Source organism: Prionailurus viverrinus, chromosome B1 (assembly GCF_022837055.1).
Source record: "Prionailurus viverrinus isolate Anna chromosome B1, UM_Priviv_1.0, whole genome shotgun sequence".
NCBI lineage: Eukaryota > Metazoa > Chordata > Mammalia > Carnivora > Felidae > Prionailurus > Prionailurus viverrinus.
Window position 1 is genome coordinate 176,001,292 of NC_062564.1, and position 132,037 is coordinate 176,133,328.

The 132,037-nt window shown below is 37.8% G+C and overlaps 1 protein-coding gene across 1 annotated transcript; it reads right to left on the reverse strand.

Annotated features, from left to right (window-relative positions):
• Window positions 1-47,777: 47,777 nt before the first annotated feature.
• DTHD1 (death domain containing 1) lies at window positions 47,778-120,392 on the reverse strand. Its single transcript, XM_047856990.1, has 11 exons — window positions 120,122-120,392; window positions 117,045-117,660; window positions 112,755-113,082; window positions 109,767-109,946; window positions 107,010-107,254; window positions 96,040-96,204; window positions 93,782-94,071; window positions 86,778-87,022; window positions 59,263-59,320; window positions 55,522-55,880; window positions 47,778-47,847 (listed from the first exon to the last, which is right to left on the reverse strand). The coding sequence occupies exons 1-10, from the start codon at window positions 120,390-120,392 to the stop codon at window positions 55,534-55,536; spliced, it is 2,745 nt and encodes a 914-aa protein (XP_047712946.1). The 3' UTR covers window positions 47,778-47,847; window positions 55,522-55,533.
• Between the last annotated feature and the right edge of the window lie 11,645 nt (window positions 120,393-132,037).

Below are 132,037 nucleotides of genomic sequence, written 5' to 3' on the forward strand. Positions count from 1 at the left end.
GTTTCTAATTCACAAGCCTTGGCCTGTACTCACTTTATTAGTGAAGTCATTTTTGAAACAACTGTTAAGCTAACTAAATATCCTCTAATGTTGATTAGAGATAAATAAAGTTCAAGTCCCCTGACTATATCCAATCTTGAAAATCTCTTTCTTTATCACTCTGTTTTTAGCCCCACTAGCTTACTTACTCTTCCTTGAATATACCAATGGCATTTGAATGTATATAATTGGTAATGTTTTTCGGGAGAACCCTAACACATCCATATGTGTCCCAAGACTTTAGAAAACTGTAAAATGAAACAAATTTATATTACTCTTATACATCCACGATTGCACAAGGGCTCTTAAGGGAATCACTTTGTGACAACCCCCAGGTATATTATGTTATGAAGGGCTAGACACAAAAGAGAAACCCAAAAGCCAGTCACTTGGTTTAAGAAAAAGGCTATAATGATGATTTTTGGTCACCAGAGGGCACCACTCGCTCAGCAACTAGTTCTTTGATGCTAAGGCATTTTATTATTTGATACGTTAAGATTCCTTCACTTATTCAAAAAACTTTCACTGAGCACTTACTATGGACGGAGCAAATTTCTAGGCTCTAGGGGATACCATAATGAATAAGAGAAATAAGGTCTCTACCACTGATCTTGTTTAGATGTCACTCAAAAACGATGAGTTGAAACAGCCTAAATCTGGTTAGAATTAAGACACAAATGGAAAGAAATCCCATGTTCATGGATTAGAAAACTTAATATTGTTAAAATGTCCATACTACCCAAAGCCATGGATTGATTTCATGCGATCCCTATCAAAATTCTGATGACATGTTTTACAGAAATAGAAAAAATAATTCTGAAGTTCATATAGAACCACAAGGGACCAGGACAGGTAAATCAATCTTGAGAAAGAAGAACAAGTCCACAACTGCTCTTCAAAGGTGACCTCAAGAATACACAATGGAAAAAAAAAAATAGTATCCTCAAGAAATGCTGCCAGGAAAACTGAATATCCAAAGTCAAAAGAATAAAATTGGACCTGTATTGTACACCATACACAAAAATAAACTCAAGATGGATTAAAGACTTAAACATAAGACCTGAAAATTTAAAATTCCCAGAAGAAAACATAAGGGGAATCTTCATGGTGTTGGTCTTGACAGTGATTTCACTGATGCGACCCTAAAAACACAGGCAGCGGGGCACCTGGGTGGCTTAGTAGGTTAAGTGTATAACTTTGGCTCAGGTCATGATCTCACGGTTCATGGGTTCAACCCCCATGTCAGGCTCTGTGCTGACAGCCTGGAACCTGGAGCCTGCTTTGGATTCTGTGTCTCCCTCTCTCTCTCTCTGCCCCTCCCCTGCTCACTCTCTGTCTCTCAAAAATGAATAAACGTTAAAAACAATTTAAAAAAAAACCCTTAAAAACAGAAGTACCATGTGATTGATCCAGCAATCTCACTTCTGGGTATATATCCAAAGCAACTGAAATCAGAATCTCAAGTAGATATTAGCACTCCTATGTTCATTGCAGCTCTGTTCATAGCCAAGATGTAGAAACAACCTGAATGTCCATCATTAGATTGACTAATGGGTAAAGAAAATGTGGCATATACATATAATGGAATACTGTGCAGCCTTAAAAAGGAAGAAAATTCTGCAATATGTAACAGCATGAGTATACCTTGAGGACAGTATGCTAAGTGAATTAAGCCAGTCACGGAAACACAAATACTTCATGATTCCACATATATGAAGTATCTAAAGTAGTCAAATTCAAAGAATCAAAAAGTGAAATGTTTGTTGCCAGAGGTTTGAAGGAGGGAGAAATGGGAAATTACTATACAACAGGCATAAATTTCAGACAAGCAAGATGAATTAGCTCAGAGATCTGCTATACAACATTGTACCAATAGTCAATAATCACATATTGTCCACTTAAAATTTATTAAATGGGCAAATCTCTTGTTAAATGTTCTTACCACAAGAAAATAAAATTAAACAGAAATAATTGAATCCTGGGGAGTAAGAAGTCTACTGTGTGCCATATATGGGTTGGGGAGTCAGTAGTAGCCAAGACAAGGTGAGAAGGTGGTCTTATGTTTCATTAAATTTGCACTATAGTAGGGAACAAAAAAATATAATTGTTAAATGTCTGATTATGATCAGTGATAAAATGGTAAATAAAATACAAAGTGATGTCACAGTACACAGTAGGGTAAAAATTATTTTTTAGAGTCTAGGAAAAAGTTTTCTGAGGAAGGAGAATGTAAGGATGAATAGACATCACTTGGGGAAAAAATCTCTAGAAGACATTCTAGAGAAAAGTAACTGGGGGAAAAAAAGCAAAACAAAGAAACAAACAAAAACTCACTTGAAGATGGCATGATATAGGAGTGAAAAACTGTGTAATCACAAAGATGAACTGGTATAGGAAAGTGACTGCGTAAGAAGCTATACTAATTTTCCTTTCTTTGTGGTGTTCTGGAATGCATCTGCTAACCCGATGCCTGATCCAGAGTAACCTCAAACTTACAACAGCCCCAGGACCAGGCTAGAGCCATAAAACTTTGGGATAAGACTTGAAATGTCGCTTGCTAAAACATAATAAACATCACTGGGTTTAATTAGAGTGAGACTAGCTTAGGGCCTGTAATAAGTAAATAACAATACATGTGACTCATAAACTGCCAATAAATTAGAAAATATGCTAAAATTCCAGAACAAAAGATGCATCATAACACTACAAAATCAAAATTACTTCCATTTTAAGTAAGAATGACAATTTGTAATCTCAGAGTACTGGAGATTAGGGGGGAAAGCCAATAGGAAACCAAGGTATTCTCATGAACTTCAGAAAATGAGAGATCAGAGACGTTAGGTATATTTGAGAGGGCTTCATGAACAAAACAATTAAATTTGCTATATTTTTACTTCTTTTTATTGCCCTGAGAAATCACCCCCTCTCAAACATGAAAGTGTTTATTATAAATAAAATATATTATTAAACTTACGTATATATTTTCACCTAGGAAAATGATTTGAGAACTAGATGAAATGAAAAGAAAAAATTAAAGAAAATACAACAAAAAAGGACTTATGAGGGCTCACTAAGAAGATAAAAGAATGCCAAAACAGAGACAGGGAAAATAGAATAGTAGTACATGTAATTGTTTACTGTAATTAGTAACCATCTATTGAAGAGCTACGAAGTACCAAACATTGGATTAGACTCCAAAAATGAAATAATGAAAATATATACTTTGTAAAGTAATAATATTGGCATCTTATGTTTAAGATGTCCTGGGCTTGATTGGGGCAAGAAATATAAAAATAATTGCAATGCAACATGGTAAATTCTATAATCTAGGAGAACACAATCTAAAGTCAAGTGTGAGAAAAGACTAAAACAGAATAATAAGCAGTTTGATAGCTGCCATTGTTTTTATTTTTTCAGTATTTCTTCTCCCTCCTTTTTCTGGTGGCAACCCCCCTCTCCCCAGCTCCTGCCCTTTTTTCTGGGAAAAACTATTACATGTGATTCTGTGGAGCCATAGGGACATTCCTGTGACCTAGTTCTGGCTCTGTGGAGCCTGGACCAGAGTAGTTTGTTCTAAATATCATGTGATCCAAGTCAAACAAATATGCCTTTTGTGGACTTTTCTTTAAGGAGTATTTGGAAAGATTATCCCTCCACTGTGGTTAGTAAGTTTGAAAGATATGAATGCAGGCTTTCTGGTAGCCAGTTTACAAACCACCAGAACAGAAGAGATAACAAAAGATATAGACTCTGAAGGAGACCCAGGATCTAGCCACCCCTCCCACTTGCAAGTAAAGATAATTCTGAATTATACAGAGGATGTAAAAAGTGTTACAATTGGTATATACATTAGAGATACACATTTTATACATTAGAAAAAGAAAAATCATCTTGAATTACAATCTTGAATATTTATAAAGGAATAATAAGGCCATAATTTCTTCATGCAAAAGCAGACTTGTCTAGCAAATGTTGATTATTTTTGCCTTCTTGAGTATCTTAGATGTAAAATAGCTCAGAAACATGGAAGAGAAAAGCAAGTTTATGAGATATTAGATTACAAGACTTCGGAGATGATTCAAACAACATAATGGCTTGTGTTGGATTCTGAGATCATGAATTGGGCAGGAAGACAAAAATACACACAGGAAATGAGGTGGATTAGTGAGTAAGGAAAGAGAATCTAATTTAAAACTGATTGTAAAATTTACTTATTAACAATTTAAGACACTACACATTCACTTATAAGTGTATCTTAATAGACTACAAAATGAAAGAGAATTTATGAAGTGTTTAGCTCACAGCATAAAGCTGCTGGAGTTGACAAGTTCATTTTTAATATTTGATTTGAAAATCATGGGCACAGCAGTAGCAAGTTAAAATGCAAATTAAATTTTTCAGGAAACAGGAGAGATGCACATTTTAATTGAATTTCCCATGAATAAAAGGTTATAAAGTCCCCACTGGAGGGAAAGCATCATTGTTTCACAGCCTGAATTTTACTTTGGTTTGGGAGGAAGTCAATGTTCTTCTCTCTCTCTTTTTTTTTTTTTTTTCATTTTGTTCTCCAGTTTGCATTAAGAATGCCCCCTGCTGTCTCAGGGTATTGTCAGAAGAACTAGCAGGACATAAGTTTTATTTTAAAAGCAGTCAGTTAGTGACAAAGGAGGCTAAGTAAATGAGTTCCAAGTGATGGGATAGAAAGTGAATACCTTTGTAAAAGCAGTTCGCTCAAGGACACCGGCCCAGGTAACACTGGGCTTGGGTTTGCATAGAAATGCAGTGTGCATATGTTTTTGTTTTTGTTTTTTTTTCTGAGAGATCTCAGGGAGCCTAAACTAAAATTTAAATCCCTTGTTTCTTGACCAGCCAAAAGTAACTAGCCTTTTCTCCTGACATACATGCAGCTCTTTACAGCTTCATATTCAACCTTAAGACAAATAAAGAAGGTAAAAAAAAAAAAAAAATGCTATTCCCAGTTCTATTAATGTTTTTTTTTTTAATTTTTTTTTTCTCAACGTTTATTTATTTATTTTTGGGACAGAGAGAGACAGAGCATGAACGGGGGAGGTGCAGAGAGAGAGGGAGACACAGAATCGGAAACAGGCTCCAGGCTCTGAGCCATCAGCCCAGAGCCTGACGCGGGGCTCGAACTCCCGGACCGCGAGATCGTGACCTGGCTGAAGTCGGACGCTTAACCGACTGCGCCACCCAGGCGCCCCTCTATTAATGTTTTAATGAACTACCATATTCTCTCCATAAGAGACCTAGAGGCTCTTGTGTTACAGGCTCTCATTTGATTTCTGATGCTGTGTCTATTATCACAGTAAACATACAGATGCATAAGTTTGTCAAGAAAAGAGCAGAAGGGGAAAAAAGAAGGCATCAGGGATTAAATTTTGAAAAGGAACAGATTGCCATGCTTTTTTATTGATGACAGTGATGAGATTTCAGAGTTAATGTCCCAAAGCAATGTCAACAGAGCAGCCCACAGGATAGGAGACAGGGGTGGTGTGGCTTCAGTCCAGGGCGCAGGGCTGTCATGTTGCATCTGTGTGAAGTCAGTCCAGGTCCTTGCAAAGCTGGTCACTACAGTGGCAGCTGGAACAAGAAATAAGTGAGGCTGAGAGACTCTGAAGCAATGCAGAAGAGAGTCTGATACACAGTGACTGATGGAAAATTCAGATCCAAATTCGTAGGTAACCAGTGCGGAGAAATATGCCACGCATTTTGTATATTAACTCCATCTGTTTTTAATTTATTTTTTTGTACCTTTGCACAAACTTCAATTTTTTGTTTGTCCTTGAGGCAAGCAGTGGTCTGCAACTAAAACTAGACGTATAACACCAAGAAAGGAAAGGAAAGAAAAACACTACTGATAAATACTATACTGTATATAGTATGTAAAGGGCAGGCAAAATTCAGTGTTGTATATGGCAAACAAAGAGAAAATTTTACATTTTGATATATTTGAGATATTTGGAATTCTCCCCACACAAACTTCTGGCATCAGGAGCTTCCTTCCCCTCTTATAGTCAAGGATATTTAATATACTGAAAATACCTTTCAGCTTTTACCTTTATATTTCTATTTTAGAAACTGAATCATTTTACTACTTGTGAAATATTATTGAAGTTTTTATTATATGTGTATATGAGGATATGAGTATAAAACTTATGGATACAAATAACATATCCACAGGGAAGGAGATTACATAAACTTTATTCCTTACCACTCCGATAAAACATGAAGTTGATGTTTGTATCATTTATTCTAATTGGCCTAATGCATATCTTAATGTATTACATTAAATAGAAAACCAGTTGCACTTAAATAATGGAACTGTCCTCATTAACAATGATCCAGAGAAGAAATTACATTTCATCAATTAGTTCTGCAGTTATTCCTAGGAAATGTAAGCTATTGCTGTGTGGGGTTTTTTGCATATTTAAATATTTATGATTGGTTTATAAATATTTATACTACAATAATTCTGTGGATTAAAAGCAAATGAAAACCTACTATAAATGGATACTAGGATTGACAATTAAGTGAACGGATGGTGGGTGGTAGGTGCCAGGTTTCTTGCTGTTGTAGTAGAAGATAACAGATAAGCAAGGAGAAAGGGCTAGAATGATCCATGTAGTACTGTATTAGAGTTGGACACAGTAGAATGAACCTATTTAGCTGAACATAGATTCAAATGGTTACATATGGAAATATGTATAGATATGTGTATATACATAGGACAGTATATACACACGTTGTGTCCTTTCTCCCTCAGCTAGAAGCAACTCACTAGCACTGAGCACAACTGGTGACCTATCCTGGTTGCTAAAAGCATTCTCAAGGAAAGGATCCAGGGCTCCTGGAGTTCTTGGAGAAAGGGTTGATAATCACACTGGGGCAGGAATTATACAAGATGAGACTGGAGCATTTTGTGGTGTCAGAGAGTGTAAGGAAATGCTAATTTCTTTAAAGTTTTTTTAATGTTTATTTTTTTATTTTGAGAGAGAGAAAGAGAGAGGGAGAGAGCATGAGTGGGGGAGGGGCAGAGAGAGAGAGAAAGAAAATCCCAAGTAGGCTCCATGCTGCCAGTGTGGAGCCCAATGCAGGGCTTGAACCTGGGAACTGTGAGATCATAATCTGAGCTAAAATCAAGAGTCAGATGCTTAACCGACCTAGCCACCCAGGCACCCAAGGAAATGCTAATTTTTTTTAATAAAAAGCAAAACCTTTGATGGGAGTATGTTAAAGGGACATAGGAGTCAAATGAAAAAGCTTCAAATGGTAAAAGCTGAGCAACAAAACACAGTTGTATTCGATTATAACCCTAAGTACAAAGTAGGTATCCATGAGTTCCATACTAATATAAATAAATAAGACTATAGTTCCACACTTTTAAGTGTTATGGGTTGAATTGTGTCCCCAAAACTTCGTATGGTAAGGTGCTAGCTCCCAATACCTCAGAATTTGACTTTATTTGGGAGTAGAGTCATTGTAAATGTAATTAAGATGAGATTCTACTGGAGTAGGGTGGGCTTCTAATCTAACATGACTAGTGTCCTTTCAAAATCAGGAAAATTGGACAAGATACAAACACAATGAGAAAACAGTGAACATGAAGGAAGACATGTGGACAATAATCATAGAGCAAATTCTCCTTCATCACCCTCAAAGGAGGACACCTTGCTGACTCCTTAATCTTGGACTTTCTTGCCTCCAGAACTTTGAAACATTATATTTCTGATATTTAAGCCAACCAGTTAGTGGTAGTTTGTTATAACAGCCCTAGCAACCTAATACAGTGACTTCCATTCAAAGCATAAGAGTATGGAAAAAGAGTAACTTTACAGTGGAGAGCCCTGACAAACACTGTCTCAGCCAGGTGATGAGGGTTGCCATCAACGGTTTTAAGTCACACTGATCATATTTACCCTTAATATGATGTGATGAAAAGTGCACTTAGTCATCCTCACAAAATCCTATAACCCCACTCTACTCCTAAGAAAAATGTCAGACAAGTCCCAATTAGGGACATTCTACAAAATACCTACGGGCGCCTGGATGGCTGAGTCTGTTGGCGACCAACTTCGGCTCAGGTTATGATCTCACAGCTCCTGAATTCGAGCCTTGCATCGGGCTCTGTGCTGACAGCTCAGAGCCTGGAACCTTCTTCAGATTCTGTGTCCCTCTCTCTGCCCTCCCCTGCTCACATTCTGTCTCTCTCTCTCTCTCTCTCTCAAAAGCAAATAAACATTAAAGAAAAAAAAAAACCAAACAAACCAAAAACCTAACCAGTATTTTCCAAGATTATCAAAGTCATCAAAATCAGGGAAAGTTGGAGGGACTGTCAAAGCCAAGAGGAGCCTGAGGCAGACATGATGACTAAATATAATGTGGTGTTCTGAATGGAATCCAAGAACAAAAAAAGGGCATCAGGTTGAAAGTAAGGAAGTTTGGATAACTTATGCACTTTAGTTAATAATATATCAATATGAATTATAACAAGTCTATCATATAAGATGTTGATAATAGGGAAAAACTGGGTATGGGTTATATAAGAAATCTCTGTATTCTCAACTTTTATATAAATCCAAAACTGTTCAAAAATAAAATGTTTATTTAAAAAATAAATGAAAGAAATGGATCAGTCTCATATCTGGTAACATCCTTAAAATTCATAAAACAAAGTAATGTGAAATACAGGTATATTTTACATGAAATTCAGTTCGCAATAATTCCCAACATGGTTATAAAAGCTAAAATGCACATTAAATAAAAAATAGTGTGATCATAAATTATTGACATAAATTGTTCAGTTCAGTGATGCAGAATGTATATTTCAAGCACAATCTCCAACAGTTTTTTAATCCTTTCAAAACTATACCTAATAAATTGTTTTCCCTGTCAGTTTATGAGGAATCATAATATTCTTTGATGTATTATTCTCAGACAGTCACATAAACAACTTGTGGTTCATTTCAGTTGAACAATTTTTTTTATGTTCTGCAGTAATGACTTAAAGGAGCAGAGTCAAGATTTATCAGTAATCTTTTTATCTTTTGTATTATAAGCAAAATCAAACGTGTCTAGGGATTTGGGGCAGACTTGCTCTGTCATTCCTTTCCTTGTCAATTTCAAGTTATCACTTCTTAAAATGAACAGAAGTCAAGTAGACCATTTGGAAAAACATCTGAGGCAATGAAATACTGAGTCGTGTGTGGCATATTAATTTTCCCAATAGGACAGCACTTCTTTTTTTCTTTCATTTTTAGCTTCTCCTCTATGTGTGGAGACATTAAGATCTACTCTTGGGGCACTTGGATGGCTCAGTCGGTTAAGCATCTCCAACTGTTGATTTCAACTCAGGTCGTGATCTCATGGTTCATGAGATCAAGCCCTGCATCAGGCTGCACGCTGATGGTGTGGAGTCTGCTTGGGGTTTTCTCCCTCCTTCTCTCTTTGTCCCTCCCCCCGCTTGTGCTTTCTCTCAAAATAAATAAACATTAAAAAAAAAAAAAGATCTACTCTCTCTTAGCAACTTTCAAGTATATAATATAATCACTATGTTGTACATTACATCCCCAAACCTTATTTATCTTATAAGTGAAAGTTCATATCCTCTCACCGACATTCTCTCCATTTCCTCCACTGCCAATCCTTGGCAACCACCATTCAACTCTCCATTTCTAAGTTCAGCTTTTATCCCCTGCTTTTTGTAAGTTCATGTTATGTCACTTCAGATTTACAAAAGACCTACATTAGTACCTGTTTTCACTAACTGCAAGAAATATGAAGAGGATTTTTGTTTTTACCAAAAAAAAGTGAAAAGCAAAACCTGGGTTCAGTATTTGTTTTGCAGGGAGCCACATTGGGGGCTTGGCTGAGCAGTGAGAGGGATCCACCAAGCTCCTTCCTGGGAACCTCACTCAACATCTCAGCATCAAGCCACCATAGCTTTGAACTGTGTCTGTGAGCATCTGTGCTTTATCTCAGTTTATTTTGTGCATCTATTTGCAGGAGTTATCTGAAGGTCTCAGGAAAGCCTAAGAGAGATTATTTTTTAGGTCTGGGAATGCTCAAAATTTTTCCATATGAATTAATGATAATCACTTCTTCACTTTATGCTGCTTTAGTTTATGCATGTATCATAAGAATATTCTACATTCAGATGGCAGGGGAAACCTATATAAGTAAGATCATGTAATATTTGTCTTTTGCTGTCTGCCTCATTTCACTTAGCATGATGCCCTCAAGACCCATCTGTGTTGTCACAAATGGCAGGATTTCCTTCTTTTTTAATGCTGAATCGTATTCCATTATACACAAATGAACACACATACAAAATACACATACACACTACATTTTCTTTATCCATTCAGGTTGCTTTCATGTCTTGGCTATTGTGAACAAGGCTGTAGTGAATGGGGGCGGTACAGATATCTCTTCAAGATAGGGACAATAATTCTTAAAAAGAGATTATAAATACTTTTACTGAAAATTCTGTGGGAATAAATAATTGCCGTCTTCTTCCCACTTTATTCATAATCAGCGTTCTTTTTTTTTTAAGTTTATTTATTTTGAGAGAGAGAGCAGTGTGAGCAGGGGAGGGGCAGAGAGAGAGAGGAGAGATTGAATCCCAAGTGGGTTCTATGCTGTCAGCACGGAACCCAAAGTGGGGCTGGATCTCACAAACCCTGAGATCATGGCCACCCAGGAGCCCCAGCATTCATTTCTTGTGGATGAATCTGGCCAAGTTAAACCAGTGGAAAATGTGTCAATTTGAATGTTTTGGAATAAGAGAGTTATTATAGGAAGTAGACCTTAGACAATTGTTGGAAAATATAGATCCAGAAAAGGGGTTGGATCAGAGGTTGAGTCACCAACCAGTAAATCAGAGAAACTACGTACTACCAGTGATAGATTAGAACCATAAAAGGTGAGCTTGTGGAGAAGCCTATGAGAAGCTATTGCTTCTAAATAGCTATTGAATCAATGAGTCCACAGCCAAGTGCCTGGGGAGAGCCAAGGTCACTGTTGGCCCTGGCCAGGAGTCTGGAGACCTCATTGGATAAAGAGCAAGCACCTAAGTGAATGCCTGTCACCATATATGATTGGGAACAGACCTTCAGAGAATAATAGATGCTGCTTTATTTCTGCATTCCAAGTGCACATATGTCATTTTGATGAACTCTAATTTGAAAGAATATAAGGAAATATAGCTCCTAGCCTAATGAAGTTCACTACAGTAAATGTCATATGTATACTCTGTCCTTGTAAAAAATTAGATAAAACTATGAAGTGTGTCTGTGCTTAAAATCTTAGTTTATGTATGTTCAGGATATTAGAACACATCTTTGGCTTTTTTAAAAGGTTTTGGATTCTAGTTAGTTAACATACAGTGTTATGTTAGTTTCAGGTGTACCATATAGTAATTCAACAATTCCATACATTACCCTGTGCTCATTATGACAAGTGCAGTCCTTAATCTTCATCATCTATTTAACTCTTCCCCCCACCCCCTTTCCCTGTGGTAACCATCAGTTTGTTCTTTATAATTAAGCGTCTGGTTTTTTTGTCTCTTTGTCTCTTATTTTTTTCGTTTTGCTTATTTGTTTTGTTTCTTAAATTCCATATATGAGTGGAATCATATGGTATTTGTCTTACTCTGACTGACTTATTTTGCTGAGTATTGTATTCTCTAGCTCCATCCATGTTGTTTCAAATAGCAAGATTTTATTCTTTTTATGGCTTAATAATATTCCATTATATATATAAATATATAAAACTTCTAATCCATTCATCTATCAATGGATACTTGAGCTATTTCCATATCTTGGACATTGGAAATAATGCTGCTATAAACATAAAGGTGCATGTATCCCTTTTAATTAGTGTTCTTGTATTCTCTGGGTAAACACTCAGTAGTGTGATTGATTGTTGGATCATAAGGTAGTTCTATTTTCAATTTTTTGAGGAATCTCCCTACTGTTTTCCAGAGTGGCTGCACCAATTTGCGTTCCCACCAACAGTGTAAGAGGTTTCCCCTTTCTCCACATCTTTGTCAGTACCTCTTGTTTCTTGTGTTGTTGAATTTAGCCATTCTGACAGGTGCGAGGTAATATATCATTGTAGTTTCAATTTGCATTTTCCTGATGATAAGTGATGATGAGCATCTTTTTATGTGTCTGTTGGCCATCCAGATATCTTCTTTGGACAAATATGGCACAAAGAAATCAGATGTTCCATGCTCATGGATTGGAAGGACAAATATAGTTAAAATGTCTATATTACCTGAAGCAATCTACACATTTAATGCAATCTATCAAAACACCAATAGCATTTTTCACAGAAGTAGAACAAACAATCCTAAAATTTGTGTGGAACTACAAAAGACCCCAAATTGCCAAAGAAAACTTGAAAAAGAAATGCAAAGCATCATATTCTGGACTTCAAGTCATATTACAAAGCTATAGTAATCAAAACAATATGGTCCTGGCAAAAAAATAGACACATAGATCAATGAAATAGAATAGAAAATCCAGAAATAAACCCATAATTATATGGTCAATTAGTTTTTGACAAAGCAGGAAAGAATATCCTGTGGAAAAAAGAGAGTCCCTTCAACAAATGGTGTTGGGAAAACCAGACAGCAACATGCAGATGAATGAAACTACACCATTTTCTTACACCATACACAAAAATAAGCTCAAAATGGACTAAAGGCCGAAATGTGAGGCAATAAAAATCCTAGAAAAGAACGCAGGTAGTAATTTTCCTGACATTGGCTATAGCCAACTTCTTTCTAGGTACATCTCCTGGGGCAAGGAAGAAAATAAAAAATAAATTATTAGGACTACATCAAAATAAAAAGCTTCTTGTTGGAATGAGCCCTGGGTTTTATACGTAAGTGATGAATCACTAAATTCTATTCCTGAAACCATTACTACAGTATATGTTAACTAACTTGGATTTAAACTTAAATAAATAAATAAAGTTAGTAAATAAAAAAATAAAATAAAAATAAATAAAAAGCTTCTGTATAGTGAAGGAAACAATCAACAAAACTAAAAGGCAAACTATGGAATGGGAGAAGATATTTGAAAATGACATATCTATTAAATATACATCCAAAATACATGCAAACTATATACACAAAATATGCAGTATATAAATATATAAAAATATCAACACTCAAAAAACAAATAATCCAATTTTAAAATGGGCAGAACACATAAACAGACATCTTTGGCCTTTTAAGTACCAGAATACATCCTCTTTTAGACAACTGAATGGACCTAGATAATGTTATGTTTAGTGAGGACCATACACGTTGAGATCTCACAATACTGCCGTTTCATGAATGTTCTCATCAAAAAGGTAAGAAAGAAAATAAGAAACACTACTGGAACTGCTATGACCATGTGAATGTCTGAGTGAAATCAGCAGATATAGCTGTGGACAAAACACTATTATGTAGTGGAAATGTCTATGGATAGATCAGAGGACACGAAGGCAAATTAGTAGCCTGCAGTTAGCAGTGGAGGGCCGAGGAAGTCCCAGAACACAAACTGGTATCGTCGGAGACAACATCAACAGTGTGTAAATGCTATGACTATGTTGATCATCATAGACTTCAAATAGGCTGTGACTGCAGCTTAGCTCCTTTGCTTCCTGGTTACTGGACCCTGATCAGTCCTGCTAAGCCTTACTTTTTTCATTCTAGAATTGTATAAAACTTGCCAAAAGAGAAACTATCTCAAAAGTTGTTATTAAGAAGAATAATAAATGTTTGTAAAAACCCAGCACACAATGTCCAGCACGGAGTAAGTCCTCCATAAACATAAGCTCAGTGCAGGCAGGAATTTTTATCTGCTTTGTTCATTAGTAAATCCTCAGCATCAGGCACTTAGTCAGCCTTTAAGATAATTAATTAATTAATGGCATCTGCTTGTATTGCTGTTTTGTATTTGTTGTGAATGTGAGGTGATGAGGTGGACAATACTCCTAAGGACAGATATCACATTTTTTTAAATTCTCAACCCACCTAGGTGTTTAAAGGAATTTAGAGGAGATAGATTTGCTGTTGGATTTTCGATATAACGGGGTCTCTACATTCTGAGTGGAGTCGGTCTTTCTTTTAGCATTCTTATTCCTCAAGAGCACTCCCCACCAAAAACCCTTCACATGAATGCTCTCTTAAAGCCTTGTGGTGGTCACTTTAGATTTTTACTTCTGACCTCGGGCACTGTAGCATCTCTTTGCTGAACAAAATGCTGTTATTTCCCAGCTCTCAGAAGCTATTTTATAACACTTGCAGTCATGTGTCATGCTGCCTTCTTTTTTTTTCCTGTTAGCTCCTAGGAATAGCAAATGCCATCGTTGTTTCATGTTACCCTTGCAATATCTTGCATATAAAGTGGGGACAGAGTGTGCCATTCTAAAGGCTACAGCCATTTCTACAGTCTGGGGTGAATGTCAACATCCTCCCTTTGCCCTTATAGGGAGTGGTGAACTGAAAATGCACATGATTCTGATAGAGCTGTTGCTGTGTATGTAATCACGCAAAAGGCTCTGCTTAGTTTGAATTGAGTTAGTCTTTGCAGAGATTTTTCTGCTTTTAAGATACATGGATTCTCTCTGGTAAGGACAAGTAGTGAGGGTGAAATTAAAAGCTGAGAGAAAAATGAATTCACCCCAAAGAGAGAGTCAAGCCCCAAGTTGTTCCAAGTAATATGGAAATAAGCCAGCACCTGAGAAAGATGTGACTCATAGAAGAACTTGAATCAAAGAGAACAGCCAATACATTAGAGAAAGAACATTATCAGAGAGCCAATGTTTAACCTTTTCTTTTCTACATTACAGTTTCCTTCCGTTTAAGAAAAACTCCCTGGTCAAACTGCCTGTTACAAAAGCCTGAATTAATCACTTATTAGTTATATGTCTTTGGGAGTTCATATATCCTCTCAATGCTTCAGTGTTTTATCTAGAAAATGGGGATAATAACGGCTATGTCATAGGATTGGTGGGATAATTAAGTGACTACACACACACACACACACACACACACACACACACACGTGTCTCATCCTAGCAAGTGCTGACTATGAGGTTATTATTATTACCAGCAATGTGATTATCCCCAAGAGCTAATAAATTCTTAAACATGAGAGCATTGCTCTAGCTGTGTTTAGGCACCTTCGTCCATGTTTTGGGGTGAAGCATGCTCAGGAATAAGAAAGTAGTGAGAGACAGCTGGAGGTATTCTGTAAGGGAGAAAAAGCAGTGACAAGCAAGACAGGGTGGCTTTTGAGGACACATAAGGAGTGATCTCAAAAAAACTTGGGAAGAGAATTAGACTTTCTAGAATTAGACTCCTATATTCAGTATGGGAGTTCACATATTGTTGTATGTATATTTAAAGTAACAAATACACTAGAGGCCTAGAGAAGTTGGGACACTAAGGTTTTATTATTTTAATTAAGATTTATTTATGTCACAAACATTATTTATTGACCACCTGTGTGAGCCTGACACTTTAGTAAGTGTTGCACATACAGCTAGAACTTAGATTTGTTGGGGAGAAACATAATGAGCAAGTAAACAGATGTATAAGATATTTACAAATCATGATAAGGTCAATGAAAGTGCATAATGATAGAGAGTAATTTCTGAGTACATATTAAGGTTATCAGGAAAGGATTTTCCTTTTTTTTTAAACTTTTGTTCATTTTTGAGAGGGGGAGGGGCAGACAGAGGGGGACAGAGGATCCAAAGTAGGCTCCATTTTGACAGCAGAGAGCCCAATGCAGGGCTCAAACTCAGGAACCATGAGATCATGACCTGAGCCAAAGTCAGATCCACCAGGTGCCCCTATCAGGAAAGGATTTTCTGGAAGGAAAAAAAAAAAGACTTTAGCTGAAATGTAAAATATGTAAAAGAGAAAGTCAATAAAAAGCCAAGAAAATAGTTAACCAGGCAGAAGGAATAGCAGTGCAAGTTCCTGAAGCACAAGAAAAGCTCGGTTTCAGGATACAGAAAGGAAGCCAGTCTGGTTGGAGTTCGGTGTGGCAGGAAGGGTGGTAGGAGATGATGCAGCCAAGAAAGACAGAATCCAAGTCAGATTCAACCTGGAATATAAGGGTAAGGATTGTGGATTGTGTTCTAAAATAAAGAGAAATCATTCATAGGTTTTAAGTGGGGAAATGAAATAATAGGCTTTATGATGTAAAAATACTGTAGATGAATTTTACATATTTCTAAAGCAAATCTCTCCACCTTTGCCTTCGATCAAGATGTCAAGTTTTCCTCTCTAGTGGAACACACACAGATACACTGATTTTTTCCCCGTCCATCTTTAAAAAACAAACAAAAAAACTATCAACCCTTCTTCCTACTTCAGTTATCATATTTCCCTCATTTACTTTACATTATAAAGAAGGAAAATGACTGAATGGGAGAATATATTTGCAAATAATATATCTGCTAAAGGGTTAGTATCCAAAATATATTTTAAAAAACTTATGTAACTCAACACCAAGAAAAACAAAATCCTACTAAATTATGGGCAGAAGACATGAACAGACATTTCTCCAAAGACAGAGATGGCCAACAGACACATGAAAAGATGTTCAACATCACTTATCATTAGGGAAACACAAGTGCAAACTATAATGATATATATCACCTCACAACAGTCAAATGGCTAAAATAAAAAAAATACAAGAAATACATGTTGGTGATGATGTGGAGAAAAAGGAACAATCTGTCATTGTTGGTGGGAATGCAAACTGGTGCAGCCACTGTGGAAAATATTAGGGAGGTTCCTCATAAAATTAAAAATATAAATACCATATGATCTAATAATTCCACTACTGGATATTTAGCCAAAGAATATGAAAACACTAATTTGAGAAGATACATGCACCCCTATGTTTATAGCAGCATTGTTTACAGTAGCCAAATTATGGAAGCAGCCCAAGGGTCCATTGACAGATCAATGATAAAGAAGATGTGGTATATATACATATATATGTGTGTACACACACACACACACACACACACACACACACAATGGAATATTACTCAGCCATAAAAAAAGAAATGAAATCTTGCCATTTGTAATATCATTGATGGATCTAGAGGATATAATGCTAAATTAAATAAGTCAGAGAAAGAAAAATACCATATGGTTTCACTTATATGTAGAATTTAAGAAACAAAACAAAGAAAGAAGAGACAAACCAAAAAACACTCTTAATTATAGAGAACAAACTGATGGTTACCAGAGGGAAGGTAGGTGGGGATGAAATAGGTGATGGGAATTAAGATTGCCCTTTTCATGATAAGCACTGAGTAATGAATTGCTGAATCAGTATATTGTATGCATGAAACTAATGTAACACTGTATGTTAACATGATAACTATACTAGAATTAAAATTAAAAAGAAAATGATTTGAAAGTTGTCTGTACTCTCTGCAGTTTAGCTACTTCCATTCTCTCTCTCTTTTTTAACTGAATCATGCATCACTGACACACAATGTTATATTAGTTTCAGGTGTATAACATAATGATCCAACAATTCTAGGAGTGCCTGGGTGGCTCAGTAAGTTAAGCATTTGACCTTTGATTTCAGTTCAGGTCATGATCTCATGGTTCCGGAGATTTTGCCCCATCGGGCTCTGTGCTCTGTCAGTATAGAGCCCGCTTGGATTCTCTCTCTTCCTCTCTCTCTGCCCCTCCCCTATTCTTTCTCTCTCAAAATAAATAAGCTTAAGAAAATAATGACACAACAATTCTATACATTACTCAGTGCTCACTATGTTAAGTATAGTCACCATACAACATTATTGCAATATTATTGACTATATTCTTTATGCTGTACTTTCCATTCCTGTGACTTATTTTATAACTGATAGTTTATACCTCTCAGTCCCCTTCACTCACCTTCTCTCAATCTCAATCTGAGTAGATTTTCAACTGCACCACTCTGCTCTTTGTCATGGACGTCAATGACATCACTGAAGCTACTTTGTCTGTTCTCAGGCTTTGTCTCAGTTGACCTATTAGCATCCTTTGCCATTGTTTATGCCATCTCCTTCTAGAAGCCTCTTCATCATTGGCTCCCAGGATACCACACTCTCCTGGTATCCCTCCCACTTTTCTGGATCTTCAGCCACTTTTGATAGTTCCTTCTCATTCTCTAAATGTTGGCATCTCCTGTACCGTTTCTGTATTCTATATAGAGAATATATTCTCTATTCTGTTCTATATATTCTGCCTTTTCTATTCAACACTCGTTTCATTATTTGATCCATTCTCATGGTTTTTAAATATCATCTGTATTCTGAGGTCTCTCACATTTATATCTCCATCTTGGACCTCTAACCCTAAACTTTAGACCCTCATATATAACTGTCTACTTCACAACTGTGATGTCTAATAGGCATCTGAAACTTAATATGTTACAAACATTGCTCCTACTGTCCATCCCCCTCAAAAGAAACAGCCTCATTATTTCAGTTGTGTGAGCCAAAAACTCGAGGTCATTTTTGATACCTTTTCTCTTTCTTCATCCAATTTATTGGCAAAATATATTCACGGTTTCACTAGTTATTACCTACACTGCTACTACCCTAAAAAAATCACCATCATCTCTTTCTTGCCTCCTTACAACTAGCTCCTAACAGATATCTCTAGTTTTGTTTGTGTCCTCCTAAATATATTCCAAATACAGCAGCCACAGTGGTACTTTTTAAACAAAATTCATGTCATATCAATCCTCTCGTGACTTTAGTGGCTTCAGTGGCTTCCCTTAGCACTAAAAAGCCAAAGTTCTTTGTTTTCCTGTAAGTTAGAATGCCATGCGTGATCTGACCTTTTTGGAAATCTCTAAATACTTGTTCCTCATTTACTTTTCTCCAACCATTATGAGTCCCTTGCAGTTTTTCAAATATTCCAGGCAATGTTTATACTTTAAGGGCTTTGTACCCACTCTTTGCACTGAGTGGACAGTTCTTCACATAGACATTCGCATGGATAGTTCACTAGCTTGATACAGACAGTTATCAGTCAGAAAACTTAAGAATATTAAATGAAATGTCTTGATGAAAGACATTAAGCCTTTTAACAGAGAATATTCAATGTAGAATTGGTGAAGCAGGTGTTGAAGGACAGGAACAGCCAAAGGCAACAGTAAGGTTAACACTAGATATAAAGGCAGGAGGCAGCTAATACCTCTACAACTAGAAGAAACAAATGCAAGGGTGCAGAGTTCTCAGAATCTAATAGCTCAGGGGAGTGGACATGGAGTCAAGGCTCAGACATCTGAAGAGGGGACACAGATCAGGTGGCTTGGGGACCTTGGGAGTTCAGAGGAGTCCTATAAGGCTTGGTCTCATATCTCAGAGGAAGAACTGTTGCCTATCTGCATTGATGCCTCAGAGGATCGATCCAGTGAAGTACCTGGAGAACTGAGACCTGGTTCTCTGAGATGGGAGCTCTCAGGAATCAGAATGAGACTGATTCTAAAAGTGCCGATAAAAGTTAAGGACTGGAATCAACTATTTCTTCCAGGGTGAAAGGGCCATTTCTAGAGTGATGCTGACAGGAGCAGAAAGCAACTAGGAAAAAAAGAAACCCCCCTTTCCTACTGCCACATTTCAGTCTCTTCCTAGTGAACTCTACTGGAAGAAATGGTAAGAAACCAGCTGACAATGGAAAAAAATATAGCTTGCAGAGTCCCAAACATCATATGCAGCATATAGAATCAGAATCACTTATTTCTGGATTCTGTGGAATGCCTGATTCAGTGGACTTCAAATAAACACCAAAAATCTATGTTTTTAAGGCATCCAATTGAAGTTCAGCTAGATTTGGAAAACACCGATCGGGAACAAACATTTTGTTTTGTAATGAGGAAACTGAGCAAGAGAAACGGGTCTTATGGTCTGTGATGTTTATTTTATGTGTCAGTCTCACCGGGCTATGGGGTTCCCAGATATTTTTTAATGTTTCTGTGAGGATGTTTTGGGATGAGTTTACTATTGAAATTGGTAGCCTGAGTGAAGCAGACGGGCCTCAGCAATGTGGACGTGCCACGTCCAATCAGTTGTTCTATTCAGGCCCAGATATAACAGAAAGGCTGACCTCTCCTCAAATAAGAGGAAAATCCTCCTTCCTGAGTGCCTTTGAGTGGGGACATTGGCTTTTTCCTGCCTTTAAACCATAACTGAAACAACAGCTCTTCCTGAGTCTCGAACCTGAAGGGTTTGGGACTAAATCTATACCATTGGCTCTCCTAGTTGTCGGTTCTTTATACTTGGACTAGAACTACACCATGAGCTCTCTTGCAGCTCCAGCTAGATAAATGCAGATATTGGAACATGTCAGTCTCCATACATGTATGATCTGATTCTCGTAGTACATCTTTCTGTATATACATCCTATTAGTTCTGTCTCCCTGGAAAATCCTGACTAATAAATGGTCTGTAACTCTGACATTCTGACTAAATGCAATATATATAATATATTAATTATTAATTAATAATAATTAAATATTAAATAATATTAAATATTTATTAGATGTTGATGCTAATAATATTAAATATTAATTATTAATATATTATATATTAAATATATAATATATGTATGAAGACCTAATAAGAATACTATCCTAAAAATTTGCCATCAACAGTCACTGCTTGTTTAGCATGGAGCACTTGGTCTTCCATTATTGGTTTATTGACCCACTGAATATAAACTCTGTGTTTCACATTAGCTTGAATGAAAACATAATCACATATATTAGATCATAGTGATTCATTTTTTCCCCAAATATTTAGGAGATGGCCAATAAGGTAACACAAAACCTAGTTCTTAACCCAATGATGTCTATCAAGTTGCTAAGGATCTTGAAGAGAAAGGTAATAGTAAACTGCTAAACTATGGGAATGATGTAAAGCTTATAAATAATGTAGCTGACAGCAAAGGGGAAAAATGGATTAAACATAATCTTCAGGGAGGTGGGGTGGGAATTTATTCAGAAAGAACAATGTAGGATTCAATATGAAAAAAAGTCCCTAATGAATGTAGTATTAAATGAAGAAAAAAAATCCAGTAAGATATGAGCAACCTTAGACCAGGAAGTGACTGTCCTTTTCCATGTGTCTGTGGAAAAGCTTCTCTTTCTGAAGTTTTGTTGGGGAATAATAGCATTTCTTCTGTATAAACCACATGTCATAAATCTATATGATTTATTTTTTTAAATACCCAGACTATTAATCAAAGAAACAAAATCGATGCCAATGAAAGCCATCCTAAATTTATCCTGTCCTCCATACATAGCATACTTACTAAACTATAAAGGCTAGCATACCAATGGAGAATAATTAGAACAACTATATATTTTTTTTAATTTTTTTTTCTTTTTTTTCAACGTTTTTATTTATTTTTGGGACAGAGAGAGACAGAGCATGAACGGGGGAGGGGCAGAGAGAGAGGGAAACACAGAATCGGAAACAGGCTCCAGGCTCCGAGCCATCCGCCCAGAGCCTGACGCGGGGCTTGAACTCACGGACCGCGAGATCGTGACCTGGCTGAAGTCGGACGCTTAACCGACTGCGCCACCCAGGTGCCCCAGAACAACTATATTTTAAGGTTAAGATACAAATCTAGGAATATCTGTTTACTTCTCTTCCTGATTGCTTCTCTTCTCCTAAAGGTATTATATATCTGATCCCTTCTCTTTCCCTTGAATATATTAAAATATTAACTATTTTTATTAAACTTGTTATTTCTTAAAAAAATGTAGATGCTTCTTAGTGTTATAAGCCTTTGGGAATTTTTCTTTGAGTTTCATACACTATTGTTATTCTACTGACAACAATAAGCAGAAAAACACATGCACAGGACTTTGCATGACATCTGCTGGTTAAGAGTGTACATGATACAAATGTTCATTTTTTTTTTTCCAAATACATCAATGGTAACTTCCCCAAGGCTACCCATGTAAGGACAGTTCTCACAGGACTGGGAGGCTCCCTTTCACCCAAAGTGTCCCATAGACACATTCTTTATTTTTTTTAAGTTTCTTTTTTTTTTTTTTTTTTTTTTTTTTAGAGGGAGAGAGCACAAGCATTGAGGGAACAGAGAGAGAGAGAGAGAGAGAGAGAGAGAGAGAGAAATCCCAAGAAGGTCTGTACTGGCAGAGCCCAAAGAGGCTCAATCTCAAGAACTGTGAGATCATGACCTGAGCTGAAATCAAGAGTTGAACGCTTAACTGACTAAGCCACCTAGGCACCCCCACCTAGATCCAGTCTTTATACCACAGTTTCATTTTACACAAATAAATATTAATAAATAAGGAAAGAGAGTTTGATTGGGACATCCTAATGGCACTTATCTCATTATTTTCTGAACACTATGGCATTTATTCTGAAATATTAACCTATCTAACTGGCAAATGAAGCTGGCTTAAAAGTTAGTGAATGACCTGGGTACCTGGGTGGCTCAGTTGGTCCACTGTCTGATTTTGGCTCAGGTCATGATTTCATGGCTGGTGGATTCGAGCCCCACATCAGGCTCTGTGCTGACAGCTTAGAGCCTGGAGGCTGCTCCAGATTCTGTATCTGCCGCCCCCCCCCCCCGCCCCTTCCCTGCTCACACTCTGTCTCTCTGTATCTTAAAAATAAATAAACATTTAAAAATTTTTAAATAAAAAAGTTAGCGAATGACTGAATGCAGGCAGTGAGTTCTAGTAACACAGGAATGTGGGAGGGTTGATAACTTGGAAGAGATCAACAGTGATCTGTAGCCCTCATCAGCCCAATGTGTTTAACATTACCTTTCATTTTACTACTAGAAGATTATATCTTCCCTCTATTAATATGTAAATAATATAATGGATACATTTGCAACATAATTTGAATTATTTTTATGCTGGTAACTCTCCATTTGCCTGAGATCCAGTCCCTGAACTCTGCAGTCCCAGGTATTGATCACAGCAGTCTGTATCAGTCAGGCTCCCTTGCTGGCTGGCTTCTTAGTCTGGCCAATGGGAGGCACCAGCATGAGAACAGGTGACAGGAGGAGGTAGATCATCATGGTCTTTTTCCTTACTGCCTCCCTGCTTGGGTTCTGGGTCTTTGGCAGGAGCTGCGTCTCTCCATGAGCATAGCTCCTTATCCAAAGCCTCTTCCTTTAGGATTCAGGAACTTGTCATTGTTAGTTCTGAATTCCCCCACCATCCTTGGTTATGCCCGTAGCTTTAATCATGCCTCTTTAAGTAGTGGCTTCAATAATGGCTGTTTATTTAAACCCTATCTTTATTTGCCTGGACCTTGAATAATCTCTTTTTAAAAGAGACCCACTTTACATGAAGGGGAAGAAGCATAAGAACGATAAGAGGAATATAAGAAGGAAGAAGGGCAATAAAAGGTCAAGAGGCTACAAAGGTGGAAACAATACTGATTTTATTTGGCCATGGGCTTTCCCAAAATGGCGACATTTGGTTATGTGAAAGTCTCTACCCTTCAAATTAATGTTTTGTGCCTGGAATAATTTTTCTGTATTGCTCTATTAGCACTTAAGCTCTATGAGAGCCTGGTAGTTTTAGGGTTTTTTTGTTGTTGCTTTTTGATTGTTTTGTCCACTAATAACCAACTGTCTAGAGCTGAGCTCATAGTAGCTCATCAGTATGTATTTATTAAATTGAAGAAGTAACTATTATTTTTTGAATGCATAAATTAATAAATGGATGGATGGATGAATAATCACTGACTGACTCTCTATTTTCTTCAAATGGCCTGCATATCCTTGGATACCATCCTACTTCTTGAGGACACAGTGGTATACACTAAGGTCGTGCTGAAGAAAAACAGGGGACTCTGAAGAAATGAGCTGTAATAAGCAAGGGTTCTATGTAAATACATTTAACCTAGTAAATACATTATTTTTTTAAATTTTTTTTCAACGTTTATTTATTTTTGAGACAGAGAGAGACAGAGCATGAATGGGGGAGAGTCAGAGAGAGGGAGACACAGAATCCAAAACAGGCTCCAGGCTCTGAGCTGTAAGCACAGAGCCCGACGCGGGGCTCGAACTCACGGACCGTGAGATCATGACCTGAGCCGAAGTCGGCAGCTTAACTGACTGAGCCACCCAGGTGCCCCCCTAGTAAATACATTATACAGCAATAAAGCAATAAATTAAACTTCCTGGTTACTGCAAAGATTAAAAACATGCTTATTTATTAATTACAATGGAAAGTTTTATGAAGATAATTGAATCTCCTGTCTTTTGGTTAAGTTACTTCTCTATGTTTCTATTCATGTATTTAACAGGATACAGCAGAATATAATGGTTATGAACAGTGATGTGCTAATAAGTGTTTAACACAGTTTCTCCAAGAGCAAAACATGAAAGCCAATTTATTCCATTAACTGATTTCTGTAGTGTGAATACTGCCACTAAACTCTTACTTTTACATTGCTGCCATAGCAATTTCTTTCCCAAACTGCATCTCATTGGCCCTACTTTTGTTTTTACTTCTCTTTCTTTGACTACAGGTGGGAAAGATTCTTCACTTTTAAAGATTCACACAATTAGATAATTTGCCTGGATAAACTAGGATAATCTCCCCAGTGTCCTTAACTTTAATGACATCTACAAATTCCACTTTGCCATGTAAAGTAAGGCATTTACAAATTTCAGGGATTAGGATATGGACAACTTTGGGAGACCATTATTCTGTCTAAAACACCCATCATAGCCAGATTCAAGTTACCAATTGGCTCACAAAATTCCTGGTAATCTAACAATGAGCTTGTAAACCAAAAAGAACTAGTTTTTGCTATCAGAACTTTATTATCAGAGCATGAGCTCTAGAGTCAAATGCCTGGATTTGAATCTTGATCCTGCAGTATACCAACTATGTAACTGAGCAAGTTACTTCTACATATCTCTATCCCTATCTGCATAATTACAATAAAAAGGTAGTATTTCATTGCATATTTGTGAGAATTTATAACAACAAAGATAATACATGTAAAGTATGTAATTAGAAAATTTAAGTACAGTACTTGATATATGTTAACTATTGTTATATTTGTATAATTTTTTTTCATTTCATCATTGAGATTAAGAGAATAAATATTCCTTATTGCAGTATACTAAAATAGTAAAGCCCCATATATATAGTGATCAAAAACTTGGAGACTCAAAGCACTTGTTTTCTTCCCAAAGAACATGTAATTTATGTTCATAATAATTATTCTAAAATTTATCAAGAGGTTCATGGACCTTCTGAAATTTCAAAGAAAGATGCAATCAATTTGGCAGTGTTGAGTTCCTTCCACTTTATGCTAGACAAGTTCTTGGATACACCGTTATTAAAATTTTCTAGTAACTACACTATCAAGACTCAAGAAGAAAAAAGGACCCTAAAGTAGACAGTAAAATTAGAGTAAAATGGTAGTTTAGCTAGTTTCTTCCTTGGAAGAAAGAACTAGTTCAATATACTAGAGTTTATTCCTCTCAGTTTAGACATGGTGAAATAGGAGGGAGAGGCTGAAGGAGGCAGGGAAGAATACTCTTCCAGGTTCTACAAAATTCTGACAAAACATTATCTTGAGCAAAAGCTGAATTACAACATTTTGCATATTTGACAAGAAGTCAGGGAAATCACCTTCTGTTTCTTGCAAGACTTCTGACCAAATAAAGTTTCCTTAAGGATTTTCCTCAAATATCCAAAATATTTTGTGTCTTTGGAGCCATCACAAGACTTCCAGATGAGGTAAAATTCATTTATTTAATTGTTTAACAAGTACATATTATGAAGATGCAGAAATTATTCATTAAAAAAGCCAGAATAGGACACGGGATGTATGAGGCTCAGATGGAATATGCAAGTGTGCTTATATTCCAGCTGGATCCTAAATCTATTTGACCTAAATGTGGAGAGTGGTTTCTCAGTTACCCAAGGTCATGGAGCGGCATTTATTCTCTGTTCATTCCATGTGACAGATATAGAAATATGTGGAAGAGCTCCCTCTCTCTCTACCCCTCCCCCACTCATGCTCTGTCTCTCTCTCTGTCTCTCTCTCTCTCTCTGTCAAAAATAAATAAACATTAAAAAAGGTGTGGGGGGGCGCGCCTGGGTGATTCAGTCAGTTGAGTATCTGACTTTAGCTCAGGTCATGATCTTGCAGTCCATGAGTTTGAGCCCCGCATCGGGCTCTGTGCTGATAGCTCAGAGCCTGGAGCCTGCTTCGGATTCTGTGTCTCACTCTCTCTCTCCCCATCCACTACTTGTGCTCTGTCTCTCTCTCCCAAAAATAAATAAACATAAAAAATAAATAAATAAATACATGGGAGAGGCATCCCTGATGCCTTAAAGTTTATGATTGACGTGGGAAACGTATGAAAAATGTACTCTTGGGAGATCTAAGTCATGTTAAAGGAAAAGTCCAACAATCATAAAATTAGAAAGATCTGGTAAACTTCATTCAGTGATTCATGAATTGAGAAGCATCCAGTCTAGAAAATTAAAAAGAGCTTCCGAGGGTTGTATAAAGTGAGAGAATGTTATAGTGCAATGTGAGAAGGAACCAGGAAGTTATAGTGGTCATTTGCTGATTGGTTAAAGGAAGGTCACTTTCCTTATATGGCACTCACATGGAGGTCTTGGAGCAGGTCAGGTAACCTGTGCTAAGCAGATAAGCCTAGGCCTTCCTTTTTAGGGGAGAGCAGAACATAGAAATTTAACTAATTTCCTCTGGTCTGTGATGTAGGGCTTAGCATAAGTGACTCTATCTTGAGTCCAGTCTGGACACTAAGAGTAATAACAAAGAAGTGGTCCAAAAAGTCACAAAGTGGCATAGGATTAAATGGAGAAACGGGTGATAGAAACAAGTATGAGTTCAGAGGAGATCACTGTGGTTGGAAAAGCCATAAAGGAGGGAAGATTTGAAAAATAGGTCGGAAGGGAAGAGTTTATTTTATGTAGAGATGATTAGCATGTGCAACAGACCAATGCTGTATGTGACATGTTTGCAGGACAGTGAGGAGAACAATTGGAAGACCTCTCCTTTTATTAAGAATTTTCCCCTTTCAACCCAGTTTAATAGATTTTCATTTCAATTGTCTCAACCATACTTTCCAACTTTTCTTCTGGAAAAAAAAATCAGAAATAGTTATAAAAACCAGCCATAGTTTTTATTTTTCTCATGTCACTTTCTTGATATGTCCTCTACTAAAATATGTTATTATTATTTTTAAATTTCTATCTTCTATGAACAGTGTAAGATAAAGAAACCCTAATTCTAACTTCCTGCTCAGATTTTTAGGAATGCCAAATGTCACAGAACAATCCAGTCTGCTGGCGGGAGGTTTCCATGTAAAAAACCTAGCTGTATCACTGTTCTATTTCCTTTTAGTCCCTTTGTCCTGTTTAATGTCATTTCAGTGTAAAAAACAAGTATCTTATTTTTTTTTTCCAACGTTTATTGATTTTTGGGACAGAGAGAGACAAAGCATGAATGGGAGAGGGGCAGAGAGAGAGGGAGACACAGAATCGGAAACAAGCTCCAGGCTCTGAGCCATCAGCCCAGAGCCCGACGCGGGGCTCGAACTCACGGACCGCGAGATCGTGACCTGGCTGAAGTCGGACGCTTAACTGACTGTGCCACCCAGGCGCCCCAAAACAAGTATCTTAAAAACAATATTTATTAAAGAGACTGTTTTCCATTGGATATTCTTTCCTGCTTTGTCAAAGATTAGTTGGCCATACTTTTGTGGGTCTAATTTTGGGGTTTCTATTCTATTCCATTGGTCTGTGTGTCTGTTTTTGTGCTAATACCATGCTGTCTTGATGATTACAGCTTTGTAGTAGAGGCTAAAGTCTGGGATTGTGATGCCTCCCGCTTTGGTCTTCTTCAAAATTACTTTAGCTATTCAGGGTCTTTTGTAGTTCCATACAAATTTTAGGATTGCTTGCTTGTTCTAACTTTAAGAAGAATGCTGGTGCAATTTTGATTGAGATTGCATTGAATGTGTAGATTGCTTTGGGTAGTATTGACATTTTAACAATATTTATTCTTCCAATCCATGAGCATGGAATATTTTTCCATTTCTTTATATCTTCTTCAATTTCCTTCATAAGCTTTCTATAGTTTTCAGCATACAGATCTTTTACATCTTTGGTTAGGTTTATTCCTAAGTATTTTATGCTTCTTGGTGCGATTGTGAATGGGATCAGTTTCTTTATTTGTCTTTCTGTTGCTTCATTATTAGTGTATAAGAATGCAACTGATTTCTGTACATTGATTTTGTATCCTGTGACTTTGCTGAATTCATGTATCAGTTCTAGCAGAATTTTGGTGGAGTCCATCAGGTTTTCCATGTATAATGTCATCTGCAAAAAGTGAAAGCTTGACTTCATCTTTGCCAATTTTGATGCCTTTGATTTCCTTTTGTTGTCTGATTGCTGATGCTAGAACTTCCAACACTATGTTAAACAACAGCAGTGAGAGTGGACATCCCTGTCATATTCCTGATCTCAGGGGGAAAGCTTTCAGTTTTTCCCCATTGAGGATGATATTAGCTGTGGGCTTTTCATAAATGGCTTTTATGATTTTTAAGTATGTTCCTTCTATCCTGACTTTCTTGAGGGTTTTCATTAAGAAAGGATGCTGAATTTTGTCAAATGCTCTGCTAGGAATTTACCCAAGGGATACAGGAGTGCTGATGCATAGGGGCACTTGTATCTCAATGTTTATAGTAGCACTTTCAACAATAGCCAAATTATGGAAAGAGCCTAAATGTCCATCAACTGATGAATGGATAAAGAAATTGTGGTTTATATATACACAATGGAATACTATGTGGCAATGAGAAAGAATGAAATATGGCCTTTTGTAGCAACGTGGATGGAACTGGAGAGTGTTATGCTAAGTGGAATAAGTCATACAGAGAAAGACAGATATCATATGTTTTCACTCCTATGTAGATCCTGAGAAATTTAACAGAAGACCATGGGGAAGGGGAAGGAAAAAAAAAAGATTAGAGAGGGAGGGAGCCAAAACATATGAGACTCTTAAAAACTGAGAACAAACTGAGGGTTGATGGGGGGTGAGAGGGAGGGGAGGGTGGGTGAAGAGTACTGAGGCGGGCACCTGTTGGGATGAGCACTGGGTGTTGTATGGAAACCAATTTGACAATAAATTTTATATTAAAAATATTTAAATAAAGAGGGTTTAAAATATTTATTACTGTGTCTCTGAGTTTTTCCATCAGTTTTATATCTATAATTATACTTTCCAGAACTCATTCTGCATTGAACCTAATATATGTCTCAGCATAACATAACTGATAATGGTAAATATATATCAGATTAGTCAGTTTACCCAACAACCTTAATTTCCAAGGCAAAGATTGTGATTCTTCTCCCATGTAGTAAAGAGGTCCTTCCTTCCTTCTCTCCCTGATTAGTTGTTGTTTTTATTGTTGTTATTTGAGTATAGTTGACACACAGTGTTACCTTATGTTTCAAGTGTACAATATGGTGAATGGACAAATTTATAGGTTATGCTCTGCTCACCACAAACGTAGCTACCATCTGTCACCATACAACATTATTACAGTACCATTGACTGTATTCCTCATGCTGTGCCATTCTTTTAAAGTTTATTTGTTTAGTTTGAGAGAGAGAGTGCATGAGAACAGGGGAAGGGCAGAGAAAGAAGGGGAGACAGAGTATATCAAGCAGGCTCCATACTGTCATTGCAGAACCTGATGCAGGGCTCGAACTCAGGGAGATCATGACCTGAGCTAAAATCAAGAGTTGAACGCTTAACCGCTTAACTGACTGAGCCACCCAGGTGCCTCAATGCTGTGCCTTTTATACCTCATGACATTTCATTCCATAACCTAGGATCCTGTACCTCCCAGGATCCCTTTTTTCCACCCATTTTTTCCATCCTTCCCCGCCCCTCTGGTAACCATCAGTTTGTTCTCTGTATTTGTAGGTCTGATCCTGCTTTTTATTTTTTTATTCATTTTTTTTAGGTTCCACATATAAGTGAAATAATATGCTATTTTTTTTTCTCAGTCTGACTTATTTCACTTAGTGTAATACCCTCTAGGTCCATCCATGTTGTCTCAAATGGCAACATCTCATCCTTTTTTATGGCTGCATAATATTCCTGTGTGTGTGTGTGTGTGTGTGTGTGTGTGTGTGTGTTCCATATCTTTATCCATTTGTCTATTGATGGACACTTGGGTTGCTTCCATTTCTTGGCTATTGTAAATAATGCTGCAGTAAACATAGAGATGCATATATCTTTTCAAATTAATGATTTTATTTGGGTAAATGATTTGGGTAAATTAATGAAATAACTAGATCACACAGTATTGATATTTTTAATTTTTTGAGGAAACACCATACTCTTTTCAACAGTGGCTCTACCCATATACATTCTAACCAACAGTGTATGAGGGTTTCTTTTTCTCAACATTCTTTCCAACACTTGTTATTTCTTGTCTTTTTGATTTTGAACATTCTGACAGGTGTGAGGTGATATTTGTGGTTTTGATTTACATTTCCCTGATGATGAGTGGGATTGAATATCTTTTCCTATGTCTATTGGCCATCTCTATGTCTTCTTTGGAGAAAGGTCTGTTTCAGTCCCCTACCCATTTTTAAAAATAGTTATTTATTTTAAGAAAGAGAGAGAGTGTGTGAGGATGGGACGGGCAGAGAGAAAGAATGAGAGAGAATCCCAAACAGGCTCAGTGCTGTCAGCACGGAACCCAACATGGGGCTTGATCTCAGGAACCACAAGATCATGACCTGAACCAGTATCAAGAGTCGGATGCTTAACCAACCAACTGAACCACCCAGGTATCCCTGCACATTTTTTAATAAGATTGTTTGAGATTCTCCCATACTAGAGATTCTTTTGGTGTTATGTTGTAAGAAATTGTTTTGGTTTTTGGTTTTTGGTGTTTTTTTTTATTTGTTTGTTTGTTTGCTTGCTTTGGATATTGATCCCATTTGCAAAAATCTTCTCCCATTCAGTAGGTTGTCTTTTGTTGTTGTTATTGATGGTTTCCCTTGTTTTGCAAAAGCTTTTTTACTTTGATTTAGTCCCAGTAGTTTATTTCTACTTTGTTTTCCTTGCCTTAGGAGACATATCTAGAAAAATTTTCCTACAGCCAATGTCAGAGTAATTACTGCCTGTTCTCTCATCTGGGATTTTAATGGTTTAAGGTCTCACATTTAGGTCCTTAATCTATTTTGAGTTTATTTTGTGTATGATATATTTTTAAAAAATGATCATATTTCATTCTTTAACATGTAGCTCTCCAATTTTTCCCAGCACCATTTACTGAAGAGACTGTCTTTCTCTCCCTGATTCTTTAGTTCTAAAAGAGTGAGTTACCTTGCGGGCAGCATCTAGTCTCCTTCCCCAACTGCAAGCCACAGGCAGAGAACTTGATAGATTTTATTATTATTCTTGGTGAAATATTAAAAGAAAACTCCAAAATAATGGGGGAGAGGTCTAGTCACCTCTGGCTTTGCTTACTGTTCTATCCTCAGAACCTAGCATTGATTACTTGTAGTAGACATTCAAATAATATATGCTGAATGAAACAATTAATGATGAAAGCTTCTTGGGAAAAGGAACTTTTTCAAAATGTTGAAGTCACAACATCTAGTACTGCATCTGACTCTGAACTCGTTGGCATTTGATGATTAATTTAATGAAAAAAAATCAGTTATTGACGAATGAATAAAATTATCTCCATTGAAAAAATGCACAGCTGTTCAAAAGTCATGGATACTACCTCTGTTTTCTTCCGATATTTTGTCTAATAGAAAAAATATCCAAAAATTTTAATATATTTGTGGGCCCTATCATCCTAATATATCCAAATAAATACATTCCCATTTGCCTGGTGGCCAGAGTGCTACAGAAGTCCCAGGCTGCAAACTGATGAATGGAGTACTTCCCATTGACGCTCACAAACTACCCATGGCAAGATTGACTCTGCATCTGTTACTATTGCTCATGGGGCCAGTGTCATCACAGGTACACTCATTGACTTCAGCAGCCAAGGAAAGTATGTTTGCAGATTCCAGGGAGAGATGGATATGTTTTCAAGCATGTCTCTGGTGTTCAATTGTTAGATTAATGAATGGAGCAGCTATGTCTTCTAAGAAAGAAAAAAATGATAGAGTGGGTATCCTTCTCCAAAGCAAGGACTGTGTCCATCCATGTCATGCTTCTGCTAGAGCTCAGGGCAAGGCATGCTCCTATTCCTATCTACTTGGCCTCAAAATTGATCTAAGTGCTTCCTACTGGATAGGAATCATCATTCAGTTGGAACACCCTTCATAGTTAGCCATAAGTTCTCTGTACTTTGACTCCCAATTTCTAGGCAGATCCTGCCCAGAAGTAATGTTTCTTATAAAAGCATTGACATCTAGACATCTTTCCCTGATCCCTGGGCAGACACGAATTGCACTCCCCTATCTGCAAAAAGCTGAAGTAGAGGTATTATAATTCTCCCATACTAGAATGTGATCTTCTTGAAGACAAAAACTGATGTATTCATCTCTTTGTGCCTGAAAAATAATAGATGCTCAATAAATGATTGATTAGTGTGATGGATAGGGAGATGGACAGATGAGAGGGAACCTGCAAAGACCAGAGCTAAGGAGCCCTCCGTATGGAGACAGTGTGAGAATAAATCTCATTTATTTGCCTTAGGTCCCAGAGATGTAGAGATAAATAAAACATCTCTCCAATTCTCAAAGAACTCACAATCGAGCTGATAAGTGACACAATGGAGAGTTTGCTCACTCATTCACCTTCTGCAAATACTTCCTATAAATGGAAATTCTAAAAGTCTTTTGGAGAGTTGCACCTGGTTGGTGATCACAGCAAAATCCTTCTCAGTCAGGAATAAGCAGGGTGGTAGGTGAAGTGAGATAGGGAAGTAATTGACTGCTGTTGGCCTCGGTTAAGATGAACCATACTTAAATTGTCATGCATGCTAAGTCACAGGTGATTCAGAGCTTTCCCAGAAATCAGGCCTGGGATCATTGCCAGGCTAACCAGAAAATGTTTTTGTTTGTTTGTTTGTTTGTTTTAATTTGAAAGAATCACATTTGATCTCTCTTTTCCAATAAAAAATGTACTGTACTATATAATAGAAATTTTTTCTCTTTGTTCATCTAAATTTTTTGTCTTTTTCCATCAGTAATGATAATGGTAATATGTTTTCACTCATAATTTTTATCTAATTGAATTTTATATATGTATCATAAAAGATTTTGGTGAAAATATATGAAAAACCACCAAAACGGGTAGCCCTACCATCTGCCACCTGCCAAAGTGTCTGAATTTGCCCATAGAAATCTATATATTTTAATATTATTAAGTTTTTCAAGCTTTCAGAGGCTCCTTTTGAGAGTGGTAACATTTGTTAGTGTCAGTCTTCAAAATGAATTTGCCAGGTATGTGACACATGAGCCATCATGGCATTATCATTCTTTCTCCTTCACCCTTAAGCCCATCACAGCTCACATGGCCTCAGACTCCTCAGGACAGATTCCTGGGCAGCCATCATGAAAGGACTGGTATTGGTCTGCAAAATGATACCTATTTGTTCTCCCAGCTCTAAGCAGATTTAGTAAGAGCTGACAGAGATCAAGAGATTGACCTGCCTTGGTCTTGAAATAAGACAATGACAATTTTGTGATTGTTAATGTTCAAAATCTTAAAGTCGCTCTAAAAAAATAAGCTGTAATACGAGTTTCTTAACACTTGAGAGAAATCAGTAGTGTAAAAATAAAGAAAAGCACAAAGAAGCATTTATCTTCATATGAATCAATTTTGTGAATAAATGTTTCGTTTCCATTTTGAACATTGTCATACAAAATCCCAAGGGAATTGAAGACAGGCATAGGCTCTGCCCTAATGAAGCTTCTAATCATAGAGAAAGTTCTGCTATTGAGCTACAGGACCATAAAGCACCACTAAGAAACTCTGTACTAATATAGACTCAGAAAAATTCAATTTTTTTCTCATATAAATTGGCAAATAGCATGGCATGGTATGAACACTTAATTGTTTTAATGAAGTGTTTCCCAAACCTGAGTTATTCTCATACTCCCTTCACAATGTTTTTATCATTTATGCATATATTACATATTATTTGAGGTTTAAAACAAAATCGTTTAAGGTATTTCATTTTAGAATAGTTTTAGATTTAGAAGAAAATTGTGAAGATAGTACAGAGTTCCCATATACCTCATACTCAATGTCCCTCTTATTGACATCTTTCATTAGTATGATACAATTCATGAACTGTTACTCATATATTATTAACTAAAGACCATAGTTTATTTTAAAATTATTAGTTTTTATTTAACATTGTTTTTATGCTGCAATGCCCCATCCACAACCCCACCTTATGTTTAATCATATATCCCCCCAGGCTGCTCCTCTTGGCTACTACAATTTCTCAGAATTCCTTATTTTTGAGGACATTGACATTTTGGGAAAGTATGATCCAGGTATTTTGTGGAGTGTCAATTTGTCTGATGTTTTTCTTATGATTATAGGCTTTTGTGAGGAAATAGGATTATTATAGGCTTTTGTGAGGTTATAGGCTTTTGTGAGGAAAACCACCGAGGCAAAGTGCCCATTCTCATCACTTAATATAATCATATTAAGATTATATAATTTCAATATGATGTCTCTGTTAATATTAACTTACTTACTTTTCACTGCAACCTTATCAAACTAGTAGAATTAAGATAACATATTTAGCTAGCTGTTTATGTTTTTCTAATCCATTTTTCACTCTATTTTTGGTGTTTCAATTTGGGCAATTTCTGTTGATGTCTTCTCAAGTTTATGGATTTTTTTCCTCAGCTGTGTCAGCTCTATCGATGAGCCCATGGAAGGCATTCTTGTCCCTGCTACTGTAATTTTATTTCTAGCATTTCCATTTGACTTTTTCCTCTACTTTTCATCTCTCTGCTGAAATTCTCCATTTATTCATCCATATTGCCTGACCTTTCCACTAGAACCTTTAATATATTATTTAAAATTATTTTTTGATATATTATTTAAAATTGCTGTCTGATAGTTCCAAGTTCAGGGTTATATGTGAATATGATTTTATTTATTGCCTTGTCCATTAACAATGTGTTATTTGTTGTTTACATCTTTGTGTGTCTTGTAATTTTGGTTGAAAATTTAACATTGTTATAGGACAGTAGAAACTGAAGTAGATAGTATTTATTCCTGGAATAATACTATAATAAGAAGGGCACACCTCTTCTTCTGCTAGTCTTTTAGTGAGTAGAACCAGGAAAAGGATTTTATTATTGCAGTGGTACACTTTCAGTACATTGCTGGCTTCAATTTCCTCTCCTGTCACCTTGTGCTTATAGTGTGGGTTAGCTTGCTGGAGGGGTTCACACAATTCTCCTGTTCCACCTTCAACTTTAGGTCTTCCGTATGCACCTATATTTCAGAGAGGCTCTCTCTCCAAACTTTTGTCCTTCCTCCAACAGAATATTGCAATAGCATGTTACTAAGTGCTTGCTAGTCTAATGGGCAAGGGAAGCAGAGTCCACTCTTCACTTGATTCAGCCTCAGTCTGAGACAGACTATGTATCACTGCATCTCAGGTCTTTCTCAATGATCCTTTCCCTCCCTCGGGGGGAAGAGATTTCTTATGGTCTTGGCCTATGAGATTTCCTGCCCCTGCCAAGATATAGAGAGTGTTTTTCTTTTCTGCTTTCTAAGCCGTGAAGAGCCTTGGCCTGTGTGATAGGATTTACTGCCCTCCCTCAATAACATAGGGATTCCTCCCCCCCCCCCCCACACACACACACACAGGGAATAGCATCTAGGTGGAATCTAGGTGGAGTTTCTGCCTTTCTTATGGTTGTCACTCATCCACTTTTCCATACTGGACCATGAGGAATGATTTTTCTCTTTCCCAATTGCCCTTAATCTTTTCATCTTTCTTGTGAGTGCCCAGTGGAGAGCTGTGGAGAAGAACATCTGAGCGGGTGCAAATTCCCCTTGCATCTTTGTTTCTAGGGATTCTATACTCTCACACTTGCCCACACTCCATCTTTAGCAACTTTTCATTAAAATTTATTTTATTTGTGGCTGAATTCTTCCTGAAAATTTGCATGGAAGTCCCATCTTCCACCCATGATATTTCACTTGGGTCGGTGCATATGACATATATCTCTTTGAAGCTACCTGTTTTTCCTTTAACTTCAGACTAGTGGATGTACCTGTAAACCCATCTCTCTTATGGATGTAAGAATATTTATGATTTTGTAGATTATTGTGCATTTTCTGATTTTGGGGTTATAAGCAATGCCTTTCCCAGATTTTTATATCCTAAGCAGAACCCAGAAGTCCCTAATCATTTGAAAGTGAATGCATAGTAATTTTTTAATGTTTATCCATATCCACCTGGAATCATCTACTTTGCCACCAGCATTATAAGAATCAGACTTTGAAAAAGGCTACTATACTGTCAGATAAATGAACTGGATATCAACAAACCTGGGTTCTACCCCCTGCCTGGTCAATAATTAGGTTGTACAGGTTATGAAAAGTTATTTAAATACTTGGAACTGTAGTAATCTCATATGCAAAATAAAGATATCATATTACATTGATCTCTAAGATTCTTTCCAGTTCCAACTTCTGTTGTATTTCATATTTTTGGTAGCAAAACATGTATTTTTATTTGCTTATAATTGAACGTACATTGTTTACTGAATAGGGAGTTAAAGTTAGACCTCAGAAAGACAAATCTTTCCTATAAGCAAACTACTCCTGGAAGCAAGTTAGGTACTTGATAAATTGCACTGAATCCTAAGTGTTACTTTAAGAAGTAAAGATATTAAGCAGACCATAAAAAGTGCCTGTGCTTTACTGGCTGAGGAGTCCATTAATTTCAACAATTGACTATATTTTTGGCAAAATGTAGGCAACAGTAATTCCACAAATGAAAAATTTAGTAAAAAGTAAGTTTTCCCTGGACATTATCCATAGAATTGTACCTCAGATTTCCAAGAGGAAGGTGAGTTTATATTTCACATGAAAGATCAAATTATCCAGAATCTGAATACTTTCATGAAATATACGTATTTATGTGTTCCCTTTATTACCATTTTTCATACTAAAGGGAGTATTCAAATAAATACTACACTTAGTTAAGTGTTAATATTAATCTTCAAGATTTCAATTTAAGTCTTGATTTCAAGCATAAGTAAAAATGATTTTTTGAAGCTCTCCTAAAATAGGAAAACACAAGATTTAATATAATTTATCATAGTAGAAAGTATGGGCTAGCATATTTTTTCCTTAGCTTGCTGTTTCACTGGTTATCTCCAGAAGCAATATCACATTTTAAATCTACATTGAGTCTTATTCTCTAACTTTATTTGATAAATGCTAACATAGAATTTATGTGAATGCCATATAATATATGTGAGAAAATATTTTCATTTATGCAGGTAAAATACAGGTTTTTAACTGACCATATCGCTGTCTTGTCATAGTGAGCATTCCTTAATTATCTGAAAGAGCAGTGATCCTGATTAATCTACAGAGTGGGTTCTGGGTAAAATGTGAAGCAATATCGCTTTGTTACTGAAAGCAGATGAATCTTCCAGATGTGCTGGTCTTAACCCCCTTTGTGGTGTTATGTCAAACTCAATCAAATTTGTTGAGTGCACATTATTCACAAAATGTCAAGCATGATGATACGTGAGGCATACACAAACAGAAGTGAAACAGCTTTTGCTTTTGACATGCTAACAATTTTAGGAAAAGCAAAGAGAAGCATGTACCCAGTATTGTAAGGATGACTATCTGACCCGATACAAACATGCTCTGTGGTTTCAAATATTTTACCATACTTTTTTTTTTTTTTGCTGTGCTTTTTAAGCAATGATTCTGAAACCTACCTGATTGTCAGAATTAACTGAGGAACCACCTAAATCATAATCACCAGCTCTGGGCCTAGGAATCTGGATTTTTAGAAAACTCAACAATGATTCTGATGATTGGCTGGGTTTGGCAGCCAGAATTTAACCAACTGGAAAGGACTGTGTTTAACCTATTCTTTTCTTCTGGTAACATAACTATAACAGTGTGGAGGGAAATTCCTTTCATAATGCTTAAGTGGAGGAGAAAGGTGAATCTCTTACCCAAGGCTGGGCTGGATGTTACCAGAACTCTAAGGGAGAAGAGGTGATGGTCAGCATTAGAGTGGGTGATGTGTTGATTGCTTTGTTCCTTGTCACGAAGTGCCGCAGAACCTGGCACTCTCCTGGTCATGAGAATATGTTCAGGATGGTTCAAATACTGTGAGATGAAGGTTTTTTTATCATTGCTTTGGAGTGAGATTCCTTCCCTTCAGATACATGTGAAAGAAGCTAGTATGCTACAACCATGGGTAAAGACAGCCTGTGGACAAAGATAACTCATTAATAAAAGTAGGTTTGAGAGAATCACCGAGAATCAGTATAAGAACTCTAAAGATCTCCTTTATAGGAGAGGATGCTCTAAATCTCTCCCAATCTATGCACTTATCAGTATGAGAACTAATAAATTCACTCTACTGTCTAATCTCGCTTGAGTTAAATTTTGTGTTATTTGCAATCTAAACTGACTTAATCAATTATTCATTCATTAAATATTGAACAGTTATCAGTTATGCACTGCTTTCAGCACTTGGGAAATATGAATGAACAAAAAGAGAGAACTCTCTGGGTTTTGGTAACCAGTTGTCCACAGCTATACCACAAGTTATTAATAACAGGAAATAGTTATCTAGTTGCTTCTCTGAGGATGAAGCTGCTATAGTGTTTGTACCTGGCTAATACGTTTAGTCATTGGATTAATAGGATAATTCATTCAATAATGATTTATGGGAGTCTAATGAACCAATCGTATTAATTAATCCATTTTAATGTACTTTTTAGGTAATGTGCTCCTTTTCCCAAATAATAGATTATTATAACACAGTTCAAATACCTCTGCTTCCAGGAGGAACTTTGAATGAGGATAAAGAGTTTTACGTATTTCAACTTCCTACAGAAGATTTCCTCCTATATTATAAAAGGACAGACATTATTTTAACTCTTCGTCATGATTTTAGATTTGCCAGTGTTTGCAGAAAACATTTTGAAGCAGATACAGGTTGTGTTGGACTCTGCTCTTTCCCACTGGCTGGCTTTCCCCTAATGGGAATTACATCATCTTCTACTCAATTCTATCAGAACTTCCTCAAGAGGAAGGATCGTTAAGATGCATTGCTCCCTGGGAAGACTGTAGCCAGGGCCCTTTGTGCTTGGGCAGCATCTGAACGAGGTCCAATCTGCTCACACCCCTGTATGTCCATCACCACGAGGACTTGCCCTTCCATATTCCCTGCTGGCTCCTCAGGTGTGTGGCTTTCCACTGCCCAAAGATAATGACTTAATGACAATTATTCATACGTTAGTGAGAAATTTTTTCAATGTATTTCATGTCTGGAATGTTTGTACTCTGTCTTATTTCATCTCCAATAATAATAGCAAGCAGGTAAAAGAGACTCGCAGGGCAGGAAAGCATCCTGGCATGCTGGCTCACACCCCAGGTGTGGCCACCAACTCACCCTGTATGTTCCAACCCTGCTTCCATTTAACCCTCATATCTCCTACAGGTTTTCTAAAACTTCTTTCAATCATTAATGTTCACTGTTTGATCTTTTTCTTTGTTTTTCATATTAGTTCTTGTCAGTGTAGATGGTCTTAGTACATTCCAAAGGACCTGGCAACACAGTCACTAAAAGGCTCTTTGATATTTTAATAATTATATTCTTTGGGCTACAAATTGTCTAAGGAAAAATGTTTTGGTTCAAGACCTCTTTCCAGTCTTTTTAAAATTTTTTTTAAGTTTATTTATTTATTTTGAGAGAGTAAGTAAGCACAAGCAGGAGAGGAACAGAGAGAGAGGGAGAGACACAGAATCCCAAGCAGGCTCTTCAGAACCTGATGCAGGGCTCAAACTCACAACCGTGAGATCATGACCTGAGCTGAAATCAAGAGCCAGATGCTTAACCGAGTGGGTCACCCAGGTGCTCCGACCCCTTCCACTCTTAAGAATGAATGACCTCAAAGTGCTTTTTTCAATGTTGGTTTTATCTAGCTGTATTGACCATATTATAAATTAAAACAAATTTTTGATACATTTACTGATTAATTCATCTCAAAAAAGGCAATTATAAATCCATTCTATGTTAACCTAAATAACATTTTCATTAAAAATAACTATCCCCCCCTCCCCAAATATAGAAAGCTGGCATTGTTTAAATTATAGCAAATCTTTTAAATATCTGGTATGATTTGAAAAAATATACCTGGAGTCTCCTATGTACTTTTGCATTCAATCATCACACATGATGTACCCTCTGGAAAACTCCACTGCATACTAATTAGAGAAAGGACAAATAAAATATTAGTTACATTGTAATGAATTTTTACTTCTTCTTCTCAGATCCCCTGAGAGAGTTTCAGGGACCCCACCCCCACTACCACATTTTGAGAACCATTATTCTAAGTGATAATTAAACAGAAAGAAATATCAGTGGTATTTCACCGTAGAGCCATCTACAATAGCAAGAATGGCATGGAAAAGGCAAAATTTAATGTATGGTGTCATTTGCTCAGTGATGTAGCTTGATATTTTTCTGCTCAGGTGCAAAGATGATTAGAGACAGACTTCACCCAGCACCTCCAGTTCTGTTGCTACCAGATCCTTAAATGGTGTTTGCACCACCAGAAGGTTCTGGTAGGTGGACTATAACTTGATCCTCTTAAAGTCTTTATTATATCCATCATTTAGGAAGGGAGTTCATGTCTTCTGCCAAGGATGCTTCAGGCAGATAAAGTCTATAAATTCCATTCAAGGTGATGTTTTCCACATTTAAAATAAAATACATAAAATTACAAAGGAGAAAATATATTGAAATATAGGCATCAATATATTTTATGTTGGGATATAATAGTCCTTTAGTAGCCCGTAAAGTAACAAAATCTAAGGAGAGGAAAATAACAATATCACGTCAAAGTCATCATGTGCACAAACCATATTTCAAGAGATCTGAAACAATGGTAAGGTGGTATGAAAATATCTCTGATTTCTACTGGGACAAAGTCTGGTGCTACTACTGTTTTCGTGGTTTGCTGGCTTCATTCAGAGTGGCTTAGTAAAAATGTGACTGCTGTTCTTTAATCCATATTTTATAAATTTTTAATTTATTTTTTTAAGTTTATTTATTTTGAGAGAGAGAGAGAACGTGTGCTAGTAGGGTAGGGGCAGAGAGAGGAAGAGAGAGAGAATCCCAAGCAGGCCCCACTCTGTCAGCACAGAGCCAGGGCTAGGGTTCCATCTCATGAACCACAAGATCATGACTTGAGCTGAAACCAAGAGTCTGAGACTTAACCGACTGAGCCACTAAGGTGCCCTTTTTAACCCATCTTTAATAAACTCTCTGAATTCTATCTATAGATGCCATTGCGTCTATGAACGCTAGGTTAAGGGATGTTCTTCTAAATTTTTTTTTTCAACGTTTATTTATTTTTGGGACAGAGAGAGACAGAGCATGAACGGGGGAGGGGCAGAGAGAGAGGGAGACACAGAATCGGAAACAGGCTCCAGGCTCTGAGCCATCAGCCCAGAGCCCGACGCGGGGCTCGAACTCACGGACCGCGAGATCGTGACCTGAGCTGAAGTCGGACACTTAACCGACTGCGCCACCCAGGAGCCCCAAGGAATGTTCTTCTAAAGAACAATGTTTCTCAAAACGTGATCCTAAGACCAGAAGCATCACAGTCACCTGGAACCTTGTTAGAAATGCAAAATTCTTGGGTCCTACCTCAGACCTACTGAATCAGAACTGGGGGTGAGGTCCAGTAATCTGTGTTTCAACAGATACTGATGCACACTAATGTCCTAGCAGTTCGTTTTCCTCAGGAGCAAAGTATATCAAGGAAAGTGGAGGCAAGCAAGGTACATAGTCAAGACCTGGAGAAAAATGGAACCTTTGTTAAGGTCAAGTAAAATTCCTTGCACAGAAAGATGCATGCAAGACTCATGGAACACTAGAAAAATAGAAGAGGACTGAGAGCATCCATTCCAGGAGTGGTATATTGTCTCATGCTAAATGGTAATTTCGCTGGGTTAATAAGTACTTTGAAAACTGCTGAGTTTGAACATGAGGATTTTGGTTGAATTTTGAACAAATGAATGAATGAACCATGTTACCATAACTATCTGTTATGGATATACATAGGGATGGGAGAAAAATAACAACCCTCAAGTAATATATATGTTATCCCTAATATATCCAATCTTTTCATCTTTAAAGTGAAAAAAAAATGACACAGATATTAAGGGACTTGCCAAAAGTCAACGGTGAATTTGTCTCAGAGCCTGAATAGGGACTCAGGACATCTGATCTGTTGTCTAATATGGATGCTCTCATATGTCAGAAGTTAGTAGCTTCACAGCCTGTACTAGGCAACTTTTATATACTCTAATCCAGAGTAATTAGCAAATGTCAGTTTGCAATCTCTGGAGCTTGCCAGGTAAAATCTGAAACCAGAATTCCCCCCTGTGGACATAGGGCAAGAAGAGACTGCAGAAAGAGACAGGCCACTCCATATTGGTATGTGGCAGGTTTAAAAAGCAAGGGAACTTACATAGGAGGCTTGTCTTGGGAGGTGCAATGGGAGTAGATCTCTGCACACGCCCACCAAGTCTGAAAAGTTTACAGAGGCCTTAACTGGGTGCAGTCATGCATACCATCCAGATGGCCTCAACCACACATTTCTATCTCAAGGCTGCATCCTTGGGCAGCTTCAAGCAGGGAGAAGGTAAACAGAACATAAATTCTAAAAACCAGGGAAGGAGTGAGGAACCTCCAGATGTTGGGTCCAGATCACAGATCTACTTGCTGTCACATCCTCTCAATGACCTCCTCCAGCAGCAAGATTTTATACACTCGGTGAATAACTTTAGAGCTGCTTACGGTATTCTATTCACTGACTTAGGACTGGCAATTGAAATTCTTCATATGCTAAAGAGAGAAAACCCCCAAACAGACAAGACATGAACAATTCTCTTCTAGAAAGACATCATGGGACATTAATTGAAACAATGTTACTGAATCCAAAGATAATTACATTCTCAAACATAGAAGAAGAAGCAAGAAGGAGATTGTTTTCTTGAACTGACACACATAACTCAATGGGACAAGTTAAAATGGAAGAAAGGAAAGTGAACCTGGAGGGAGGGCAGTAAATACTAATGAATAATGAAGTGCTCTTCAGGGAAGACACTAGAAGATCCATTACTTAGGAAACAGAATAGTTTCTCATGGCAAGATTTTATTTCATAAAATTGTAGGTCAGATGACCCATTTGCAGCTTTTGTATCTTATTTGTGAACTTGGTAAACTTTTTTTTTAATTTTTAAATGTTTATTTATTCTTAAGATGGAGAGAGACAGAGCACAAGTGGGGGAGGGGCAGAGACACAGCATCTGAAACAGGCTCCAGGCTCTGAGCTGTCAGCACAGAGCCCGATGCAGAGCTCAAACGCACGAACCACGAGATCATGACCTGAGCCGAAGTTGGATGCTCAACCGACTGAGCCACCCAGGTGCCCCAAACTTGGTAAACTTGTAAGATCATGTTATTTAAACCCTTTAAGATAGCATATTGTTCAAACCCCTCTAGTAATACCAAGTAACATTTAACATAGGTCTTCAAATAGGGAAAGAACTGTTTTAAAGGTCATTGATTTCCATAGATTTTATTTAAATGATATTTTCTTACAGATACATATTATGAGTAGGGAAAATTAAAATTATTCATGAAGACTTTGCCACAGAAGAATACTAAGGTTAAATTAAAAAGGATCCTGCACGAGAATTAAGGGGACTTGTCAAAAATATCTCAAATGGTCAAAGAATATTTAACCTTTGCTACATAAATAAGAACAGAGGAAAAGCACAGTGGGGAGAGGTAAGGTTAGTGTAGGAAATATGTGCATTGAAATAAAAGACTATAACAATGAAAGTGCCCTTATATTTGTTCATATTATTCTCATGAGAAAGGCTTTTGAATAGATTTTTGAATCTCATATAAAAGAAAGAATTAAGAAGTTTCATCCAACTGCAGTCATAACAATTTTTTTAAATGGAAAAGTCTAAATTAAATGAATCATGACCCTGAAAAATATCTCAAGTTCATAGTCATTATATTTTGAATGCACCACAACTGCCACAAACCTTCCCCTAGAGTCAGCAAATAACTCAATTAGAATCTCTGGCAAAATTAGTCAAACCCATCACATAACTTTGAAAAGAAAGGACTTGAGTAGTCATGAAATCATAGAAAATATAATCATAATCTCTGGATTTAGAAGGGAGCTTAGTGATCCTGTATTATAATAATTTATTATCACTTTTTTTCTTTTTTTTTGCCTTGCTTTCTATTGTCTAAGGGTATTTCTAAACTCTACCATCATACCTGCCTACCTTCTAAACTAGATAAATCTGAACATAAATTGTATTTTTATTAATGACTCAAACTTGTCAACCTAAAGATGAGTGCATTGGTTGTCTATTGCTGTGTAACAAATTATCACATACTTAGTGACCTGTAAAGCACTGATTTATATGCTTATAGTTTCCATGGGTCAGGAGTTATCACATTTTAGTTAGTCCTTGGTGCAAACTTGGTTTCAGAAGGCTGAATTCAAAGTGTTGGCTGACTGTATTCTCATCTGGAGCTATGATTAGGAATATTCTGTCAACTAACTAGCTGCTGGTAGAATTCACTTTCTTGTGATTATAGGACTGATGTCCCCAATGTCTTGCTGGCTGTCTTCACAGACTGCTTTCTTCTCCAGAGACTACACTTGGGTCGTTGCCATGTGGTCCCCTCTATTTCAGGGATTGAGAACGGTTTGCATCTCAAATCTCTTTCATGCTTTAATTCTTTCTAACTTCCCTCCAAAACCAGCTCAGGAGATTAGGTCAAACCCACTTGAATAATCTTATTTTAAAGCCAACTGTGTCTTATAGCATAGCCTATTCCTGAGAATTAAATCCACTATATTCATCACATTCATAGAGTGTTTATGACAGGAGAGTGGGAAATCTTTTTTTTTTCATTTTTTTTTTTTTACATTTTTATTTATTTTTGAGAGACAGAGAGACAGTGTGAGTCGGGGAGGGCCAGAAAGAGAGGGAGACACAGAATCCGAAGCAGGCCCCAGGCTCTGAGCTGTCAGCACAGAGCCCGATGCGGGGCTTGAACCCACGAACTGTGAGATCATGACCTGAGCCGAAGTTGGACACCCAACCAACTGAGCCACTCAGACGCCCCAGGAGAGTGGGAAATCTTGAGGGTCATCTTAGAATTCTGCCTACCACAGAGTTGTAGGGAACAGTAAGAACATAGACTTTGAAGTCAGATAGGAAAGGGTTTGAAAAACCTAACTTCATGATCTGGTACGTAATAGGTGTTTAATAAATGCTTGTTGATTGAATTATGACTATGTGAATAAATGCACAAATAAACAAGGAAATGTGCAAATAAATGAACTTAACTTTTCAAAACCTGTTTCGCCCTCTAGGAAAGGAAAGTAATGGCATCTAATTGAAGAACACTTACAAAAATGAAATGAAATTATACATAAAAAGCTCTTGGTACATAGTTGGCACTCAATAAATCAGTATCTATTCTTAATCTTTCTACAGTGACATAATATCTGGGCTTACCATTTCTGTAATGACTTCTAATTTCCCCCATTTGCTGTGGCAGTCTGCTGTTAAGATCAATAGGGATGCCAAGTTCTGAATTTTTGCTGACCTTCTAATCACTTTTTCTTCTTTTGCTTTGTTTATAGACCCTATGGTTCAACGACTTTTATTAAAGTCTCATAGCATTAACAGCCAATCATATTGTTTTCTTTTTTATGCTTGGGAAATTAATTATATAAATCAGATGATGGGAAGTTACAGCAAAAATATATATTTTTCATCTCTAGTTTTCATGCAATGTGTTGCAAGTAGGCTGTGGGTCTCATCCATGAATCAGGATCCAGGCTGATGGAAGAGATTTCACTGGGACAATGCTGATCTCAAGGTAGAGAAAGGAGAAACATGGTACGACAACTCAATGGCTCTTAAGCTTCTGCTCAAACATGGCACTCAGATTTCCTTGGGGACTCTAAATCACACCATCAAGGGTAACGTCAATGGGATAGGAATATGTAGTCCTTCCACAATGAGGAGAAGCAAACATTTAATATACTCATCACATTTCAGTGTCATTTTTGTGTATTTGACTATTTTCAGTTGTGCTGTTCATTTTTGCTATATATTCAGGGGCTGTTCTGTTGCCATCACAATATCATTGGTGCATGTGTGTTTGTGATGCCATCAAGGGTAACGTCAATGGGATAGGAATATGTAGTCCTTCCACAACGAGGAGAAGCAAACGTTTAATATATTCATCACATTTCAGTGTCATTTTTGTGTATTTGACTATTTTCAGTTGTGCTGTTCATTTTTGCTATATATTCAGGGGCTGTTCTGTTGCCATCACAATATCATTGGTGCATGTGTGTTTGTGATGCTTTGTGGAAGTAGTAATATTGAGCTTATTTTAGAATTTACCTCAGGAAATATATTTTTTTAATAAAAATCACAGCTAACACAAATATTCTGAAAAATATCACTTGATTATTTTTAAATAATAATCAATTTAGAGATTTATTTTTAAAGCATGCTAGCCACTTTTGTTCACTGACAAACCAAAGCAACACTCCATTCAAAACCTTTCAAAAATGAGAAGGCAATTCTTCAGAAATCACATTCGTCAATAACATATATTGGAAAGTAAAGTGAGTCAAAAGTACATTTGTTCCATGGTACTATCAATAGTTTATACACTCAATTTCTATTTCCTGATAATTTCAACAATATTACACACATCAGTTCCAATGATCAATAATAGATTGCATTGTTATTTCTATTGCATTGATTGAAGAAACAGAAGGTATGATATAACATAGAGACCTGGATAAATGCAGAAATTTCTATATACTTCCTTTCTTCATATCAAAAGGGAATCAGATGGGGGTGCCTGGGTGGCTCAGTCAGTTAAGCGTCAGATTTCAGCTCAGGTCTTGATCTCATGGTCAGTGAGTTTGAGCCACATGTAGGTCTCTATGCTGATGATGCGGAGCCTGCTTGGGATTCTTCCTCTCCCTCTCTCTCTGCCCCTCCCCTACTTTATCTCTCTCTCCCTCTCTCTCTCTCTCTCTCTCTCTCAAAATAAATAAACTTAAAAAAAAAGAATCAGATGTTTCTGAATATTAGAGAAGTTAGCCACAAAATGATGTATTATTACGTTAACAATATATTGACCATAGATCAAATTACACCCTCTACCCTAAAATAACTTTAGTTTTTTAAATCATGCAAAACACTTGTTTGGCAACATAAAGGATTTTTCTCCATAAAGTTTTAAATGATTCCTTAATTTTATCTGAAACACAGAGGCCCTCTTGTGGCCATCTCTAGGCATTTGCACTAACAATTTCTAAAGAACAGTTTGACTTTGCAGGAAGCACAGGGCCATTCAGGTGGAGCATAGCCTGGGGCACGTTGAATTTCTGAGGTCCTCAGTGTCTGCAAAAAATTACCAAAAAAGAAATCTAAAAATATATAATATATGATATGATATAATATAATACAGTGCATTTTAAATTCTTTAGCACACACAAACAAAAATACAGTGGAATATAGTTTCACTCTTTAAAATGAGAGAAGAGATTAAAAAGAACTATTAATTCACAGTGTATGATTGGTGTGCAGTCTGTTAATAGGATCAAATTTAAAGGTGTATGAGAATCAGCTTCCAGAGAAGTCAGTCCATCTTTGTGATTGCGGCACAGCTCTTTTCATTGAGACTTTTAAAACTTCTATATTTGGGGGCGTCTGGGTGGCTCAGTTGGTTAAGTGTCCAACTTGTGGTTTTAGCTCAGGCCATGGTCTCATGGTTCGTGGGTTTGAGCCGGGTTTGAACCCTGTGTCAGATTCCATACTGCAGAGCCTGCTTGGGTTTCTCTCTCTCTCCCTCTCTCTTTGCCTCTCTCTCTCTCTCTTTTCTTTCTCTCACTGTAAAAATAAATAAATAAACTTAAAATAAATAAAGCTCCCATATTTATGTTCCTCTGTTCTTATGAAGCCTGGGTCAAGTGCTCCTCCCTCCTAACTATCCCAATTCCTTGCCTCAGCTCCCAACCCCACCCTGCTTAGTCTTGTGAACAGATAAATTGTCTCAAAATGCAACCATAAACGGAGAGAAAAAGTCTTGTATATTCAACACAGAACAGAGCCTTCTCTGTTCCTTTCCCTTTCCCTCTCCCCCGCTATGTTACTCTTGATTCTGTGCTAATCCTGAAAAATAAAAATAGAAATGGATAGTGCTCTGGACAGGAAATAAATAGTAGGCGTTGTCCTTAAACTTCCATGTCCACTAAGAATACAGATTCCTCCATTCTGCAGCCAAAGACCCTGATTTACGGGGCTGACTTGTGGTTCTGTGAAACTGGATTTTAACATCCCTTCCAAGTTTTTCTGGGGCCAGTTAGCTAGACAAAATGATTCTTTGCCCCGGCTGCAGAATCCACTGGAGAGCTTTGAAATTCTCATGCCCAGGACCCACCACAGACCACTTCAATCAGAATTTCTCAGGATGGGTCCAGGCAACCCCCCCCCCACCACTGACTCTAATGTGCAGCCAATTTGAGAACTACTGGGCCACAGCACAGAAGGATGGATGTCAGACTTCAATCTGCCTCAAACTACCAGAGATGCACCTGAAGTTCCACACAGTCAGGTTTACGGACTCATTGCAGTGAGGGGGATGGCATGCCAAAGGAACAGTGGTGTCCCACAGAACAAACGCAAATTGAGTTATTTTAAGACACAGAAGTAGGGCCGGGTTGAGTGTCTGAATGGGCTCGAAGCAAAGCAGAGCGTGTGTAAAGGAACCAACATGGGCCTGCACTGCAAAGTGGACCCCAAGTCCTGCTCCCTTGAAGACAATAATGACAAGATAGATGTGCAGTGCTGTATCCAGACACCCTTCCTCTGAAGCTCTGCACCCTGACTGTCAGTGAGGACTGCTTTTCTGTGTCAAAGTGTGTTAGATCCTCCAGGCAAGAGAGGAATATCTCTTTCTCACTGATAGGATTCCAAATGGCAAAGTTTGTGATAGACCGTGATTTTGAAGAACAAAGTTTTTTCAGTGTGTAAAAAAGCAGCTGTCACTCAAAGAGAGGGAAGAGACACTTTACAGATGCAGTATGTCCTTGGGAGAAATATTGAATCCTGTTAATTTTGTAGCCGGCTTCCTCTCTATTAGTCTAGCCTCATAAATGGCAGGGCAGTGTTTACATTCCAAGCTAATTTTTAGTTTTTTAGAAATGGCATCTGCCCCACAGGGTTGCTTCCAGAAGGAAAATGGAACAGGAAAAGAGGGTCATAGCATGTCAGCATGTAGATGTCACCCATGCATTAATTCAGCAAGACTTATTGAGTGCCTACTTTGTGTTGGGACCTTGGCAGCATCGGGAAACTTAACAATGAACAATACTCAGTACTTGCCCTTGAGATACTTACATGCTGGTTGGAGAAAAACACATACAAGCAATTGCAACAGAGTATGGAAGAGCTGTAACTAGACTTTAGAATATCCATGAACAATGAACCCAGTCTTGGGTATTTAGGGAACTGGAAAAAAAATGTTACCTGAGATTATAGAAGATGGACGATTATGGGGGTGGGACTGGGGGGTGGAACCAGGACCAGAAAGTGGTAGTAGATGGAACAAGACTTTGAAAACAGAATTATCTGGCCTCTAATCCACTGACTGGGTATCACTCTAGCTCTGAGTTGCAGCTTCTCATCTGGGAAGTAAGGGTAACAAAACAGAGGAACGTTCACTGAGTGCCAGACAGAGTTCTAAGTAATAGGATTCCATCAACGAACAAGAGACAAGCTCTCTGCCCCTTACAGAGCATGCACTAAGGTGCAGGGTTACCAAAAATAAATAATAACCATCATTGAGATGTAAATTTTTTGGTATGTTAGGTCATAAATGCAGAGTGAAGGAAGTTGGACATACCAGTAGAGAAAACCTAGGAGAAGAGGCAGGTTGAGGATTCAATGATATGACGTCCGTACAAATGCCTAGACGTTACACAGGGACATTCTCATGATATTAAGTCACACAAGTTATGTTTGCCTCGGTGAAAGGGGAAACCCTACACCTGCACATCACTTAGCCACAACTTTGACCTCACCCCAGTATTTCCCTTTTCTTGTGAACTACCACTATTCTAACTTTAGGGAGCCTGAATTTGTACCTTAGCAAAACTCTCATTTTACAGCATAACCCTGGGGTACAACTCAGAGGAGATTCCTCTCTGAGAATATTTCTGGGCAAGCTACCAGACAACAGTTGACAATTCTCGTAAACACTGGTACCAGTTGGAGGATTTCAAGTTGGGCCTTTTTTTTTTTTTTTTTTTTGTTTATAATGCTCTAAATTGCCCTTGGCTTATTCTGCCCCCTTTCTTTGATTCTCTGCTTCAAGCCAAAATTTGAAACAGTGGTTCTCAACATGCTCCCTTAAGGTCTATAGCACTCTATTCTTGAGTTCAGTAATGGCATTTCTGTACCCTCCCAATACCCGCCCCATGACTCAAACTGTGTGGAAGGAATTTTACTTCTCACATTTACTAAGGTGAGGGAATGCTCTGTGCATTTGGTGGACAGAGGTCAGGGATGCCAAATGGACATGAGCCAGTTCAAGTCACTTAAAAATATATATATTCCATTCAAAATGTCAATAACACCTCCTTAACAAATACTGGGTTAGGAAAATAGAACTTTCTCCACAAAATTTAGATATTTCGAAAATTGGATTATGATACCCTCAAAGTCTACTTAACTTAGTTGTTATGATGTTTCTATTTTACCTTCAAAATAGGGGCACCTGGGTGGCTGAGTTGGTTGAGCATCCAACTCTTGATTTCAGTTCGGGTTGTGATGCCAGGGTCATGGGATTGAGCCCTGTGACAGGCTCTGCACTGAGCGTGGGACCTTCTTAGGATTCTCTCTTTCTCTCCCTCTGCCCCTCTACACCATTCTCACTCTCCCTCTCTCTAAAAAATAAAAATAAAAATAAATAAATTTAAATAAAATACTTTAGAATATACAATGTGATATTGCCTATGTGTTCATTTAAGCTACATTTTTTTAGAAATAATCAATTGCTATAATCATGAATGAATAAGCATTTGATTAAGATAACTATGGTTAACATTGTACGTTTTGTTAAATAGAATAATAAATGTTAGAATTTTTTATTTGAAATATTTAGTGCTTAATAGTTAGCAAATTGATGGATATAATGGGCTTTCCTTAATGAAATTGATGTTATTCAAGATAAGGTAAGATTGGTCTGAATTATAAAATTTTATAATTTTATAAAATTATGAAAATAATTTTATACCACAGAGGGGTAAGAATTTTAATAATAATTAATAATTATTATTAACATTAATAATTATTTATTATTAATTGCTAAATAAATGGTCCTGTTTTGCAGCCACTACTCTGAAGGGTTCTTGATGTTCTTGGGTAGCTAAATTGTGGCAAAGTAGCTCTAATTATAACTCAATATTTATGCATCACCAATTTGTGTTTGATCAATTTGCAGTATTATCCTAAACTGTCAGTCTCTTAAACAAGAATAAGAGAACATTTAACTAATTGAGCTGGGACAAATATCAATGAAGTCAACATCACACTTCCCTCCCACCTCCTGCTCTTTTCCCCATCCCTGTTCTTAAAACTCATGTCTATTTGTATTAGATATGAATTAGAAATTTTGTTTCGCAAAATAAGAAATAAGATAATGGAGAAATAGATACGTCCATTCCCTTCCTTTCTTCTCCGTAGGTTGGTAGCAACATGGTATGGTGGGAGCCAAGCCAACATTCTACATTTGAATCCTGGCTATGTCACTCACTTGTGACATTAAGCAAGGTACTCACTCTTTCTTTTTTTTTTTTTTTTAATTTTTTTTTCAACGTTTATTTTATTTTTTGGGACAGAGAGAGACAGAGGATGAACGGGGGAGGGGCAGAGAGAGAGGGAGACACAGAATCGGAAACAGGCTCCAGGCTCTGAGCCATCAGCCCAGAGCCTGACGCGGGGCTCGAACTCACGGACCTCGAGATCGTGACCTGGCTGAAGTCGGACGCTTAACCGACTGCGTCACCCAGGCGCCCCTGTACTCACTCTTTCAAAACTCCAGTTTCCTCTCATAAATTGGGGACAATGTGCCTACCCCACAGAGCAGTGAGAGGATTCAATAATTCAGTGCTTATAAAGGGCTAAGCATAAAAAGCCTGGTTCATTCTAGGCGATAAACTAGATGTTGATCTCATTTATTTTCCCTTTTTGTATGCAGAAAACATAACCCTAGAGAACTGGCTCCTACTCTCTTTTGTGCTTGTACCATTTAACAGACTGCTAGACCCAGAGTTCGTGTTCAATGTATACCTATTGAATTTAACGTTATTTTCATTGGAATTTGGCTATAGTTTGACACTAGAAACTGACATTTTGGAATCTGTCCAGATGTCTGCTGTATTATTTCTCTTTCTGATGCTTTTTAAAAGAGCAATGTCAATGGAATATACTCTCTTAATTAGTAAAGGAATTACTGTAAAGATTTAAGCCAATGTCTTTTTTTTTTTTCAATAGAGCAATTGAAGACAGTCCAGGCTTACCCAGGATGTAGAGTTTCATGTTATGTGCCTCAAGTTAATTCATTTTTATGTATTCTTAAAAGTACCATTTTCCTAAGAATCTTCATGACCTAGTGATTATAAGATGGCAATTTGGCAATGTGTATCAAGAGCCTTAAAAATGCTTTCAGTAAGTAATCTCTTTTTTTATTTAAATTTTTAAAGTTTATGTGTTTATTTTGTGAGAGAGAGAGAGAGAGCACATGAGGCACCCATGTCTGTGCTACAGTCTGTGCTACACCCAGACTGATTCCTTTGATAACCTAGGTGAGAGGCCACACCCAAGACGTGACCCATTTTTTCTATATATACTTTTATATTGTTTGACTATTGCAATAATGTATGCTATTTTTTTTTTAAATTCTGGAAAGGTCAGAGAGTGTGTGGGGGTGAAGGGATGGGTGCCTGTGAGGGTAGGTACATGAAGCATGTGAATGAATTCATGCGTGAGAAGAAAGTGTGTGCGTGATGGTGTATGCATGCATGTGAGGATGTACACGCGGAGGTAAGACTGTGTGGGGATTTGCAAGATGTGCGTGGGAGGGTGTGCGTATGCGTGGGGGTGCCTGGGGGGCAGGGTAGGAGGACACGGTGGGGTGAGAAGATGTGTGTAAGTAAGGAGATGGGTGAGTGTGCAGCATGTGTGGATTTATAGATAGTGTGTGGGTGCCTGTGAGCACATAGGTGAGTGTGTTTATAGATATCTATACACGGAGAAATAGAAATATTTCCTTCCAGGAGCAAAAGAAAAACTGGGAGAAAATACTCCAAAATGTTCAGAACAGTATTCTCTAGTGTTGGAACAAGAATCCTGGCTATGTCACTCACTTACGACATGAGGCAAGGAACTCAATCTTCTGAATCTCCTTTCCTTTCTTGTAAATTGCGGGGAGAGTACCTACCTCACAGAGCAGTTGGGAGGACTAAACAAGTCAGTGCTTGTAAAGGACTAAGCATAAAGCATTACAGGTGAATAAACTTCACTTTTCTCTTACTTTGTAGTTCGAAAAACTGGATATTCCAATCTGTTTTCTTCATTCCAAGGACACCTGGAAAATATTGTACCTTTCCGGAAACATGTAAAAATAGTACAACATTGACTAAGTGTTTCTTAACAGGAATGTGTTTGAAAATTGGAATCCTCTTTTTCAATGTGTAACCAAATGGGAATCTAACTCCTTGGTTAATTTGTAGAAGGAAATCTGGTCTTTGAAATTCAGAGCCCTGTAAGTGTTCAACTTTTCGTGTGATTTCATTAATTCTTCTGGTATTTAATAATCAAAGCTAATCACTACTGATGCTGACAAGCCCAGGCCGTGATGCTTTTGTATGAATGAAATGGTAATACTCATGTCATACCCCATTCATATCATGTTGTTTTGGCTAAAGCTAAAGCCTCAGGTTTCCCAAAGTCTCAAAGCTTATGCACTAGACATCAACAGGGTTCATCAATGATGGAGGGGCTTTGGTAATTGTTATTTTTTTTTTTCTTTTAGTTTTGTGGTTTTTTACAGCTTTTTTTAAACGATGAGTCTTACTTAAGGGCTTACTTAATAAGATTTCCGTGAAACCTGGGGCACCTGGGTGGCTCAGTCAGTTGAGCGTCCAGCTTCGGCTCAGGTCATGATCTCACAGTTTGTGAGTTCGAGCCCCGCGACGGGCTCTGTGCCGACAGTTCAGAGCCTGGAGCTTGTTTCGGATTCTGTGTCTCCCTCTCTCTCTGCTCCTTCCCCCGCTCGTGCTTTTTCTGTCTCTCTCTCACAAAAAAAAGATAAACATTAAAAAAAAATTAAAAAAAAAAAAAAGATTTCCGTGAAAACTGATTTAAGAGTAGGTTGTTTTCCAAAGGTAAAAAGGCCCTGAATTCTTCCAGTGATACTTCATGTTCTCTGCACTGCCTCATTTCACTACTAATAAAACACAAGATTTTCCCTATTTCAAGATACCTTTTTAAGAAAAGAAAAGTTGGTGGCAGCGGATGGTGGATGTTATTCTATTTTTAATTTATTCCAAGCTTCTCTGTTTTCTTACTGATTTGCTATCATCAGCATCAGGTCGCTGCAACCCAGTTTATTTTGTATTGTTAGCTGCAGGCTCTACAGCATGTGCATAATGTGAATTTGTTGCTTGGAGTCTGGCACAACTAGTTTACTTTTATGTAGATAATGATAAAAAGGGGGGTTCTGTATAGCCTATCTTTCCTTTCCACTTAGAAAACGACCTCAACTGTTAACATGTAAACAGAGCAAACTCTGTCACAAATGCTATTAAATTTGGCTGAACTCAAGACAATAATTCTTGCAGAATGTATATCTCTGAACCACAGAGGAGCCCTCAAACCCAAGAACGCCTTTTATGATCTGCTTCATGCTTTTCCACCTGTCTCAAATAGCACATCTATCAAAAAGACGCCCTTCAAACAACTTTACTTGGAAACCGCCAGTAAAATGTTGGCAGAAAAAGCCTTAAAACCTACCATGACCCCTCTCTAGGGCAAAAGAAAGAGTGACCCGGCTTTACTAGGTTGTATCAAACCAGTGCTGTGGCTCAGGGAACACCTATTATCCCACTTGAATCTGAGCTCTTCGGAAAGATCATTCCTGCCGATCTTGCGGAGATGACGAGCCAGCAGGCGAAGTTTATCGGTGGAATTTGGGAGTGATTTTTTCCAGAAGCAAAGGAGTTCATGGATCTGTTCTGTGAGGTCACCAGGGGTCTTCAGTTTGATGAGCTGGACGGTGCTGTGGCGAAGAGGGAGGGAGGAGGAGAGGCGGGTAGCATTTTCTTCAGAGAGTTCCTCTGCCAGCCAGTACAGCAAGTTATCCCATAGGGCTTCTGTCAGGCACACAGGGACACGAAGGGTTAGGACACTTTCTCGGGCCGTGCGCTTATCTAACCGTCCACACCTGTGCATGGGAAGTCTAAGGGCTCTCTGCTTTGGCCTCTGAACAGTGGAAAGATTTGGAAACTCCCCGGCCCACTGTTGAAAGCCTTTGGATCCCTGCCATTTCAGGGGTCTTCTCCCCGAGGGAATCACCTATTGCAGGGGGACTAGAAATGCTCCTCAGGTTTTAACTCCCCTGAGATCCAGGAGGCCTTGTTGAGATGGATTTTAGGCACTGCCCCAGAGACTCTTATGAAGTAAAACTAGGGTAGGGGTAAAATTTGGCATTTTTAACAAGTTCCCAGGTGATGCTGGCACTGGGGTCCCCAACCATACTTTGAGTAAGTAGCACCATGGTAAAGGATACTTCTAGGTTCAAAACTATTTTTCTTAATTAGTACCGATCTGATACATAACTTATACCAGCAGAGGAGCGCTTGGGAGGTTCAGACAGTTAAGTGTCTGACTCTTGATTTGGGCTCAGGTCATGATCTCACAGTTTGGGAGATCGAGCCCGGTATTGGGCGCTGCTCTGACAAAGCCTGCTTGGGATTCTCTCTCCCCCTCTCTTTCTCTGCCCCTCCTCTACTCACACTCTAAATAAATAAGCAAACAAACTTAAAAAAAACTTATACCCGCTACACAGTCCTCTCATCACCACCCAACTATACACACACACAAACTCCCCAAGATTCAACCCAAAAAGCAGTTCTGTGGAAGGTCCTTTATGCCAACATTTCCCCTGACCTTTGAACTATTTGGAACCACAAACATCTCCTCTGAATACATCCTGGAAGATGGTTAGGTCTACCACCTAAACTCATGATTCCATTTTTCTATTGTTTGGTTGTTATCTTTTTTTTTTCCATTGTGTTACTCCCAGTTATCACTCCCAGTGAAACCCCTAAGTCCTCCTATCTTCCTGCCTCTGTGCCCCAGCCCAGGCCCATACCACTATCCCAACTCTTGTCTGGTCTGATGTCAGTAAGCATTCTGCATGTGTACCTTTCACTCAACGATTCCTTTGTGAGTAGATACCTACTCACATACACTACACTTAACACACTGTGAATCATGCCACTTTGGTGTGAAAACTACTCAGGAAACAGAGCCAACACATCCTCGCTCTCCATTGTCACTTTCGAACCAACATTCTGCTTCCCTCATGCAATATACTCAGGCTACATGGGTAGGCCTTCCTCTCCCCGTCTGCTAAAACTCTGCGGAATCCTTTCTTTCTGGTCTTCCTAGTGCTCTCCTAATTACATCTCACAGCAAATGATTCTCAGTCTGCACCTTCTCTGATTTCCAGAAAGCATTTCACTCCTTCCCCCGGGTTCCGTGGCCTGCCCTCGTTCTCTGCACCTCTCCTTCCCTTTCGTTGACTCTCTTCCTCCTGATTCTGCTGAATTACTACTTCCTCTATCTGGCCTTTTCTTTTTCTGTCCTCTCCCCTGAATGAATTCATCAACATTCACTTTCATAACCATTTCCTCTAATGTGAAATATCCCAGCCCTGGTATATCTTCATCCTTGGCTTTGTTTCCCTAAACCCTGGGACGATTCATCTCCTAATTATCTTTACCAGTGTATATCACAGCCAACCCAAGCTCCGTATTTCTCAAGTCACAATCAGCTTTGGGCTTTTTCTGTCTGCACCTGATCCTTCTTCACTCTGTGCACTTGTTAGTGAATATGACCACTCAGCTGAGTAAGCTGAAACATGTAACATTATTCAAATTTCTCAATGCCTATTTCTTAACCCCCACACCCATGTCCTAACTCTAAATATAGCTCAGATATTTCCCCTCCTGACCAGCCTTACTGACAATCTCAGTCACGTCCCACCTCTCTTTTTCTGGAGTATTGCAGGCACCAGGAGTCTAAACCCCTGCAACCCGTGCTGACCCACCTTAGTCCTCCATCAACTCCTAGACGGTTGCAAAGTCTAATCTGATTTTACCCATTTCTTGTTAATATGTGTCACATAGCTTCCTCCTATTGCTTGAACTTCTTAACTTGTCATTTAAAACTTCTAGTTTTAGCCTGCTGTAACCTCATCTGCTGCCATCCTTCCCGCAGCAGCTTGGTTTTGAGAGATGGCGCACTGTTGCAACCTAGGACTTCCTAGTACACATAGGAAAGATAATAGCCTTGTGGTCTCTGGCGGTTGTTGACAATAGTAGAGGGAACGCTTTTCTGTGGGGATCAAACTCTTCAAACATTAACAACGCTACTAAACTTGCCAGGCTTTCATCTACCACTGTTGCTTTTTTAGATTTGTTGTTGGGTTTTCTTGGTTTTGGCTTTGGTACGTTTACTTTTGTTTTTGCCACATCATCTGCTCTTTCTTTGAAAACGGTTTTTATTGCCTCTGCGATGGTGCATAACACTAAGGTGTATGCCCATCCTCACTTTGAAAGTAATTCAGCAAAGCCTGCACATTTTCTGTACAAATTCACAAAGGTGACCCCTGAATGGAATGCTATGCCATCAGCCGTGGGCCTGACACACAGTAGTTGAAAGATACTCAAGTTTTGAAGGCCAATAAAGTATTGCCTTAGTGACCATTAACATTATAAAATGAATTGTTTCCAAGCCTAAAGCAGAATAAAAATGTTAAATTCTACCCTGAAGCCTTTATCACTGTTATGTAACTGAATGATGCATAACCATGATCAACTCCTAGATGTTTCTTTCCTTTTTGTGGTTTCATACCAATATACCTCTCTTGAAAATCTACTGGCCTTGGGGCTCCTGGGTGGCTCAGTTGGTTAAGTGTCCAACTTCGGCTCAGGTCATGATCTCACGGTTGGTGAGTTCGAGCCCCATGTCGGGCTCTGTGCTGACAGCTCGGGGCCTGGAGCCTGCTTCGGATTGTGCCTCCTCTCTATGCCCCTTCCCAGCTTGTGCTCTGTCTCTCTATGTCTCTCAAAAATAAGTAAATATTAAAAAAAAATTAAAATCTACTGGCCTCAAATGTAGAATTGAAGTGACCACATCTTAACTCACAATTTAATAGAAAACATTTCAGAACAAACTGTAGTTATTTACCAAACTAAGCAATTACTAGGTATCTTTGTAAAATAATACTTAGCAGGTTCATATTTCTTGTAGATTTTAACCATTTTAATTACATTCACATTTGAGAATGTTTTGTGCACATGGTTTATGTGCACATGACTTCCAAAGGAAAACTCATTTATTTGTTGTTTATGATTGTTTGTGCAAAGTCACTCCTTCTATCCTTTTGTATACAATGATTCATATACATATAAAATATAAGAGGAAAAATAGCACCACTGTAATGAGGACAAAGCAAATATTTCTTACCTACAGGATCTGTAGAAATTCTTTTGGTACTCTGTGGACGGCTGATTAATTTTTTATGCTATTGGAGGAAAGGAACACAGAATAAGCAGAAGAAATCATTAATTTGTGAACAAGCTACAAGTAAAAATCCATCTGACCCTCACCTCTATTTGAAAGGAGTACTGAACTGCACACTTTGCAAAAATAGATTCTGTATTTAGGCATGCATGCTCAGAATTGCTTTCCAATGATAAAGCAAAATATATTAACCCAGATCTTTCAGCAAATTTAAAACTACATATTTAAATATTATTATAGCAGTCACATTAACTCTGAATAAATATTTTCCAGTTTCAAATTTGAAGCTGTTAAAAAATAAAATTAGAATATAATATAACATAGTATAGTATAATATAATATAATATAATGAAATAAAATTTGAAACTCTTAAAAGCAGCAAACATAAAGCAAGCTACCTCTGTGCAACAAATGCAGTATTTTGTAAAAGCCCTCATGGGGAAGGCACCTTGCCCCAGCACTCAGCACAGGGCCTGCGTACTCAAACAGTAATTTTTGTAAATGAATGAATGAATCAATGTGCATACACGATGCTAAAAATAATCATGTTTTTGAGCAGATATTATTCTAAAACCAATACTTTTTCAAGAATATTCAAATATATAATCATTACTTTTCTCCACTGTCTGCAGAATGGTTTGTTCTCCGTTAACAGGGGATCACGGAAATAGCACAGGAGATAAACTAACAATGCCTGGGTTTGGAAAATTTCTCAGTGCTCTGGACAATTTATTTGCCTCTCCTATCTCAGCTCTGAAAGGTGATTTATTAAAAAAAAAAAAATCTCAAATACCTGTCTACAAATGTTCAGAGCAGCTTTATTTGTGTCAGTCCCAAACTGGAAACACCTAAAAGTTTCTGCAGTAGTGAACGGACAGACTAAGGCCCATCCACACTACGGGATGCTATTCCATAATAAAAGGGACAGAGCATTGATACAGGCAACAGCTTTCATGGACCACAGGGAATTATGCTGAGTGAAAAATTCCAGTCTTAAAAGGTCACATATTCTATGATTCCATCTGTATGAAATTTTTGAAATTACAGAATTACAGAAATGTAGGATAGATTAGCAATTGCCAGGAGTTACAGATGGTGGAAGACAACCATAAAGGGGGTTGCACAAAGGAGATCTTTGTGGTGAGAAAATAGTTCCGTGTCTTGAATGCAGTGGTTACACAACCTACACATGTGATAAAATGTGTCTAGAACAGTGTCTAGAACTGTACACACACACTGGATCAATGTGAACTTCTGGGTTTTGACATTGTGCTATAGTTATGTAAAATGTAACCACCGAGGAAAACCAGACTTCTCTGTACTGTATTCTCCAACTTCCTATGGATCCATAATTTTTGCAATAAAAACCTTTTTTCCAAGGAGCAAGTTTAACTACCTTTTAATTATTTGGAACATACAGATAATACTGAAGGAAAAAATACCTTCTACAAATAGTTTTCCAAGTTTCATGTAGGTTTTTAGAAGGCGGTCTGTAAAACCTGACATAGATTTACATACACGCACAAGCATTCATGACAGAAACTGCTACCGTAATGATTTACAATGGAAACAAGTTTTGCATGCGTTCACTGTAAAGAATATTTCAGGGGCGCCTGGGTGGCTTAGTTGGTTAAGTGTCCGACTTCAGCTCAGGTCATGATCTCACTATCCATGAGTTCGAGCCCCATGTCAGGCTCTGTGCTGACAGCTTGGAGCCTGGAGCCTGCCTCAGATTCTGTGTCTCCCTCTCTCTCCGCCCCTCCCCTGCTCATGCTCTCTGTCTGTTTCTCAAAAATAAATAAATGTAAAAAAAAAATTTAAAAAAAAGAATATTTCAGTGATCCTACCTAAGGTACTGGTATGAACAATGAAGTTGTTGATAAGCTAGTATTTCTCATTGATACCGTCCAAATGGTCAAAATAACACATGTATAAAAGCATACACACTATGGGGCGCCTGGGTGGCGCAGTCGGTTAAACGTCCGACTTCAGCCAGGTCACGATCTCGCGGTCCGTGAGTTCGAGCCCCGCGTCGGGCTCTGGGCTGATGGCTCAGAGCCTGGAGCCTGTTTCCGATTCTGTGTCTCCCTCTCTCTCTGCCCCTCCCCCGTTCATGCTCTGTCTCTCTCTGTCCCCAAAATAAATAAACGTTGAAAAAAAAAAATTAAAAAAAAAAAAAAAAGCATACACACTAATAGGTTAAAGAATTTCAGAAAATTAAGACCTGTAATCAAAGTTAATTTTTAATGACGATGTATTCATACAATATTTAATGCCACCAATTTTTATTGTGAAAATGTCATTAGCTATAAATGCTTCACTCCTGTAAGAACGCGCTCAAGGCAAATGGCCTCTACCATTTAATGTAAGAGTTGAAATTTTTCTTATATTTGAATATTTTCCTCTCTAAACTACTGAATTGCCAAGTGCCTGGTCAAAGGCAATCCTCATATATCTTCAAAATAAAAACTTTTTTTAAAGCGCTTACTTCACAGCAATGATACAAGGGTAATCTAAGTGTGTTATGCTAACACATAGCACACTGGTTCACAGGAAGATTTCAGTACAAGTGGATTAAATGTGAATGTCACATTTTGTGAGTATTCCTGTCATATACATCATATAAACATGTATATGAATTTTCCTTTAAGAAGTTTTTTTCTTTTTAATTTTTTTTCAACGTTTATTTATTTTTGAGACAGAGAGAGACAGAGCATGAACAGGGGAGGGGCAGAGAGAGAGGGAGACACAGAATCCGAAACAGGCTGCAGCCTCTGAGCTGTCAGCACAGAGCCCGACGTGGGGCTCGAACTCACGGACCGCGAGATCATGACCTGAGCCGAAGTCGGACGCTCAACCGACCAAGCCACCCAGGCGCCCCTCCTTTAAGACGTTTTAATGGGAGGGGTGCCTGAGTGGTTCAGTCAGTTAGGCGTCCAACTTTGGCTCAGGTCATGACCTCACGGTTCGTGTGTTGGAGCCCCATGTCGGACTCTGTGCTGACAGCTCGGGGCCTGGAGCCTGTTTCATGTTTGGTGTCTCTGTCTCTCTCTGACCTCCCTGCTTGCACCCCCCCCCCCAAAAAAAATAAATAAACATTAAAAAAATTTAAGTTTTAATGGGAGGAAATTAGGAAATAACATAAGAACAGCAAAAGTTCAAGTATATTAATACTACAGCATTGCAAGATAAGCAGACATAACTTTCGAAACATCAACTATATGCTTAAATCTCTCAAAAAAATTGAGAAATAGCAACTTAAATAGTGAAACAGATTCTATCTTTCCCATCAAAGGGCATATGGCCTGCATTGAGCCTGGGACAAGAGATACTGTTTTTTCTTTGTATAAATAATGACCTCCTACCCCTGTCCTTCTTTCTTCAGAAATGTCTCATAGCATCTTGATGCACTGAGAGTGATTCTAGTGTTTAAATATATGTATTTTCCCATACGTGAAAATTCAAGCCAAGTCCTTCTTTTGGGGCTCAACCTTAGAAAGAGTGGATTGTAGCAGCATGGAAATCTTGGGCTCTTGGACACTTGAAGGCACTGTGCTGGGTCTCCCACTTGGCCCCTTCATCAGGGATTTTTAGTGTTCCCTTCTCTTTCCCTCCATTTCCCTTCCTTTTTTTTTTTTTCTTTTGTTTGCATTATTTTTGTCTCTGCACTATTTTTGCCTTGCTCACCATCTTCCAAATCTCACTGGTGCTCAAGGTCAGGTCCCGGCTGAAAGGGGAGGCTCTGCTTGTCCCACGTAGTGTTCCCTCCCACAGATCCCCAGTATCTACGTATGGATCCCTGGATGCCTTCGTTGGTGGCAGTGACTCTAATTTTTTCCTACTTTTCTCTCTTCCCTGTTCCAATCCACAGGTGTCATTCTGTTGCATTTTCTCAGGTTTTACTATTTGCTAAAGGAAGGTTTGCTATATATGTTAATATTGTGTATTTTATTTTGCTGAATGCAATTTCTTAAATGCCATCTTCAACTTGTCACTGCTCAGGAAGATGGTTGGTAAAATCTAAACCTGTCTCCCAAGCTATCCCTAGTACACATCTACCTTGTAAAAGGGTGTAGTCGGGTGTGGGTAGCAGTTTTCCCTTCCCTATGAACCTCTCAAAGCCATCAATGTAAAATTATTAGTAACTCAAATATATACAGATGTGTCTTATTTATACTGCTAGGTGAAACAAAGGCCTCATGAAATTAAAAGTGGTTAAAATTTTTTTGGAACCAAAGAAAAGTATTCAAACCTGAAATGGGTGTTAGGTCTAGTTTTATAGGCCACTGTTGTTAAGACTCAGTTGCTGACTATTCTTTCCATGGTGCCTAAATACAACCCTGGTACTAACTCTTGAAACTAAGCATACCATTTATTTATTTGTTTGTTTATTATTTTACCCCACATTATTTCCCATAGCACCTTCAAAAGTTTCCCTTCATTGTGCTTTTCACCACTCCAAGAACTTGCCATGATCAGTCTGGGCTCTATTTGTTAGATTGTAATGTCTTTGGGAACCAATAAGGTATCTTGTTCCTATATTAATTCTTCACAGTGCTGTAAATGGTATTGCATGCATGGGGTAGTATAAACTGTTTATGTGATGATATCTTCTCTTGACTTGAATGATATCCTCCTACAAATCCTACCATATTTTTAAGGCACCAAATGCCACCTATTTTATCAGCTACTCTAGTGCCTGGTTTCTTATTGGAGAATTTATACACTATTACTCAATGTATCTTTTAACTTAATATTGTCCTGTGGTGTTGTTAATGCCATTCATAAATGCCTGTTTTCCCTCCCCCAATGAGGCTTTCAATACTTTATTGTATCCTTTTTCTTTTTCAAGCAAATGAATAGTTTTATTAACAGGGCAACAGTTTTTTCCCCTCATGGTAGGGTTTCGACCCCAAAAAGCTGTCATCTACTCCATAAATTAACTTATGGCTGGACTACTTATGGAACCTTGAAGATACCTATTCCCTCTCCATTGTAGGGTCCAATGTAGACAGTCCTCATTTTTCCCCCAACCCTTCAAGGGCCTTTATAAATACTTCTTTCATTTGATGCCCAGAATCCCCAAAAATGCACCAGGGTATTCCATCAACTTGTAGAGAATACCAAGACCTTATGTTCTATTCCAGTCTCTATCTCAAAGAAAGCCGAGTCAGGCTATCCAAACAAACTGACCAAACAGTTACCTCAGTTAGTGAGTCACATGAAACTAAAATTTTGGACAAAACACGTCTCTCCTTCTTTGGCCTCACACAGAATTTTAAGTCTCAATATATCGATAATACTATCTTCTGCTCCTTCGTCTGAGCCATCCATTCTAGCCATATCAGCCCCATTCACACCCCCCAGCTGAAGTCTGGTCCCTTGTTCAGCTTTTTTAGCAGTCATTACATGGAGTTGGCTTCTAGAAATAATGTAGCTCCTTGAGCAGCTCCAGAGCTGGAGAAATCCAGTTCTAAGTATCATGTGTTACACACAGACCCAAAATTCCAGGAAGCTATTCAGTCACATGAGAAAGAGCAAAGCACCTCAACACAGACTAGGTTGATCAATACCTCACTGCCATCTTTAGAATCTCCTCGGCCTTATTTTTGGCCTTTGCATCGTTTAGTCACTCAATCCTCAACTCCATCATTTGGATTCTAAAGATGATTCAGAGTGCTTTCCTCTGAGGCCTTAGTTGGGTTTTTATTCGGATGAGTAGACTGCCCATTTTCAACAACTAACTCTGCACATAAGCTCTCCACTGCACTCTAGTGCAAGATGTAATACGCTCTTGCATCTTGCTGATGACTGGAAGCAGAAATTGCTTGACATCTTCCTTAGACTCCAGCACATCCACTCTCTCTGGTTCTGAGAGTTTGATGATGACCAACGGTTGCATTTTTCTTGCTACTCAAGAACTATAGTATCAATGTGAGTAGAGAAGCGTCAACAAAATGGAGACTTCGCTGTCAATCCAAGCTCTGCATGTTGGGGCCTCTTTCAATACATGACTTGTGCCTCTGTTTAAATACATTTTTAGACCCTTGATGGAGGTGCTTCTTCCCAGGGTCAGAAACTACTATGTCAGAAAACCAAAACTGAGATAATTTTTGTGTCCCTATAAATGTTCTGCTTGACTGGAAATGCACTATATCCAGCTAGCCAATCCCCAAAGATCAAGCCAACTCTGGGCCTCTTACCTTAAACCAGATTGACCCCATGGCTCCAGCCAATCAGATATTTTCCATTTATTTCTCCTTGTTTTTTTATTCATCCTATAAAAGCTTCTTGCCTTCCACCCCATTTTGTAGTTCTCTGAGACTGTCTACTTCATGAAGTATTAAATAAGGTTTATATCACCTCAATTGTCTTCTTCAATCATTTTTAACACCTCTTCATAGACGCCCTGCTCATAGAAACTATTATATACTTTTCTGTATCCTCTTTTATATCAATTCTCATATTTACCAAATGGTTGCCACACTATGCCCTCAATAAATACATGATAACCATGAAGACGCTTTGCGGACAATCCATGAGGATTATTATCATCATAAATGTGAGGTCTGCAGTTTCAGCTGGACCAGGGCTGCTCCGCCACGTTTTTATGTATCCCTGAAGATTTATCCCGTGTTCCCTACAGAAGATACTTCAAACTTTTACCAGTCTTCGCAAGACCTCTACTTCTCCCCTAATTTCCACTCTCTCAGCTAGGAGATTTATCTTCTCGCTGAGAAAATAAAGCAATAGTTCTCAAACCTTAGTGTTCATGAAAATTACTCTGAAGAAAAAGGCAAAAAGAAGTAAGTATACAGCTTGATTCAGTTTGTCTCATATAAGGCCATATTTGTAACAAGTGAACTGGGTGTTTCTGACACTAAAGTATGGTGGCTGCACTTAGAAAAACACTATCAAGTAGGACCTACATCACTTATCAACTTGTCCCCCAAATATATCCTAATGGATTCCCAGAAGAATGAAAGAACTACCTTTATCCAAAAAGTGATGAAGATTTCTCATATCATATCAGGACCAAAGTGAAATTCTGATTGTTTCTTACCTACAGAACACTATAAGAAGATAGCAATAATAATAATTTCTAATTCATAAATTACCTTGCAGGTCTCACACAGATGACTTAGCTCTGGTGCCCATCTCCTCATCCAGAAACTCTAGCTTCTGACACAGGCCACTCTAAGTATTTCTGGCAGTTCCATAGGCTTTATTCTCTTGGTAGCTACAGTGTTGTCCTAGTAACCCCACAATGTCAGGCAATGTAGCCCATCCATGTTCCTCTTATAGGCATAACTGTTTCCCTTCCTGGGCCTACCGGGTAGTGTGCCATGATGGCTTCTACCCATACTGTACTTGTGCTCCATAGGTATCATATGGACACATTGTTGGACATCAGTGGTGACCATGGGTTTTTTCTACTGCTATCCTGCCATTGTTCTGCCGGATCCCAGCTTGCTCCATATGCAGCTCATGGTTTTCCCTAGTTTTCTCCTAAGCAAAGCAATTCTCCACTAGTGGCCACCCTGACCCCTCCTGGTACGTACGTTGTGTGGTAAAATGTGACAGGATGAAGAAAGTGGTTCCCTACCCATCGTGTTACATGACAGTAGAGTGATGTTGGTTGTGCCCTGATGTGTCACAGAGGTCAGTGAAATAGGTCTTCTGTTTTTAAATTAAAATCTTTCCCTTTAGGACACAATCTTGAATCCAAGATTCAAGGGGCTGAACTGAGGAAGAGATTTCACTAATAGCTACAGCACTCTATTCTGATAACATCTGATGCTTTAAATATATATCAATATGCTATGTATTTAGCATAGAGTATCTAACATATAGTTATATGTATTTAATAAGATATATTTGTATAATTAATATACAGTTGACCCTTGAACAATGCAGGTTTGAATTGCATGGGTCCATTTGTACATGGGCTTTTTCGATAAATATAGCACAGCATAGTAAATGTATTTTCTCTTCAGAAAATGTATTTTCTTAATAACATTTGCCTTTCCCTAGCTCTCTTTATTGTAAGAATACAGTATGTAATATATATTGTATACAAAATATGTGTTAATCTACTGTTTATATTATCAGTAAGGCTTCTGATCAACAGTGGGCTATTAGTAGTTAAGTTTGGGGCACCTAGGTGGCACAGTTGGTTAAGCATCTGATTCTTGATTTTGGCTCAAGTCATGATCTCAAAGTTCTGTGGGATCAAGCTCCATGTTGGGATCTGTGCTGATAGCATAGAACCTGCTTGGCTCTCTCTCTCTCTCTCTCCCTCTCTCTCTGCCCCTCCCCTGCTTGCATGGGCCCTCTCCCTTTCTCTCTCTCTCTCTCTCTCTCTCTCATCTCTCGCTCAAAATAAATACACAAACATTAAAAAAAAAAGTTTCATGTGGATTCTCAACTGTGCAGGGGGCAGCACCCCTAATTCCCATATTGTTCAAGGGCCAACCTTATATGAAGATGTATGTGTGTTTTTAAGCAAATTTACCCTGACCCCTGCAAATAGAATTCTATCAAGTCATATCTCATTTACTTCGTTACTTCAGACCCAATGAACAAGGTCAATTTCTTACCCAGAAATTACCTCAACACTCACATAAACAATCTTCTGGGCTGGTAATCCCTCAGTACCCATTTATCAGGCAAGGCTGAAACTCTCAGAATTGAGTCTGCTTCAAAGTTATTTACAAATTCTTTTCTTCTTGATTATCTGATCTATCTTTTCCAAAAGCGCTGTGAGGAAAATGAAGGAGCTTACTGGTTTCCTCTGTGATCTGTGAGGATAGCAAAGACTCCAGAGTGGTTGAGGTCTCATGGCTGAGACCTCAGAGAGAGTGAGTGGAGGGCTGAACCCAGCTGTGATTAACTCTAAAGCTGGTGCTTTTTTTCCCTAATACAAGGCTGCTCCAGCACACGAGCTCTCAGGTAAGACTGGACAACCTCTGTAATTGTTGGCTCCTGAGAGTTAATCCATGCCTTAGTTTCCTAAACTTTAAATTTATTGTCATTATCTTATCTATTTCTTAGGTTTGTAATGAATTTTAAGTGAAATAAAATAATAAACTTTAGTTGAAATAAAATGGAATAGCTTGGCTGGGTTCCTTGAACATAGTGGGACACAAAAGTTACTTGTTTTTGTCAGACCTCTCTTGGCAGAACTAGAGACCCATTTTGGAGGCAGAGAGGCTTTATATACCTCCAAAATTCCAATACAGAGATGATTGCCCCAAAATCCATTTCTAACTAAAACTAAATCCTGTAAGTATAGCTTTTTTTGTATATACTTGATCTATACTTATAACACTTGATCTGAGTGTTACAGCTTTTTGTATAGCAAGCCTTGATCTGAGTGTTACCATGACATAAAAACACTGGAGACCATCCCTTTTCCCTGTGGTCTCACAGCCAATCTGGGCTCAGCCACTGCTGACCATCTAGTCTTTGACAGGACTTAGAAAGAAGCATAATGTTTCAATCTTGGCCAGGATTAACCCTCATTATATTGTGGTTTCAGGATGCTTAGGATGGTGGTCGTGTTCACTAAGTTAACCTCAGTCTAGAAACGTGTGCATGAAAAGCAGAGTGACAGACAATGCAGAGCAAACAACTGCCAGGTTGGGTTGGCTTTAGGACTGATTTGTTTGATAACTTAAGTCACCACTGTGCACCCACTTCCCAGCCTAGGACAAACTTGCATCAAATTAGGAAGTTCATTCAGTAAGGACACTGGGAGGGAAATTCCTACAGGGATCACCACAATAATCCACAAAACCTAATGTGAAATTTTAAAAAGGGGGGTAGTCAGAACAACTATGGATCCTTCCCACTATTTCACACATATTTTGAAGTGCTAGGTGGAAACTGTGACATAATATGATGGTATCTTTGAATCCTATAGCAATATCCTATTTTAAATTGTATCCTATTTAAATTGGGGTGCCAATGATAGGGCACCCACAATAATACCATTGCTATTGGGAAGATATAGAAATGATAAGAGGTAGAAAAAAAAAGAAATAATAAGAGGTAGAGATTTTCTCTTTAATTTCTACCTGTCTGCTAGTTTGGAGGGTGGGGGGAGGGTCCCTATGGTACAACGAGTTCTTACGTAAAGTAATGTGAAAACTTTCTGACATTTGAAGCTCCATCTCATGTGGATGCCACCGAGCACCGCAGATCAATGTGAGTCAGTGAAATATGGCAAACAAACAAAAATGCCATGCTGATATTATTTTTTTATTTACTCTAAGACACTTTTGCATAAAGAGACTTTCACTGGTTAATTATCATGACATCTTGGGCAACAACTCCTCCATCCAGCCTTAACCTCCACACCCTTCCCACCCCCATACACATATTGCAGACGTTTCTGGTAAATTGGTCATTTATTTTGTAGTTAGAAGATATGCAAGTGAAAGTATGTGAATACTAATAGATCAAGGAAGTATATATAATTAGAATGTTTTTGTGTATCTTTAGCACAGATTTAATCAGAAGCCTTTAAGATAATATAACTAAGTACTGGTTTTCACTGCCTACTCTTACTCTGTATTTATCTTGCATAGAGGTCTCTGCAACTAAGTAATTACTGCCATTTGCTTAACTTGAGTTCCTTTATTGCATCATAATAATAAACTGTATATTCTCAACCTTTATAATGTACAACTTCTATAAAGTTCTTAATGGCTTTGCTTTGTAAATAACTTAGAATATTGATCAAAGAAGTAATCTGGTACAAAAGATTAACGTTAGCAAAAAACTTTGTGCCGCAGTTATGGGTCCAACATTATTACAAATCAAATCCGAGCTAATACCAGGGTTGAGCAAGGATGTACTCGTGTAAAGAACTGGGCTAAACTTCCAGTTTCCAATCAGTCATGTAAGAAGCTGGAAGTTGCCACTCTGTCCTAACACATAAAAAACGCTGAACAAACTAAAAAGTCAACAACTCTTTTTAGATCCATCAGACAAGTGAGGTCACAGGACGAACCTCTGTCCCCATACCTGAGGAGACTGACAGCTGAGTACAGAATGTTACAACTTACCAGAGAAAAACCCATCAGTAGAAACTGCCGCTAGATCAGTGCCAGGTAAGGAAGCCTGAACTCTACTTGACAAATTGCTGGAGGCTTAATGTGAACAAATTTAAGAGTCAAAAACTTCACAGGGACCCAGTCAAGGGAGACTGACACACTTTTGTGAATTTTACCTCCAGGAGCTCAGCCAGGTTCTCATAGTGAAAGCTAAGAAAAATCCCCCTTACTTCCAGCAGGGATAGGGGGAAATGAACCGCTTTGAAACATACCAGAGAGTTCTGTTCTTCTTAACAATGTCTATCCTTAGTAGAAACTGTATAACCAGAGCCTGATCTGCTGGGGTTTTATTAGAGCCTAACTGACCCTAGAGAAGGGAAATACCCAAATCTAGGTCCCTCTAACTTTCTTTTTTTTTTAACTGTTTATTGTTTTAATTTTTAATTTTAATTCTTTATTTAGTTTCATTTCAGGAGTAGAATTTAGTGATTCATCATTACATATAACATCCAGCGCCCATCCCAACAAGTACCCTCCTTAATGCCCATCACGCATTTAGCCCATCCCTCCACCCAACACCCCTCCAGCACCCCTCAGTTTGTTCTCTGTATTTTGGAGTCTCTTATGGTTTGCCTCCCTGGTCCCTCTAACACTTTCCATGGGGGAAGGGAACTACTCAACTCCAACGCCCTGTAGCCATCCTGTTCCACAGGCTGGGGAAGTTAGGAAGTGGGCTAAGAGGCACATGTGAAGTTCATAGACAGAGGTACAGGCTCATTGAACACTGAGACCTCATCATAAGACTATTGAACAGCTCCCCTACCCCACACTTATTATCACATTACTCAAGGCCTATTTAAAGTAGTTCCTTTTACCCAGTACATCAGGATCACTTATCAAGTAAAAATGATAAGATCTACTAAAAGGCAAAACCACAAATTGAGGAAACAAAAGTGTCAGAGCCAGACCCAGATACGTCAAGGATGTTAGAATTATCAAGCCAAAAAGTTTAGAAAACTTGGAGTAATGTGCTAAGGGCTCTAATGGAAAAAGTGAACAGCATGTACGAACAGATGGGGAATATAAGCAGAGAGATGGAATTTCTGAGAAAGAACCGAAAAGGAATGCTAGAGATCCAAAGCAATGTAAGAGGAATTGGGCTAAACAGGTAACTATTATCATTTCATTCCAAACGCATGACAAGAGTTTGAATAACTGTCATCCCCATTTCACAGATGTCACTTCTCTGAGGTAACATGGTCTTAAAACCTGGGTCTGTCTAAAGCCCTAACCCAAACAGTAAATAATGTTGCCTCCAGATAATGATATCAGCTACTATTTTGTGCTATTTATCATGTACCGGTAATTACCGCAGCCATTTAAAGTATATCACATGACCTTGGTATAGTCTACTGTATCCATAACCTTGTGAGGTAGTTGTTAGGTACAACTACAATGAGGTACTTTACAATGAGAAAACTGAGGTGTAGAGAGGTAAAATAGTTTGACCAAAAATGTACACACTAAGAGATGGATATCATATGTAAAATAACATTTGTAAGAATACAGGTCATTTATTTTTAACCTGTAAGTTAAAACATGTATGGAACGTGAAGGTTGTAAGGCAAGATGTTCTCTGAACGATTCTAGTACTTCTTGTGTTACACTCACCATTTACATATATCCACTTTACTGCTCCGGACTGGGAGCCAGTATTAGGTGAAGGGAAAGAGCTCTGCTCAGCTCCTAACCCTACAACTTATTAAACTTGTGATCTGAAAGTATTCCTTCGTGCCTCGCTTTCCTCACTTACCACATGATAATAGGACCTGCTTCGTAGTGTCATTGACAGAAACATTGAATTCTTTTTTTTCCTTTATTTTAAGTAATCTCTACAGTCATCATGGGGCTGAAACTCACAACCCCAAGATGACGAATCATACACTCTACTGACTGAGCCAGGCAGGCACCCTGAAAACACTGGGTTCTATCAGGTAACTTAAAGCAGGACATTGTATATAATACGTGCTCAAAATAATAGCTGTCATTACTTAATTTTTTTCTTTAGAAGTACTGCTTTTAACATACAAAATACAGGTTTTTTAAATGTTTATTTACTTATTTTTGAGAGAGAGAGAGCAAGTATAAGCAGAGAAGGGGCAGAGAGAGAGGGAGACACAGAATCCAAAGCAGGCTCCAGGCTCTGAGCTGTCATCACAGAGCCCACTGTGGGGCTTGAACCCACAAACTGCGAGATCATGACCTGAGCTGAAGTTGGACACTTAACTAACTGAGCCACCGAAGCACCCAACCTACAAAATACAGTTTTAAAAGGAACCCATATTTGAATCATAAGTGGAAAAAACATTTCACTTAAATAACCACATGAAAATCTTAAAAATAAATACAATTAAACAATATTGTTGAATTCTGCTGCCAGCCAAGATTTCTGAGCCTAAGAATTATTCTATGCTTGTTAACAGGGGAGATTTTGTGTTAGAGAGATGTGAAAATATGCTAACACTAACCTGAGATCTACTCAGAAGATCAGGGAAAGGATTAGAAAGAGAATAACTCCCTCACCATGTGAATCCATTTTATTTAAAGCTGGTATGTTATCGTCCTTCAAAAAGAAAAGTTCTTGCAATTCCAAAATTTAGAAAAAAGCAGTATAACTGAACACTCCCTTTTATTTGCTAGGAACCATCTTTTGCTATAAACGTATATGTAACGTATTTTTGTTCTTTTAAAACTGTAGAGGATATTTGGAGGGTATCTGAGTTATAAATCATCAACAAAAAGCAAGGAATGTGAACTCACGACCTAAGCCAGAGAAAGCTGGAGCCTTCATCATATTAAAAGGACAGAGATGATCTCTGCTCTGGAAAGGAGGTTCTGTGAACTGATGTCACCACGTGAGTTAAACAGAAGACCTTTTTGAGCTGTTCAGAAGTGACTGCGCATTTCACACCAAGTTGACAGAGAAAATCTGCTTCTGAAAAATTCCAAATAGCAAAGGAAACCACCATCATAGTCTATGGCTGCTCTATTCCAAAACTCAGTTTCAACAAAAGGTACAGCCAGTCTGGCTCTTTGAAAAGTCTGGAATTGCCAAACACCCTGAAGGGGCAGAGGGTATGAGAGGCAGCATGACATCGTAATAAAAGTGGCAGATGTAATGTAAGCAAGGATCTGGCTTGCTCAGGGGAAAAGGGACATGGGACTACATGAAACAGGAATGACTTTGAAGTGGGTCCTGACACAGCCTCTGGCCCTGTGAGGTCGTGCAAGTTGAGGCAAGTCATTGAAATTCGCTTACTACACTCTCTGAGACAGACACGATGGTTCCTACCCGCAAAGTATGCTGGGAGGGTAGCTTGAAATCAAGCACACGAGCTATGCTGAAAATGCAACCAATTGTGGCAGAGACACAGACAAATGCAATGTGTGGACATTTCTTGAACCTTGTTTTTGAACAAATTAACTATAAAAAGAGAAAATTATAAAAAGAGAAAATCAAGTAAGAATTGCTAATATTGTTGGGGGTAGCAATGGTATTGTGGTCTTTTTTAAAGTCCTTACCTCTTAGGAAACAGAGAAGGTTATTTACAAGTAAAGTGACATAGTATCTGTGATTTGCTTTAAAATATCCAAACAAACAAAAAAACCCACAAAAAACCAAAAAACAAAAAAAAAAACAGGGATATTAGAGGAAACAAGAATGACAGAAGATGATGGGTCGATGTAAATTCATTATTATTTTCTCTATTTTTGTGTGCTTTTGAAAATCCCCGCCCCTTGCTTTTTGATGATGACTTATAACTCAGATACCCTCAAAATATTCTCTACACAGGCTTTTAAAATAAATAAATTAAAAGACACCAATATCAGCCAATACATATCCTCTTGCTGTTTTCATCGTGATATTGTTGTAACAGCACAGTCAGTGTAGAACTTCCTGAAAGCTTAGGCAGAGTGCTTGGCCCACACAATAAAAGGAAGTGCCTTTATGTAGAGAAATCTGAAGACCAGCATAAACCCACAGAGAAGTAAGATTAAAGTGAAAGAGAGAAAGAGAGAGAAAGAACCGAAATCGGAACAAGAAGAGCTGACCAAGAGTGGTCTAACTTAGAGATAAATCTAGAAATTAAGTTTCTTCAAAATGAAATCAGACCACTACCAATCCCAGAAGAAACCCGAATCCGTACCTTTGTTTAAGCTCAGGTCTTTCTTAGTCTTAAAACGTGCATATTTTGCTTGCTGCCAAGCTTATGTTTTATTTTCATTATTTTTTTTTTCAATTGCTCCTTGGAAAATGGCTCTTTTTAAGGCTTTAATTTGATTGTGGCTTTGTCAAGAGGAAGAGATTAAATATCTCTCAGCCTTTGAAGGAGTCAGTCACAAAAGGAGACAGTTTCAGGACCCTGATCACCAGAAAGACCAATTCAGGAAACCCCAACTGATTTAAGGATCTTGGACAGATAGAAGGAAGAGGCTTTCAGAGATGGCTACAGATAGGCCGAGAAAGGTTCTGGATAATTCAGAAGATATATGTAGTATATACATTGAGTCAATAAAGAAAAGTTGTCAAAATCAGTCTGGAATGGATAAATATAATTTAGAAATTAATGTTTCCGTGTTCATTTTTTGTATCTACCAATAGGCAAAGCGGTACCTGTACCCTAACTACAGTGAGGTTTCAGTGACACAAAATATACAGAGCACTTCAAATATGCCTGGAACATAGCAAACACTGGGTAAATGGTAACTACTCTTAATATGCTTAAAACTTTGCCCACTATTCCAAGCAATTCTGGCAAAAGCAGACGCCTTTGATCTATAAATGCAGCTACGTGGGAGACACTATTCATTTTAAAAGCAGCCGAACAAGTCAAAGATACACAGCACTGTTAACACTTTTATGAAGTTCTACCTCCTCTCTCTATTATTCCACTTTTAAATTACAATCCCAGAGAGCTTTGGTCAATCCTCAAGACCTGTCAAAGTGCCTGTTCAACTCTGAGCATTATTTTTCTCTAGTGTGTTCTGATTTCAAGATTCTAGAATTAGATTCTAATATCCAATTTCGAATTTGTTTTCTAACTTCCTGATGATTTTTTGTTTTGCTTTTTCTCTTTTTCTTTTCTTTTCTGTTCTTTCTTTCTTTCTTTCTTTCTTTTTCTTTTCTTTTCTTTTTTTTTTGGTGGGGGGGTTATAGATAGGAGTAGACTTTCTATCAGAAAGAGTGATACGAATGTTACCGGGAAAGACCTGGATAGCCACAAACATCTTCCAGGTCTGACCACAGCTGTAAAATCCCCATATTAGTCATTCCTTTGAGGGCATGACAGGCTTTTGCTAAATGTTAACTGTTAGCTGGGAAAGGAAACAGGTAAAGCTTTTGTCAGCTGTTAAGGCTCCTTCATTTGTCTTATCAATTTCCCCAGCATTCATTTATTTAATAAATGCGTTCACTTATAGTTGGACAAAACATTATTGAATGCATACCAGATGGGTTTACAAAATTAAGCGAGTTATGCCTCCAGCCCCGAGGAGGCCCACTACCTAATTGTGCTCTTCTGAAGAGATGATCGTAGAGCTAAATGTGGAGTCAGTGCTGTCCCAAGGGCAGCTGTGGGAAGAGCCTCTGAGGTAGTTAAGACCATAATGTGTAAAAGAAATGAGACTTTAAGTGGCATTGGAGCAAAAAATGTCACTTGAGTAAATGTAATATGACGTGGTTGAAGGGTAAGTTGTGGTGATTTGTGAAGGGCTTTATATGCTATGTATAAGACTGATAAAACCACATTTGTCTTTGAGAAAACCACCCTGCCAGGGTGTGATGTAGGGCAGTAAAGGGAGCTGGTGGTAAGCCTTCAAAAAGGAAGTAACAACCATCTATTGTTTAGGGCAATATTAGGGGGAACGGAAATGAAATGCAAGTTTGAACGCAATTCCAAACTAAAGTCAGTGAAACTCTATGTTGTATCACAGGACCATCACTCAAACTGGTGTCCTAGGAGGCACCCTAGGAAGCACCCCCCCACACACAACTTTCTCTGGCTCCTAATGTCCTGCTACCTCCCAATCCCCACACAAATTCACTCTACCACCAAGTCCAGTTGGTCCCAAATCCTAAATTGCTCTCTGACTCTGTTCTCTGCCTGCCATCCTTAACCACCATGGTCTTAATATCAGGCCATCTCTCCCATGGACTATTTTGTTAGCCCTTTATTTTACTGTTGCTAAACTCATCTCTTTCATAGTTGTTCTTATACCCTGTCACAATGATACGCTAATGAAATTTGATCATGTCACCCTCCTGGTTAACATTTTCCAATTATTTATAGGATAAAAGATTGGCTTAGTTATAAATTAATAAGATACCTACTTCTCCATCCTCAGTGGCCAAGGGATATTTTTGTTTGCTTATACGCTAAGGATTTCTGGTTTGAATCTCTACTTCACACATGTCCTTTGTATCATGAAACCAATCACATTCTTTTGACAAATTTTGACAAATTGTGTAAAAATTTCACGGAGACATTTGATTGACCTATCAAGGCATTCAAAGCCCTCCATAATCTTTCCCCAATTTATTTCCAATGTGATTTTTCCAAATCTTCTACTCAAACCACACAGATCTACACATTGTCCTTTCATAAAACACATCATCTGCTTTGCCACTTCAAAGTTTCAGTTCAAGCTATACTTCTTGTGTGGAACTTGCTGCTTTTTTCTCTGTCCTTTCCAGGACCTAAACATTCTCTACATCTGTCTTGCTCTGTGAAGTGTCCCAGGTTACCTCGGCCACAGAAATCACTCCCTTCTCTGAAATGTCCTGGCACTTAACGTCTCCACCATTCATTTGCAGTTATTCACCAGTTTCTGTCCTGTGATATTACTAGATTGTTGTATTCTATTATTATCTATCTCTTGCATTGTTTTATAATGTTTAAAGTGTTTGTGTTTTATTTCCTGAACTGGACTGTAATTTCCTAATGCTAGGACTTTGACCAATATTACTATTATCTTTTAGGCCCTACATAGTATCTCATATATAGTTGGTATATAATTAGTATTTGACATGTTGACTGACATTTCTACACAAAAACATTATGGTTGGAGTTCATGAGCTAGAAATTGTTTGAATTAATGAACATCATCTTTTACTTAGTAAACATTATTTTAGGAGAATAAGTGCAAACACATCAATTACTTTTTTTGTTAAATTTTCCCAGAGAGACAAGAATATATGAGTTTGCTTTATAAAACAATTCTTGGGCACAAGAATTGTAGGGCACAATTCCTGGTTTAATTATACTGCCTGCTGAGCACAGAAGACCTTTCCTTGTATGAACAGACCATGAGGGAGGAAGAATGAGGAGGAAGGGTCAAGATGGACAGATAAAGAGAAAGGGAAAGATAGAGAAGAGTAAGGGAGAAGAGGAGGAGAGGGAAGAGGACAAAGAAAAGGGAAGGGGTAGATGAATAGGAAGGAGAAGGGCAAGAGAAGGGAAAGGTGCTCTTCTGATTAAGTTGGTGGGCAAAGCTGCTTCCAGAAAAGGATCCTGTTTCTAAATAAACCAGTTTTGATCATTTTCACCCTCAAACATCTCATGTACAATATAAACTGGATTTTTCAGTGACATAGTCAAGACTGTCTTTGAAGGCCATTCTGATGGCTCAGAGGAAGGTAAGACTGCAGTCACAGAGGGCATGTCAGCAAAGAGCCAAGGAGACCCAGAATTACAACACTGGAAAGAGAGGGCTTTGTAAACGTTTCACAGGTTAAGAAAGAAAATTGATGTGATATCTCTCCTTACCAAGATTTTAATGACTTCTTTCCATAATTGACAGGGGTGGTGCATAAAGCAACATAAATGTTATTATAATTAACTATAATATAGAAAGCATGAAACTAAGTTACAGAAAATTCCAAAATCACCATTAGGTTTACAATGTCTCCGCTCCACTACACCCCCCCCCCAAACACTCACATGCAAAAGCCAACAAACTCTGATTCCTCTTGCACAGTTTTATTTTAAAAGCAGACACCTTTTAAATTTTTTTTTTCAATGTTTATTTATTTTTGAGACAGAGAGAGACAGAGCATGAACGGGGGAGGGGCAGAGAGAGAGGGAGACACAGAATCAGAAACAGGCTCCAGGCTCCGAGCCATCAGCCCAGAGCCTGACGCGGGGCTCGAACTCACGGAGTGCGAGATCGTGACCTGGCTGAAGTCGGACGCTTAACCGACTGCGCCACCCAGGCGCCCCCAGCAGACACCTTTTAAAATCTGCTTTCTTCAGGGCTCCTGGGTGGCTCAGTCAGTTAAGTGTCTGACTCTTGATTTCTGCTCATGTTATGATTTCATGGTTCATGAATTTGAGTCCCATCTTGGGCTCTGTGCTGACAGTGCAGAGCCTGCTTGGAATTCTCTCTCTCCCTCTCTCTCTTCTTTTCCCCACTCATACTGTTCTCTCTCTCTCAAAATAAACAAACTTTTTAAAAAAATCTGCTTTATCCATAGCTGGCAATGGACTATTAAGTCCCATTCCATTCTTGAGCCTTAATCCAACTTTGTAAATTATTACAACTAAAAGCCTAAGTAGAATTGAAGAGGCTGTGAGTGTAAAGATGTTCAATAGCTTGGGGTCTTCACAGTTTTGTAGTTGAGATCATCTCTTAGTGTCTCATATGCCTAGAAAAAAATCACTGAAAAACATGTCATTCCTGAAAGGACAGGGAGATGGCAATCCGAAGTGGTGAGAAGGTGAAGTATATCACTTCTAATGAGGTAAATGGTGCACCTGCCTCTGCCTGCTTCCTCTCTTTGACAACGCAAGTTACTTCATGTGGTGAGAAAGCAAGTGTTGAAGCAGTATCATTATTTACTAGAAATCACATGTCATGAGTTCAGTTTTTTTTTTTTTAAAAGAGGAAGTTCAGACTAGGCAAAACTTGGGTCAACAGATGGCTTACGTAAATATGTAGGGTAGATATGACTAGAAAACTACGGCCCTGACAGCCTCCCACAGAATACAGCCACCAGACCCAGAGCCCCCCCTCTCCTTCAAAGCAAAGCCTCCCAGCAGACAAACAAGAATGAAAGGCAGTCACAACTCAACCTAGCACAAATAACCAAATGGCACAGTTACCTTTGTGACGTGATTTCAGAAGTACATACGCACACACCACTTCCTTCCACCTAAAAAAGAATCTTTGACAGTTTTTTGAAATTGCCCTGTTTCTGCCAAAGCACACATAGACGTAGTGTGAACTGAGTTTCCTTGAATATTTTGTAAAAGAAGCAAGTTTGAAGCACAACTTAGGAAAGACGTAGAGACCAATCCTTACTCTTTTCCTTCATACATTTTCACATGTATTGATTATGTGACCATTTTCAGAAGATTAGATTGAAATGGAATTATCATGAAGATCCTCTTTATCTCTCAAACCTAATCACCTCTCTCTGCTCCTCCCATGAGCATTTGCCACAGAGTCCTTGGTTAAAATCTCATGCCCATGGCAGTCTGGGAACATGTTGTTTCCCTCACCGTGGTGCTCTCTTGGCCACGCAGGCAGATGAGCTTCCTGTCACTGTTACTCTTCGGCCCAGAAGGGGTCCACACTGAAGCCTGTGCTGGCTATCACATCTGTAAGCATACATTACAAATTCTGCCAACCCTCTGATGCTAATTCATTTTCCTTCTCGGCACTTCTCACTTTGCTCTTCACACTTTGGGTATTGAAAATACAAGCTCTATTTGAAAGTTAATTCAACCAATGTATCTGAGCACCTAACCTATGCCAGGCACTATTCTAGGGCCCTGTGGTGAGGCAATGGACAACAGATAAAGGTCCTTGCCCTCAAGAAGCTCACATTCTAGTGGTGAAGTAATAGTGTTCCTATGATAAACATAATCAACAAGGAAATAAATGTTAGGAGGTATCGATGCTTTAGAGGAAAGCAAAACTACAGAGCAAGTTAAAGAGGACCAGGATTGTTGGTTTGTGTGGGTAGGAGTACATTGCAATAAGAAATAGAATCAGAGTAAGCCTCAGAGAGAAGGTAAATTTGATCGAAGAACTGAAGGAGGTGAGGGTGTTGGCCACGTAGGTATCTGATGGATGGAAGGACATTGCAGGCCAGGGAACCACTAACATAAGGACCTGAGGCAGAAGCATGTGTGGCAAGTTCCAAGAACATCAAGAGGGTGTTGTGGCGAGAGTTGAACAAGTGAAGAGTGGGGGAGAGAAGGTCTTAGCATCAATGGGAGTCAAGTTCAGACACAGTCTTTTACTCTGAGTGAAACCAGGAGCCTTTGCAAGGTTTGGAGCAAAGTCAGAAAATGATCTGACTGATGGTTTAGAGGCTCATTCTGCCCTCTGGGTTGACAATAATCTGTGGGGAGGTAAAAGGAAGAGACCGTACCTAAAGGAACAAACACTGTTGTATGTCTGGTCCATGGGATACAAAAGTGTTTGTTGAATGAATTAATATATGCATGAATGGAATTTGGAGGCTAAAGGAGGAGACAGAGTCCTTCACAAGCATGAAGTAATGGGTCCTATGTTTTCACATCTTTGGGAATCAGGCAGTACATTAAGATCACAGATTATAATTATGTGTATGGGAATGTGTATGTTTATATACATACATCTAAATAGTTGCTGCTTATCTTCTGTGTGAAAAGCACTTTTAATTTTGACAAATGCCTTCATGTAATTTATGCTACATGTACAAATGTGAGCATAATGTAGTGTTCATTAATGCCAAGCTCCATATAATAGGGATATTTTCATTTCCTGAAAAAGAGGATATTCTAGGGGCGCCTGGGTGGCGCAGTCGGTTAAGCGTCCGACTTCAGCCAGGTCACGATCTCGCGGTCCGTGAGTTCGAGCCCCGCGTCGGGCTCTGGGCTAATGGCTCGGAGCCTGGAGCCTGTTTCCAATTCTGTGTCTCCCTCTCTCTCTGCCCCTCCCCCGTTCATGCTCTGTCTCTCTCTGTCCTAAAAATAAATAAACGTTGAAAAAAAAATTTAAAAAAAAAAAAGAGGATATTCTACTACTGTGAAGCTGAGGTCAATTTTTTTTTTAATTATGAACTTTTTGGAAGAAATCTGTCCTCACAGACTAAAGGTCTGGTTTCAATTCCCATTTGGGTATATTACTTTGAAAAGAGAGAAAAGCTTGTATAGCCACAGATTTTTTTCTGAACCCAAGAAACTTCTAGTAAAGATTTAAGCATGTAAAAGGACCAAAAGGGTGAATCTGGATAGCCCTATACAAACCCATCTGGAAGAAAAAGGAAGGACCAAAGGCTATGAGCAGTAGATTCATATATGAAGATCAGTGGAGTAAAATGTACTATGTTTAAGCAAGCCAGGGACACCTGGGTGGCTCAGTCTGTTGAGGGCCAGACTCTTGATTTCGACTCAGGTCGTGATCTTGAGGTTGTGCAATCAAGCCCAGCAACAGGCTCTCACTGAGCATGGAGCCTACTTGGGATTCTCTCTCTATACCTCTCCCCCTGCCCCTCCCCTGCTCTCTTTCCCTCTCTCAAAATAAATAAATAAACATCCTTTTTAAATGTCCATATAGTTTCAAGACTCACAGTGTCAAAACTGGGCAGTCTTAAGATTTGAAGAAATCGTCTCATCCCTCTAGTTATTCACAAATATTTATCATGCATGTACTGTATGCCTGACACTGGCAATGCAAATTGAAAGAAAATTAGCTCTTGGGCAAGATGAAAATGTTTTACAATTTTAGTTTATAAAATACAAATATGCATACTCTGTATCTGTGATATTAAAATTTAGTGGGGAGGGTTGATTAGAGGAAAAGATGTCTAGAGAGACTCTTTAGGAGGGCAAAAACAAACAAAAAGACCGAGAAATATATATCTACTGAGAAACAAGTGATGATAATACAATACGGTAACTGCAGCAGTAGGGGAAGTACAGGTGTGGAAACCAAGCACATCAAAGTCGATATGAAAGGGGAAATCAAGGAAGGCTTCCTGGGAGAAGTCACACCTCAACAGAGCTGTAAAGGATGACCACTAGGATTTGTTCAGGCAAGCAGAATCAAGGCAGAGGAAGAACTTGTGCAAAAGACCTGGACAATCACTCACACAGACTTTTACTGAGCAAAATCCACATAAAACCCTAAATTGTATGGTTTGGCTAATTTGGCCAGTTGATTCATGAAATCAGAGAAAATACCGAAAACTGAGAGCTGAATTTGTATCACATTTTGGACTTCAAGTCTGTCCTCTCTTACATAAGGGGCTTTCTTTCCATTGTTTGCCACTATCACAGTGAGGCCTTCACCACCTCCTGCCAGAAAATTCTAAGCCTCCTTATTTGTCTCCCACCGATCTCCCTATAGCAGCTGAACAACATAGTGACCTTAGGAGGTAATGTGTTAAGTGGAGCTACCTGGAGAAGGCCCCCAGCGTCCCCTTCCTCTCTTCCTCTGCTCCCAAATCTTCGTGTTGATCCAAATCAACTCCTTGGCCCACCAGCTAAGTGTTTATAAATGAGGCTGTGAACCACTGGACAAGAGAATTGGAGTATTAAGTCCGTAGTTCTTAAAATCTAATTTTAATTCTAATTTTTAGAACCTAACAAATGGTACAGACCTTTCCTCTTTGATCCAGTCACAAATATTTAAAGTTCCTATGATGTGCCAGGCACTGTTCTAGTCACCGACGGTATAGCCAGAACAAGGAGACAAGGTATTTCACTCGCGGAGCTTGCTTTCTCAAGGAGCAAAGGCAAATGGAAAGTTCATGAACAAATACATGACTCTATTACTTTCAATTAATAGTAAGTGTTATGAAGTAAGTTTTAAAGGGCTAATGGGTTAAAGAGTGGCTTTAGATAAGGAGATGGGGGGGGGGATAATTATAGGAGGTGATTTATGAGCTGAGCCTGAATGATAAAGAACCAGCTACTCGACTGAGGGAAGAGAGCCCTAAGCATAGTGAACAAGTACAAAGGCCCTAAGATGGAAGTGAAAATGCACAGAGGAAAAATTGATGGTGGGTACACACCTATATAGATACACTGTTCTTAAATATAATTTTAAGTATAAATGGTTTAGTAGACTCTGCTACCCTGCAAATGCCTCCCAGGAACCCCAGAATCTCCCCCAAACCAGCAAGTAAAGAGTTAATGTCTCTATAACCCAGCACCTCTGTTGACATGGCTACTTTCAATGTGACTGACCAGAATTCATGCCATATCAGTTTTTAATTTTAATATCACCTTTACACTAAGGCATAATACACATAAAATTATTGTACAACTTCAGGGGTGAACATGGAAGTCCTAAAATCCATCTTATATCCTGGAAGTTATGTAAATCCTAGTTTTATCTGCTCAAGAGACAAGAGCAGACGGTGGTTGCACATGTGGGAAGCAGATGTTGTGGGTTTGAATCCTAGCTCAGACACTTCCTTAGCTACGGGACCAGGGGCTAGTTGACTAAAATTTCTGTGCCTCAGTTTCCTATAAAATGAGAACAGTGGTAAAGCCTCATTTGTGAATTTAGTAATATAGGGCATGTAAAGCACTTGAAAGACTTTTGGGACATTATGAATTATTATAATGGTTATTACATGAATTATGAATTCATGCTAAGCTACGCCTACCACCCGAAGTCCAACTCATTCCATTCCATCATCGTAACATATTTTTTCTTCGTTTCCATCGGCTAAATTTCTACCAACTTACAAAGCTCAGATAACATGCCATAACCACCATGAATTTCCTATTGGTACCAGCTTCCAGAAAAGCTATTTTCCTCCTCTGAACAACTATTAGTACACCGTTTTTCCCATTAGTTTAATCATTTACTATCTTACAAGGTGATTTTATATACAGCTGACCCTTGAAGAACACAGGTTTGAAATGCTTGGTTCAACTTATACACTGATTTTTATTTATAAATACATCACATTACTGCAAATGCATTTTCCTTATGATTTTCTTTTTTTGCCAAAGGGAAAAAAATAAGATATAATAAAATAAAGCTACAAAGGTCTAAACCACAAATACTAGTTGACTTGTCCTTTACAGCAATTTTACTTTTCTTCCAAACATGAATATTAGTGAAAATATTAGTTAAAATAGAGTTATATCTACAGAAAGATAATTTTCTATCAAGGAGCAGATTTCTGAAAAATGCTGAGAAAATAACATCTAGGAAGAGTGAAAATTACTATGAAATGGAAAACAGATTCTTACAGCAGCTTTAGGATTAACACAACTGGAAATAGACAACAGAATGAAGTTGTCAGGTTTGAAATAGCACCTTGGCTATTTAATCCCACACCCCCACGTCGTGCCCCACCCCCCTCCCAGACTTTGGTCTCAATCACTGATATGACTCTAAACAGAAAAGTAAATTATTTGAATAGTCTGGGACATGGCCCACAACTACGCTTTACAACTCTCATTAGAGGGTCTAACTCCCGTTTTCTAGCATATTCAAGTCACAAAATTCGTTCCAATCTGGATAATCTTAAACAGGCTCCCTTCTGTCTCAGTTTTATTTTAAAAGTTGATAATAGGGTAAAAATATTAAACTGCACCTTCTTCTGCTGATTTGTATATAAGAGGGAGCTATTTCCCACCTACTAAAATATAGTATTTGGATATATCCGTTATGATTTTCTTAATAATGTTATTTTCTCATTTATTGTAAGAATGCAGTATATTAAACATGTAATATACAATATGGGTCAATCAACTGTTTATGTCATCAGTAAGGCTTTTAATCAACTATTGGCGAATAATAGTTAAGTTTTGGGAGAGTCAAAGTTATACTCAGATTTTTGATTATGCAGGGGTTGGTGCCCTTAACCTCGAAGTTGTTCAAGGGTCAACTGTACAGATTTTACATACTTTGCTGGATTGTAAATCATTTAGAGCAATACTGTGCCATAAAAATATGGTTTCACACAGACAAGTAATTTGAAATGTTCTAGTTAGCCACATAAAAAAATGTTTTTTAAATGGGTGAAATTAACTTTATGGAGTAAGTAATAATATGTTTTATTATATTATTTATATCTATATTTTATTATTATATATTTTGTTTCACTCCATAACCAAATATTATAATTTCTATAAAATCAACATAAACAAATGATTAATGAGTTATTTTATATTTTTTGTACTGAGTCTTTGAAATCTGGCCTGTACTTTATACTTACAGTACTTCTCAATTTGGACTAGCCATATTTCAAGTGCCCCACACATGACACATATGGTTAGTGGCTATCGTTTAGGACAACACAGTTTTAGGGCATATATTATCCTCTATATCTCTGTATTTTTCATAATGCCTAGCAGAATACATTCCCTATTTCAGAAGTTCAATTAATATCTGTCAAATGCATTAATTACTGATTAACTTAAAATCAGTACCATATCTAATGGCATGACAAACATTTCTACTATTCATAATATAAAAAGTAAAAACACGAAAACATAATTTTAGCATCTTTAAAGAATACGTTTACTCTTTGAAGTGATAAAATGAATTTTTCAATTATATTTCTCATTAAGAATATAGTCTGGAAGGACTAAGTCCTGGGTCACAGAAGAAAATAGTATATACAGCAATAAGATTATTTGTTTGACCTATTAGGAGAAACAATTCAATCCTACTTTCCTGAAAAGAATAAGAATTTTAGGTAAGAGTAATTCACTCTTAAAACAAGTGTACAGGATTTTATAAGACTGGATGAAAATATTTTGATGTTGTTTTCCCATTCCCCACATGACATTTCCTAAAAGTGTTGTGTTGTTAAATGTAGTCTGTGTTTTCATAAGTTCTTTCCCAGTTATTCTTATGCAGTTACAGAAAATGAATGACATTATTTCTATAATCATTAAGAACATGTTGTCAAGACCGGATCAACTTGAATTGTTGCTATTAGAAAGTTGAGGTGCACCTGGGTAGATCCTGGAGCACCTGGGTGGCTCAGTCAGTTAAGCATCTGACTTTGGCTCAGGTCATGATCTCACAGTTCATGGGTCCAGTCCCACATCAGGCTCTGTACTGACAGCTCAGAGCCTGGAGCCTGCTTCGAATTCTGGGTCTCCCTCTCTCTCTGCCCTTCCCCTGCTGGTACTCTGTCTCTCAAAAAATAAATAAACGTTAAAAAAAATTTTTTAAAGAAAGTTGATATGAAAGGAAGTGAAAATCCTGATCTGTATTCCACCACTCTAAAATTATATGCCCACTCCTTCCTTATCAACTTTATTCCTGCCTTGCCTTTTCACCTTGTGTATCCATGTGCCTGAAGTATAGATTGTGGTGGAGAATCACAAAGAGTTAACAAAATATGGTAATTAGAGAAGTAAAATAACTTACCTTTGGCAACTTCAATGGCAATTTGCAAATTGGCAACTGACAAAGGTTTTCATCCAGTATAGGAGATTGATCCAAGTTGTGGACTATCTTTTCTTTAGGTACTTTATAAACTACAATGGTGCCCTTATAATGAGGGCAGCTATAGTTTCCAAATTCATCCACCTCTTTGATTTGGAGTTCCAGCCTGGGTTTTCTTTGTAAATGAAAAATAAGCTTGTAATCTTTTCCATAATCCTTTCCATTGCCTAAAAAGAAGTGAAATGCATTTGTTACTACTAAGATATACCACTTTGCCTTATTTAAATTTTTAAAATCCTATTATTCCATTTTTAATACAATTTAAGCTTTTTTGGTATCACTGACCCTTGCCAAAATATTAGCAGCAATAGACTGAAACTGTAGATTACTAAAAAGACTTCTTTTTTTTTTTTATGTGTTTATTTATTTTTGAGAGAGAGCCTGAGTGGGGAAGGGGCAGAGAGAGAGGGGGAGACAGAATCCCAAGCAGGCTCTGTGCTGTCAGCAGAGCTCGACACAGGGCTGAAACTCAAGAACCTATGAGATATGACCTGAACCAAAATCAAGAGTCGGATGTTTAACTGACTGAGCCACCCAGGTACCCCAAAGATTTCTTATCTGTAATTGGACCAGGTGTTGTCTGGCTGCTTCTAGACCTAATAATCTTCAATTTTCTCTTTCCATTCCATTTTACTCTAACAAAAAAGTATTGAAAATATTCCGTTCTTTCTATGGTTAGAAAATTACATTTATCTTTCAATAATTGTCTTTTGTCTCTCCTCTAACTATTCATAGCATATTGTACCCTATCATGACCTCACAATAGGCATTCTAGATATGTGGTAGCCACTAGCAGCATGTGGCTTTTAAAATTAACGGTGAAACTAATTAAAATTAAATAAATTGGAAATTTACTCCTCAGTCACTCTAGCCACATTTCAAATATTTCATAGCAACATATGTCTATTTCATAGCAACATATGCACCTTATGGACAGTGCAGCTACAAAACATGTCCAGGATCACAGAAATAGAGATGTTCTAGGGGCACCTGAGTGGTTCAGTGGCTTTAGAGTCCAAGTCTTGATTTCAGCTCAGGTCATGATTTCACAGTTTAAGTTCATGAGATCGAGCCCTGCGTTGGGTCCACACTGACAGTGAGGATCCTGCTTGGGGTTCTCTCTCTTCCTCTCTCTCTCTCTCTCTCTCTGCCCCTCCACCACTTGCGCTCACTCCCTCTCTCTAAAAATAAATAAATGGAAAGAAAAATAGAGGTGTTCTAGCTAAACTTCAAAATGAAATAGCTACTAGATTCATGTTACTGAAATTTTTATTGAAACCTGATTAATTCCCCAAAATAAGGGTATATCTTCTCAACTGCTCACTGAAAATACAAGAGCTCTAGGGAAGATAACCTTTCACTCATCGGGTTTTACCATGACAGTTTTACCTTGCCATTCCAATAGCGATGCCATTTTCCCTAACACATGTCGCATTACCCTTAGCAAAATTTAAATGTAAGCTACATTGTAGCAGTCAAGATAAGAGTGTTTCAAATGTTGAGATCCAGATCCAGCTGGGGCCAGCCCCAGCTACTTATCTACACTGTAATATTTATCTGGTTCTTTCCCATCTCTGAACTTATTGGAGGCTTAACTTTCTTATCTTTAAACCAAGAGAAATAAAACTTACCTTCTGGGATTGTTCTGAGAACAAAAAGAAATAACATGGATAAAATGACTGGCACAAGGCGTAGCACATAATAAGTGCTCAGCAAATGATAGTAATAATAGCAAATGATAAGAAAGAAGCAGGACCCTTCAACTGTTTTTGAATTTGTATGGTAAAAACAAAAAAACAAAAAACACATTTTTTCCAAATATATCAATGTGAAGCTTTTATATCTAAGTTGCAGCTTCCTCCTACACCTAGAAGCCTGAACATTGACGACCCAGAGCTCTTTCTCGTGAAAAGCTTTCCCACTTTGAGAAAACCTTCCCAATGAAATCAGAGTTCAATAAGGGATGTAGATGACACCAATATTTTTCTCCATGTTGGACTGTTAGAGGTCATTTTGGTGAATCTCTAAGGCACACAGTTAAATCTAGAATTTGAATAACTCCAGGTTAGGAAAGGTGCTAGAGTATGTCTCTGCAAAAGTTTGTATTTAAGAGACAACCTGGCTACTTGAATAGAATGATCCCTAGGATGTCCTAGGAAAGGAATGACAAGCCATGGCTTGCCTTCTTGAATGTTTCCTGCTGGAAAAAAAAAAAAAAAAAAAAAAAAAAAGATAAATTTTTGAAGTCACCAAAATGTCATCTAGTAAATTAGATAAATTAGAATTTTTAGATCACTAGAGTAACACCTGGCAAACTTCTCCGTGCTACTGGAGTTGCTACTTTGGTCCCAATAGAATACAACTTAATAAATCTCTCCTTCTGTCCTTTGAAAGATAGTCCCTGCCGTGTACACAATTATTCATGAAGAGTATTTATATGCAGGATATAAAGACTGAAGGTGAAGCAGAGCTACATTGATTCAATTTAGATCTTAAATTTATCTGCCTCTCACTGCCAGTTAATTTTTTAAACTAAAGATCTGTAATGTAAATATGAAATGAAGATGAAAGTTGAGGATTTACAGTAATAAATAGCATGATTTTAGTGTTATAAATAGAAACCTTACATTTTTTTAAGTTGGAATTTCATTGTTGCCAAGACATAGCACTATATTTTGAATACCCCTGTCACAGCGGGTGGGGGGCAGGAGGGGACAAGCAGCACAAAGAAATTGCACTATTCTTCTTTTTTTTAACTTTATTTATTTTGAGAGAGAGAGAGACAGAGACAGAGACAGAGAGCGCATAGCAGGTGAGGGGCAGAGAGAAATAGAAACCCAAGCAGGATCCATGCTGTCAGTGGAGAAGCCCAACACGGGGCTCAAATTCACAAAACATGAGATCATGACGTGAGCAGAGATCAAGGGTTGGACACTTAACTGACTAAGCCACCCAGGCACCCCGAAATTGCACTATTCTACTTTTTTTTTCCTCCCACATTGGCATATTTAGAGGAAAAGTAAAAACAAAATCCATTTACTGCATTCCAAAATTATGAAATCAACCATTAGCTGACCTTTTGAGAACCTCTTTCTCCTCAGCATATTATGTATACAGTTCCTAGAAGAACTTGGAACAGTAGCTGTTCAATAAATATTTGTCATATGAAGAAATACAAAACTTATTTATATTTTACGAGCTACTAGGCATACCTCATAGAGATATCGTTTCTTCTCAATGAGGGGAATTGGAATATTTTTCAAAGATGACATAGAAAGTAAAAATGTAGAGATATATGCTTTTGCTTAGAAACATCAGATGAGTAAGTGATAAGTGAAAGGTAGCAAAATGGGGAACCAAATGAATCTAAAAGAACCATTGGTTCAGGGCATTTCTGTATTCTAACACGTCTCTACCACCTCTACCCCTAAGCCACCATCATTCCTTGCTTAATGGCTCATTAACTCGTCTCCCCAATCCTTCCTTTGCCTCTGAGATTATAACTGTTTGAAAATCTATTCTATGATCTAACTCAGATCACGTGACTCTTCTGTTAACAAGATGGCTGCCCATTTCACTTAGAATGAAAGTCAAACTCGTTGCCTTCAAGGAATGATCAGTACTCATCTCCTCTCCTACAACTGTGCTCTTACACCCTGTCTACCACCCATTTCAGCCTTCTTGCTGTTCCTCACACATGTCAGGTACACGTCTGCCGCTGCTAAGTAGCACTTGTACTCCCTCTGCCTGGGACAGACTCCCCTGCTATAGGATTATGGCTTCCTTTCTCACCTTCTTCAAGTCTCTGTCCAAACGTCACTTTCTCAAAGATGGCTTCCTTCATGAGTCTATTGAAAATTGCAATTCTGCCACTCTCTGTGAGACTCTTGATATCCTTTCCTTCCTTTATTCTTCTATAAGGCACTTTTCCTCCCACCACACTGCACATTTTATTTCTTTTTTTGCTTCTCTGTCTCTCCCTAGTAGAATATAATGCACACAAGTGTAAGGAATTTCCATTGAATGAATAAAAGGGTGGTTATCCCAACATCCTACACATTTATGGGAAAGTCACTTCTCTGGGCTAAAGGGCATTCAGGGCCACTTTGACACACACAAACCTCTTTAGGGCATTAGTAGATGTTACAGGTCACGCTAGAGTGTCATTATATAAAATTTTCTGTTTATTTCCCAGCATTCTCTGGATTCTGGGTTTAGGTGACGTGTAGTGGAAAGTTTAAGTCTGAATCAACAGCTCTAACCTGGAGAATGAAGGCATACTCTAGCTTATGTTCAGAAGAATGCCAAAGGCTGATGTAAAAAGCAAGGGGATCACCTATCTTAGTTTTTCGTAGAAGTAAAGTAAATGGTGCATGACCTCACTCAAAAGAATTATATGTATTCTATATAAATAAATATAAAATTTTTAACATTTCTCAAAGGGCAGATGTCTGGATCCATTAATTAAAATTTTAAATATTTTTAATACTTTTAAAATTTTAAATAATTTTAATCTTTCCCAATTTTTTGTCTTCATTCTTCCAACAAATACTTCTAGCTGTCAGGTACCACACTAGGTGCTGGGAATTGAATGGTGCCCACTAACAGGACAAGACCTGTTCTCATGGGACAGTAGTCAGAGAAACTGACATCCATCAAACAATTAAATGAATAAAGACTGTATCTATGGCCATGTCCACAAAAGAGTAAGATAAGAACTGACATAATCAGAAAAGATGGGGAACACTTTTCTAAACATGATCATCAAGGTGAGATATGAAAGTACAGTAGGAGGTAACTGGAGGTGGGTGGGGTAGATGGGTGGGGTGGAGAACCCTCCAGGCAGGCATTATCTGATTGTATGCCTTTTTGAGATTCACACCAGGCTCTAATGAAAGGATGAGGTGTCATTTTTTTCCTGAGAATCTTGCTCCCCTTAGATGGAGAAAAATCCAGTGAGGCCACAGATCCGAGCATAGGTCTCTAGGAAAGGCAAAGCAGAAACAAACCTGGCATCGTGCCTGATTCATTTCCCTTGAGTGAAGATGAGTTCTTCCCCATTCCTTACATGGAGGAATTTGCACACAGGCTGTCTAACCTCAAGAACTCTTACCCTCGGTACCACTGCCTGTGAGAAGCATAGCAACTCACTCCTGTTTATGGCACTAGGTAAACACAGCTGCTGTCCTAAATATTACAGGAAAATCATTGGCATCTTTAGTTTGGGTGGGACACTTCCAGTTTTTTACTGTCTCCTAGAGAGATTGTTCCAGGGTGGACACTGTGGTTTCTGCTTCAGAAGCCCAGTACTTTCCTTCCTTCATCTCTTCACCCTTCTCTTTCCCTTTTTCTGATACCCTCGTTACTCACTCACTAAGTCCTGCCAGCTGACTCAGACGGCTGGGACTCCGCATGCGCAAGTGGAAGAGACAGTTCACGTTGGGACACTTTGGGTCTCGTTTCTTAGATACAGAAAAAGGGCAGCCTCAGCTTCAAGCTGCATCATTTTTGTGACAACAAAGAGCCAACAGAGCTTGGATTAATTTCCAGAATCAGAGAGAAAATAGGCACCATTAAAAATCAATGAGATCTGTGTCGATTTATAAGTGAACAGAGAATATTACTTCAAGTCAACTCTACTGCAAGATTCCTGGGCCAGAAATCCCCATAAACCCCAAGCCTGAATTCTCCCCTACACTTCACCTTTACATACATTACCTGTTAGATTCTATTCCATCCCAAGGAAATAAGTTACAGAGAAGCAGTTGAATTAAAAAAAAAAAAAATGGGGGGGGGGGGGATGGCAACTTCTCCAAAAATCTTTTTCTTTCTTCTCTCACACAGCTGTTTTCTCTCTGTGTTCTCCTTTTTTTCTTCCTCTTCTCTTTCTTTTATCTCCTTTTCTGATCTCTTCCCTCATTTCTCCTACCTTATCCTGCAACCTCCCATATTCATTCACCCCGTTTGTTGGTCTTAGTATTTCCATAGGTTCACTCATTCACTACATTCCTATTGAAAGCTTTTCCTGGGCCAGGCATTCTTCTAAGCTCAGGGATCCACAGCAGGAAAGACGTAGCCAGTACCTTCCTGAATTTACATTCCGGGGAAGAACATAAGTGTATGAGCAAAGAGTAAGTAAACAAATAAATAAAATAATTTCACATTGTGGTATGATTTATAATGGAAGCAAAAAAAAAAAAAAGCCCTAGAAAAATATGAGGATGAGAGGTAAGCAAAGTATGTCATCTACCTCAGAGGTTCTTAGCCACTGTTGTGCCATGAACCCTTTTGGAGTTTGGTGAAACCTATTAATTGTTTCTCAGAGTGGACTTTTAAATACATAAAATAAAATGTGTGGAAGTATAAATAAGACAATCATACTGGAACATAGTTCTAGATACACATCTCTTGGGAGTCGTGATCAGTCCGCTGATCCCAGATTAGATTCTTTGTAGGACATAAGAAAGAGTTTGGATATTATGTTAAGTAGAATAAGAGATAATTGTCAAGTGCTTAATGTGGGGGGAGGGCAATAAGGCATGATTTGTATTTTTAAAGGATCACTATTGTTCCTGTGTAGAAATAGACTTCACATGGCTCTTAGTGGAGACAGAGGAGCATTTAGGAGGCAATTGCAAGGGTGTATGAAAGAGATGATCCTCGCTCGGATTCAGGAGTATTCACAGAGAAGACTGTTTCTAGAAGAGTGTCACCTTCTAGAGTCAGCCTGTAAGGGAAGATGCATCCCTAATAAGGGAAGAAAGAGATTGAAGCAAAAAGCAAATAAGTCTTTTTCTTTCCCTACTTTTCATAAGCCTCCCCTCAGTTCTCTGAAGTTTTCCTTGGTGATACAAGTTTAACGAAGGCCTCCAGAAGCTTGTGGCTACTAGCCCATAGAGCATACAAAAAGGTGTCTTTGTACTTACTTGAAGCAAATATATTTCCAGTAAATCTTAAAAGAATTTGTTCTCCTTCTTTGACTTGGAAGCAGCGTGAAGACTCTGGAGGGCCACTGAACGATTCCAAGCGCAAGTTCCGAAGCACCTGGTTTAAATCTTTAGAAGGAACCACTAGAATGACTACTTTATGTGGATTGTCTTTCTGGTGACAGAGCACAACACAGACAGTGGTGCTGAGCATAGCTTCTTCTAGAGCTTTCACAAAAGAAACCAAAAGGCTATTTTCCACAACGGAAGAAAGGTGTAGCACAATAAACCTGCACGGGAGCAAAGAGGCATGACGTGAGGGAAACATACAGTCTCAGAAATATCACTGATAACAAATAACACCCATTATCATCCAAGCTTTTGTTAAAAAACAAAAAACATCATGGGACCCCTGGGTAACTCAATCGGTTAAGTGTCTGACTTCGGCTCAGGTCATGATCTCGCAGTTTGTGGGTTCGAGTCCTGCATCAGGCTCTGTGCTGACAGCTCAGAGCCTGGAGCCCGCTTCAGAATCTGTCTCTATCTCTCTCTGCCCCTCCCCTGCTTGTGCTCTGTCTCACTCTCTCTCTCTCTCTCAAAAATAAGTAAACATTAGAAGAATTAAAAATTAAAAAAAAAATAAAATCAAGTGTTCTAATGACCAACTAGTTAGATTCCTGAATGACTTTAATGAACCTCCTGGCAGTCAGGAAACGATTCAAACCAAACCAAGTTTAAACAGATGTTCACAAAGAAATCCCCCAGGGTCAGATCAGCTCTAAATATGGCAGCATATTTTGAATTGTATTTTAACTAGCATCACCAAGGGTTATAATTTCCAACTATAGAAGAGAAAGATAATCAAGATAATTCATTTACTACCAACAGGATAAAGAATAGATATCATAATTAAGTAGAGATTAAAATATTTTCTCTGTCACTGTGGTGTCAGAATCGTTATGAATAGACCTGTTGTGAGATGAGTCTTGTCCACTCTACCCAAATTTACATGTTGGAGGCCTAATCCCCAGTACCTCAGAATGTGACCTTATTTCAACATGGGGTCTTGACAGGTGTAATCCATTTAATGTGAGGGCATTAGATATACACTAATCCAATATGACTGGTGTCATAAAAAGGGGAACTTTGGGTACAGAAATGTGCATACATGGAGAATGTCACGTGAACATAGAAATGGACACTTTCAAGCCAAGAAGAGAAGCCTGGAACAGATCCTTCCCTCACAGTCCTCAGAAGGAATGAATCTTGCTGACATCTTGATCTTGGACTTTTAGCCTCCAGAGCTATGAGACAATACATTTCTGTTGTTTAAGCCACCTAGCTTGTGGGACTTTATTATGGCAGCCTGGAAGACTAATATAGACATCCCTCTCTGGGCTGGATCCTTACCCCCTCACACACATCCCCCAACTCTTCTCCACAAAATTGCCTTACATGATCGCCCTCAGCCAGAGAATCCTTGTCTGCACCCACAGACAAGGATTGACTGATGCAGGGGTGTATACCAGCCTCCTTGGTACTCAGACTCCTGAGCTTCCCGGAGGTACCAGGCTGAGGTAAAACTTCTGCTGAAACCATAGGTTTTCTCAGCTTATTCCCTTGCCTTACTCATTTCTTTCATTCCCTTACAGGATTCACCTAAGTGTTCTCCCTCAATAAATCAATAAATTCTCATATTAAACTCTGCTTCTGACCCGAGACAACTGTAGATGTAAGATCTTCCATTTTGAAATAAAAGCTATCTTTAGACATATGATTGCCTTCTCTTTATGAGTGTCTGCTCCTCATGAGCCTTAAAACTGTCTAAAACTCTTCTCATAATTAGCTGTCTAGAAAACATGGAAATGAGGAAGGCAAAATAAGGGCACGGAAATAACAAATTCAGTTTACATATACATGCTTATGAGATTAGCATAGTATGAACAGTTAATTACTGTCTTCATGGAATTTCATAAATGTGCTGTTTTCAAACTATTTTGGAGTTAAAGGAAATCTCTAAAAATAAGTCTAAGTTATGAGTGATTTCCAAAAGCACTTATTAAACTATCATGAATGAAATTATAGATAGCATATTCATATCAATTCTGGTTTGTGTTTTCAGCACACCCTGAAGAACTATTTATATTCCTATATGAGGCATAAAAACCTAATCCTATAATTTCATTTCAGTAAGCATCACTTATAATTCATCAGGATATAATACCGTCAACTTGTATTGTTTACAGGTATTGTATTACCTCTCTAAATGTTCGCGCAATTCAAATGATATCAAGCCACTCTGCATGGTTCTCACTACAACATTATCAAGCCCAAACCAACCACTGTCTCCACTTCTGAATCCCAGTAATCTCAAAGATTCACAGGCATTGTTCCCAGGTTTCCTTATGGAAGTGCTTTTTGTCCTGTACAATGGTAGGAGAGGAGAAACTGGTAAAATTTGTGTAGCATGAATCTTATTTAATGCATTAATTCTTTCAGTAAGCAAATAATCCAATAACAGTACATTAAATGTATTCTATGTGCCAGTAATTCCTCTATGCACCGGGAACACAAAGATAAGAAACACATACCCCTTGCTCTACTGAAGAGTACAGTATTATAGTATTACCCAAATACGGGGCAAGGTGATCGGTGTGATAATTAAGGGAATGCGCAAGGTGGTTTAGAAAACAGAAGGAAGGTGCTCAGGGAAGCTTGCAAAGTGAAAATGTTAATATTTGACGTGAACTTTGGAAAATGAGAAGCATTTTATTACTGGCAAGAGAGTTAAGGGAACACCCCAAAAACATTAATGAAGTCACTGGTGAAAACCCAGATGCTTCAGGGGAGCCAAGAATAGTGGGGGCACCTAACAGGTAAGACCATAGATTCTGGAGCAAGACTTTCTACTTTCAAATCCTGGGTGGATCTGAATCTTATTAACTATATGACCAATGGGCAAGTTATTTGATCTCTCTGTTTCAGTTTCCTTATTTATAGTATGAGAGGAACAATAGTATCTGCATCATAGAGTTAAATAGTATCTACATCAATTGAATTAATATTTTTATCCTAATTCCTACAGCAGACATAGCCAATTAGCTTTCTTGCACAGTCCCCCTTCCTTTTGAACCTGCATTTGAATGTACCATGTGATACCTTCCACCAACCAGAGCTGAATTTACTCACAGTAGACCAAGTTTCAACACTCAGCAAATTTTATCTTTTTTCTTTGGAACTTGACTAAGAGGACCAGAGATTATAACTTGTCACTGCTGTCATTTAGCTATGGCACCCTGGGCTATAAAAATAATTAGCACAGAGAGTATTAATAAAGGAAAAAAATAGAGGAGATGCTAAGGGAGAAAAGGAGAGAAATCAAAATGAAAGAATCCATGTAGTCCTAGAGATGGAATAGCCTTACAATAAACTCTTTTCTTGAATTCATTTAAATGGATACCTGTTCCTCAGAAAGGAAGAAAAGTCCTTGATACTGAACATAGTGGGGAGGGGGGGGTGCGGGGGGGGGGAAAGGTCTAATGATAGTACAAGTCACAAGGGGTAAAAACCATGTTAGCTAGTTACTAAGAATGAAGACCCAAGTGTGAATCCCACATCCTTATTTGTGAATACGATTAGTTATGGCTCTAAAACCACCTTAGTTTTTACAGGTTGAGCTGTCCAATAAGCCATAAATTAGGAACTAAACTTGATTTAAAATGTCTCCTCTGAAATTTTTAGATTCTATTGATTCCTTCAGGGAATCAGCCAGTTTAAAATATGGAGAATAGGGGAAGAAATAACATTTAATTTTTGGCTTTTGGTTTAAAACCACAAATAGAGTAAATTTTGTAACACTTGGAAGTTAATTATTTTTTATGGGGTTTTTAAAATTTATTTATTTTATTTTGAGAGAGACAGAGACAGAACAAGTGGGTTAGGGTCAGAGAGAAGGAGAGAGACAGAATCCCAGGCAGGCTCTGCTCTATCAGCACAGAGCCCGATGGGGGGAGGGGAGAGCTGATCTCAGGAACCATGAGAAAGCAACAATAGGAAGCCTAACCAACCAACTGAGCCACCCAGGCACGCCAGAAGTTAATAATTTATTAACACAGGAAAATACACTGACACTGAATCCAAAACTCTGGTCATTTACTAGAAAATTACTTAATTAAATGCATGATTGATTTTTTTTTTTTTTCTGATAACAACTCCTAACTTTTTTCTCCCAATGGTCTACACATTTCTGGGGACCTACAGGTTCTCAGCAGTAGCGGAACTGAACCCTACTCTCAGGTCCAGGCGGGTCTAAAACCTGAAGCATATAGTGCATTTGGCATTCATTAACAAAGTTTGCTTTATAAAAAAATCCCGTTTTTTCTGATTTCTGAGCACGTGATAGGATCGCACTTCCTTTCCCCAGTGATTGAGTGGGGGCCATATGACTAGTTCTAGTTAATAAACAGTGAATGTCACTTGGAGACCAAGCATTTAATTGCTCATGTGCATCTACTCAAAGCTTTTTCTTCTGCTACCCATGACAGCAGCCAGAAAGTGGTTGCCTTTCAGCCTGGGTACTGGAGTGAAGATAACCAAGAGACAGCCTGCCTTTGAGGACAACACAGCATGTGTGAGATATGGATTGTTGTCATCAGCCCTGGGTGAATTCAAGTTTTTGTTAGCCTAGCCTACCCTGTAGAGTGCATCTTCCTCCCAGTCCTAGTGATCTGTTCAGTGATGGGTTTGTAACTGATTTAGGGTGAGAATAACTCTCAGGGCCTTTATGCATATCCATGGGGAACTTCACCTTCTACTGAACTTGGAATAGCAAGATGGAACTGTCTTGCCAGCATGAGGGACAAGCATGTCAAAGAATGGAATTGGCACAGAGGAGGGCAGAAAGAGAAGAGAGAGACTAGGTTCTTTCTGGTTGAAGAAGAATATAAAGATAAGTATATCCCCAGACTTTTTGTTTACATGAACCAAAGAATTCCTTTTTCCTTAAAACTTTGGGCTTGCTTTTCTGACACTCAAAATCAAAAGAGTCCTCAATGATATAAAGATCAAATTTAGATTTCATGACATATAACATTGTGTAAGTTTAAGGTGTAAAATGTAATGGTTTAATACATGGATATGTTACAAAATGATTATTACCGTATAGTTAACGCATCCATAATCTCACATTTAGACTTTAGTATGATAATAGATTATACCTCCTCTTGAAATTAAATGATTTGCAAACATCCTTATCTATCCCAGCTGTTCTTGACAACTCTGCAAATAAACTCTTCCTTTTATATATGCTATTAGCAAACTTTCACATCTCCTATTGTCTAGCAATGGCTAGCATTTGATCACAGTTCACAGAGAATTCTGATGTACTAAGAGTTCCATAAAATATAATCTTCATTAAATAAATTTGTTTATTCAAGAATTACTGATTTTGCTTTTTTCTTGAGGTGAAACTTTTTCCGTACCCAAAATTCCAGGCATTGGGGCAATTATAATTGGCCCATTTTGGGTCAAGTGCTCAATTATAATTAACAAGGACATTAAAAAACATGGAAACTCCCATTAGATCCACATGGATGGAAAGAACACTTTCCAGAATTTGTGGTACAATTTCCAAAAATTAAAGTGGCTGGGTAGACAAAGCAACAGGTGTCCACTCCAAGCTGCCTTTCTCAGGTCTAACAGTGCCCTGGTATGTTGTTCTGAGATAAATGCCTTAATGCCACACCACTGAAAGACACTCAGAAGATTTTTTCCAAGATAAAAAAGATCTATCTGTCAAGGGGGCACCCAGGTGGCTCAGTCAGTTAAGCTTTGGACTCTTGATTTCGGCTCAGGTCATGATCTCAAGGCTCGTGAGTTTAAGCCCTGTGTGGGGCTCTGCACTGTCAGCTTATGATTCTCTCTCTTTCTTGTCTCTCTCTGCCCCTCCCCTGCTTGTGCTCCCTCTCTCTTTCAAAATAAATAAACTTTAAAGAAAAGAAGTTATATCCCAAGGTTCTACAAGTAGAAATAGGCATTACTGGAAACTTTTCAAGGATAGTTTCTTTCTTTCTTTCTTTTTCTTTCCTTTTTCTTTCTTTCTTTCTCTCTTTCTTTCTCTCTTTCTTTCTCTTTCTTCTTTCTTTCTTTCTTTCTTCTTTCTTTCTATAGCAGTTTTAGGTTCACAGCAAAATTGAGAGGAAGATGCACAGGTTTCCCATTTACCTCCTGTTTCCACATATGCATAGCCTCCTCCATTATCAATATCCCCCATCAAAGTGGTACCTTTGTTACAATTGGTGGACCTACATTGATACATCATGATCACCCAAAGACCATAGTTTATATTAGAGTTAACTCTGTGTTGTACATTATGTAGGTTTGAACAAATGTAGAATGACATGTAGCCATCATAATAGTATCATACAAAGTATTTTCACCACTATAAAAACCCTCTATATTCTGCCTATTTGTCCCTGCTTCACTCCAATGTCTGGCAACCACTGATGTTTTTACTGTCTTCATAGTTTTGCCTTTTACAGAATGTTATACAGTATACATCATACAGTAGGTAGCCTTTTTAGATTGTTTTCTTTCACTTAGCAATATGCATTTAAGATTCCTCCATGTATTTTTGGTTTGATAGCTCATTTCTTTTTAGCACTGAGTAATTTTCTATTGTACGGATGTTATTTATTCATTCTTGACATCTTGATTGCTTCCAATTTTTGACAGTTGAGAATAAATCTTATATGACATCCATACACAGGTGTTTGTGTGGACATGTTTTCAACTCGTTTCAATAAATATCAAGAAGTGCTATTGCTGGATAGTATGATAAGAGTATGTTTAGTTTTGTAAGAAACCACAAGTTTCCCAAAATAGCTGTACCATTTTGCATTCCCACAAACAATGAATAAGAATTCCTGCTTCTTCACATCCTCACCAGCATTTAAGGTTGTAAGTGTTCTGGATTTTGGCCATCCTAATAGATGTGTATTTGTATGATTTTTGTTTTAATTTGCATCTCAGTGATGACATATGCTGTGGAACATCTTTTCAGATTCTTATTTGCCAATCATACATCTTCTTTGCTAAGGTGTCTGTTAAGGTCTTTGGCCCATTTTTTAATCAAGTTTTTTTGTTTCTTATTGTTAAGTTTTAAGAGTTCTTTGTGTATTTTGGATAACATTTCTTTATCAGATGTACCTTTTGTAAATATTTTCTCCTACTCTGGGGCTCATCTTCTTATTCTCTTAATATTCTCTTTCCCAGAGCAGAAGCTTTTAATTTTATGAAGTCCAGCATATCAGTTATTTCTAACGTGGATTGTGCCTTTAGTGTTGTATCTAAAAGTCATTGCCATACACGAGGTCATCTAGATTTTCACCTATTAGGTGCAATTAGGTGAAAACACCTTCTAGGAGTTTTGTAGCTTTTCATTTTACATTTATGCCTATAATCCAATTTGGGTTAATTTGTGAAAGGCATAAGTGTTGTCTACATTTTTTTTTAATGTGGACCTCTACTTGTTCCAGCACTATTTGTTGAAAAGACTGTCTTTATTGTATTGCATTGCCTTTTCTTCTTTGTCAAAAATCAGTTGACTGTATTTATGTAGATCTATTTCTGGGCTCTCTATTCTGTTCCACTGGTCTATTTGCCTATTCTTTCACCAATACTACACTGTTGATACTGTGGTTTTGTAGTAAGTCTTGAAGTCACATAGTGTCAGTCTTCCAATTCTGTTCTTCTGTGATGGTTTCTTTTTTGATTTCTTAAGTTATATGGTAGTTTTACCAACGTGTTCATTTTATTATCATGCCATATGATGCATATATTTTACAGATATTGTCATATAAAACTCACATATTACATTTGAACATAATAATCTTAAAACCAATGACAATATGTAGAAATAGTATTTTTCATGAGCAAAAATATTTACCCATCTGACTCTCTAAAGTATTTCTTATATACTATGGAATAAGTTTGTATTTAACAAATTAATTTCACCTTTCACTACTGTTAAGAATTCTTTTCTGGTTCATAATTAAATGACTCTCATCTTTTCCCCAGAAACCATTCAGACATAGAGGAATGTAATGTAATAAAGACCGCTAATTCTTCAGATTTAGACCATGTTTTGGCCTCACCTAGTTTTTACCATTTTTTTTATTTTATGAAGCATGGAGTGTTTCACTGTGTTCCTATTTCCATAGAAAATGTTCAACTGTTTTCACCCTTTGATGTGAGAATGTTAGTATATGTGCTGCCAAAGCAAGCACATGAAAGAATGTTAAGTAAATAGTTGACACAGGTTCTCATTTTATTGTTTAATGCTCCACTGGATAGAGAAATGCATCCACCATATCTAGCACTAATAGCAACAGCATAGTATAAAATACTAATTCAGTGTTGTTACAAAGCATAGGATTACTAATACTATTTACATTTCCATAAATTTATTCATTAATTTATTTAACTCACACAACTGTTTTTTTAGCACCTACAATGTTATACTTATGCTGAGTGATGATAAATGGAAAGGAGAATGATACTATAGTATGACATAGGATGTGCACAAAGAATGTGGCTGACGCAAAGAGAGGAAAAATCAATCCCTCCTAGAGATCTTAGAATGTCTTGACAGATACGGACACAGTTAAGCTACTACTTACAGAATAAACCAGAGTTCTTCACCTAAACATGACAGAAAAAGAATTTTCTAGCAGAAAGACCATACACTAGAGCAAAGAGATGGAGAAAAAAAAAAAGAAATTAGTACTTTGGCCAACTGAATTGATGACAAATGGCCATCTTCCCACTACACAGGAATGCTGGACAAAATCTCTGTCTCTCTCTCTGTCTCTGTCTCTGTCTCTCTCTCTGTCTCTCTCTCTCTCTGTCTCTGTCTCTCTCTCTCTCACACACACACACACACACACACAGGAAAGTAGAGTAACTCAAAAGCTGGAAAAAAAAATCCCTTAGATCTGGAAACAAACAAACAAACAAACAAACACATTTCAAAAAGTTGGAATTCTCTTCTCTCCCCACAGAACATGACCAACTGGTTCTATGGAAGCTCCCACCCTCATCAGTCTCCTCCACATGCACACCCTGCCCCACTAACTGTGCATACACACCAGGTGTGTGGGGGCTGGAGCTTAATATATTATCGGGTACATCAGATACAGCCTCTAGCTATTAGCTGGAACTAACTCAGTCATAAAACTGGAATCCCAAAAGGGCAGCACTGGCCATAAAATGAGAAACAATAAAAACAACCCAAATCTCTTTGAATATTGGCTCAAGAAAGCAACAAACACACAAAGCTGCTCTGGCAGGAGGGAGGGGGAAAAGAAAAGTTGATCTAAAAATCATAATCAATACTTGGAAATGAATTTCTAAGGACGGAATTAGCATATAGACAAGGTACTAGATTACACCAGGCTAATAGATAATCTTAAACATCATGCTAATAGGTAGGTGATAGAATAATCTCAATAAAACTGTAAAATGAGTATGTTTACAATGATTAAGGGGGTAACGAAAGAAATAGAAAGCATAGTGAAAAAACAGAGCATCTTAGAACAAAAGATTTTTAAAATATATCGATATCTTTTTTTTCTTTTTTTAGAAATGAGAGTTACAATGATTGAAATGAACAGTTGAAACTACTGATTTAAAAAAAAAAAACAGTAAAAATGTAAGGGTGCCTGGTTGGCTCAGTCAGTTGAGTGTCTGACTCTTGAGTTTGGCTCAGGTCATGATCCCAGGATCTCTCTTTCTCTCTTAAGATTCTCTCTCTCTCTCTCTCTCTCTCTCTCTCTCTATCTCTCTCTCTCTCTCTCATTGCCCCTCTCTCCCGCCCTTTCTCTCTCTACTCCTCTCTCCCACTTGCTCTCTCTCTCTCTGAAAAAAATAAAAAAGAAAACCTAATTTACTTTAATAAATAAATAAATAAATAAATAATAGCAAAATATAAAAAAGGTAAAATATATGAGGAAATCATCTCAAATACAGCATAGAAGCTTTTAAAAAATATTAAAGGTTTGTGTAAGATGAACAACAGTATAAATTATGTTTACTCCATTTATATTTGTTTAATATAACTGATGATTTTATTTATATCATCTTTTCTCTTTAATATCACCATGCTGTCTTCTTGTTTTCCTTCTGTTATCCTTTTGCCATATAAACTTTTCTTTTTTACTTTTTGAATGAGATTGAGGCAAGACTGATTTTATTCCTTTTTACTTTTATGAATGAGATTGAGGCAAGACTGATTTTATTCCTTTTTACTTAGTCTGCTTCTGCTAAACAGATTGTTAAAGAATTATGTTTTATTTAAATGTGCATTTCAAATCTTCCATGTTATGCCTAAGTATGGGTTTTGTTTTTTGTTTTTTTTGTTTTTTTTTTCATAAATTGTGTCTAGTAATCAATCAGCACTTTCTAAGTCAAGGCTTTAATCAACGTCAGAAAATCAAATTCAACTATGCCTTTGATTATTGCTTCTTTTATGGTTGTTTTGGTTGCTCCTTTGATGATACCTGTAATTATTAGGTGACATCACTTCAAATGACTCCTTATCAAACACTGGTCCCTTTTCATCTCTGCTTGTTATCTTTGTATCTTATCCTGTTGTCCTCTTGTCTTTTTCTAGTCTAGGCTGATGGCTTTCTGTTTCTCAGAAATTTTGCTTACTGGATCATACTACACTTACAAAACAGATTTCTAAAATACTCTGCAGGTAACTGTGATTCTCATTATTCAAGTTACTGTGAAATGTCAGAATGATGCTCTCTTTCTTTATTTCCATAGTATGTTCTTTGGTGTTTTTATTCCGCTTTTCAAATCTTTTTGATTAATATTACAATTTTTTCCTTAGGAAATCATGCAGGATTTTGTATTTTTTCCCTTAATCTTGAATGAATATTTGTCCACTCGCTTTGGTAGCCACTTGAATCTCTTTCTCAGATCTGGAAAGCAGATCCATGTGTATAATTTATAAATCAATTTTCAGTGTCTAATCGTTTTTCCTGAGTATAATTTATCTGGAGTACCACTATGTAATCTTCTACCTGAAAAAAACTGGATTTCAAATGTTTCGAATCAATTAAATGTATGAAAATGTGCCACCCTCAGCATGATTTCTACTGGGGCTCCTCTCGCCTCTGCTCTTATCTCTATACCTGTGGGAATTCCATTTTTGACAATGCAGTATGCTGCTTCCAATTTCTCTTTGCATTCTGCTCTGTCATTTCTGAGGCATGTGCAAATATAGCAAAAGAGGGGCAAAGGAACACTGATCTAATCAGATCCAAAAATGGTATCTGTGTGTTACAGGGATAAATTTCTATTTCTCAGACTAGGGGATTAGACCGTCAGGGACAAGCTAATTATTTTTCTATCATATTTATTGCAAATGGAGCTGCTTTGTTTTATGATGGAAAATACATATCAGTCACAAATTATTTTTATTAATCCTTTGCCATCCACCCTCTATATATAGTAGAAATACTAGGTTCCAGCAACAGGTTACTGGTAAGAATCCATTCTTCGGATTAAGTTCTTATCTTTAAAACTATATATGGGGGCACCTGGGTGGCTCAGTCGGTTAAGCATCCAACTTCAGCTCACTTCATAACCTCATGGTAAATGAGTTCGAGCCCCACATTGGACTCTGTGCCGACAGCTTAGAGTCTGGAGCCTGCTTTGGATTCTGTGTCTCCCTCTCTCTCTGCCCCCTCCCCCACTCATGCTCTGTCTCTGTCTCTCAAAAATGAATAAATGTTTAAAAAATTAATAAAAACAAATAAAAATATATATGTATCTCAGGGGATATTTAAAATAGCATGTCTTTAATCTATTAGACTGGTACATTTTAAATTTGAAGCTTCAGGATATTTCTGGTTTTAAATCTTACTTTATATTGGTACACAGGAACATGGATTAACTAAACTGCCATTTGGAAGATTATATATCTATATCTGTATAGATATAAATGAATGGATGGGTGGATGGATGGATGGATGGATGGTTGGATAGATAGACAGACAGACAGACAGATAGATAGATAAATAGATCTCCATCCCAAGTAGCAAAAGTATATATAACTGGATCATGTCTGTATTTTTATGTTCTCTCACTTAATCTAACACAAGGGAAAGTTTAATTTCCTCTCCCAGCCTCAACCTAATATTCTACTATTGCCCTAAATTGCAAACATTGTAGGAAAAGACAAATAATCCACATCTCAATTTCCAGCCTTGCAGTTTCAAACTTAATAAAGGATGGCTACATAGAGTCATAAATAAATCTAGAGATATGCAAGGGTGTCCAAGATTGTGTCACTTGGTAGGTATAGTGAATCATACACGTTATTAATATCACTGAGTCTCAGTCTTCTCACCAATAAAATGGAGATAAAGTGGGGTGGGGGAAACTGGATAAGACCATATACACAGGAAACCTGGTACACAGTAGATTCTCAATTAATAGTAGATAGTATTTCAATTAAGTCTCTGAAGTTGTTTCTCCCTCTTCGTTTTTCAAAGAAAAAAAATATTTCCTTCAGAAGTGAAGAACAGAAACATTCCCTTCTACATTTTTCATTAGAAAAGAAAAAAAAAGCATTAAATGAAAGAACAGGAATTAAGATCGGGATTATTCTGTGTAACCTATTTGTTGTTAGCATTTCATCTCCAATGTCATTTCTGAAATAGGTTAGCATTTCATTTCCAATGTCATTTCTGACAAGTAACTCAATATGTATATTTGTCTCATTGGTGGGGATTTTGCGTAATCACAAAAATTAAGGGATTATCCACCTGTATTCCACCGATATGGTGAATACAAACTCAAATTTAATTTTGTTTTAGAAAAGTTCAGGTTAGTCTTTTTCCTACGTTAAGAGCATACTATTAAATACAGAAGTTAAAATCACTGTACCACTTCTTTATAATTAACCATGTTATAATTTCTTTGAAAGCAAAGATTAATTTTACCTCTTCTGTGTCTACCCTACCACACAGCATACATTTGGGCCTTTTGTGGGTCTAAAATCATTACCTTTCATGGGTCTACAATATTTTATATCTATAGTAAAATGTTGCATGATATTTCAATAATGATTTTTAAATATATGACATCAAATTACATTTTTAAATTATTTACATTTCTTTGTTTATCATCAACTCAGAGATACAAGGATTTAGCTCACCGGTTGAGGTACAGTGGTATGATCCTTTTTGTAGTGGCACTAGCCATTCTTTTATGATCTATCTCAGATGCAAGATTTTTTTTATCAGGGTGTGGAGAACAAGGTAGGAATACAGTGACTGGCTTCTGGAAAGGATGTACCAAAGGGTGCTTCATGTGGATCAGCGGGCTTGTTGATATCACCGGGTAGGAAGTATCTTGCTGTGTTTTTAAATATGCCACCAAAGATGGGTCAACTGGTTGGACCTAAATAAGGAAAAAAATGCATATATTCCTATATTTTGATAGCAAAAGATGCAAAGTATCAGCACATTTCTAAGCCAATTTTCTGAAAATTTGACAGAATCTAGTTTTATATATTTCTCTATGTGTTGTTGACTGGAAGCAACACTGAATTAATTTATTAAAAAACACAGCATTTGGCCCGCCTTTTACAAAGTCTTTCTGAATTTAGATTCCTTGTCCAATGTTATAAATAACTGAGAAATACTCATTGTAGGCAACAAAATGACCTAGAAAACAAAATAGACATTTTACGTAATTTCTAATTAGAACTGTTGTTAGATCAACAAGAAACTAGAAACTAGAAAAAGAAGACTATATCTGTTTCCTCTCACACAAGAGTGGCTAATAAAAATAGCTAGCATAATTCTAAAATTTCAAAGTTTATGGAAAATACTTATGAATACATAGTTCATAATATGGGTTTTTCCCCTAATTTTTCTTCTTCGTTAACCACTTACAATAACTGAGAGAAACAGGAGAACATGAGGGGAGAGTCTAGACTGGAAGGACAGAAAATATTGAGAAAGCATGTCTTCTAAAATGTGCACTGATGCTCTATCATATCTTGTGTATACTTTGCAAATGGTGTTTGTATATATTAAATCCTCATTCCCGAAAAGGGATGTTTTATAATTAAATATAACCAAATATTCATAATCATAAATATTTAAATTGGTTAGCCTCTTTTTTTGCCATCCTCTCAGATGCAAATTTTGAATCATATGAATGTCCCAAATTCTGGCATCAATCCTATCATAGATACTCAACATATGTTTTTGTTAATAAATATCAAGACACACACACACACACATACACACACACACAGCTAAAAAAGCTTTCAAATAAAGCAGGGATGTACTTTGGAATGAGATTCATTATGCTCCAAATCCTCACTTTATCACTGATAACACTGTATGTTAGGTCATTAAAAATATAAGAAGAGCACCTGGGTGGCTCAGTCGGTTAAGCGTCCAGCTCTTCCTTTTGGCTCAGGTCATGATCTCACAGTTCGTGAGTTGAAGCCCTACATTGGGCTCTGTGCTGAACATGAAGCCTACATGAGATTCCGTATTTCCCTCTCTCTCTGCCCTATCCCTTTCATGCTCTTTCTCTCTCAATAAACAAACAAATAAACAAACAAATATTAAAAAAAAAATCTGGACCACTTTCTTACACCATACACAAAAATAAACTCAAAATGGATGAAAGAGCTAAATGTAACACAGGAAGCCATCAAAATCCTGCAGGAGAAAACAGGCAACAACCTCAGCCACAGCAACTTCTTAGTAGACATGTCTCCAGAGGCAAGGGAAACTAGAAACAAAAATAAACTATTGGGACCTCATCAAAATAAAAAGCTTCTGCACAGCAAAGGAAACAATCTACAAAACTAAAAGGCAACTGACAGAATGGGAGAAGATATTTGCAAATGACATATCAGATAAAGGGTTACTATCCAAAATCTATAGAGAACTTATCAAACTCAACACCCCCAAAAATAAATAATCCAGTGAAGAAATGGGCAAAAACATGAACAGACAATTTTTGAAAGAAGACATACAAATGACTAATAAACACATGAAAAGATGCTCAACATCACTCAATATCAGGGAAATACAAACCAAAACCACAATGCGATGCCACCTCACACCTGTCAGAATGGCTAAAATTAACAACTCAGGCAACAACAGATGTTGACTAGGATGTGGAGAAAGGGGAAAACTTTTGCACTGATGGTGGGAATGCAAACTGGTGCAGCCACTCTGGAAAACAGTATAGAGTTTCCCCAAAAAATTAAAAATAGAACTACCCTATAACCCAGCACTTAAACCAGTAGGTATTTATCCAAAGGATACAAAAATGCTGATTTGAAGGGGCACATTCATATATATATATATATATATATACACATATGTATATGTGTATATATGTATATATATGTGAATATTACTTGGCAAACAAAAACAATGAAATATTGCCATTTGCAACAGCATGAGTGGAACTAGAGTGTATTATGCTAAGCAACATAGTCAGAGAAAGATAAATATCATATGATTTCACCATGTGGAATTTAATAAACAAAACAGATGAGCATAGGGGAAGGGAAGAAAAAGTAAGATAAAAAGAGAGGGAGGAAAACCATAAGAGACTCTTAAATATAGAGAACAAATTGAAGGTTGCTGGAGGGGTATTGAGTAGGACAATGGGATAAATGGGTAATGGGCATTAAGGAGGGCATTTGTTAGGATGAGCCCTGGGTGTTATATTTAAGTGATGAATCACTAAATTCTATTATTGAAATAAATTAATAAATAAAATTTAAATAAAAGACAAAAAGGATAAAAAAGAAAAGTATAAGAGAAAAATTCATTTACTGTTATATTAAATAGTGGTATCTTCTTTATCCTTTTGGGACTATGTTTGATGACCCACAAAATCTATGAGAAGAAACTTACCAGCTTTTAGCATTTACCTTTAATTGTACCAGTACTGATGAGCCAAAAACTCCTGGAGGGTAATTTAAGGACACTCGGGAATCCATGCTTGGCTTAAGAGTATGGCCTTTCTTTGTTACTGTGAAGGACTCTTTCTTTAAACAAGACACAACAGAAAAGATACCCAACTTGTACACTTTGACTTCGGCACAGGTCCCCTGTATGGATTGAGGGCATGAAAGGACATTAATGCGGCACTGTTCAGGGAGTATCTGCTGTACATACTCTGCTGTGGGGGAAAAAAAAAAAAGGGAAGAAAAAAGAAAAAGAGTCTATCTGCTGTCCCTGTAATCTCTCACAATTGAGAAAGATTTCATTAACACCAAAGGGTTGGTCATTTCATGAGATGAGGTGGAAGTCGATATTAGTTTCTCAAATTTGGACTACATGATAGAAAAGAGAGAAATAAATATATTTTTAAATTTAAATTAAATCCCCCCCCAAGATGTATAGTGAATGAACAGTCCCATTTAGTGTTTTCATAAATATTAACTATTTTTGGAATCCTATGTTCCTTTATCAGAATAAACTTTAAATATTGGCCTTTAGGGGCACCTGGTTGGCTCATTTGGTTAAGCATCCAACTCTTGGTCTCAACTCATGTTATTTCATGGTTTGTGAGTTTGAGCCCCCCACTGGGCTCTGTGCTGACAGCCCAGAGCCTGCTTGGTATTCTCTCTCTCTCTCTCTCTCTCTCTGCCCCTCCCCTGCTCTCTCTCTCTCTCTCTCTCTCTCTCAAAATAAAGAAATAGACTTAAAAAAATTAATAGATATTGGCCTTTATCCAGAAAATTCAACACTGTTTTAGGAAATTCCAAATTTCATTATTTGGGTAGTTTATGCAAACACTAAAGCACCTGTACCGTCAGCAAATTCTTCCTTCTGACAGCTCACAATCTCTTAGCAAAGTCATTTTTTCTATTCTTCCCCTTCATGCAGTGGGAACAAAAAAAAAACCAAAAAAACTGGAAAGAGACATTTGTGTTTATTTTTTATATACTGACATTTACATTTGTAATGCATATATGCAGTCACATATTGAAGCTTTTTTTATCATACAAAAGGGAACTGAGCACATGAAGGAAAGCAAAATGATCTATTCGTGTAACCACCAAAGCTTAAAATGTGGAGGAAGGCTCTATTGGTCTATTGGTAATTTGATCTATTCATGTGTCCCCCCAGTCCGGCTCCCCCCCAGCAGGAGTGGATAATATGCAGACACACACACATAAGCAAACATTTCAGGGACACTCACAACGGAAAATAATCTATCGTTTAAAAACTGAGGAAGACATTTCACAATATCACGTCATGAAACCGTCATCCGGAAACTTCAGGGCGAGATGAATGGTCTTCATTGGCTGAAGGGAAAATGGTGAGAAGTAAGAAAGAAAAGTCTTCCCAGAGCTGGTGGTGGTGGCTGTGCATTTTCTGCACATTTGGCAGATGCTGGGAACCAGAAGTGTTTTTAAGCATGGGAATTGCCATGAACAGAAGTCTGATAATGGTTTGTTTATCTGACTCTAGAATTAGCATTCTTAAATGTTGGATGAACCACATAAAATTTTGGAAGGACTCCAGAGTTTAAAATTTTTGAGCTAAGAATGGGGATAACTACCCTTGGAAAATTATAAAAAGCATATGCTTTTGTATTTTTAGTAGAGGACGGACCTCTTATTTTGTTTTCCTTTTTGCTTTGATTATCCATTTACTAAACATCTTGCCTGCCCATTTTGTGAAAGTCACATGTACTATCAACAGTTTTTGCTTTTATAATGTCAGTCACGTAGACTGGTCAAGATGAAAAAGCCACAATCAAGGGCAATGCTGATCAGACTATTATACATGCAGTCTTCCTAGACTAAATATAAAATGTATCAGGGACATGAATTGGAATATATAATTAGAACAAGCTTAGCTTTCATATTCTACTGTATAACCTTGTTTGTAACTCAGAAAAGTCCCAAATCAGAAAAAGAAGAGATGTATTATAAAGAATTTCTTGTTTTGTGGAATTTTTAAACATTGACTCCTTGCCCTCGTCTTCAAATAATGATGACTTACTTAAAGCTAAGAAGAAAAATATTTTGTTTAATGGTAAATTCGGTGGCCCACAGAAAAATCTTTAACCTTAGTTCCCGTCAACTTTACGCTAATTTAACAATTGTTATATTCTGTCTTCAAAACAAGAATTTGTGACAGTAGAGAAGTTCAGAGTTATTACAATAAAGTCTAATTTATTAACTCCTAACACATGTTTATAGGCTACTTTAATCTAAAGTGCATTTACTCATTTGATCCCTATGATCCTATCAGGTAGACACTATTATTGTGTTCATTTTCAGATAAAGAAATAGAGTCTTGGCAAGGTTACATAATTTACCCACGCTAACACAGCAAGAAAGTATAGGACCCCTTCTGCAAACCCATCCGGTCTTCCTCCACAACCCACATCCTAACTACCACATATACTGTCTTCTGTGTATAAACAAAACACAATTTATAGACTTAATAACTATCGCCAGGCACGCGCACGCACACACACACAATTGTTCATTTTTTTAAACATATTTTCCCAACTCATAAATGATAAAAATAAAACTAGTATTATCTGGGGATACCAATCTTCTTAAATTTAGACAGAGGTCCGTCACGTTAGAAATGTTAGTCTAATGCTAGTCTAGGGCAGGAAGCTGAGTAAGCCATGATTTTGGTTTTGTTTTCCAGGTGAAAATACATTTGCTGGGTCCTAGACACAAGTTCTTCATTCCTAAGTTTGGTCAATAACTTCTGCTCTTTGATCTTTATAGATAGCAAAAAATAAATAAAAATTGTGAATTCACTGGTGTTAACCTAATCAGCCTTATTACACAATCTATCTATATCTATACACAATCTGGTAGCCTGACTAATATTTAGTAGAGGAGTCAAACAGCAAACGTAGATATAGCCAATGGTTTACCAACCTTGTAACTTCTTCTCATTCCTTCCAGTGAATTTGGAGTTAGGTAACTTGATCCAAGGTTTACGTCAGACACTTTCACCATGATGTCTCTGTAATTTCCCCTGTAACGTGCAGTAAATGGAATTGCAATGCATATTGGAAATGGAATTTCCTTTTCCATATCTGAGCACTCAACAGTGATGACATTACTGACCAACTCTTCATTATCACTCACTACTAAAGAACTCATGCTATTAATAATCCGGCATTCTAGATGCTGGAGAACATTTGATGGTGCTGTAATATAACAAGACACTTGGGGGCTGGTATCACTCAGTGTATCAAAATACCTGCAGGGAAAAAAAAGGCAATTATTTAGTTTGTGTACTGTATAGCTAAATGCATAAGAGCACAAGCTCGAGAGCCACGTTGTTTTGGTGTGGATCCCAATTCTTCCACTTAGTAACTCTGTAACCTTTGGCAAGATACTCCACCTCTCTGTGCCTCAGTTTATTCAACTGTAAGACAATTCAACTCAGTTTATTCTCACAGACTGTCTCATGAGAAGGCTGTGAGAATTAAATAAACTAGCGTATGTTAAGTAACTAGAAAGCTATGCCTGACATAGTTGGTATTGTATATTACATATATTAGCTATTGTTACTATTGACATTACCACTATTATTTAGGTGGTTGATTTTTCAGTTTTGTTCACTTTACAAAATGAATCTGAAGACTGCTAATGCTTTTTGATAAACCAAGAACTTATACCTGAATCATTTACTAAATTTAAGGGAAGGAGACAAATATATATATATAATACATATCTGGTATTGGAATTATCCAAACACATTACATCAAATGATGATGTTTATTATGTTTTTGCAAAACACTGAGAAAGGTACAAAAATACTGTGAATTTATGATTAATCAAGGTAATTAGAAGCAGAATATTTATAATCCTCAAAGAATCAATACAAACACTTATTCTGACCGTTTGTTATACTCTTGCTTATTATGACTATCACTTTTGCCAAAGATTTTAGAGTCTTAAACATTTAAATTCAGGGGCGCCTGGGTGGCGCAGTCAGTTAAGCGTCCGACTTCAACCAGGTCACGATCTCGCGGCCAGTGAGTTCAAGCCCCTCGTCGGGCTCTGGGCTGATGGCTCAGAGCCTGGAGCCTGTTTCCGATTCTGTGTCTCCCTCTCTCTCTGCCCCTCCCCCGTTCGTGTTCTGTCTCTCTCTGTCCCAAAAATAAATAAATGTTGAAAAAAAAAATTTAAAAAAAAAACATTTAAATTCAGATTTGAGATCGGTCAGTCCCTTACTATTTGCTTGACCTTAAATATCAATAATTATTTTTTTAAATGTTTATTTATTTTGAGGGCCAGAGGGAGAGACAGAGAAAGAATCCCAAGTGGGTTCAGCATTGACAGCACAGATATGGCTATGGTGCTTGAACCCAGAAACTGAGATGCGGGCTGAGCCAAAACCAAGAGTCTGATGCTTAACCAACTGAGCCACTCAGGTTCCCCAAATACCAATAATAATTATTAAAATAGCTAATATGTCAACTCTCTCTATGGACCAGATTTTAGGCTACACATTGTTTCTTTTTTTTTTATTTCAAGATTTTATTATTTTTCAATAATATTTACACTCAACATGGGGCTTGAACTCACAACCCTGAGATCAAGAGTTGCATGTTTTACCTGCTGAGCCAGCCAGGGGTCCCCATGTTGTTTCATTTAATCCTTACACTAGGGTGTCAGGCAGGTACTACTGTCATCACCTTTCACAGGTAAGGAATCCATACAAGAATCCATCTGTCTTTAGTACAAATGCCCACATGTTCTAACATAATATTCTCAAATCACTCCAAAGCACTGGCTTCTTTGTCCATTACAAACTGAAACTAATGCCTAATTCACAATGGTGTGAACATGGAATGAGATAAAATATTTAAACTTCTCATAATAAGGGGTTAGCATAAAATATGTGCTCGGTAAACGTTAGATCTCTACATTAAAATTACCAGCTGTAGTTTCTCCTCTTCTGGTTACTTCACATTTCTCACCAGTGAAATGACTGAAATGTTGGCAATGCGAAAATATATAAGACGATCAGTATAAAATGCAGCATTCATACCCAGCTCTAGAATAATAAGGTTTTAACCATTTTTCAATTATTAGTAGATTAGATTTAATAGTGCCCTTTAACATAGATATCAAAAACAAAACAAAACAAAACATGTTGAAATTGTAGGGAGGGTCATTTATATTGATACTTCTGAACCTGTAAATTTAGAAAGAAAATTACCCAGTACATTGGTCTGTTTTTATATTCTCTGATGACAGTAATAATGGTACTTCAGAAAATGAGAGACAATTTTGGAATTGTTTAATAGAGAATACAGTGACTCAGTGTTGTATAACTTCAAAAATGATTCTCTTCTGTGCCCTGGAAATGATCTGCATACACTCTTCTAAAAGACAGATGAAATGAGTGAAGAGACCTATAAATGCTTCCATTTCCTCTAGGCTTAATCAAATAGATCTAGTCCAGCAGCTAAAATAATCAGATTGGTTTATTTTAGTCTTGTTTCCCTTTGAGTCTATACATACTAGGACAACAGTAGAAGAGATAGGTTTCTTACAGAAAACTATCCAGCAAGGAATCACAACAGATTCCCAGCAAGATTTTGTTCATGACATGCATATTTTAAGTGATCTGATGGTGTTCTAGCCTGAGGGATTTAAAGGAGTCATCATCTTTATAAATATGCAAGCCAAGCGCAATTGGTTTGGATGCTATGAAGAGGAAATCACTAACCAGGGAACACCTAGGGAGGTGTTAGAGGGAGTGGTTCAGCAGTGACTCATTAGTTGATGCTTTGAGTCATTTCTGAATATAAGAATATGAAGTGTTAATATTTTTCTCCAGTAAAGTGGGTAACTACATATTAACTAACTTAATAGTTGTTTTGCAGGGGCAGTAGTTCTTTGAAACTATGGGGGTCTTTCATGCATTGAATGCACTCCTATGACATCTACAAAATTCACTAGATTCTCAGCCATGTAGGGACCTCACTGCTAACCTAACTCAACCTGTTCATTTTACTGATGAGATAGGTAAGGTCAAAGTAGCAAAATGAGTTTCTTGAGGTCGTTGACTCAGTTGTGGTGCTGTCATGGAAATGGTATCGTACACCTGAAAACAACACCACACGTCATGGCAGAGAGGGGTTAAATGAAGTTTGGAAGTGTGTGGAGTTTGGAAGTGTGTGGGAGGTAGAGAAAGTGAGGGTTGTTGAGAGTGAAATCAATTATATACTAACATGAAGGCCAGCGTGAGCAGCTACAAAGCGATGCAGTGCTAGGCCCTTTACGTGATTTTCCCATTTGACCTTACCAAATAATCCCAGCAAGTATATACAATTTCTACAAAGCAGAAAATAGGGCTAAGAGATGAAGCAAGCTGCCCAGGGTCACAGAACTATTATGTAATAAAACAGGATATAAAATGTTAAGTCTTTCTGATTCCCAAAGCAATGATTGTTTTCATTCTTCTCCATTGCCTTCCAAGGGTGTGATATTTGCTAGAAAACTATGGCTTGTGAATATTTTTTTATTTGGACAAATAGGGATTATTATTCCCTTGTATAGGGGAGATAATTCCTGAAGTATATCAGTCAATTTCCACTTTTATTCTTTCACATGTCATGGGCTCTTTGGGAATCTGGTAAAAGTTTTGAACCATCTTCAAAGATAAAATAGGTATGAAAATACACATTTAGTTTTAAAAACTGCTTAAAGCTTACCCATGCCCCCTAGAGACTACAGATACAGGTTAAGAATTTATGATAATTCATAAATAAAATAAATGTGAGGATTTATTTGAGGATATAACTAAAACAAATCTGAGGCTAGAAAATGCGTTTCTGGTATATGAACTCTCTGTAATCTCCTAGTTTCTTTTTATTATAATGGAAAGAGAAGTGATTTAGAATACCATTCAGGTTCTGGACAATTGCTCATTTAAACTGCTTCCATATATAGTCAATTCCTCTCCCTCTAGAGAAACATTGAGTGTTTGTTTCCTAAAACTATAAAAAAAAATTAGTAATAGCTGCCATATAAATTTTGCTAAGAGTAATTTAAGCTGAATTATTGATTTGTAATATTTTTGGGGGATGATCTGAAAGGGAAATGTAAAATTCTAGTCGTGTATAAATACTACGTATAAATCACTATAGAAACACACATATCAGTAGGCATTGTATAAGCACCACTCACATTACATTTACTTACTCCTTTTCCATTATGTTATTCTTTTGCTTTAGACTCTCTGAATCATTGGAAAGGAGACTATTCAGATATCTGCTGGAGATATCACATGTTATTGAGGATGTGGTAATCTCTTCTCTTTGGTTCTCTGAGGTCTCTTGTATTTCTCTTTCTGTTGCCTGGATTATGTCATGCGTCTCTTCCCTGTTGCCATTTACGTTCTCAACAGTCATGTGTTCTGTTTGTTTATCATCTTCATTTTCTACATTATCTGGGAACATTTTGTTCTCTGTTTCCTCTTGCTCTGTTATATCTTCATTCAATGATGTATTGTCTTCTTTTTCCACTAAGTCTGAATTCATATGTGCTTTATTTCTTTTTAACTGGACCTGGTTCGTATAATGACTTTGCTCTCCATTTGTGGAAGAAACAGTAGCTGTTTCTATGACATTCTGTTCCCCTCTTGCAGCAATGTCTGCTTCTTTGATATCGTGAATGGTGGACATTGTCTGCAGTGGGGTACATTCATCATGCATGCCGCATAAATTACACATCTCCTTTTCTTCTTTCTTTAGAAGTGTAGCAGTGCTCCCCAAATATTCATTTATTTTCATGAGGCAGTCTATGAAAGTAGTCATTTCTACACACACACACACACACACACACACACAGATACATAAAAAGAATAAAATACAAAGCTGAAACAAATTATATTTCTCCACTGAGGTATGGCAAGATAACCTTACAAGCCTACCAAGACCCTTACCAGTCATTTAAGCCCATCTCCCTCCTGAAGGAGAAGTCATTTGTACAACTGTCATTATTTTAACATGTCTAGGAATTGGGGACAAATTGTTTTTTACTGTAGAGGCAGAGAGAAAGTCTAATACCTTCTTCACATGAAAATACTTTGAATATTTGCAGGCGGATACCATGATCTCCCCTACACAGCCACAAAACTATTCAACTGAACTCAACATTTTCCTCAATCATTCCTTGATGATTTAGTATGACTTTGAGACTTGTTCCTTCTCCTTTTAAGGTACTATATTGTTTATCAGTGATCCACTTAAAGTATTTCCCTGAAATTCAGCAAAACACTTCAGAGGAGACTTGAGTAGCAGGCATACCATAGCTACATTATTTTTACTGGTGTAGAAACTATACTTTTTTAGGTACTTTTCTGGCTGCTATGAGAATTAAATTAAGTTTATACTATTATTCCTGCTGAGCTTGTGATCATTTACAGTTTTCTAATCAGCCTTCCAAAGAATAGCTTTAATTGTACAGCTTCTGATTCTCTGATTAGAACCTGCATTAGCTACTCAAGGACTATTAAACCAAGTCAAACCTCTTCACGCTAGTGAAGATCCTCGTGATCTTATTTGAAATAATATTTTACTCCATCCCCATGTCCTACCATTCTCTTCTTTGTTCATCCCTCCTCTGAGGTCATAGCTCATAGCTCAGGTCATTTGATCACTTTTTGCAGGCTTAGCAATTCTCCAATCTTTAGAATTCAATTCTGAACTAAGGAATGTGTAATTTAGGGCCCCATACATAGGTCAGTATTTTAAGAATCATCATTAAATCATCCTTTTACAAGTCTAGGTTTATCTTTGGGCTCCAATTCTCACAACTTGTGTTTTTGTCTTGTACCCAAGACCACCTTTATTTTGATCTCCTATTCTGGTAGCTGTGACCTTATCATTTTCCATGAATAAGGTTTTGTCTTGATATGTTGCCTAAGACCATATTCAACTCGCTCCAGAGACTAGAGTCCTAGGTATGAGCTCCAACTGCCATTGTCTGGATCATGCTGCCTCTGGGCAGATTTCCCCAATGCCTACCATCTGCCTTCTAGATAATTTCTTAACATTTTCTGCCCTGGATGCCTGATTGATGAGACCTGCCCACTTACCTTGACACTATATTATTTAGAGTTCGATTTCATGATACCACCCATCTTCTTATCTAGAGTAACTGTTGTCTGAGATCATATTCATCAGATACAATATTCTTCCTGTCATACTTCTCAGCACCCATAATTGGGACTATTCCCAAGAACCTGCTCCCCTCTCAGTGTGTGTGTAAGGGAGTGTCCAATTCTATAGCCCAGCCCACCCCAGTCTTTCTACTGTTTTTTATAATTAATGGATTCAAGCTCAAATAATTCTACAAATAGAACTTCATCATATTCCAATATAGAAAAACTGCTTGTTCTGTCTCAAAACAGGAATATTTTTCTGCTTAAAATTTTTTTTCTTACTGTTTATTTTTGAGAGAGAGAGAGAGAGAGAGAGCGCATGAGTGGGGGAGGGACAGAGAGAGAGGGAGACACAGAATCCAAAATAGGCTCCACACTCTGAGCTGTCAGCACAGAGCCCGACATGGGGCTCAACCTTCAGACCATGAGATCATGACCTGAGCCGAAGTTGGTTGCTTAACCAACTGAGCTACCCAGGTACGCCAATTTTCCTACTCTTAATTGTGGATCCTGCTAATAATACCCTTGCCTGGAATGCTTTTTCAAGATTCCTAATTTCCAGCTGCATGAATCCAATTCATTCCTTAAGATTCAGCTTATTTATTTTTAAAAAAAATTTTTTTTAATGTTTATTTCTGAGACAGAGAGAGACAGAGCATGAGTGGGGGAGGGACAGAGAGAGAAGGAGACACAGAATCTGAAGCAGGCTTCAGGCTCTGAGCTGCCAGCACAGAGCCCGACGCTGGGCTCGAACTCACAAACTGTGATATCATGACCTGAGCCGAAGTCAGTCGCTCAACTGACTGAGCCACCCAGGCACCCCACTTAAGCTTCAGCTTAAAATACAACATTTGATCTAGCAAAATTCCCAATTTCCCATTCTAAAAATGGAATCATTCTTGCTTCTGAACTCTTAATGTACTTTCTTTCTATTTCTCGAACGGAACTAGTTTTGATATCTCTTGCACTATTGTGCATTTGTCTTACCTTATCTCCCCGAATAGTCCCTTAAGGACAAGACTCCATCTTAGCCTTCTTCGCATGCTCCTTAGTACCTCTTAAAGTGACTACTCAATCAACATTTCTTAGAGAAAGAATAAAAAGAAATACTTGCCTTGTTTCCAGATACACTGATTCTCCTTGTCAAGCAATACATACAGCTGCTGGCAGGTAGAGCGCAGAGTCCCTGCAGTGTGCTCCAAGAGTTGGTGAAGGGCCCCACTGAGCTCTTGCCCCAGAAAGACCACTGTGGCTATCCAAGTGGCCCCGCCAGCCCCTTCACAATGGCTATCTCCCAGGAGGGCCTGTTTTAGCATCAGATTTTGTCTCCAAATCTGCTTCAATATTTGGCCTAGTTTACCTGAGCCCATGTCTTCTGAATCCATTTATGCTCCAAGAGTGGAACGCTTCTTTTCTGCCAGCAAAGCCTTGAAGGTTTAGCGAATTCAAACTTGGCAATGGAACTTCTCTTAAAATCTAGGAGATGATCCAAGTCAGCTAGCCAAGCACTTTCTCGCAACATAATAGTTTATTCAGCTTCTTGTTGACCAGTGAAAAGTTACTAGGTGACCAAAGGAGGGGCGTTCCCACACCCTGGGTGCCATTGTGTACAGAGTACATTAATCACAGGGATAGAGCTAGCTCACGCAATCCCACTCTCCATGGAAGTTTTACACATTCAATATGTATATGAGAAGCCCTATGTGCCTTTCAAGTTTTGAGGCAACAAAATATAGATTCTATGGTGGGATGAGAACTTTATTAATCAAAGGTAAACTGTTTAACAGTATTGTCAATAAGATTCCTATGTGATAATTAAAAATATTTATGAATGAAATAATATGATGTTTGAATTGTTGCAAAACAATCAGGAAGTGTTGGAGTGGTGTTGAGATGAGTTAAGATGGGCTGCTACTTAATTGTTGGAGCTGGATGTGGTTACAGGGATGGTCTTTATGATTTTCTCTAATTAGCATATATTTATAATTCTTTTATAATAAAGAGCTTTAAAAACAGAATCCTCTGCTAGAGTACATCTATTACCATTGGTTAGGTAAGTCAAATTAATACCTTTTTATACAGCAAGCCTGCAGTGGGATTGAGACAGGTGCCTGGCCACTTTCCTCTGTGATAATTTCTCTCTAATTAGATAAAATGCCCCTTCACTAAAATAAAGCAAACGTGAAGAGTGGCTCTCTCTGAACTAGCAAGGACTCTTCACCATGTATAATTAAAATTCACATACAACAGTTTCTCACCACTACCGATGTTTCAGGTAGCACATTATATGAGGCCATTGCAATACAGGACTTGATACAAGAGAAACTTTGGGGGGGAGGTGCCAAGGAATCCCCCCTCCCCCCGCTTCCTCCTCTCCAATCCCCCTCCCCTGATTAGAGAGAACATAGCACCTGGAGAGGGCAGTGAATTCCAGATTCATATTCTTTCAGAGATACTGGGATGAAGTGAAAGCTTTCCAAAGGGAGGACCAGACTGCTTCTCCCCAAGCCATCACATTTTCTCATTTGACACTGTGATTCTTAGAGCCACACTCATGATGCCTGGATGACAAGATAGGGAAAGAAAACCCAGTGAATAAAGAATAAAGAATGAACCACAGGCCTCATTACTGCCCACGCTGCCTGTGGTTTGAAGAGTCTTCAGGAAAAGAAAGGGAACGGCATGAAGCATGGTGGCAGGGTGGCCGAGAGAGGAGGGCCTCTGTGAACCTCGGTTCACTGAAAAGGTGATTTCTTTTTGAGATATTAGTTCATACATCATGGGCCACTTTGTTTTAATATTTTTCACCATCTTCTCAATACTAAACACTTTCTGCTTCAATTTTCTTTTCTTTTCTTTACTTTTTTTCCCTTTAACTCCTGAAATATGTATGTAATCCTCAGTAATAGTGTATATAATGGCTTTCAGTCAATGCCAATTCTGAAAACTTTCTATAGCATTTTCTGTGGGCTGGGCTTAAGGGCTAGGCAAGAGGGCCTTTTTGGACTTGGGAGAGAGGTTGACACCTAGCAGATTATGAAAATGCAACTCAGACTTTGTGAGAGATAGAGCAGACATATACATAAAAAGGTCATGCAAGCTTTGAGGAGTAAAAAAGTAAGTCCATCTAGAGGCCTGGGAGGTTTTGGGTTAAGAGCTATAGGATGGTCTGGATTTGAGCAGGCTAGAAGATAGAGAAAAGGAACATTCTAGGGTAGGAAATAATCACATGATCAAAGGCATGGAGGCACGAAATGACCCAGTGCAATCAAACATGGGAAAGCCTGGCTTTACAGGAAAATTCAAAAACAAGTCGGAGGAAGTGATGTAAGAAGGATCTAATAACTGAGGAGAGTCGGGGGAAGAAGTTGGAATTTTGTTTGGCAGGCAAAAGAGAGAAATTAAGTATTTCTAAACTAAGTTGAAAATATGACCAAAGTTGTGCTGCAGTTTAGATGGTAGAGACCCAGGGGGCAGAAGGCTTGAGGGCCCGTATTAGAGCAGCAACTGTACAGGCAGGGAAGGAGATGTCTTGAGAAAGGAGTTGAAATCAAGTGACTAGAACTCACTAAGTCATTAGAGGAAGAGGAATCAAAAGCATTGAAAATCCATTCATTGGTTTAAGAAATATTTATTGGCCATTGGTGGAATCACTGTGCATGGAGAGAGCATGAGACTAAAACGTTTTAGTTGAGATGAGCAAATAAATGACAGAACAATTCAATGAACTAAGGAATTTAGGAAGAACGTTAGAATAGGTGAGTAGATAATTTGATTAATTTTGGATTTGCTGAGTTTGAGATAGCTTAGGACAGTTCTTTGAAATGTACTATAAATTAAAAACAAAGAATAATATTGGCATATTTGAATGTCATCAGCAAATAGGTGATGGATGAGTCCCTGGAAGTAGAAGAAATCAATGGAGATTTATACTATGCACGTTTTAATTGTTGAATAAAACTGATAGTGAAATGCAGAATATTGGACCAATACACCAATACACTTTTTTTTCCTTCTAGATATGTGGTAAATTTCTTTCTCGGGGCAGGGGGGATTAAAAAATCACCCAAAAACATTTCTCTTCAGCCTCATTGACATTTGCTATCCTCAAGTCCAAACTTGTTCTCTGTCTGACTTCCCAAGTACATGTAATATTTGCAAAGTCAGACCTACCACTGGCCATTGCTACATTTACTTGTTAAAACAAGCATCTGCATGTTCCTGCATCTTGTTTCCAGTTAATTGAAGTCACTAACCATGGAAAGAACTGACATTTGCAATCAAGATTTGTGACATCCACAGACACTAGCTCCTAACATTTATCTTGGTGGGTTGAACATTTGATTAGCATCTTCACTGTGGCTACTAGCTCTTATCACTACTAAAACTATCTTTTACTTTCTTTACTGAGAATCTTTGCTTCCACTGACATTAAAGCAACTAGCAGGCAGCCTTCACTTCCTATGCAACATTGTATGGTTGAAAAACAACAGTTCTCCTTAACAGGAAAAGCATCACGGTGAGTAGAGATGAAATTCGAGTGAAGTGGATGGTCACTTGTGTACTACAGGAGAAAGAAACTTCTGCAATGGACTGAACAACCTGTTGATACTAGTCAGGAGGTGAGGACAACATAGTTTGAAGTGTGATAAAGTATGCTACTTTCCATGGAAATTAGAGTGAGCCAGGGTTGATAAGTCAGATGTAAGCAAAGGGGTTACATAGGCATAAGGTACTATGAGTCACTGTTACAAGTCCTGTTATCTGATTTTGTTATTTTCTTTGAGTGCCTGTAGCTGGCTCCATCAGAGAGTTGGGTACAGTGAGCACAGACTAAATTTGCCCCATTCGAAAACTCTTGTTGAATTTCTGTTCATCTTTTATCTGATTAGGACAAGCTCATACAACTGAATGATGTGTGGAAGGAAAAAGGAAAAGTAGTTGTTTTGTTTTTGTTTCCCCCAATCCTTTGTTACAGAATTCCCAGTGTGCTTATCAATTTTTAAGAGTATTTAGAGAATAAGTAGTAAAATTCGAAGCTTAGGCTCCTGGTTAAACAATGTAGGCTAGATATATATTCTATCTCTGCTTCTCCCAAAATGCCACTGAAGAGGGTAAGAGAATGTATAATCCCTAAAGGACAGAGAGAATGGGTGATATTGTGACAGACAAAAGATGTCAACAAACTTTGGGAACATCAAAAGCAGCTGGACTAAGTAAAGGACTTAACAGGCAAAGAGAGCATGTATAGGGGTGAAAATAGGCCAGTTCATGCCACACAATCTCAGAAGGTACCAGGAATTAGAGACATCTAGTACCTCTGACAGTGAGAGTGAAGGGGGGAGCATAAGCCAGTTTTTACTGGAACTCAGTTTGGGGAGCAGGTAGATTCCTAAATCCCTTCCTCTGTTCCAAATAGCCAGATAAGTCTCTCTCCCACACAGCAGAAGCTAGAGACTTTCTCTATGAAGAAACTGCAGCAGGAAGGTAGGAGGCCTGGACCTCGCCAAGAACTGGAAGGAAGTGCTATGATGGCATGGGTTAAGAGAAATCTGACAATGTTAAATAGTGAGGTCCCACGCGACCGTGACCGTTCTGCTCAGTTCCAAGAACAGGGGCCTGCGGGCATAACCTCTCAGGCAGAAGATTAGAAGTTTCCTCTCTAGAGTAATTGAACATCCAAAGAGAAAAATCTATTAATAGTGAAACTTTTGGTGCTCCTCCCCACCCCCCATCCCTGACCCCATGCCCCATCAACAGTGAAGGACCCAGTCTGTCATATACCCCATCTAAAGCATAAAAAGTTACTGAAAGTTTCTCCTAATGCCTCACTTTTAAGAATGGAGTAAGAGTGCTGTTTCGAAGGGACACAGGCACCCCAATGTTTATAGCAGCACTATCAACAATAGCCAAAGATGGAAAGAGCCCAAGTGTCCATTGATGGATGAATGGATAAAGAAGATGTGGTATACACACACACACACACACACACACACACACACACACAATGGAGTATTACTCTGCAATCAAAAAGAATGAAATCATGCCATTTGCAACTACGTGGATGGAACTGGAGGGTATTATGCTAAGTGAAATTAGTCAGAGAAAGACAAAAATCATATGACTTCACTCATATGAGGACTTTAAGAGACAAAACAGATGAACACAAGGGAAGGGAAACAAAAATAATATAAAAACAGGGAGAGGGACAAAACAGAAGAGACTCATAAATATGGAAAACAAACTGAGGGTTACTGGAGGGGTTGTGGGAAGGGGGATGGGCTAAATGGGTAAGGGGTACTAAGGAATCTACTCCTGAAATCATTATTGCACTATATGCTAATTTGGATGTAAATTAAAAAAAAAAAAAAGAATGGAGTAATAGACAAGTGAGTCAGGCGTTTGAAAAAGCCTCTGTTATGACATTAGACACTGAAGCAAACATGAATAAAAAATTTGAGAAAATAGAGCTAACATAGGAAAGAGGAGAAAATATCAAATAAATCTATAATTAGCATCCTTAGAGTCTAGGATTAGAGAACATAATGCATCTACAAAACAAAACAAAAAGATTTTCTAAAAAAAGGAACATTTGGACAAGGGGAAAGAACTCACAGAAATTAAAATAGGATAACAAACAGAAATTTTTCAAACTGGTATACGGGTAGAAATAAATAGTTGAGGAAATTGCCCAGAAGATCAAACAAAAAGACAAAGAGACAAGAGGGAAAAAAGGAGGTTAAGGTCATTCATCCAGGTGGTCCAAATAATAAGTCTTTTCCCTGGAGAGAAAAGACTGAAGGAAATAAATTATCAAAGAAATAATACAAGACAGTTTCCCAGAACTGAAGAACTTCATATTCTGGATTGAAAGGGCAATACATGCAAACAATACATGCAAAAAAAAAAAAAAAAAAAACCAATACATGCAAAATACATGCAAAAAAAAAGGGCATAGCTAGTCATGTCATAATGAATATTCAAAACACCAAGGACAAAGATCCTAATAGCCTCCGAAGAAGGAAAAAGGCTCACGTTTAAATCAAAAGGCACTGGATTTCTCAACAGCAACATGAAGACCTAGAAAATAACAGATTTGTGACTTTAATATTCAGAGGAAAACCTCTTTGTAATTTAGAATTCTGTTTCCCCCAAACTATCATGCAAGTATGCAGTGACACGAAAAAGAAATGGTAATTAATGTGATGGGATGGAAGGATTGGCTAACGCTATGGTGAAAATCATGTAGCCATATTGTGATATTGTGATTTATAATAAGAAATGTATGTTAGGATTTAGACCTCATTTCTTGACAGGAGCTACTAAAACTTTGGGAATTTCCTAAGCGGTGAGAGCAATAGGGTGGCCATTGTTATATTAATGAAGTGGCTATAGGATAGCCCTTTGGAAGAGGGCTGGTTGTCAGGGGTTGAACCAGGAGACTGGAGGGTTGTAAGTGTCAGTCCCACCCTCATAATCCTACCATCAGAGAGGCTAGAAGGGCTGGAGTTTAAATCAATCACTACTGGCCAATGATTTCATCACTTATGCCTACATAATGAAGCCTCCTATCAATTATATTTTAATAAAACTGGAAAAAAATAAGAAAATATTTTTTAAAGTGTTCAGGGGGCAGGGTGGGCATTTTCAGGTATGCACATATCAAAAAATTTGCTTCCTGTATACACTTTCTTGGGAAGTTACTAGGGGTTGTGTCCATCAAAAACAGCAGAGTGAACAGACAGAAAACAGCTTGGGAAATAGAAAAGCCAGCAAAGAGAGGAACAAATTAAATGCTTAAAAGGAAGTCGCAATGTTACAGCAATGTGATAGGCTTCAAGAGCTCCTAGTCCAAGGGCGCCTGGCTGGATCTGTTGGTGTAGCATACAACTCTCAATCTTGGGGTTATAAATTCAGGCCTCATGTTGAGTGTAGAGATTAATTAAAAAAAAATAGCTCCAGGGTCCTTCAGTCATCTGAGCGTTCAGGAGGGCTGTTTACAAGAGGAAAATGGAACCGAAGAACTATCTGATGTTTTAACCATTCAAAGAAAAGTTTTGCAATTCTACTGGAAAATTTAGGGGAAGAATTATTGGTAACTGAGCAAATCAAATCAAATAAGACAATTAATAAAATTAAATTCTAAAGGAAAGGATATATAATCATAGTATTCTGTACAGTACTGCTCTGGATAATATTTTCATAGCCATAAAAACAAAAATAACTATAATTACTTTTAAGTAATACTGGTGATATCAGCACATACCAGGATGGCGACAGGAGGCATGTATGTAGAGAATGAGTATAAATGGGATAGATAAGAGACCAAAAGGCTTCTTTCTTTTATTTTTTACAATTTTTTTTAACGTTTATTTTATTTTTTGAGAGACAGAGCACAAGTGGGGGAGGGGCAGGGAGAGAGGGAATCAGAAGCAGGCTCCAGGCTCTGAGCTGTCAGCACAGAGCATGATGCGGGGCTCGAACTCATGGACTGTGAGATCATGCCCTGAGCAGAAGTCAGAGGCCCAACTGACTGAGCCACCTAGGTGCCCCCAAAAAAGCTTATTTCTATAGCAGGAAGTCAAATATTTAAAAATAAATCAAAACTTTAAGAATAAGAGGAAAGTAGTACTTAAGAATCTGGAGGTAATTTCCAGAAGAAACTGCTAAAAAATTGAATGTGATGTGGAAGAGAGGAAAGCCACTCCTGACCCACAGGGGCTAGTCCAGGGCTATCTGCTGGGCCGTAGTGTTGCTAGGGACCCGCCTGACATTCACTGCTAGGCTCTGGTGTTCTCCTGTTGAACATAAAACATTTCACAGAACGTCAATATCATACAAGGACACTCTGTGACTATAATGAATCAAGACACAATGAAGACCACTTTATAATCATGTCTAAACACAGACAAGATATGAACACTGACCTAGCCACAAAATACCCAACATGTCCCTATTTCAGCTCATGTGGCTGAGGCTTCTTCTTACCAACTAAGCTTTAGTATTTCTCTGGTCTTCCATCCCTATAGAGAAGATTTAGTGGAATATCCAATCATAGAATTGTTCCCATTTCTTTTTTTTTTCATTATTTATTTGTTTGTTTGTTTGTTTATTTATTTATATTTGAAACAGAGAAAGTGTGCACAAGCGGGGGTGGGGCAGAGAAAGAGGGAGACACAGATTCGGAAGCAGGCTCCAGGCTCTAAGCTTTCAGTGCAGAGTCTCATGAGTGGCTCAAACCCATAAACTGTGAGATCATGACCGGAACTGAGATCAGATGCTTAACGGACTGAGCCACCCAGGTGCCCTGCATTGTTCCCATGTCTAAACAAATTCTTATGCAGAGCAAGAAATTCCCCCCAAACCCAATCCTATAATTCTCTTTAACTTAGATACCCCACGGCTCCCTGTGATGTGAGTTCTCCGTTGCTGAAATGAGTAATTAGCTCTATCTATTCGATGATAGTTGTGTTCTGGTGGCCTTTGACTGTAGATCATTGACAGATTCTTGGGTATTTCAGGTGGGAGGTGGGAAAGGAGCAAGTGCTGTTGCTTTTCTTTAAAGTTGTTGTCATGTTATTGATTCTTAAGAACTATATACATATCGGGGCGTTTGGGTGGCTCAATTGGTTAAGTGTCTGACTCTTCATTTCAGTTCAGGTCATGATCTCATAGTTCCTAAAATTGAGCCCGGCGTTGGGAGTCTGTTTGGGATTCTCTCTCTTCCTCGCTCTCTGCCCCTCCCCCGCTCACGTGCTAGCAGACACACACACATGCTCTCTCTTGCTCCCCCCTCAAAATAAATAAATAAACTTAAAAGAAAGAATTATATACATGTATTACTTTGATATAAATGAAATATATATATTAAAAAAGAACTAAGGCCAAATGTTGCATTCACTACGAGGTCCTTTGGTGATGATATTAAAGTTGCATAACATATTCACATCAAGTGAGTTACTGCAAAACAACAAACACATATTCTAATTGACTTTATAAAGAGTATATTTTGACATTCAAATATGCTTGGAATACAATGGCAGGTGTTCAAGAATGAACTTAAAAGTAGTCAGTTGAGCTTGGCATGATCTTCAAACAGAGGTGGAATAATTACCACCTGGTAATGACCCAATATCAACTACTTTATCTGGAGCACAGAGCTCTAGATATAGCAGATGATAAACAAATGTTCGATGATTAAGACGATGATGAAATGTAATAAACCGTCCACGCATTCTTCTTTTTTTAAAAAAATCATACTATTCTTCTTTAAAAATTCCATAATAATGTCAAATACTTGCTTAGGGTTCACTTTCCCAATTAACTCATCAAAATCACAAACACCTTATTTTTCACACAAGTTTTAAAAATTAGGCTCCAAATAAAGGCCACATAGACAACTAACTCTTTGTTATTGATTTTCATATGAATTTAAACAACTGAAAAACTCATTAAAAAGTATGCCAATAAAAATGGTGACAGAGCAATTTAATTATAGATTTGAAACTTATCTTTCATTTGTGCCATTTTTATGTGTTGATGAGAAGTAGAAGTAAAAGAGTTGATTTAATTTTTTAATGTTTATTTATTTTTGAGGGGGAGATAAAGTATGAGCAGGGGAAGGGGCAGAGAGAGAGGGAAACACAGAATCCAAAGGAGGCTCCAGGATCTGAGCTGTCAGCACAGAGCCCCACATGGGGCTCGAACTCACTAACCGTGAGGCCATGACCTTATCCAACGCTTAAACAACTGAGCCACCCAGGAGCCCTAAAAGAGTTGATTTAAACTAAGTCACCAGATTTGTAAAGCTACAGAGCTACAGCAGACATGTAACACATAGTTACATTCCTTTATAAGTAAATTCTCTATCTTTACCATTCAATTGCAGTAATAACTGAATTTGAGATGTCTTGTCATACCTGGGAGTTTAATACTTAAAGTCTTTGTTGCCAAGTTCTATGGTCACTTTACATAAGGAAAGAAAATGGTCTGTTCAGGGTGTCAGGGACTGTATTCGAACTGAAAAGTAATTAAGGGCATTCCATTATTTGGTTAGCAAAAGTTCCTTTTTTAATAGCATTAATGGCCTCCGAAATTAATACCAGTGTTTGGACTACAGCTTTGCAACACTTCCCTGTTGAGTCACTGATGTGTTTGTCAAGATTATGACTCTTTATACAGTCATGGGCCTATGACATGAAACCAATGAAGCAAAATTTTGTGAAATAAAAACTGGATGGTTTCCTCTCTGCCAAAGTTTTAGGAGACAGTTTCAAATGAGGGTGTGACAGATGCATTGCTACTGTGTACTTCATGGTATCCTAGTATTTAGAATGTGTTTGTATAGCTTCCTCATGACTTGACTTCTTCCAGGGTGTGATTAAAGTTTGGAAGGTAGTTCTGGCAAAGAGAAAGAAGAAATAACGAAGGAAAAGTCTAGAAAGGAGAAAAAGGAAGAGTCTGATATCAACTACATATTTCTCCAAGTTTGCTTCCAGTTTCCCTCCTTTCCTGTGGACAATCGTAACATAATGTGCCAATGGAAAATGACTGTGGTGTCCTAGATCTCAGCTCCACAAAATGACCTTTCACCTATACTCTATGATATCTCTGAGAGACCTATTCCTAGTCATGTCATACAAGGACTCATGTCTTTGAAAGTGGAATTGACACCTTGTTCCTCACACTGAAAAAATAAATTTGCAAGAAACAAATTCTTCGGCATGAGCCACACCCTCAGTATCATGGGAACTCGTTTTTAAAGTGAGGACAGGATACTGAGGGATGTGTGATGTGCTGCTTTTCAGAAATACTACGACTCTTCAAGTTGGATGTGGATGGGCTAAGACCACCTCAGAACACCACAGTATTGTCATTGCCAGGAGAACAATATTACACACGTTCAATCCTCAAGTATCTTTGCTGCTCAGAAATAAAATCCACTATATAAATAGAAAGTACTAAGCTCCTCAGCACCACAACTTTCTCCCCTCTTTGACCATTGTTATCTTGATGCATTGATCAGATGCATTCAGCTGCTGTCTTCAGTTTATGTCCATCCACTACAGATACTAACCGTGTCCAATATCAGAAAAGAAAATGTCATCAATCTTTTCCTTTTGTGTCACATTCCTCCTTATTGTTCTGATCTCCAGGTTCTGGGTCACTCTAAGATCTCAGTGAATGGCAATAGGTGGGAGGAAGACAGCCATAACCGGCCCTCGGCAAGCATTTGTATTATGAAATTATCACGGGCATCTCCTTTCTGGAATGGCGTCCCACCTACCTCTCCCTTTCAGCGTATCTTCCCTATTCTTTCTCTCTTGCTGCCTTGAATCAACTGCCAAAAATCACTTGGATAAATGCATTTGCACTAGAGTCTTGGCAGGTCTGTGAGTTTCCTCACCAGCATTACCTAATTTTTTTTTTTTTTAATGGATCTGCAATAGTACCTCTCAGCCTCTGCGTTAGGTCTGCACATCAAGAACTTTTTTTTTTTTCTGTCATTTTGAGCACTGTTAGCAATGCATGATTTTTCTACTGTTTTATTTCTTAATTCAGAATTAAGCTATACAATTTTAAGGGAACTTTATTTAACTGTCAAATACTAAGGGGGTGCCTGGATGGCTCAGTAGGTTAAGCGCCGACTGGATTTCGGCTCAGGTCATTATCTTGCGGTTTTGTGTGTTCAAGACGCACGCCGGGCCCTGTGCTAGCAGCGTGGAGCCTGCTTGGGATTCTCTGTCTCCCTCTCCCTCTCTTCTCCTCCCCCACTCGCACCGTCTTTGTCTCTCTCAAAATAAGCTTTAAAAAATTTTTTAAATACTAAGAACCAGAGTAAATTAATTTCTGGGATACCTGGGTGGCTCAGTTAGTTAAATGTCTGACTCTTGATTTTAGCTCAGGTCGTGGTCTCACGGTTTGTGGCACCGCTCTGAGCCTCTGCTGTCAGCACAGAACCTACTTGGGATTTTCTCTCTCCGTCTCTTTCTGCCCCTCCCCCGCTCATGCGCTTGCTCTCTCTCAAAAT

Coding starts and splice junctions, on each gene's coding strand:
- DTHD1 (XM_047856990.1), bottom strand. CDS start 120,392: ATGGATTCAGAAGACATGGGCTCAGGTAAACTAGGCCAAATATTGAAG. Junction 113,083..117,044: donor AATAACATAATGGAAAAGGA/GTAAGTAAATGT, acceptor TTTTCCCTGCAG/GTATTTTGATACACTGAGTG. Junction 107,255..109,766: donor CAGTACTGGTACAATTAAAG/GTAAATGCTAAA, acceptor TTCCTTATTTAG/GTCCAACCAGTTGACCCATC.